This window comes from Miscanthus floridulus, chromosome 17, assembly GCF_019320115.1.
Source record: "Miscanthus floridulus cultivar M001 chromosome 17, ASM1932011v1, whole genome shotgun sequence".
Taxonomy (NCBI): domain Eukaryota; kingdom Viridiplantae; phylum Streptophyta; class Magnoliopsida; order Poales; family Poaceae; genus Miscanthus; species Miscanthus floridulus.
In genome coordinates, this window is record NC_089596.1 from 90626606 (window position 1) to 90770784 (window position 144179).

General features: G+C 45.6%; 6 protein-coding genes, 1 non-coding gene and 2 pseudogenes across 8 annotated transcripts in view; 4 read left to right on the forward strand and 5 right to left on the reverse strand.

Moving 5' to 3' along the window:
* Window positions 1-10381: 10381 nt before the first annotated feature.
* Window positions 10382-17908, forward strand: LOC136517703 (ubiquitin carboxyl-terminal hydrolase 25-like). 2 transcript variants are annotated; one of them, XM_066511345.1, is made up of 9 exons: window positions 10382-10909; window positions 11010-11499; window positions 12171-12246; window positions 12370-12462; window positions 14977-15123; window positions 15206-16029; window positions 17046-17174; window positions 17342-17486; window positions 17633-17908. In XM_066511345.1, exons 1-8 carry the CDS (start codon window positions 10735-10737, stop codon window positions 17484-17486), a joined length of 2079 nt encoding a protein of 692 aa, XP_066367442.1. In that variant the 5' UTR covers window positions 10382-10734; the 3' UTR covers window positions 17633-17908. The 2 variants fall into 2 exon arrangements, with proteins under 2 accessions (XP_066367442.1, XP_066367443.1); XM_066511346.1 differs by having other exon boundaries at window positions 15037-15123.
* A 5816-nt stretch (window positions 17909-23724) lies between these two features.
* LOC136517704 (F-box protein At4g18380-like) lies at window positions 23725-27892 on the forward strand. Its single transcript, XM_066511347.1, has 2 exons — window positions 23725-25285; window positions 27298-27892. The coding sequence occupies exon 1, from the start codon at window positions 24015-24017 to the stop codon at window positions 25242-25244; it is 1230 nt and encodes a 409-aa protein (XP_066367444.1). The 5' UTR covers window positions 23725-24014; the 3' UTR covers window positions 25245-25285; window positions 27298-27892.
* A 1279-nt stretch (window positions 27893-29171) lies between these two features.
* On the reverse strand, window positions 29172-32106 carry LOC136517705 (uncharacterized). Its single transcript, XM_066511349.1, has 3 exons — window positions 31954-32106; window positions 30184-30534; window positions 29172-30092 (listed from the first exon to the last, which is right to left on the reverse strand). Exons 1-3 carry the CDS (start codon window positions 31969-31971, stop codon window positions 29355-29357), a joined length of 1107 nt encoding a protein of 368 aa, XP_066367446.1. The 5' UTR covers window positions 31972-32106; the 3' UTR covers window positions 29172-29354.
* Window positions 32107-34428: 2322 nt separating this feature from the next.
* Window positions 34429-37767, reverse strand: LOC136515961 (tyrosine decarboxylase-like; annotated as a pseudogene).
* Window positions 37768-48973: 11206 nt separating this feature from the next.
* Window positions 48974-53855, forward strand: LOC136517148 (protein BREAST CANCER SUSCEPTIBILITY 1 homolog; annotated as a pseudogene).
* A 581-nt stretch (window positions 53856-54436) lies between these two features.
* Window positions 54437-60410, reverse strand: LOC136515962 (tRNA (mnm(5)s(2)U34)-methyltransferase, chloroplastic-like). Its single transcript, XM_066509399.1, has 6 exons — window positions 60084-60410; window positions 59767-59852; window positions 55362-55557; window positions 55106-55179; window positions 54837-54953; window positions 54437-54560 (listed from the first exon to the last, which is right to left on the reverse strand). Exons 1-6 carry the CDS (start codon window positions 60408-60410, stop codon window positions 54437-54439), a joined length of 924 nt encoding a protein of 307 aa, XP_066365496.1.
* On the reverse strand, window positions 56894-56979 carry TRNAM-CAU (transfer RNA methionine (anticodon CAU)). Its single transcript is given in 2 exon segments — window positions 56894-56929; window positions 56942-56979. It is a non-coding gene; the product is annotated as a tRNA-Met (tRNA).
* Window positions 60411-61833: 1423 nt separating the features above from the next.
* Window positions 61834-62268, forward strand: LOC136515963 (auxin-responsive protein SAUR36-like). Its single transcript, XM_066509400.1, has one exon. It carries the CDS (start codon window positions 61834-61836, stop codon window positions 62266-62268), a length of 435 nt encoding a protein of 144 aa, XP_066365497.1.
* A 79163-nt stretch (window positions 62269-141431) lies between these two features.
* LOC136515964 (lipoyl synthase, chloroplastic-like) overlaps window positions 141432-144179 on the reverse strand; it is a 4071-nt gene continuing 1323 nt past the window's right edge. The window contains exon 5 of the mRNA XM_066509401.1: window positions 141432-141803. Within this exon, the coding sequence (XP_066365498.1) occupies window positions 141432-141803 (372 nt within the window). The remainder of the gene's footprint in view (window positions 141804-144179) is intronic.

A 144179-nucleotide genomic window follows, 5' to 3' on the forward strand; every position in this document is an offset into this window, starting at 1 on the left:
GTGATGGCGAAGGCCCCTTGTTCTTGTGGTTAGGGCAGGTGTAATATGGATCATTGCAGAGTAACCATTGTTGTTGTCGTCCTATTCGTTGTCCTTGTAATCACTGCTAACTTCTCTTTCTAGATCAAAGATATGGTCCTGCAGGTAGTAGATGTACTCTGTATGTGGATAAATAGGTCGAGGATCGACCCACCTAGTGAACCCATAATTTTCTTCAGCCAAGGAAGACTGCAATAAGTATGTCATATAAGTTGTATAGAAGAGGAACATATTGAAGAAATAAATAGTAATAGCAATTACCCATGCTCACGGGCATTTGAAAAAACAACAACCTCCATCTATTCTCTCGATGAACATTTGCACAAGGCGGTCCTCACCAGGCATGCATTTTGGCCACTCTTCATTCCGTTCATCGTATCCTCTCAGTGGTGCCTCTTTGGTGAAATCTCTTTTGCTCTCAACTAGGAACCTTTTCATAAAGAGCTTCCTTAAAGAAATCGGGACCAAGATAACCCTCCCACATAATGGTAGTTCCCTTCCCCTTTCCTCTCCCTCTAGACGACCCTCTAGACATTGGTACTACAATGGAAGAAAATACTGGTTGGGAAGTAAGTAGCAATGCATCCAGCATTGCGTATATATAGGCAGAGGCAGGTTTAGTTATTGTTTCAATGTGTTATAACTGGTCACAAGAAGCCTAATTAGTTTCACAGAAGAGCCTATTTCAATGGACACTGAAAAGCCTAGATTCGTTTCCTAAAAAGTCTATTCGTCGTTGACATGATAAATCACTAAAAAGCCTAGATGCTATCGGTGTACTATGTAAGTGAAGTGATAAATTGCTACTTTCATCGTACTCCTCGTCCTTATAACTGAAAAGTCTATTTTTATTGTCTGAAAAGCCTAGATTCATTCGCTGTTACTGAAAAGCCTAGATGCTATAGGTGTACTATGTAAGTGAAGTGATAAATCGCTATTGTCATCGTACTCCTCGTTCTTGTAACTAAAAAGTCTATTTTTAATGTCTGAAAAGCCTAGATTCGTTCGTTGTTACTAAAAATCCAAGATGCTATAGGTGTACTATGTAAGTGAAGTGATAAATCGCTGCTATCATCGTACTCCTCGTCCTTGTAACTAAAAAGTCTATTTTTATTGTCTAAAAAGCCTAGATTCGTTTACTGTTACTGAAAAGCCTAGATTCATCTATAAAGCGTCTATACGATACGATTGGATTATACACGTCCTAATAAATTTGCATTTAATCTGTGTACTACATTTGTGCCTTTTTAGCAATGTAGTATAAATAATGATTCACGGAAAAAAATTCGTAAGAGTTTCCCTTGTTTCAGGAGAATCCATAGTTACAAACAGAGACATCATTATATAATCCAAACATTTAATCATCTAAAGAGCACAATACAACCACATCGAACATCACAATCAACATAACATGTCCTGCATAGTCCAAATAGCGCACAATGTTCATACAGTCCCAAATAGTTATATGAAAGTAACTACAAAATCCATAATAGTACATACTAACATCTACCACAAACCCTCACTACCTCCTAGTCTTACCCTTACCCTTGTGACCAAGAGTGTTGGTACCTGGAGTGTAAGGGTCAGGTGGACGGCGTCGCCTAGTGCCTGGAGGCCATGTAGGCTGAGTCGAGGGAGCATCCTAGAGCTAAGAGGGGTCAAGCTCCTCGTGCCTCTGGTCCATGTCATCGTCGTCGTCCTCATCCTCGTCCTCGTCCCCTATAGGTGCTTGGCCAGAGGAACCTAAGCCTCCTCTGCTTGCGGAAGAAATGTACATGTCTTGCGTCATGTCTGTCCTCCAACCATAATGAGCAGCCGCACGGTGTAGCCAACGTGATAGCCTCTGTTGTACAAAATTATGTTAACTGAAAGAATCTAACATATTAATAATATGTTTGAAAGAACATTTTGAATCTTACGTGTAGGAAGCTACGCGTGTCGTCATCCCTGACTCTCGGACGAAAGCGCTCAATGTCTTCAATGGAGCATTTGAGGGTATTGCCCTGCAACAAAGTTCTTAGTAATAATACTTCTGAACAGATAGCAACAAGTTTTATTTTCTTTTGTACAAGAATCTAACGTATTATAAGGATGCTATGGCTCGAAGGTGGCACTGCCTAAAATAGATACCCCTAACGCATAAAGTATTGGTATACAACTTAACATAGAAATAAAAGGCAATTGACTTACCACTATGTCAAAGATTGGTCCTGTCTCCATCAGCCTTCCTGCATGAGTAGATTGGTCGTACGCCATGTCTTCATCATCGGAGGACTCGATGTTAGCGTAGTCATCTTTTGTCCATTTAGCCTTAGCCTACAACGTGTCGCACGTTGGTACCAAGTTTGGTACCGCCTGAACTCATGGTTTGTGTGTGGCTCGTTGTTCTCGTCCATGTTGTCGTGCATCTGCTCCCATTGCTCAATGTAGTACTGGTGGTGCTTCTCACAGTCAAAAATCTTTCTGTTCTTCTGACGATCCAATCTGCACGTATGTCATCATTACTTGAATCCATGTACATGCCACCATATTAATGGAAATGGACCATCACGAGACATTTGAAATAGCAAAACACTTACTTGTGTAAGTCAACGCTAGTCGAGAATGGAGTCTTTGGCCAAAGCTGTCTCACTCCAAATTGACGTGCAACTCTATCTGGTAGGTGGAACTCAACAGCATAGAAACAGATTAGAGGACACCTTATCCTATAGAAGTCGTCGCCGCACCCACACATGTTGCTCAAATGAAAATGAAGTGCCCCCTCTTCATCGTATGGCTCCCACAACACCTGCAATATGTCCAAATAAGATGTTAGATGGTATACTAAACCATTTCAAACTAGCATGGGAAATAAAATTTACTTACACTAGACGTCGTGAGCATGTCTAGCTCGTTCATGAACTCAATGTATGCCCACTGTAACCTCACGTGAGGAACCCTAACCTGCTCCCAAAGGTACACCCACATTCGCTGCCTATGTGGAGGCTGACCTAGGAACCACTCATGATGAGCCAGAACCTTGGGACGGCCAACTGGTAGACAAGCCCACATCCACAACTGAAGCAAGTACACGCATCCATCAAGTGACGCTGTGGACGAAGTTCGACGACAACCCTTGTAAAGCTATCAGTAAAGAAAACCCAAGACTGTAGAGCCCTAGCTATACTGACCTACCTGGCCCCAGTAACTGAGGCAGTGGACCCACATCCATGATGCAGTGTCACCCATGGCATCGGGGAAGAGAACACATGCAAACAGGTGTAGGATCCATGCCCTGCAGTAGTACCCAACTGTCTCCTCATCTGCCTCCTCAGGGCACTGTGCGAACTCTTATCAGAGCTAGGAGATTAGAACTCTAGAAGTGCGAGCCCCTTGCTCACCAACCTCATGCCCAAGGAAGACCTCTACTCGTGCTCTCCAGTCTTCTGACATGCACTGCCCAATGATTGCGTTGTCGTGAATTCTTAGGCCTAACATCTTCTGATAGTCCTAGAGCGTGACTGTCATCTCTCCGAAAGGTAGGTGGAAGCTGTGAGTCTCTGACCGCCACCTACATTTCATACAAAGCAAGATTACATGTCAAAAAGGCAAGCGCATGAACAAATGGCTATGAATGGAGCCAATGATTGAAGATAATACCTATCAACCAACGCAGTTATAGTCGCTGAGTTGAACTTGGGCAACCCACGATGAACCTGAAAAGAGATGACATCTAGGCTAGCTCTTTGCAGGAAAAGAGTGTACCTGTTGTCGTACTGCATGTCCAAGAACCCATTGTGGGTTCTAGGACGAAGGAGCGAAAGGTCCTGCATGGAATAAAACATAGTCTCCTGTTACTTTACGAACACATGTACGCTCACAAAAATATGAACAAAACGTATAGATTATTACCTGCTCCTCTGCTATGAGATATCCTCGGTGGGTCACCTCGTACGTCAGGTTGAGCAGATGGAATTGCACCATCCTACAAAAAAAGTCAATGAAATAGAAATTCAATATACAATAAAACATGAACTTAGAAATGTACAAGTAATTGACATAGTTACATGCATAATTAATTAAATGAATACGACAAATATGAAATAATGAAAACAACCAATAGTCGCACCTCACTAATCTACCAATGGTAAGTGCGTGAATTATGGCCCAGTCTACCACACTTGTCGCACTCGTACTTCTCGAGGTCAGTAAGAAATGGGGTTCCTCTCCCATGCCTCATTCTTCCAGGTATCTAATCCATAACCATCCTGTGCCTCGTCCTCTTCCTTGATCCATGCTTGTTCCAATGGTAAGCTAGATCCACAATGTACTTTGGCCCATCATATGGAGGCCACTCTCCAGCGTCCTGGAAAGGCACAAAGCGAGGGCTCCATGTGTGCACAAGCGTGTCGACACTGAACTCGTGAGGTATCCTACTCTCGATATTATAGTTACGATGCCTAGCTACTGCCACCAAATGGAAATATAGAAAGCGGTACTGCCTTAGTTTACCACAAGTGCATTTGAAATCTTGGAGGATAACCACATGCATCCTCAACTCTTGGACATTGTATCGCCCCTATGCTCGACCTAATAAGTCCCTATGGCGTGGTCAAAGCATGTAACCTCAATTGTGCTAGCCCTTTCATTTGCCTTCTCTAGATGTGCCTTTGGTTTTGGAGCCCATATCTCTCCATCACTTCGCAACTTCAATGCATGGGCGTGTCTATCGTTGAACTAGGCAACAAGCTTGTAGAAGATGAATTGAACTATTGCATTTATGGGCATACCATGTATTCCCAATAGCAACTTATTGAATAACTCCGCCATGTTGCTACACTAAAACTCGTATCTCCATCCATCGGCGTCATGAGCTCTTGTCCATTTCTCCAAATCTCTCATCAAACCTGTGAGCCATTGTCTACCTTCTGCATTTGATGCGGTTCTGACCTGCTCTAACTTTTTCTAAAAGTACTTATCCTCAAACTATCGAGCAGCCTCCTAGAATAGATCAAAGTTATCCTTCACAACATCCTTCTAGAGTAGATTCTCGGCAAGGTGCCGAGTACACCAATGATAGTGCAAAGGTGCATACCCCTCTATCTACTCTTGTACGACATTAAGTATGCCCTAGTGCCTATCAGATATGATGCGAACCTCCCTGCTAGGCCCAACCACATGTATTTAGACTAGCCTCAAGAACCATCCTCAACTATCATTGTTCTCCTTCTCAACCAAAGCAAATGCCAAAGGAACCAACTTGTTGTTCGTATCACAGGATATGACTATAAGAAGTGTACCCTAGTATTTACCAATCAAGAACGTACCATTAATAGAGAAGATATGACGACAGTGCCTAAAGGCCTTGACACACTGAGGGAAGCACTAGAAAGCACGGAAGAATATCTACCTCTCACCCATCCATGCATTTGGTTTTGGGATGTACTCATAATGCATGCCTGGATTCACTGCTTTGATTGCATTGAAAAGTACTAGCAGCTGCTCATACCCATCCTCCCAGTCTCCATATATCATCTTCCATGCTCATTGCTTAGCCCTACAAGTTTTACCATAAATTATCACATAACCTCCATACAACGTCTCAACGGTCCTGATAATTGTCTTAACATTCATGTTGGGTTCCCCCTATAATATTCTCATCAACCTCTTGGCAATGAGTGTAGATGTCAACTGCCGATGCCTCAGTGTCAGCACAATTGTGTGGCCCAACAACTTTTGTGATCTTCCACTTTCCGGTGACCTTTTGCTTCCTTGCACAAATCCTCCATGGGTAGCGTTCCTTGTCACACATAACTGTGTAACGGCGCTCCGCATATGAATACAAGACCTTGTAAGGTCTCTTTTATATCACTACAAACACCTACAATGACCTCTTCAATGTAGGGAGGTCCTTGAATACCCTCCCATTCTCAATTATCATGTTAGGGCCGGGCTTAGGAGCTTCTAGGAGCTCATCATCACATCCTTCTACACACGCCTGATCGGAATGAGCAAGATCATTGAAATCGTGAACTCTTGGATCACGGCGCCCGAGAAAGATACGCCTCAACATCTCAACATCACTCTCTATCAGCTCTCCAACAAGACGATCATCATTAGAATCAAGAGCCCTTGCCATCTCATATGGCTCTGAATCATTAATAATTTCAACACTATTGGAGCCACAGAATCCATCTCCACAGAGCACTTGCATAGCAACAGTGGGCACATCCATATTGTCAGGAATGTCTACTGTAACATAAGTACAAAAATGAGGAAAGAATGAAAAATTGGATGTAAGAAATGGGGTAAGCTCCTAATAACCATGCGTATAAGACACTTACTCGGACGATTCTGTGTCAAATGGATCTCATAAGGAGGATCTACCACAACATCATAAGTCTGACAAGCATCTCCAACTAGCATATTGGGGGTAGATTGAGCATCGGGAACCATAGGTGTAACCTCCGCATCCATATTAGGTTCCGGGATGGGAGGGTCGAAGTATGCCTGCTGACCCATTGATGGGAAAACCCATGAGGGATGGGATCTAACACCCGACGCACAACCACGTCTAAACTTTAGAACTGGTACTTCATAGCCGATCTCACATAGTACTCCCACTGGTCTGCACACCCAATTGGGATCATCTTCCTAAGGGTGTTGGGAGGACAACCTAGGTAAAGTACATCCTCCACTGCGATGCCATCATCATCATCAACTCCATGGCAATGTAGCTCCTCTCGAGCCCTTGCAACTAACTCACTAAACGATGGCTTCTCATTGAATAACACAGGCACGCTTTGCATCTCAACAAACTCAATATATCCATAGCGATATGTCGGGTTCATAAACCCGAGGTCCATCGTGGACCGGCTTCCCAGTAAAGGCTCGGCCTAGTAGACAACATTGCGAACCAACGTGCAACTCTTGGGCTGGCCCAAGTACCTAAACGATAGGCGGAAGGGCGATCCAATCTCTGACCGGAAGGCTTGGCCGAGGAGGAACGACGCCCGTTTCTGACTCTGGCCCGCCTCTCCAACCGGGGTGCTCGCTTCGGTCTCTAGCCCGCCTCCGGATGGCCTCTCCGACCAGAAGGCCTAGCCAAAACACCACTTCTGACTCCAACCCCGCTTCTTCGATCGGAAAAACACTGAACCCCTGCTTACAGCTCCACTCTGACTGGCGCAATCAGAGCCGACTGGGACCAATCAACCGGGGACACCCGCTCGGTAAGGATCAGGAAATGGACGAAGAAAGTAAGGCAGGGCGTATAAGTCAAACCGCAATACCAGGGACCGTACCCTATGCACCTGCCAGACAGTACCCTACGACCTGCCTGGCAAGATAGAACCAAAGCATTGTTGTAGGCGTCAACATTTTCCCCTACAGTGTTGTGGGCGCCATCAATACCAGACAAATACGGTAAGGCTCCCCCCATGTGCCTCTGAGGCATCAACAGTATTGTGGGCGCCGGCATTTATCGTACCAGGCAAACATGGTAAAATCCCTTGTATACCTCTGGGTATCAACAGTGTAGCAGGCACCGACATCTGCCATGCCTGAAGAAGACGACGCAACCTCCCACGTTCATCTGACATTAAATAGTATTGTGGGCGCCTACCATCATCTTGTACCTGCTAGCGTGGGCAGCAAGACTTAGCAGCATACGTACTCTCTCTCTATCACTTATAAAGCCATCCCCTTCATCTATAAAAGGGGATGTGCTCTCTCCAACAGGACTCAGTTGATTCAGATCGATCAGTTCACCTACATTAATTCACCCTCAGTAACTTTAGATGCTCTAAAGTTATACCGAGCACACACTCGAACACTTAGTATATAGCGGGGCCCCCATCACTCTTGGTCCTTCAGACCAGAGTTCGACCGGACCTCTTGTATCCTCCATCTTTCTCCCTTCCGTTTGTAACCATACAGCAAACTTCGAGCACCTAGGCTCAGGAATAAAGTCACCGACCGACTCAAACTGGACGTAGGGCACGTTGCTTGAACCAGTATAAACCCTGTGTCATTGAGTGCTAGGCTACCTCCGATCATAACGTACAACAAAACTATAAATTTTTACATGTTGGTCATTTTCTGCACCAACACAATCTCTTTCCATGGTGCCTCCATGATATATACTCACTAGATTGTCCATCTAGCTCAAACACGTAACGAAACACATGTCATTTAGTCCAAATTAGACGATAGATAGTACCTAACAAGTACTTTCTAACTACAAACTAAGTAAATAAGATAATAACTACGTATATAGATACAATGTACTCACTAAATAGTTAGATCCTATTTAGTTAACTAAATATATAACTACCTATCTAAGTAGCTATCTAACTATATTTATGTACCTATGTATCTATGTTTCTATTTATCTATATATCTATCTCACTAGATCACTAACTAAATCAACTACTTGAGTCATCATATTAACTAGTAAATAACAAATGCTAAAATTACTACACTACAATTAAAGCTAACTAAGTACGTACATTGTATATTCACAATTTTTAGCTGTCCGATGACGGAGTCGTGGACATTGATGGAGTCGCAGCGGACACCAGGCGTGGGTGAGACCGAGCCAGGTCGGCGGTGGCACGGCCGGACGCTACAGGGGTCGGGGCCGGCGATGGCGTGGTTGGGGCCGGCGGTGGTGCATGGTGGGCGTGGGATGGACGGCGCTCCACGCGGCGAGGCCGGTATGACGGGCACGGGCGGCACGGCACGGTGGGCGCGGCGTGGCCACTGCACGATCACGGCACGGCAGGCACGGCGCGGCGCGGGCGGCACGGCGTAGCGGGTAGGCGCGGGCGCGGGGTCCGGGCGATCGAGGGCGGGAGAGGGCGAGGGCAGCGAGGGCGCGGCCGGGCACGGCGTGGCGCGGCGAGGGTGACTGGTCACGGGCGAGGGTGAAGGCGCGGTCGGGCGCGATGCGGGCATGACGTGGGTGGCCGAGCGCGGTTGAGGACGAGGGCGCGCGGGCCAGGGGCGCGGGCGGTGCGCTGGTTCGGGCGGGCGTTGACGGTGCGAGAGAGAGAGCAAGAGAGAAAGAAAAGGAGGACACATACGTAAGACAGGCTTGACGCCAGTAACCACGGCGCCAAGATCTACAACGTCAAGCTTGGCGTCTCCTCCCGAGCCCTTGCAACCAACTCACTAAACGATGGCTTTTTATTAAATAAAAGAGGCACGCTTTGCATCTCAATAAACTCAACATATTCATAGCGATCTCTTTTCATGGTGCCTCTATGATATATGCTCACTAGATTGTTTATCTAGTTCAAACACGTAACGAGACGCATGTCATTTAGTTCAAATTAGACGATAGATAATACCTAACAAGTACTTTCTAACTATAAACTAGGTAAATAAGATAATAACTACGTATATAAATACAATGTACTCACTAAATAGCTAAATCCTATTTAGTTAACTAAATATATAACTACCTATTTAAGTAGCTATCTAACTATATCTATGTACCTATGTATCTATGTTTCTATCTATCTATATATCTATCTTACTCGATCACTAACTAAATCAATTACCTGAGTCATCACATTAAATAGTAAATAACAAATACTAAAACTACTACACTACAATCAAAGCTAACTAAGTACGTACATTGCATATTCATAATTTTTAGCTGTCTAACGATGGAATCACGGACGTCGACGCAGTTGCAGCGGACGCGGGGCGTGGGTAAGCCCGACAAGCGGGGTCGACGGTGGCACGATCAGGCGCTGCAGGGGCCGGGGCTGGTGGAGGCACGTGGCAGGCGTGGGGTGGACGATGCTCCGCGCGGCGAGGCCGGTACGACGGGCGCGGCGTGGCCACGGCACGATCGCGGCCCGACAGGCACGACGCCGGCGTGGCGTAGGCAAGGCAGGAGCTGGCGCGGGCGGCACGGCACGGCACGGCGGGCGGGCGTGGGCGAGGGCGCAGGTGGCCTGGCGCTGACGAGAGCGAGGGCGCGCGGGCGCCGCCGGCGACGGTGGCGGTGCGCTGGTTCGGGCGGGGCGCTGGCGGTGCGAGAGAGAGTGGGAGAGCAAGATTGAAAGGAAATGAGGGCCCATACGTAAGACAGGCTTGGCGCCAGTAACCACGACGCCAAACTTGGCGCCAAGTTGTCTGCCAAGTCACCGCTACGTCTGCGTCAAGCCCAAGAGCTCGACGCCAGTAACGATGACGCCGAGACGTGTAAGCTCAGAGCCAGCAATGATATCGCCAAACTAAGGTTCTAGATTTTAAAATGATACATATAGGGGCCTATTTGTGATTTTTTTTAAAAAGGGTTAAAAAATAAAAAATTCGGAAGCTCAAACCGCCCCGAGCCCATCGCAACCTGGACCAACTCTTCACTCACCTCTCTTCCGAGCTCGAGTTCCGACCCCGAAGGGGGGGAAATCAGACTCCTCGCTTCCCTCTCTCCTCTCGTCACCCCGTCGCCGTCCTGTTGCTCGATTCGAGGGCGTGAGCCTTCCCCATCGCTCTTACCTCGCGTTGCCAGCGGAGCCAATCCCCGCGCTCGCGCCGGGAGCGCCAAACTTCTCCACGATGGCCGTTCCTCCGCGGCGCCCACTGGTGGGCGATGCGATCGGATGAGTTGGCGGCGGTGCTTCGTGGAGAGGAGGAGGGGGGCCTTGTGCTTTCCCGCGGCGGTGCTGTCCCCGCCGCATCCGCCCCTCGGAGCCGGTGATGGCCCCGACCGCGGAGCCGTCTTCGCTGCCGCCGCAGCGGCGCCCCCGCACGGGCCCACCCCCGGGGCTGAAGAACCTCGGCAACACCTGCTACCTCAACAGCGTCCTCCAGTGCCTTGCGTCCACGCCGCCCCTCGCCACGTTCTGCCTCGACTCTCGCCACTCCAACATGTGTACGAAACCCTAGCGCCCGCTTCACCCCCTTGCGCGCTCTTTTTTTTTTTCCGCAACTCATCAAGTGGTTGATGTTTGGGTTGGTTTGTTTGCTTGTAGGCAAGAAGGTGTTCCCGAACAGGGAGAAGGAGTGCTCGTTCTGCGTGCTTGAGCGGCAGATCGCCCGGCTGCTTCGGGCGGATGCAGGGGTGCTCGATTCCCCCGCAAAGGTTATCCGCTGCATGCCCTTATTCGCTGAGCACTTCAGGTGGGGGCGCCAGGAGGACGCGCACGAGTTCCTCCGCTATGTGGTAGATGCCTGTCACACTGCTGGCCTCCGCATGCGCAAGCGGCTACATGCAGCAGTTGCCAATGGAAACTGTGGTGAGGATGGCAGGGGGCAGGGGGTGTGTCTGGTTATGAGGGAGACATTTGGTGGGGCATTGCTGAGTCAAGTGAAGTGCCTTGTGTGCAAGGGAGAGTCTGAAAAGACTGATGAGATAATGGACATCAGTCTCGATCTGCCTGGGAGCAGTTCTGTTGCTGATGCCCTTGCCCGCTTCTTTCAGCCGGAGATATTGGAGGGCGCAAACAAATATAGTTGTGAAAGGTATGCTATTCTTTATCTAAAAAGGAACAAATGGTTCTCAGAGGAAGGTTTCAACTGTTAGAATTTTAACTGTTTACTTGTTAGGGATGGCCTTTTAGGACACTTTAGGGCTGATCATAATATTTTCAGTGGAAACAAAATCATGTAGGAAGTTTCACCAGCCCCATCTTTTGCAATCTAATTGTCCCTGTAGGCAAATGGTGCAGTTTCCTTAGCCTTTCCATAGGAATGTAAATGTTAGTTTGAACCTCTTGAAATTACCCTACTTGGCTACATTTTTAGAGAAGGAAAAACTTACTATTCCTTGTGAAATTTATTATGTAGTAATTTTCACCAAGGCAAAGATAACTCTGGTAATCTCTCCAGTTTATGTCTGCTTATTATAGAACAAAGTTGGTGTGACCCCAACCATGGACCCTCGTGAGTGTTCCAAAACTGGTCAGAACACCCTATAAGATCTTTCGATCCTCTTTCCGAATTGAAATTGTCAAAATGTAAAGCAGCCAATGTAAACATTTGTATATGTTTACAGTATATGAAAAACTTATCTCGATGTCGCCTTTCATGATGTGATGATAATTTCATGTGCTTCTTTTCACTCATCCAAGTTCTCCTGTATTCCCGATGCTTGTGTTTGAAACATGCTTTAATTATGATTTTGGTAATGGCAGTTGTAACAAGCTCACCTCAGCACGGAAGCAAATGTTTATGCTGAGGGCACCTAAGGTGCTTGTCATACAACTCAAGGTTATTGACCTTCGGTCATTTCTTATTTTGTATTTGGACAAAACTTGTGCTTGATTTATTGGACATGGCTAGGAGCTGTTGCTGATGACCTGTGTTTTTCTTTTTCTGGTATGATGATATTAGAGGTTTGAGGGGATAAATGGTGGAAAGATCAACAGGAATATAGAATTCAAAGAGGCACTTGGTCTTTCTGATTGCATGCGCAATAAAAACCAGGTAAAATATCAAATTTTGATTGCTTAATCTTTGGTTTTTTCTTAGGCATGCAAACTTTTGTGAACGCAAAGCTATCTGTGAAACCAATTTATTCACCTGTGGTAGGTTGCTCATTGATATGAAACCACATGTTAACTGCCATCAGTTTCTAGTTTGTTTAAGGACATTGTTTCCAATTATGTGGATCAAACTTCTTTAAGGTAACCACAGCAACTATCAAATCATGGTCCTTTAATAATGTAAATTCCATTTAACCAATGAACTTAAATGGATATGAACTAGTTTATGGTAACTTAATAATTTAATAATATGCGACATCACTTCCAGGGTTTCTATTGGAGCTACTGGTTAATTTGTTGAGCTAACTACTTTTTAGGTCAGGCCTTTATTTGTAATTGTATTTAGTCCTTGTATATGAGGTCTAGTCATCTGAAAATCGAGTTACAAACCTTTTTTAGCACTAAAATAGCTCTCCTGAACGAGAAAAGATATCATTGCCACGTTGATCTAATTTGATGGGCAAAGCTGGCTTTCCAGCTCCGAAGTCCTACCGAACTCTTGTCTTTGCTGGACAAGGTGATACAAGGGCTTGCAAGAGAACCAAACAGGCCCTAATCTCTGTCCTCTGTTTTGGTATAACAAGCCGCTATCATCACTTTTGTTTTTTTGCTATTTGCGAGCATCTTTTTTTGCAATCAGTTTGCTACTAATATTACCAACTCCTCCCGTTTGTAGATATATGATGTTTGAACATCAATACGGTTTCCAATATGCACAAATCCTATGGTACTACCAATACACAATTCTTTTTTTAAAGCATTGGTCAAAGTTAGAAAGCTTTCACTTTGTGCTTTCTACATAAAACATCTATGAACAGTCAGAATAAGTAACAACTTCAGTTTGCTAATTGTATACATCATTACGTGTTAGCAAAGTATTCCTTCGGTCCGTCTTTGTTAAACATATTAGCTCAAATGATCAGCGTGCTTGGTTGCAGAGGCTAATTTTGTCTCGGGTCAGATGTGCATGCCGCTTCAATTCCCTGGCTGATTTAATGCGCTGCTCCTTCTCCCATGGTGTGATTGGCCGATCCTATGTTGGTAGTAGCAGGATGGTTCAGTTTTGTGGCCGATTTAATGCAAGGCCATTCATCAATTCATGTAGGTAGTTGAAGTAATGGAGAACGGGCCTGGTTTGGTTCTCCTTGGTCTTTGTGTTTTTTGCTTAGGCACTTATCATAGACGGATGGAGGGAGTATACTCTTGCTCATGTGTTGAGAACTATGTATTTGGTTTTAGTTTAATTCGGTTTACCATTCATTAGTTGTTTTATGTTGGTTGCCAACTCTGTAACTAGTATACTTAGGGCAGTCCTGGCGCAGTGATTAGGATGTTTTTCATAGAATTAATTAGCCTACAATGTAAGAAAAAGTTTGATGTGCTCCCAAAATGATATTGCTTGGGACATAGCTTAAATGGCTTACAATTTGGAATGGATATCATACATATTTAATTTTAGTTATCTACAACTGAGCTATCTATAGATGAAGTTGTAGGGAACCAGATTTTTTTTAAGCCTCCTTTCTGGGTACAGCTGTAGTATCTGAACATGTGCGAACATACACAAACTCTCACACACGCACACACACTAACACCCCTGCGCACATATCAAGACCTGCAACTACACACAGCTTGAATATCATGTTCCTAGTGAGATCGGCAGGCACACAGGGCTCTGTAGACGACGGGCACGTCGTTCTGACCATTGTGGCACCATGCGAGGAGGCAACGAAATTTATTTTGGGGGCATGCCCCAGTCAGCTGATTCCAACCGGAATCAAACGCTGGTGGGTGGGAGTGGGATGGAAACCACTGATCCGAACCACTGGGCTATCAGCCCGTCCTCAAACCAATTTTTGTTTGTTTGACCATTTTGTGTATTTGTTTTGGTGATAAGTCGATTGACTTTGGCACGCCCATACCTTGAGTGCTGTAAGAGTAAAGTTGAATTTAAAATGTCCCCTGTTGTGTAGTAACAATTGCTTTCTGTAGCAAGTGTCAGTAATATAGCTTGTAGTCCAGTCTTGAGGCTCAACCACGCACGGCCATTTTTACTACATGAAACTATCACCAAAGTACGTCAGTCTAAACAAAGACTTGTGTTTCATTTAGTTTCAAAGAAATCTTTTAGGAGGTAGGTTTTACGGGTACCATTTTGTTTATAGTGTGGTAAAAGTGTATAAGAGTATGGCAGTGGTGCAATGGCAATGTGAATTGTGAGATTCCTTTGCAGTATTTTATCCACTTAAAACTCTCTTTCTATGTATTTGATTGTATCACTCAAGCTTCTCTGTGAAATCATTTTCCTTTGTTGTCTATCATTTTTTGCTAATTTTCTAGTTATAGTGTGCCACTTCTGTCGGGAATAAAAAAATTCATTTAGTGAAGGCATGATGCTTTTCCTAATCTTATTGACTGAAAACATTTTTTTATTTTCTCGCGCATATCTTATTAGACTATATCAGTTATCCCCTTGATTGATATGAAATATATCTTGGCTTGCATGGAGTTGCAGGATCCGCAACCAGTATATAATCTTTTTGGTTGTATCGTCCACTCAGGGCTCTCCCCAGAGTCTGGTCACTACTATGCCTATGTTAAGGTAATTCAATCAGTATGTAAATTCGTTCAATCCTGTTCTTGTACTATATCTGAACATAACTTGGAACATGCATTATATGCAGGATGCTAGTGGTCAATGGTTTTGTTGTAACGATTCTCATGTCTCCCTATCAAGCTCTCAGAATGTTTTGTCTGAGAAGGTCTATATCCTATTTTATATACTGAATTCGAAAACTCAAAAGGCTAGTACAAATGGTTACTCTTCTACTGCAGCTAAACCTTTCAGCATGAATGGAATTGGCATATCAAGCACCTCATCTAGTGAGACCTCGAAGGTACCTTTGGTAAAACAGAATGGCATATGTTCTACCAAAGGTAATGTACTGATGCCCTTGAAGAATGGCAAGACTGCATCAGGTCCACTTATCAAGCCGATTCACTTTAAGAATAGCGCAGCAGAAAAGGTTATGTCAAATGGCAAAGTAAACCTCACTTCAAAAATTAATCCAGAGGTTAATGAAACTGCTAAATCATCAGAATCAAATGGTTGCAAGACTGGACAATTTGTGGGACCCAGTAAAAATAATGCTGATAATACTATTTCTTGTGGAGAGAGAGGCCAACAGTCAGAAAGAATACTGCAGAATGCAAATGGAAATGGCCAGCCAATTCATCATTCCCAGTATCTTGGTGAGACTAGTAACGGCAATGCTATGCCCGCTCAACAAGAGACCAGTAATGGCAATGCCACGCCCTCTCAACAAGAGACCAGTAATGGAAATGCCATGCCCACTCAACAAGAGACCAGTAATGGCAATGCCACGCCTGCTCAACAGGAGACCAGCAATGGCAAGGCCTCACATGCTGAACAATATTCTGACCAGTCATGTCATGCAAACTCTTCAGGAAACAAACGCCAACTTGAAGAAGATAAGTTTCAGGAAATGTAAGTCCCTAATTGATATTCTCTTACTTTTTTTTATATCTTTCTGCTACCTGTGGACACTGAGACCCATATGAACAGCAGTCGTGGGTACTGTAGCAACGGCCCACCCTCCTAGACAGTGGTTACTGGCCCATTATGTTTGGTAGAATTAGACTATGTAGAGTCCTGAGTCATCCAATACTTAGGCCTTGTTTGGTTTGTTGGGGATTGAAGGGAATTGGGATTAAATGCCCAACAAGTCAAAATCCCCCTCATCCCCTTCAATCCCCTTGTGAGGGGATTAATCGAACAAGACCTCAGGGGGTCATGTCATAAGAATGGGATCCTACCTAATAATATAGGAGGAGTTGTAACTATTAGAGGAAAGTAAGAATTGAAGGGTTAATCTCCTTGCGGCGCTGCCCACCAACTCAATGCTGGCTCTGCTGCTGTCACACCCTTCACCATATATTCTACATGTAACACTTTCCATGAAATATGGGTCATCCATTCCTTTCAGTTGCTTTTTGCAAATTAGCACCTTCCAAGTTTGGTCATGTATTCATTTTATATGATCCAACTCGCCATATTGCACAATGCGAACTAGAAATATGTTAACATGAGATAATTCATACTACCTTGGTTTGCACAGATAAAAATTTGTATTCTAAACTAGTAAATCTAAGACTGATTTGGATATGCTGTTTATCCTTGCAACTCTAATGGTGCTAATTTCACATACATGCATGGGGTTTTGAATGAAAACTTTGCAAATATCCCTAAGCAACCACACATGAAGGTTCTTGCCTCAGACCTCTAGATCTAATCCATTTGACATCGTTTAATGACCCATGCATGAAATTACTGTTACCATTTTTGCACTAGTTACCTTCACATTCTAGAACCTTATTCTTTTCTTCCATTTGATGTATATGCATAATATATTATTCCTTTTTTTTTCTGAGTTGATCATTGTCTCATTTATAATAATTTTGTAATGCTAATGGCATGTTTTGTTGAAACCCCCAAAAAACCAGGCTTGCTAATTTAGCTAATTCTGAGCTTCGGCTGTCTGGATGGATGGATGATGTCTATAATTTTATGCGCTCGCAAAAGAGGGGTCGAATTCAAAGTTCAGACATTCCTCAAGATTTTGATGCAATGAGGTAATGTGCTCAGACAGCGGCGGAAATTATCTTACTTTGGTTACAGGAAATTTGTTGATCAAGATTCTGTACTTCTTTTTCTATATACCAAAGGTCTGTTGGATTAAATATTCTCAAGATGTTTATGGATTCCTGTTCTGACACTGTGCTTTTCTCATGTAATGCAGAAAGCAGCTAAAATCAGATTCTGCAAGCATATTTAGGGCAAAAATTCCGGAGCCACTGAGGGAAAATCTCATTAAACGCCTGAGATCATACTTTGAGGGCAAATATTCACGTTTTTCATGCAGCAGTTCTTCAGAAACTACTTAGGTACGGATCTATATACTACGCTGTGTGGGATTCTGTAGTTTCATGTGCAAAAACTTGATTGCCCTGGTACCTGTCTTGTTAATTTCCTTATGCCTGATTGCCACTAATATATTTTTATTGCTAATTTCTTATCCCTGACAATTTAGGTGTCAATTGGACCTTGGTGGTCAACTCCCCAACTCCTCACGCGGCTTATTTTTTGAGGACAGTTTTGTTTTCGTTGCTGAGATTGAGACGAGGAGTTCTAAGTTGCATGTACAATATCCTATTTTTTGTTATCCCTGATGTTATAGGCACCACACCACCATCCCCACGGTTTCTCTGTCTAGAATGTAGAAGATACCTCTTTTTCTCCTTTTGTAAGATAATATAACTGGCAGATTAAAGCATTGAGTTTATGGTGTTTTTTGACCCTTAACAAATGTATTTCCACCCCGACGAGTCTTTTTTTTTTTAAAAGTACGGCAAAAGCTATGCCGTGATTTTTATTAGACGATGAAAGAAAAAAAAAAGGCAAATGTTCATCCAGTTTTTTGAGCGAAAACTGGGTCCAAAAACCATAAACTCAGGAGTGTGCTTTTGAGACGTCGTCAGCCTGTTCATTTTGTTGTAAATAATGGTGGATTATTTACTGCTGGCTGGTTTGGTGTGAGAGAAAAATATTATTTCAGCTTATAATTCATGATCGTATATAAGCAAGCGAACAGGCTGGCATGTGTCTGTTCTTGTACTCTGATATGGCACAGAAATTCAATTGGCACGTTGATCTGGTGAACGTTGATCTGGTGAATCTAAAGCTCTGGAATGAATATCGAACGGCAAAAGCTATCACCTCCCAAGTCCAAGGTAGTGTTTAGTTGCACTTTATTTTGCAAAAAAATTCAAGATTCTCACATCGAATCTTTGACGCATGCATGAAGCATTAAATATAAATAAAAAATAAAACTAATTACATAGTTTAGACGAAATTCACGAGACGAATCTTTTAAGTCTAATTAGACTATGATTGGACATTAATTGCCAAATAATAACGAAAATGCTACGGTACCATTTCGCCAAAAATTTCGTCAACTAAACAAGACCCAAGGATGCAAGTGGGCAGACAGGCAGTGGGCGGTATATTTGCATTTCTAGTTGTTTTGAGTCTCTTTTTTAGAGTCATTTCCGGTTGTTAGCTTTGTTTCGGAACAGCTTGTCATTTCCCCCCGTTGTCGATGGATTTGCTTTGGTGCTGCCTGCCTGCCTTACGCTGCACTGCTTCGAGAAATGGCAGATGTAGCCATCAGGCATTTGTTCTTGCATGATAGGAGAGGACAGCAAATGATTCGAGAGAAAACAAGGGTCTGTTTAGATGCCGAAAAATTTGACAAAATGACACTGTAGCAGTTTTTGTTATAATTTGACAATTAATGTTCAATCATAGTCTAATTAGGCTTAAAAGATTTGTCTCGTGGATTTCGTCTAAACTGTGTAATTAGTTTTATTTTTTATTTATATTTAATACTTAATGCATGCGTCTAAAGATTCGATGTGACGGAGAATCTTGAAAAAATTGGCATTTTAGGAGGGATCTAAACTGGACGCAAGGAGACGTGAAAAAGAACGGTTCGTATCTGGTGTCTACTCGGTGCAGTCTTTGGAATTATTGCTTTGTTGCTGCATCGTTTTCGAGTCAAACTGAGCCTTCGCATCGCAGCTGTATCTGACACTTTGGTTATGGATATATGGACGGATTTCAGGCTAATAAACTGTTACAGGGTTTGTTACGGCGATAATGCTAGGAAGGGGCCCCACTCTGCTCGAGCACTTCAATGCTTCACGGCTTCTTAAAAAAAAAGTGCCGCTCACTTTCTCAATCGCAGGGGCCGCCCGCCGCGGCCTTCTCTAGCGTGGCGGTGCCGCAACTGGCCCCTTCCCGCGCTACTCCGCGCTCCCGCGCTGTGCCACCTCGCCCGTCGCGGAAGGGGAGACAGGGGAGGTCTGCGCCTGCGCCCCCATCCACCTCGCGCCGTCAACGGGAAAGGGGAGGCCTGCGCCACCGTAATTCCCCACCAGGTAGGCTATGGCTGCCGCCGACATAGTGTTTCAAGTGTTTCTCATATGTATGTTTTGAGTGTTTTATATGGATGTTGCAAAAATAGATCAGGATGTTGCATATGTTGCAATAGTTGTACATGTATGTTGCAAGCGTCTGTTCCTAATATTTCATTTGCTTTTCAGACATATATTGCAAGTGTGTTTATCTAGATGATGCGTATGTTTGCAATGTAATGGTTTTCAAGTGTTTTTCAGGTGTTTTCGCAAGTGTTTCAGACGCATGTTTCAAGTGTTTCATCTGTCTTCTTTTATATGTTGCATCTGAATGTTTCAAAAGTAGATCGATGTGTTGTACATGAAATGCGCATGGGAAGCGGGAGGGGGTGCGAGCAAACCCCGCGCGTAGTTTGGCGGCGCGGGCTCGCTGCTAGGGCGGGCACTCGCCAGTCCGACGCTATTGGGGCGCTCACTAGCTCGTTGCGCGGCACTGTCCAATGCTAGCACCCCGAGTCGGACATCCGGGCTCTAGCAAGTCCGTTCTAAGCTACGAGCTCAGAAATATAAAGTTACGAAAAATAGTCGCAAAGCTTTGCCCTACATACAGTTGGCGACGCCTCATTGTCTCATGGAGACAAACCTGGCTAGGCCATTGCACCTCTATCTCTGCTAATACTTATTTACCCTACTATGTGTGCATATCAGAGGTGGTTTCCAATATGTGCATATCATAGATGGAGAATAAGTGAATAAGACATCACTAATGTTGTCCATATCGAATACGTAAATTTAAAGACGCTTATTGTTCCCGTCACTAATATACATCTTGAACTATGTCACTGATACGTTTTTTCTGTCGTAGTGATAGTTAATTGAGAGAAAAGAAGGCTGATAGTTAATAGACTGCTAATGTTTTCTTTGTTGAATGTAACTATTATTTAATTTTTTCAAATAAGAGACGATAAAAATTAGACTAAGAGATTATTCGGCTGAGCAACAAGCCGACTTGTTGGGCTTATTTTTCCAATCGAGACCGTATTTTTTTCTCACGACAAACAAGCATAAACAGTGTTATTTAAAGTCCAGCCGCCCGGTGCCCCCCATTCGGAAGGCGTGCGTCAGGCCGTACCAAACTACCAAAAAGGTAAACCCCCCGAGAGGCTGAGACGGCGAGGCGACCAGCCGCCCGGTGCCGAGGCCGACGGGCTATATGCATCCAAAGAGGTGAAACAGCCGACGACGACGCGATGACCAGACCAGACCAACCACACCGATGGGCGATGCCGCGCGCGGTGCACATCACCGAATGCACGGCCGGTACGCGTGAGCTGTCAGTGTCAGGCTCGAGCGGTCGGACGACGACGCGGACGCAGCGACATGCTTGTACGCTCGACACTGCCAGGACGCGTCCCACCGGACGGCCGGTGCAGCCACCGTTTGGCTCCTCGTCGCGTCCACGCGACTACTACGTCGTGAGCTGCACGACGCGTTCGTCCTCGCGAGCGCCACGGTGCACGTACGCGCACGCACGCGGCAGCGGCCGGAGCACGTGCACCAACCGAAGCCCCCGCTTTGGAATCCTCTGCGTTTTTTTTTCTTGTCAGTTGCATAGGAAGACATCAAACGAGATGAGAGCATAGGCGGTATGCAGAAAGCGAAGAGAGTTGTAGATGGCTAGTGCTCATCCTGATAGCAGAAGGATCGATACGAACGAGATTTTATTGTGTTGTTTAGGGTGCATTTGGTTGGAGGACGAGATAGGGCTCATCTTATTTACCTTCACACAAGAGGTGAAATTTGACTAAACATCTACTGACATCTGACTCACTCTTATTACCTAGTTAGGTAAAAATACATTGTTGATGATGCCATACGTTACACGACGTGTACACAAATAAAAAAGGGGGTTTAGACCAACTTGAACATGAAGACTTTTATGTTAATACATACTCCATCCATCCTATAAAAAGAGTCGCTATGAGGTTCGTGCTGGTCAAATTTTTATAATTTTATAAAAAATATTAGCAATATTTCTATATCTAATAAATTTATTATAAAAAATATTCACCGATTTACCTAATAGTACTAATTATATATCATAAATATTGATATTTTCTTATATATATTTAATAAAATTTAAAATTACTTGACTTGTTAAGAAGTAAGAATGATATTTTCTAAGTGACTGAGGGAGTACAGTTGGATCCCCGAAAAATACAGAATTACCATATTTATATAGAATTATTACCATATTTTCTCACCACCCCGTTTAAAATGGACTATTGAAGATAGTAGTACTACTGATTTGATAGAACCTTATGTAAGGGCTTCCCCAACGCGCCTCGCTGGCGTGCTGCTCCATCTTCCATGTCATCTTCGCGCGTCCGTGTCATCAAGTTATGGTTCCACAGGGCGTCAGAACAGCCTGCAGAGGCTGCATAGGCCTTATCTGACAAAAGACCGAAGCAACAACTGAGTAGGTGTTTGTTTTCTTTTGGCAAAAGTTTAGCCCTGACATATCGAATCTTTGATAACAATAAAGAGTATTAAACATAGGCTAATTATAAAACTAATTACACAGATTGAGGCTAATTTGTGAGACGAGCGTGCGTATTACAGAGTGTGCTCGTGGATCGCTGGCGTGCAAAAGTTTAGCTCTGTCATATCGAATCTTTGGATACCAATAAAGAGTATTAAATATAGCCTAATTACAAAGCAACACTCTGTAATATGCACGCTCCCTCACTATAAGAGATCAACGTCTCAAACAATCCACGCCGCGTCCTCATCTACGTGGGGCATAACCTTAGTTGAGGCTAACAGTGCTCTTAGCTTGCGTTGGCCATGCCCTAACAGCTCGACACTGTTGCCACTGCTATAGCTCTGCGCGCTTGGTCGCCGTCACCCGCCAGCCTGTGAGAATAGCATCTGCTGCTCTTTGCTCGACTGCGCTGCAGGCGGCTGCGGTGACCACCGATACTGCGACATCCTTTTCAGCAGAATCCCTGCGAAATGCGGAAATGGCCGGAAAAAAACTGGTGGCCTCCGCCCTCGTTTTCCCACCCCGCACCTGCGCCGCACTGCGCCTGCGGCAGGCGGCAGAGACGTGCCCTCCCGCCACCGCCACCTAGAGATGCCCCGTCGTAATCAACGCCATCGTCCCAAAGCTGCCAGCCGTCCCGCGCTCCCGAAGAAAAGGGCATAATACGAACCCAAAAAAGGCTAGCGGGCATGGGCATCACCCGCATCAGCACTGTGCGTGCAGCACCCCATAACATTCCAACCCATCAACAGCCCGAGACCTCGAGTTCTCAACTATTTAGACGGTCTCCAACGAGGAGCACCCAACCCCAAAATTAATAACAAGAGATTCAAAATCAGCTTCTAACAGAGTATCTATACGGAAGATCTATTTTGAGTTACCTAAGAGCACCACCTAAATATATACATCCTCTCTCCTAAAAATTCATTTGCAGAAAGGATTCTCTTTTAGGTCTTGTTGTTGGAGAAGATGCTGAATAAGTATTAAACCTTTTGCCTGTAGTGCTACCTAAAGAACGAATAAATCTTATATTTTAGGTGTTATTGTTGGAGATAGTCTTACGTGCTGGAATAAGAGACAGACACCAAGTGAAGATAAGGAATTGATCTTCGATTAGATAGCCACTTAGCAGCAATTGATTATTGACTTTCTTGTCTTCGTTCTAGTAAAAACCCTATACTACTGACGCATTACTTCCTCCTATTTTTCTTTTATTTTAAGTGAAATCCGTCGTTGGTCGTTTTTTTTTCATTCTCATCTTGGTTCATGGACTCTTAAAGTGATTGTCTGATTCTTCAACTTTACAGAATAGTTTATTCCAGATCCGATCATGGACCTAAATTAATACCTTGATTGAACCACTTGGAAAATTAGAGAATCCAGATAATTATTTTGAAAGTTTATGAACCTAAATGAAAATATGAAAAAATAGAGCCTCTTGGTGCATTTTACTCCCATTATATTTGATGTTGGTTAGCTCAATTTTACTGCAGTTCCAAAAACAAAGGCTGGTTATTGCTAGGTAAAAAAATGTTGAATCGATTTTGTTTTTCTTTAAACTGAATCCTAGTGTTATTTGTCATCGATGCTAGTGTTTCACAGAGATTATTAGTTACTTCATTTTTCCCTTTTAAGTGAAAAGTCATGATATAAAGTTGGTACATTTCACATGAAGAAATTGCTGGTCCTTGTTGTTGGGCGTTGGCAATTTCAACCATGTAGCTGACCATTAATGTTAAGTTTCTCATTGCTCTACACAGTAATTTTAGGAAGGTCGAGGGGCTTCCCAGCATCTTCCCTTCCCAAACGAGAAAAACAAGAGAGTGCGAGCCCCACCACCTCTCCTCCTTCTCTCTCCTGTTTCTCTCTCTACGCTCCTCGTCGCGTGCCCACGTCTCCCACGCCTGCCTGCCTGCCTGCCCCTCCAGATCCGGTCCGCCCCGCCGCCGCCGATGTCCGAAGATCCAGCGGGATCCCGCCGCTGGCGGTGCGACCTCGGCGGCGACGAACGCTGGCTCTCGGGGGCCGCCGGCGACGACCACTTCGACCGCCTCCCCGACGCGCTCCTCCTCGTCATCTTCAACCGCATCGGCGACGTCAAGGCGCTCGGCCGCTGCTCCCTCCTCTCCCGCCGCTTCCACGAGCTCGTGCCCCTCGTCGACTCCGTCCTCGTCCGCGTCGACTGCGTCATCCCCGACGAGCCCCCCTCGTCGTCCTCCCCGTCGACGCCGTCCTCTCCTACGGCGTCCGTGCGCGCCCGCGGGGTCTTCTCACAGATCGCGCGCATCGTGCTCGGCGGCATCGTGAAGCCCATCCAGGCGCTCGGTCAGATCCTCTCCCCCGCCAACTCCGCCTCCGGCTTTCCGGCATCCTCCGCTTCCTCGCCATCGTCGTCGTCCTCCTCCTCCTCGCCACTGCCTCCTGGGGACGTGTCCCACCACTCGCCCTCGGAGGTGCTCCGCTCCTTCAAGGAGCTCCGCCACCTTCGCATCGAGCTCCCGGCGGGTGAGCTCGGCATGGACGACGGTGTGATGCTCAAGTGGAAGGCTGACTTCGGGTCCACACTGGGCAGCTGCGTCATCCTTGGAGCATCCTCGGCCTCGGCCTCGCCCTCCTCCGCTGGCTCAGATAGCGCTAGCACCGCTCCCTCTGGTGACGGTGGCCGCACCGAACCTGATGAATGTGACGATTCAAGAAGCATCCCTGAGTCGTTCTACACAAACGGGGGGTTTAAGCTGCGGGTGGTTTGGACAATCAGCTCATTGATTGCAGCTGCCGCGAGGCATTACTTGCTGCAGCCGATCATTGCTGATCACAGGATGCTCGAGAGCTTGGACCTGACAGATGCTGATGGCCAGGGAGTGCTCACCATGGACAAGTGCCAACTGCAGGAGCTGAGGGTGAAACCAGTATCAACATCTAGGGACTCACACCGGACGCTCATGCCAGAGCTTAGCATGTGGTTGTGGTACGCACCATGTATTGAGCTGCCTGGGGGGTTGGTGCTGAATGGCGCAACACTGGTGGCGATCAAGCCAAGTGAGGAAGGAACAGGGGAGACAGTTTGGAATGGGGCTGCTGGTGCAGCTTGGGTGTTGGATGCATTCGAGGAGCCGTATAGGACAGCAGTGAGGATGCTTCTCAAGCGGAGGACCTACAGCCTTGAGATGAATTCATTCTAATCTATGGGGAGATGGCAGTTTGGAAGCTTCAGATGTGAGAGGTACACTTCAATTTAAACTGAAATCCAATAGTTGTCTGTTCGGTAGATTAAATTTTAGTATTCTTGCATAATTGTGAAATACTGAAATGAATACAACCGGGTCACCTCTACACATTTTTTGTAAACAGCATGAGTCAAAATATCTTGGTTGAATTTATGTGCGCCTATTTAACTGTAGCTTCTGTTGTATCTTAGAAGTACGCAAATGTATGTTTTAGTTCATTCAGGTGAACTAAGTTTTGGGCATCCAGGATTATATTAGGGTGTCCTTTTTTTTGTTGGGCTGGCCACCCTGCACCCATGTTGATTCCAAGTGCTATTTGGTCTGTCCTAAATTTTTTTCCCACACATCAGCCGCTGTATGGCGGGACTGAAGCTTATTGTAAAGGCCATATAGCGACACAAAGCACAGAAGACGGAAGGACCTGGTGTGCAAAACTAAAAGACATGACTAGCTAGTTTGCACAAATCCTCAAAACACTGGCTCCTTATGACAGTTTCTATTGCTTCATTGGTAGCTTTGTGCAAATAACCCTGCTCATTGACCTTGCAATATTCAAATGCTGTGAGTGCGTGTATTTGTTGTGATCTCACCACAAATCAACCTTGTTTAGCCAACAGGGGTCTTTGCCTTTCTTGGCGATTTGACTTTGTTCCATAGTTAGTTTTGCAGAGTATAGATTACTACAAATTCATGTTGGTTACTCGTATTAGTCTGTTCCCGGTTCCGACGCTGTACTGACTATGAGTCTATGACTGCTATGTATAGTATTCTGCTTACTCATTTTACACATCCAACATGTCTTGATTGGCTACCACTATGCAATGGCACTTCATCATTCTGAGTCCTCTTCTGAAAGCCTTCCAAGCTTTGAGAATGCGCCATTATACCTCTCAGCCCAACAGAATGATAGCAAACTCTTGGGTGCCCTAGCCAGTAGTCCCGTAGTGACCGATGGATAGGTCATCATGCAGTTTCTTGGAGATGTACTCTATAATTCAAAATGATTATTTTTTTTCTTGTGGTAAAAGAGTGACCTCGCATTCATCAAGAAGCAAACAGGTGTAGCGGACTAAGTTTAATTACTTCCCCAAATCCATTGATAGTTGCTAGTTTGCTACAGAAGCATGTGGCTGTGTTTGGATTATTCTGTTGGGTTGGACTGTCACACTTGGCTAGTTTGCTACAAAAGATTATTCTCTATATCACGACCCTTCAAGGATTGCCATACACCTATCTCAAATTTACCCAGTTAAGGAACAGGGAAAATATTAAAGACACTTGAAGCTTCTGAATTTCAAATTCGCGTGTAAGGGAAGATAGATGGTATCGATCAACTTTCGAAATCGAAAGGATATAGTTTTTTCATCTCTTTCCATCATGTGGATATTCAGTATGGTCTGGTTGTTCCATTAGGCCACACAATTATGTTGTAATTAAGTGATTAACTACTTTCTGGAGATTTTCCTGATCAATTTGAGAAACCATTTGCCCCATGATTTAGTTCTCATTGCATGTTGAATGTCACTCACCAAACTTCATTAGATTTTTCTCTGAAACCTTCTGTTTTGTGTCATAGTGATAGGAAATTTTCTCTGCAATGGAAGAGAAGGTTAGAAAGGGCCCACCTGAATATAGGGTTAATCAGTTACTTCATGGGTCCTAGCAAACTTTGGAGCCCTCCTGAGTATTGTCCCAAGTTGATGTTATAGTTTTTTATGTTTAAATTTTGTTAAGTTTACTTCATTTATTGTTCATTGCTATGTTAACTCGCAAACATATGCATGGCATAAGCCAAACAAAAGCAAGAATGGATGTATGCTATGCTTCCATTTTGCTTATTGGATTTAGTGGGTCAACAATTGTTCCAACAACGTAAGTAGTCATTATGTTTGATGTGGAGTTTTTAGCAAGCAGTACCCCCCCCCCCCCCCCCCCCCCCCCCCCCCCCCCCCCCAGTGAAATTAAACTTCTGGCCTGCTACTTAAATCTTCTTATTTCCTTTTGGCAGGATGCTGTAACTACTGATGTGGAGAAGTTTCTGGATGCCTTTTATGCACCAATCTGCACCTACTTCGGATGTGCCAAGTATGTGCTATTGTGTGCCTTTGAGCTTCTGTCAGCAAGAACATGGATGAAATCAAACAGAAACCGTGTTAATTTATGATGCTGGAGTTGAAAGGCAAAGCCATAGTTTAGTTAATGGTGTTCTCTGAGATCAGATGTGGCATAGATAGTTTTTTTTCTTTCTACATGTATCCACATCAAGGTACTAACCTTATGTAATTTCTACTTTTGGATTGTGGCATTGTGCTGCTTGTTTGCGGAATGGCATCCAATGCGCTCTGTACATCAATGTGTGTCAAGAGTGGACTCGTAGACTTGGTGTCAGCAAAAGCTATAAAATTGTTACTGGTACTTCACCAAACGTGTTTGGAAATGATGTATCCTTCTACCGCGAATCTGGAAATGTTGTAGCCCTATCTGATGTGAATCTGTGTAAGTCCTCCAGTATGTTATGTGGACAGGTTGAGAATGCTGCATCAATTTTAGCGATGTTATCAGAAAGTGAAGTTCAGATTAGGTTCAGACTTCAGTTGCGCCCGCAGATGAATGGATGGATCATGGATGATGAACGTAGTGAAATGAGCATCTTTCCTACAGCTAGAGCTAGGTAATAGCTGGATGGAGGCTAATGGCTAGAGAGATTCATGTGGGGAAACGGGCGAGAATCGATTCATATTGATCCAAGCCACAGGCCTGTTGATCAGCACCTTGAAACGTGCTACCTTTGCTCGTTCAGGATTTTTTTTTCAGAAATGGTGGTCTGGCGCCCTACTCACTGGCTCTACGATTTTTCCCCCCCAAAGCTTTTCTTGCGCAGCTTGTTTTTAGTCTGCAGTATTGCGTGGCGTGGTGCTTGGTATATCGTGTAGCGAACTTCTTTGGCTTTTCTCGGATTTTGCTGCTGCAATTTCGTTGCTAAACAGAGTGGATAAGAACAAGTAGTATGAGCATAGCATAGGCAATGGTCAGGTATTTGAAAGTTTTGGAACACCGACCCACCCCACTCCAACCTGAAATTCCGTGTTGTTTTCAGTACGCATCTGGGCAACTCCATGAATCGTTAACGTCAATGGGGAGGTCATCTCTGTCCACGATGAACAAAGCGCCACCTTGACACCTTACTGTCTAAAGGCTGAAATGAACTACTCCTGAATGGACAGATCAACAGGAAATGAAACCAGCAACAGCAAGGGAGAATCGGCAGATGAGTCCGCCTGTCATGAGCACACACGTCATTCATCTCCGAGCTCCCTGTTGTGCACGACAGCACGAGCAACAAGTGAAAGAATGCCCGCTTGGAAACGCGGTTTTGAAGCTACCTGATCAGTGTCTGAATCCTTAATGCACCCTGGAGACAGAGGAAGTGAAGGATGAACGTGTGTCAGACGTGGTTTCGAGGCTACCTGATCAGTGTTTGAATCCTGAACACACCTTGGGGACGGATGAAATGAAAGATAAACGTGTGTTACGAAATACATGCAGTGTTGGACGAAGTGAAAGATAAACAGTGTTGGACAAAGTGAAAGATGAACATGTGTTGCGAAATACGAGCAGTGTTCTTTGAACAACGAGCAGTATTGGTTAGGTGTATGGAGGTGAATGGGATGGACCATCCTGGATGGAAAGAACCAAAGAGGATGGCATCCTGGTTGAGAAGAGGATGGACGGGACAAATCTGGGGTGAGATGTTATAGAGATACATGATTTTTGTTTGGATGGCAGTATGGTATGGTATGAGTTGGTACAAAATCATGTTTGGTTGGTTGTATAGGTCCATCCACACATTTGGGGAAATACTGTTTGAAAACAACAACAATAGATAATAAAGAATAAAATTAAGCAAGACAATTCACCATTGATCTACATTATGTTATATTAATAGGTCCCTACAGATTAGAGTCACACTACCCACCCTCCATACTACCAGACCATCACATCGCACAAAGTTTTTTTTCCCATACCTAGTGATTAGACCAAAATACCACGACATCATCAGAGTACCTACATTAGTTCGGACCTGTGATTCTTGATGTACCTAGCCACCCATATAACTTTGCTAGAAAGTTGAGGCAGTGCATAAAATGCCCTTGCAAGTGGAGGATTCTCACACAGATAAGCATAGTAGTGCTCAAGATGTGCCTCATCAAACCCTGGGATGCTCTTTAGCTCTTCATACAACCCCTTTGGAACAGGAAGGTCAGGTTGTTCAGAAAGCTTTTTTATAGACGAAGCAAGTTCGCCAAGGGTCCGACTCATTAACACAACCAAGTCATCATCAGTATATATCCTCTGCTTCTTTGATGGTGGCTGTTTAGTACCTGAGGACTCTGCACCATTATTGCCTGAGTGTGTTCCATCATGAGCAACAATTTGTTCACTTGGCTCACTAGACGTGGGTTTTGGTGCATTATCTGTTCCAGTCACAGTTGGTGCATTATCTGTTTCAGTCACAGTTGGTGCATTATCTGTTTCAGTCACAATTGGTGCATAATTTGTTTCAGTCATAATTGGTTCACTATCCGTTTCAGTCACTTCAACACCAAGTGGCTCATTTGATCCGTTAGCATATGCACCGGTTTCAGCCACAGTTGGTGCATTATATGTTTCAGTCACTTCAACACCAAGTGGCTCATTTGATCCTTTAGCATATGCAGCTGCCAAATTTTTGCCACATATAGTGGCCATCTCATGATAGTGCTCAATCGGAATGTTCAAGTAGTTGGCATCTTCACGGTGGTCCTACAAGTCAAAACCCATATCATGGTAGGAATAATATATGTTGCACCTAAAATTGCAACAATCAAACCATAAGAAGATGCTGATTACTTGCCTTAATATGATTATTGTAATGCTCTGCATCAAGACTGATTATGCAATTATGTTCATCCCAAACAGCTCCATTCAAGTTCTTCAGCTTCTCAATCTTTGCATAAATCCTTTTCCACTTCCTAAGATGGTTACCAACTTGTCCACCGGTGCGCTGGACACCCAGCTTCTCATACAAAGCTCTGGCACAACTGTTAAGATGAGCTTGCTTGAAGCCACTCGTGGTTTTAGCTCCACTCGCAACTAGGTCAGCCAAATATTTGAGTACAAAACTAGACATTGCGTTGGACCAATAGACCTGTCCAGCTCCACCCTTGCCAGGCATGTTGTCCCCATGTTGCTCTAGGTCCATCTCCTGTGAAGTTGTAAAAAATATGACAATGAACACCAAGATAAATTGTTATAAAGACTCAATAGGGAAAAAAATGCAGGGATGCAGTAAATAAGAGAAAAGCACACACATTAATTAATATCCGAAGGAACGGCTATTGCAATGACAATACTGAAGATTTGTTCACAACATCAGTAGTACATCACATAAAGAAAACAAGCAGGACAAGGTCCATGTCATTACTAGTTCACTATTACATAAAGCACTACATATTAATTGTCACGGTGATTTTAACGATCTGCCCACATTCTCTCAGCAAACATTTGTCTCTTTTCTATCATTAACCTATGGTTATTTGCTTGTTCTCGTGCTGTCCTCTGTGGCTTTGGTGTCCAATTGTCCTCTGGTAGAATGAACATCAAGATCTACATCTGCCAACACATTTTTTGGGATGCAAATGACTTCCTACGACAAAAGAAGACTTACTAATATATGCTCTTATATCTGTCCCATCAATTGCTCCAATACAATCCTATATGGTCAATATATTACAAAATTTTGACCACATATGTTGAGGACAATTTGGATTGCCATGCCTTAAAATATGGATCTCATCTTGGGTCCCCTGCAATTTTGGCTGGGGTATCCAAAAAAGGTGTCCAAATAAGCGCATTGCTTAGTTCACCAATGGCATGCAGGACTAGTTTGAAATATATGCTACCCGTCTCACCTGACCTAATGAATAGTCCCAACTAGCTTATTTCTTAGGTTGTGTCAGACTGTATTCAAGAAGATGGCTACTTATTCCTCAATATTACATGGATAGCATCATGGAACAAAGAGCGTTTGGGTAAAACTTGACAAAACTGAAAGAAAGGACATCTCTTAAGCCTTGTCATTTTGATGCAAGGTTGTATTATCCTCGTAAATTCTTGTGTTTAGATAGTCAATCCTATTCTTATTCCTTTCCTCCCAATTCTTGTGCTTAGATAGCCAATCCTATTCTTATTGCTTTCCTCAAATGGACCATTAAGTAATGCGATGTCTTTGTCTTCTTAACCTAGACCGAAAAAAACAAAACCACCATACAAGCAGCTAAAAAGTAGCAGCGCTGATGAGTACAATTTTTTTTCCGTCTAATCTGCCTGTCCTCCATCTAGAATGTCCAAGGGAATGCAAACACTATATAAGTTTTGGTTTAAAAAAAGAGAAAGAATATAATCCTCTATTAACAAGGACTGAATGACATCCGCACTGATGCAACACATGAAAAATTAGGAAGAAGAGTAATCCAACCAATCAGCATATGTTAACTTCGGAATGAATCCCCTAGGAGAACTTGAGGCCTTGTTGGCCTCTGATTCATCCAATTCCAATCAAGCAGCACACAACGTAACCCTAGAAACTAGAGAGAGGGGTGACGAGGAGGGGTCGGTCGATCACCTGCGGAGGCGTCGCCATGAGAGAACGGCCAGGCGCCGGCGATAGCAGTCCGTGCAGCTCCGGTGGGTTCCCGCGAGCCGAGTCGCCGAGAGGGGGGGTGGGGGGCGAACGAGATGCTCCGTCCCGGACGGCGTCGTTCGGTGAGGATTTCTCCGCACGGGATGATGCGGCATCTAGAGAGAATATTCGATGCATGTATGCTTCGGTTCCCAGCTCAGGCACCACACGCTGCAGTGCGATTCCGGTAGCCGCTGACATGATAAAAGCCAGGTGGGCCGTTCCCGTGGGCTGCTCCACTCAGTTTTAGATCCAATTTTTTTTTTTTTTGGTTTTGGCTACTGTAGTACTTTCGTTTGTATTTGGTAATTAATGTTTAATTATGGACTAGTTAGGTTCGAAAGTTTCGTCTCACGATTTCTTACCCAACTGTGCAATTAGTTTTTTTTCCGTCTATATTTAGTATTCCATGCATGTGCCGCAAAATTCGATGTGATGGGTACTGCACAAAAAATTTTGGGAACTAAACAGGCCCTTAGCTCTACTATTAGTGTTCAAGAGGTCATCCTCTAAGCAGAGATATTTTTAATAAAATAAAACAATACAAAAAGATGAGCGTGCGCCACGCGCTGCAGCATGCAGATGCCAATATGTTGCCATTTGGTCTGCCGTCTGCGTCTCTGCGCAGTCGTGCTCGTGCACCATGGCCCATGGGCATGCACCGTGCAGGGGGCGACCGGCGTAGCACAAACAGGCCAGCGGCAGCAGCAGCCCCGGATCCGATCGGCGAGTCCGTTATATTATATTACTACGTATACGTGCATTGCAACGGAAAAACATAATACCATGATAATATGTATTAGCGTTTGTTATACTATTAACCAAAAAAGATATTGCAATCGTGATGTTTGGAACAAATATTACATGAGTCTTCATGAAGGATGGACAATTAAAATATAATTTAAGTTTTGACATGAAATTGAAACAACCTAGTTTGTCACAGTTATCTATTCTACCACTTCTTGTAACTTATTGTTCTTTTAGTTTTAAATAACAGAAACAGATTGCTTTTCCCCTAAAATAATTTATCATTGCAAAACAATAGATAGTCCAAAAGGTTTGTAAGACCACTCCAGATCACATAAAACTTGCTTCAATAAAGGTGCAATCACAGCAATGGATTACAAATTTGATTTTGGCATTACGATCAAATTGTGGTGGCACTCGGACCTAGGGATGAAAACGGATTGGATACGGACGGATATCACCGATATTATATTTGTTTTCATATTTCTGTCCGGATTCGGATTCGAATATGGATAGTGTCAACTATGTCGGATAGGATACGATTGGATATCGACATCATAAATATGCGATTTGAGTATTCGGATACGGATACGGTATCGGATGTTGGATATCCAGACTCGGATACGGACAGATCTCAACCCCTCTAAACGGTTTTAAATACGGTCGAAAAATATCCGTACCATTTTCATCCCTACTCGGACACAAAGCTCTAGATCCCTCGCCACCCCTCCTATTTGGAACAACGCGAATCAGCTTTGCGTGCAATGCTCGCTCCTTCACTCCTGTTCCACCCTCCTTGCCTTGAGGCGGCGCTTATCGCATCTACCTTGTCTCTACCCGAACATGTCTAAATTATTGTCTCTGCGCTACCTTGTCTCTACCTGAACATGTCTAAATTGTTGTCTCTGCGCCTTGTGTCACTGTCTGGTTCCTATTACACGCACCTCCACCGATTCATCTACTACCATGGATATACCTGTCGGTGCGGGACCCACGGGATACCCCGCAAGGAAGGGAGAAGAACTAGCCTGACTAGGATTCTTCCCCTGTAATCTTAGTAGTAGTAGTATTATCCTGTAATTCTACTAGGAAATCTCATTATAAACCGATTAGGACTCTAGCCTCCTGACTATATAAAGGAGGGCAGGGCTCCTTGAATCGGGGGTTCAGAACAACAATTGTACAACACAACACTTTACGATCAATCCAACGCAAAGGCTAACGCCGACTAGGGGACCGAACCAGGATAAATCGACTGTCTCTTGCGTTTACCGTCGAGTTCTGCATACGCTGAAGCCTGAACATACTGCCCCGGGTACCCCCGTGGCAGGCTATCGGTGGTCAAACATCGACAATACCTCGGTAGACTGCCGACCAGATTTCGTCGATAACTAGTGAAGCTGAACTGTGCCAAATAGGACCTCCCTCCGTCCCAAATAAATGTCGTTCTCGTTTTACGAGGAGTCAAGCGCTTCAAAATTTGATCAAATATACATACAAAAAAATATTAATATTTATAGTACATAGTATTTAGTATCATTAAATAGATTATTAAATCTATTTTTATAACGAACTTATTTAGAGATACAAATATTGCTAATATTTTTTATAAATCTAGTCAAATTTAAGCGGCACGGATATCATACTTATTTTTTGGACGAAAGGAGTAATCTAAAATAAAACTACAAATAACCACAACATCGGTTGATCTTATACAAATAACCACAACATCGGCCCAAGAGAAAGAGGCTGGGCCGTCGGCACATCGGCCTCTGCGTCACAACGCGCACAGCGAACCGTCCGCCCATTCGAGCGCGTCGGCGTCGCAGCAGCCAAGATAGCGGTGGCCTGCTCTTGCACGACGCTCCACGCCTCCCGGACGTGCCGCTCCTCGGTGAGCGAGTTGCCAATGGCGCAGCGCAGAATGTAGACGCCGCCGACCACGGCGGAGCTCATGTACACGCGCCCCGTAGCGTTGACCGCCTCGAGGAGCCTCCGGTTGAGCTCGTTGCCAGCCGCCGCCACCTCATCGCCGTCGCGGGCGCGCTTCTCCCCGACGACGACCGCGGCGACGGCGCGCAGCCGAAAGCACACCAGCGCGAACTGCCTCGGCACAGGCACCTCGAACCGCGCGTCGGCGCGCACCATGGCCTCGAACGCGGCGGCCATGCGCACGTGGGCGAGCACGAGGCCGCGCAGGCCCTCCACGACTAAGGATGGCAACGGGTCGGGTTCGGATCGGGTGGAGTCTCCGTGCACCCAAAACCGAAACCCGAAATTGAAACCCGAATCCGCCCCGAAAACCGATTCGGGTGGTAATCCATCACCAAAACCAAACCCGCGGATACCCGAAACCCGAACGGATACCCGAAACCCGCGGATATATATACACATATTCACATGTATAAACAAGAGACAACAAATAATAAATATTTTCATGAGTCAACTTTAAATAAATTTAATAATCTAAGTAAACAAATTATTATTAGTATATTATAAAACATGAGTTTTAATTCCAAATGATTTATTTCGGATATCCATTGGATATCCACGGGTGGAAAACCAAACCCGAAACCGAACCCGATTGGTTTCGGGGCCCCGAACCCAAAAACCGTGGGTGAAAAACCATCCCTAAACCCGAACCCGCAGAACCCGAAACCCGCGGATATCCGCTCCAAACCCGATCCGTTGTCATCCTTATCCACGACGTGGCAGCGGAGCATGAGCCACAGCTTCAGCGCGCGGAACCCGCGGCTTAGCGCGACCTGCCAGTCCTTGTAGTCCACCACCGCGCCGCCCTGCTGCGCCTGCGCCGCAGACGGGTCCTTGAGGATCACGTCGTGGTCGGTGCCGAGCGCGGCCGTCAGCGCCGCCGGATGCCGCACCCAGAGCGCGCAGCAGTCCATGTTGGCGAGGAGCCACTTGTGCGGGTTCGTGCTGAACGAGTCCGCGGCCTCGGCGCCCGCGACGGCGTGGCGGAGCTCCGGGCACACGCTCGCGTAGGCCGCGTCCACGTGCACCCACACGCCGCGCCCCGCCACGGCGGCGCACAGCTCGCAGAGAGGGTCGACCGCCGACGTCGGGGTGGTCCCCACGGTCGTTGCCCGGCAGGTAGTTTCCCCGGCGAATGCCGGCGATGCGCGCGGCCTTCTGGAAGGAGAAGTGGGTCTGGTCGGAGCCGTAGACCGCAAGGTCCCCCATCCGCTCGTTGCCTACCTCAGCGAGCTTCCGGTCTCTGGCAGCGACGATGGTGCAGAGCATGGCCTCGCAGGACGTCCCCAGCAGCGTGTCCCCGCCGCCTCCGGAGAACAGCAGGCTCTCCGGGAGGTGCAGCGCCTTGCCGAGCCAGTCGGTGACGACGACCTCGAGCTCGGTGGCCGCCGGCGAGGCGGCCCAGGTGAACGGGTTCACGTTAAGCCCCGCGGCGAGGGCCTCGCCGAGGGCGCCCACGTTGCTGGCCGTGGCCGCGAAGTGCGCGAAGTGGCGGGGGCTCTGCCAGTGCGTGACGCCCGGCAGGATGAGGTCGCGGACGTCGCGCAGCGCCGCAGCCAGCGCGTCGGGCTCCGGCCGCGCCGGCGCTGCCTCGGGAAGCTGCCGGGCCAGGAACCCCGGAGCGACGTCCGGGCGCACGGGGTACTCGTCGATGCGCATGTAGTAGTCCGCGATGAAGTCCACGACCAGGCGCCCCTGCCTGCGGAACTCGTCGGCGTCCAGTGGCGGGTGAGGAAGCGAAGGCATGGCAATGGCGACGGAGGCAGCCGGAGTGGTGCCGCTGCCGCCGTTGGCTGTGGTGGTAGTAGTGTCGGCTCGGTTCAGGATAGCCATTGCAGGAGACGGCGTGGAGCACTCTTGCCTCTTGGCAGGTCGTTTAGCTCATGCAGCAGACAGAGCGACTCCCACCGTGGCTCAGTGGATGCAAAGGTCTAGGAGAGGCGGGTGTATTTGATGGCGCGGCGCGCATGCATGACACGGGACAAAGGCTAGGGCGTGGCGCCATACATGATGACGCCACATACGAGGTGTGTGTGGTACTGGTACATGCATGATACAACAGGGAGAGCGGAGAGGGGCTTGGAGGAGGAACTAACGGCGACGAGCAGGAAGGAGGAAGGATGCGGGCAGGCCAATGATGCCGTGGCGTGTGAGTGATGGGATATTATTCAACTATGCCCAGTTGAACCTTTCTCTGGGGGACGGAGACGTAGCGAACTCGTCTTCCTCCTCGAGAGCGCCAGTCCAGATCCAGCCGGCCCCCTCCGTCCCGCCTCCGGCGACCTCGCCGGAGAAGGCTAGGAGTGCACCCCCCCTAGTATTTAGTAGATAGTAGTTGTGAGTTGCCCGGATGGGTGTTGCCTCCCGTCGTGGAGAGTCCTGTCTTGCTATCGCCGTCGTCGCCGCCGTGGCCGTTCTCGTCCTCGCCGCCGCCGACGTCGATTCCAAGGTTAGTAGAAATAAAATAAACTCGTTCTTCTTCTTAGCAGATCTCCTCTTCAACATCCCAGTCTCCACCTTCACCCGCCTCCGCCGAGATCTTCTCCCATCCGATCCACGTCCTTCGCCGCCCACATCCATCTCCATACAGCAGCCTCCGGTCCTCGTGCTCTCTTCTTCGGTAAGGCGGCTCCTCTTCTGGTTCGTCGACTCCGCCTCCACCTGGGATCCTGGTTTGAGCTTCTTCTCCAAACTCCGGCGATGACTTCAACAGCATCCTTCGGTCGTCGGCACGCTACTCCACCGATGGCTCAACCCATCTACCTTTAACCGACGCTTTGCACGGTCAGTCCATCCGGGGTGCGGACTCGTCTTCCCCATCGCCGTCGATTCTCCGGCCTTTTACAGCCTGTTCGCTGGTTCGCGAAAAAGTAGTGCTGGTCGGTTTATGTAAGAAAAAAATACTGTTCCGGTTGGAAATTTATGATCGTTTACGACAAGTCGCAGCCAAACGAATAGACTGTTAATCCAGCTGCAGGACTTTGATGTATTTTGGTCTTTCTTCAGAGGACCTCCTTGTAAAACAGCTGCTGTGATAATATAATATATCTTAGTTGTTGTAAAAAAAAAAAACAGGGAACCATAGTTTGCATGAACCACGGAAGTACATAACCAATTTGCTCATCTTCCCTACCGGCACCGTCAACAACGAGACGTCAACAAATGACAGCCTTGTATAAACGTGCATGCATGTCACGCTAGTTGGACACGTTAGGCACGTGTGCTATACGTTCCTATTTTTCATATCCTATACTCTTCTTCCTGCTCCTTCCTCGCTGTCTTCTTCAGCACCCAAATTTTTCTCCTTCCCTCAAAAAAAAAAAATCCTTCCTTCTAAACAATTATTATTAGAGTCCCAGTGCATCTCTTTTTTACAATATATAGAAGAAAATTTCGGCCTTGTCCTTAAAAACAAACAAACCAACTTACTATAAATTCTAACAAAACAAATCCGACTTTTTTTTTGAAGAATTAAACAAATCCGACTTATAGCTTGATTATTGTAATAAACATACTCAAGGTTGGGTGGTATTATTGGGCTACCTATCATCGTCTCTATTACTGACACACACGTGCTCCAACAGTCCTGATAGCTCATCTTAATAATTCATTGTATTATATTTCTCTCTAACTTGTGCATACAAACTCTATATATGTTTCTACTCCAAACAATACAACACCATTTCAAATCCACAATTTCCAAATTCAAATTCAACCATACAGTTCAAACATAGAGCATCACACACTCCCATTTCAAATCCCACTCGCACTCCCTCGTTCAAACAACCCATATGTTCTCTTTTCAAGTCATTATCGTTTATACCAAGACATGCATGAAGATGAGGGGACACAGTCTGAACATATGAACTGTTATACAAGCCATACGCATGCATATTATTCACGTGGCACGCTTTGCAATAATTGTAAATGATGTCCCCATATCAACATGTTGTTCCCTTGAGGGGATACACATACATGGTCATTCATCAATTGTAGCTCTAGGCAACGAAATTGGAAGGCAAAAAGGAAATCCAAACCTTGCATATCCTCTATGAACGCATCCACACCGGCGTTGGGAGCGGTGGTGACCATCGATGTAGGAGTATCATCAGTATCCTTATAGGCTTCAATTTCATATGAAAAGTCGAATTTCTACTTTGGACGAATTACACGCATGCGGGCATCTCTTGGGGATTAATTTTCTCATTCAAAATGACAAAAGAAATAAATAAATCGCTTGTTACTTGTTTGTGTTGTCAGATCAGGGGCAACCGTTTTATTCCATGGCGATTTTGACACTCGTTGCTTGGGGTAACGTTTATGAACTCAAGAAGTTGTGAGAGAGTGTTTGGTTCCACGCCACACTTTCTGGCTACCACAGTGCTTGGTTCAGCACTCAATGAAGGCTGTCACAAGCATCAACAGTTCAAAAAGTCAAGATTCTCGCCGCAAACTGTGGCAGACATTTTTAGCGCCTCAACCGCGGTGTCGCCACAGATGCGGCATGGCTTGCAGTGGGGTACATCCAAACAGCCCCTAAATATACTTTCTTCGTGTCTGAAAAACATAAAGAAACATTCATAGGGTTACAAATAAAAAATATAAAGCTAAAATTTCCATATATGGCCATTTCTTTCAATAAGGAATGCTTACATGAGACAATGCAATATCTATATCTTGCGTCCTCGAATAGTCGAATTGAACGGCTAAAAAGAGGGGGAGGCATTACTACGAAGAACTCCCACTGTTTCCTCCTTTTTATCCTGCATTCGCTATTTGAGAGTTCGTTAGTCCCTACACTCAAAGGCTTCGGTCTAGAGCAACACATATAGTTTAACCACTCCCTCTATTCTAAGGGCGCGTTTGGCCGGGCTCCTGCCGGCTTTGGCTCCCACACTGTAGCGCAACTGTAGCGCGCAGGAGCTGGAGCCGGAGGAGAAAAAAAAAACGAGCTTCTCCGGCTCCGGCGCTGTCAGTGAGAGAGGAAAGGAAGAGAGAGAAAAACGGCTCCGGTGAACAGTGTCACTGCAGGAGATGAACATGGGAGGAGTCAGAGGAGCCGGAGCCGCTCGGAGCCCGGCCAAACGGGCTCTAAATTGTAGTCGTTTTATCTTCCATAGGACATAACATTTGCTATACATATAGATATATATTATATCTAGATATATAATAAAATCTATGTCCTAAAAACACAAAAAAAAAACTATAAAGATGTAGACCTGGTGAAAGCTATCTTTTGGCCGGTGGATGCTTATCGCATCTTACAAATTTCTTTGACCTTTAGAAGAGAAGACTTGGTGGCATGGCATTTTAACAGAAGTGGCCGATTCTCTGTTCGGTCGGCATATCATTGCCAATGGGAAAGAAAGTTTGGACAGAACTATCATCAAGTGCAAGCTGCAACTGTATCAGGAAGCCAGTTGTGGAAGAATCTGTGGAGATTGAAAGTCCGGGGCAAAATCAAGATCTTCGGGTGGCGGGTGCTAAAAGGGCTTATGGTCTCGTTCGCTGGTCTGAAACTTGGCTGAAACTGGCTGAAAAACACTGTTCCGGCTGAATTGTTGTGAGAGAAAAATACTGTTCTGACTGAAAAAAGAAGCCGAACAAGCCAAATATAGGGTAAGCCGAACAGAGCCATATGCCATGTCAAGCCATTCTTGTAAATAGACACATAGGGAAATCAGGTGGACGCACAGTTTGCTAAAATGGTGCAGAAGATATCAAACATACGATGTTCACATGTGACCATGCAAGGGAGGTCTGGCGCTTGGCATCTGGAGAGACTACATAACTTTCAATCCACCGCTCTGACAGATCAGGATCAGTAATTAATGATGACATCATTAGAAGAGAAGAGCAGGTGGATGCACTCGATGTGGGTCTGGCAGAATTGGTGCTCACTGCTGACTGGTATATTTGGTGGAAGCGGCGACAATTTATACATGGGGAGATAATCCAATGACCTTGGAGATCAGCCATGTCTATTGCGACCCTAACAAAAAAATTACAAAGCAGCGACCAAGAAAAGATCACAGATACGGCAGGGATGGGTGAAGCCTCCAGAAGGGAAAGTGATGGTGAATGTTGATGCGGCTTTTTATGAAGATGTGGGGTGTGGGAGTAATCATAAGAGATAGCACTAGAGGAGTCTTAGGCCCTGTTTGGTTGGGCTTTTGGCTTTGGCTTTTGGTCCCAAAAGCCAAAAGTTCAACCAAAGGGGCTGCTTTTGGAGGATGCTTTTTCAGAAGCAGCTGCTTTTCCGTAGTTCATTTTTGAAAGCTGGGTTGACCCTACTTTTGGCTTTTGGCTTTCTGCTTTTCGAAATTGGTGGAATAAAAAGCTCTTCCATAGTTGTTTCAAGAGAGATAAAGATAAAAGGTATATTTTATACTTGTTTAACCAAACAACTTTCAGCTTTTCTACAGCTCACAGCCCACAGCAGCTTTTCCACAGCTCACAGCCCACAGCAGCTTTTTCCCACAGCCACAGCTCAACCAAACAGAGCCTTAGCTTCTGCCCACACCTTTGTTCCACACTTGGTCGACGCACCGATGATGGAAGGATTGGAAGCCTATGCATTTAAAGAGGGGTTGATGCTAGAGGGTGCAACCAGCTGATTATCCAATCAGGTTGCATGGAGGTCGTAGAAACAACGAAGGATGGAGGTTTTACGACAAATTCAGTAGCTACCTTATATAACGAGTGTAGCACTGTATGAAGTGGGTTTCAGGATAGAATGATTGAGCATTGTAATAGGGAGGGAGGCAAACCAAACGACATATAATTTAGCAAGAAGGGCGATGCGGTCTAAGCAAAATTATACCCGGGACGATGAGCACCCTAGTTTCATACTTGATTATCTAAGAAATGATGTAACTATCCTGAAAGAATAAAGCATGTCGAATTGTTTTAAAAAAACTTATACTTAACGAAAAGAACTTCTTTTAGTGTCTCTTTTAAAACATCTTTTATACGGTAAATCTGTAGCTCACTCGAGCGTTTCTGGCATGTCCGTCGCTCGGTTTTCTGGCTGTCCATCTACTTATCTCAACAGACGCGATGATAGGCGAAGCGCCTGTGCCCGCACACTCTTCCCTGCCGCATGCAGCTGGAAAAGGCGCATCCCAGCTCACGTTCCATCACGCGCCTACTCTAGTCTATAGTAGCTCTGAGTCTGACACCCCTGCACCCCACGACACCCCTGAACCTAGGGCTTTTATATTTTTATCATTATTAAGATTGACGCTCATCCGATTATCACTCTTAGTTTGGCACTTAGGCCTTGTTTAGATGACCCCAAATTCCAAGTTTTTTCACTCTCTCTCCATCACATCAATTTTTAGCCGCTTGCATGGAGCATTAAATGTAGGTAAAAAAAATAACTAATTGCACAGTTTAGTTGGAAATCACGAGATAAATCTTTTGAGCCTAGTTGGTCCACGATTGGACAATATTTGCCAAATAAGACGAAAATGATACTATTCATCGAGTTGCAAAAAGTTGCAATCTAAACATGGCCTTACAACTTTACCACATGAGAGAAGTTTGAGTTCTTAATTTACCATATTTGCGCATGTGGCATGCCACGCCAGCCCGACACGTTGGCGCCCAGTCAGCATAGGCACGCGAAATGTCCTTGCTGCCCCTGACCTGTTCCTCTCTCTCCATCTCTAACAACCGGGTCCTATAGCTCCCTCTCACTGCCAGGTGGGCCCCACTCGTCAGCTTTGTCTTCCACCTCTGGCAATTGGGTCCTCGCCGGAGCAGCTGCTCCCCATGCGAGCTCCCCAGCGGGTGAGCCACCACCTCGGTCTCCCTCTCCGCGCGCTCGCGAGGCTGCGACGGAGTTGCTCGCATGCGTGCCCGCAAGGCCGCGGCGGAGCTGCTGCTCGCACGTGTGCCGACGAGGCCGCGGGGGAGCTGCTCGCGCCCGCGTCGGCGAGGCCGCGGCGGAGCTCCTCGCGCCGCGTCGGCGAGGCCGCGGTAGAGCTGTAGCTCGCGCGCCTCCTCCTCGGCTTCCTCACGCCGTGCTGCTCCGAGCTCCGTCAGACCGTCCCCCACGCGGCTGGCGGCGGCGGCGCTGGTGGCCCTGGCCGTGGGTGAGGTCGGCGTTGGCGGCGCAGCTGTCCCTAGCCGCGGGCGAGCTCAGCCCCGGCAGCGCGGCTGGCCATGGCCGCGGGCGAGCCCGACCGTGGCGGCGCGGGCGGCCATGGCCGCGGGCGAGCTCGTCCACCTCCGCTGCTTCATGTTCCTTCACCGTGGACGGTGCCCGTCTGGGAGAGGCGCGTGCGTGCCGATCGACGGGAGCTTGCTGCAGTTGGCTGCCTAGTGCCACTGTGCTCGCTCATGGCCAACGCCCGCAAAGCTTCTTTGTGTGCTCCTATATAGTTGCCGGAGGTGGAAGACAAAGCTGACGAGTGGGGCCCACCTGGCAGTGAGAGGGAGCTACAGGACCCGGTTGTCAGAGATGGAGAGAGAGGAGCAGGTCAGGGGTAGCAAGGACATTTTCGCGTGCCTATGCTGACTGGGCGCCAACGTGTCGGGCTGGCGTGGCGTGCCACATGTGTAAATGTGGTAAATTAAGAACTCAAACTTCTCTCATGTGGTAAAGTTGTAAGTGTCAAACTAAGAGTGATAATCGGATAAGCACCAATCTTAATAATGATAAAAATGTAAAAGCCCCCTGAACCTTGAGTACTTGGAAGCATGTAAAATACTCGGAGTACACATGCTTTCCTCCTGGTAGCTTTCTTCTCCCGTCCTTCTCTTTCTTTCTTGCCTCCGACCCTACTCCGGCGACCTTCTCTTTCTTCCTTGCCTCCGACCCCGCCCCGGCGCTCGCGCCACCGCACCCCGCCACGCCTGCAAACCTGCACCCCGGCGTGCCCGCACCATGAGGCCCCTCGTCCCTGCCGTCCCGACGTCGCCGTCGACTAGGCATCGAGCGTCCGAGCCACCGCGCTGTGCGCCCCTGCTTACTGCCTCCCCACCCATCCGCTGCCGGCACGACCGCGTCATAGCCAGGGGCCGACCGACCGCCGCTGCAACCTTGTACAAATTCATTCCTTGGTTAGTAGTTACAGATTACATCTCATTGTAACATGTTTTACTATTCCTATTTATGCGTAAGTTCTATGTTTAATTGGTGTAAATTGATTTTTTAAAATGAGAATGGTGATTTGGATTACTTGAACAGTTCTGTGATCTTTGTTTTTGGCTCTTTTTTTGCCTGTATGATTTATTGCTTTGATCTTCTTCTAATTTGCTTTTCATAGAACTAATATGTTAAATCTGTCTTTTTTCTTTGACCTTCTTCTAATTTGTCGTTTATAGAGCTGATCTATTAAATCTGTCTTTTTTCTTTGCTTTTTTGCTCTGATCTTCTTCTAATTTGCCTTTCAAAGAACTTAAATCTGTCTTTTTTCTTTGTTTTTTGCTTTGATTTTCTTCTAATTTGCATTTCATACAACTGATCTGATTAATTTGTATTTTTTCTTTGTTTTTTCGCTCTGTTTTTTTTCTTTTATTTGGTTCGTTGGATTTTGATCTGGTTATGGGAATCGAGTGATAGAACACCTTGAAACACTCGATTTGTTTTATTTGGTAAATTTGAGTGATTTAAGCTGTTCTGTCACTCGGGCGACAGGAGGATGTAAATCACCCGAGTTTTCAATCACTGTAGTTTTCTTTATGCGGAATACATGAATATAGGCCCGCATGACAGGAAAACGAGGTGGGAGTCCGGCCCACTAGCCAACTCCGACTCGGCAGGACGCGGCCCGCAGGCGCGCCCGCGATTCCGCGAACCCGCCAGCTTGCGAAAGGAGCGCCAAAATTTGAACGAAAACTTTGGAGGGAAAGCTCCCGCCAAGATAAGTACCATTCCCCCGAACCCACTTCTTTCGTCCTTCCAGAATCCAGACCCGAGATCAGATATCAGAAATCTTCGAAGCCTCAAGGAAACGCAGGAGTCGTCGGCCCTGTTTGGGAGAGCGTTTGCTCAGCTTCTAAGCCGGATAAGCCGATAAGCCCGCACAAACGCCTTGCGATACGGGCCTACCAGCGAACGCGCTTCCGCGACTCACGGTCGCCCGCAACGCTTCCCAAATCGCGAGCTCGACCCCGCTTTTCCCAAATCGCGCAGGCTTTTCCTCTCCCTACCCCTCTGACCCGAGCGGTCCCGTGCTCGCTCCCTCCCCCGTTCGCTCCCTCTCGGGCGCCGCCTGCCTCTCCGCCGCCACCTCCCATTCCCCTCCGGCCCGGCCCTCCCTCCTCTCGCCAGATCCACCGCCGCCTTCCATTCCCCAACGCCGGGCCTCCCCTCCCCCTCCACCGGTGCTCCAGCCAGTGCGCCAGTAGCCGTCCCCTCCCCTCCTTTGGATCTCCAGCCAAGGCGCCGATGGCCCTCCCCTCCCCCTCCACCAGTACAGCAAGGTGATTAGGTGCTCCAGCAGTTGATTTTCATGGGTGGGACATTTTCCGTGAAGACACTCAAGGGATCCAGCTTCCAGATCGAAGTGGAACCCACCGACGAGGTACTCATCGCTTGCGCTCCCGATCTGTCGCTATGGTTCTAGTTGCTGGATGTATTGGCAGGGCTGCTTTCGCTAGATTTTGCTGCTTGTTAGGTTCGTTTGGGGTCTAGGTTTTGGTTGGTTCCCCTACGGAGGCATGAGAGTGTTGGAAGCCGCGAGCAAAGCTGCCGTGGATCCAATCTATAGGTTGCTGCTTTGGTTCCGGTGGTGTGAGCGGAACAGACGGAACAGAGAGCTGTTGCAGAGTTTGCCTATGGATTTTCTGGTTTCAGATTGGGTTCCTTCTAGTGATGTTATCGTGGATACAGGAGATGACAAGGCGAAGTTATCAGGCATTAGTTCATTGGTTGCTCCCTTTATAGTTGGTAGATAGAGCATAAATTCTAGTCAATCGATTGTCGCTGTCTTACATCTCTTCAGGGGATGTCCCTCTGCAGGTTGTGTGTTTGATTGATAAAAAAGCCTTTGAAATCTGAGATTTTTCAGTATGCCTAAGTTCATATAACACAAACCTTAGATGTTATCATCACCCCATTCTATGGCAGCTGTTAACATTGACATGCATCTATTTAGTATTCTGCTGCATTCTGTTTTTTTATTGTTAGCAGTATGTACATCTTTGCTTCATTCTGTTAAAGGCATGCCTATCCTCCCTTACTTTTTGTATTATGGCTTATCTGTTGAATGTTACTAGAGCTCTTTGTGTTTTGGTAGTATAACTTAGGGTTATTTGTTCAGTTGCAGTGTCTTTGGACTGGGATTTGTGCTGTCCTAGGCTCCTAACACAGTTGGTTGGCTGGGATGATGAATCAATTTGTTCAGTTAGCAGTATGTACATCTTTGACACTGCTGTTTTTCTTTCTTTCATGTACATAGACCAATGTTTTTAAGGCGTCGCTTTGGCGTCGCCTAATCGGCAAGGCGCTACAGGCGGGACGCCTTGGCGGACGACTCGCCTCAGATTGGTATGGCATCCGCCTTACTGCCATGGCGTCCGGAAGTCGTCGATTTGGCGTCCGATTCATCGAAATCGAGCAAGACGGGCGCCATACGAGGATGGCCACGGTAGGAAAACGCCGGCGCGGGAGAAAGGACGGGGAAAGCATCGCGCGCGCGGGAGATTAGGCGCGCGGGGAGAGAGGATCGCAGGAGAAATCAGAGAGCAGAGAGAGGAGCGCTCGTAGGGAAGAACCTGCTCGCCCGCCTGAACACGTTCGCCTGCGCCACCGGTAGAAGCTGCTGCCGCCGAGGCTCCACCTCCCCCTCCCCTGTTCCCCATCCGCGCGAGGAGCAGCCGCCGGTGGGCTGCTGTTTCCCCGTAGCCTCTTCTGGTCCTCCATTGAGCAGGGCGCCTGGTGCGCGCTGGGCGTCGCGAGGATCCAGCAGAGCGCCGCGGCTGGGGACTCCCCTGAGCGGATGCCGCGGGCGGACTCCTCCACGGCGAAGTAGGGGTAGCGCGCGGCCATCCCGGCGGTGGTGGCGGAGGAAGCGGAAGCACGGCGAGCGAAGGGCGGAGGCTGGAGAGGAATGGGATTAGAAAGGGGAGTGTGTGGTGTGCTGTGGTGGTGTGAGTGTGACTGACTTGGCGTCTACTGCACTTGAGGGCTGCTGCGTCAACCTGGAAGTCAGTCGGGGGTGGGTCACGTCTATTCCGTTAGATTGTGACTCCCAAAGTTGCTTGGCTTTTTCGGTTAGACAATACCAAGGCATGACATGCTTCCAGTTCTCTGGTCTATACCACTGTTGGATGGCCGTAAGGCGTCGCCTCGCCTTACGCCTTACTCGCTTTAGCGTAAGGCGGTAGTTGGTCGCCTCGCCTCGCTTTACCACCTTAAAAACATTGACATAGACATCCCAGTTCCACCGCCTGCTGCCCTCCCATCCCCACCATTGGCTGCCGTCCAGCAAGGTGAGCACGCAAGCTCTTCTGGTAGTTGCAGAGCATGTCATTTTTTCTTCCTCATAGCGCAATTAGGCAGTAGTGTTGCTTAATTGGCTGAGGCGGGCATGGGAGGACCGGAAAATTTAGTGTTGTTATGTAGTAAAATAAATTGTTCAGTTCCAGACATTATTTGATGTTTTATGTAATGGGTACATTATTTGATGATTTATGTCATGACTTTGCTTGTGCGAATAATTATTTCGTGTATATGCTTCCTCTGTTCCTTTGCTCATGCTTCATAATGTGTACCTATTTTAGGTGCTGAAATCAATATGAGCATCTCTAGTGATGAGGATGCAAGTCAGGATGAATCGGGTACTGATGAGGATTTCATGGTTGCATATATTGCATTGGAATTGATGGGCTCAACTAGCAGTGTTGCAAAGAACAAGGAGGTGGTTCTGGATGTACCAGTCATGACAGGGATACAGTGGGTTGAAATCCAACTAAATGATAGAGTGGAGTGCTACAACATGTTTAGAATGACAAGGTCAGTGTTCTATCGCCTCCATCGGACTTTGGTTCAGAATTATGGCTTGAGATCAACTAATGATATATGTACCAAGCCTTAGGCATGTTTTTGTGGACATGTGGTGCACCTCAATTATTTAGACAAGTTGCAAATAGGTTTGGTCATTCATTAGAAACTGTCAGTATAAAGTTTAGTGAGGTACTTGACTCAATTTGTAGACTGTCTATTGACATCATAAGACCTAAGGATCTACACTTTGGTACAGTTCATCCAAAACTACAGCAAGCTAGGTTCTGGCCTCATTTCAACGATTGCATAGGCGCCATTGATGGTACACACGTACCTGTAACTGTACCAAAAAGTGAACAGGCAAAATACATTGGACGACATGGTTATGCTTCACAAAATGTCATGGCGGTTTGTGACTTCGATATGCAGTTCACATTTGTTGTCATGGGTTGGGCTGGATCTGCACATGACACTCGGGTATTTTTTGATACTTTAGTCACCTACAAGGATAAATTTCCACATCCATCTGAAGGCAAGTATTACCTTGTTGATTCTGGGTATCCTAATATAAAAGGATATCTAGCACCTTACAAGGGACAAAGGTATCATGTGCCCGAATGGCAACACGGTCGTCATGCAGTGGGATCGAAGGAGGTGTTCAACTATGCTCATGCATCCCTCCGAAATGTGATTGAGCGGTTATTTGGAGTTCTCAAGATGAAGTGGCGCACTCTCTTGCAGTTACCTAGCTATCTAATTGAGAAGCAATCAAAGATTATCGTTGCTTTCATGGCTCTTTATAATTTCATTAGAGACAATGCCATATATGATGAATATTTTGAAACCTATGTAGAAGACACTAGTGGTGTTGGGTCCCAAGTTCCTTCAGCTGATGGTGGTGGTTCGACGAATAATATGAATATGTGTGCTTTCTGTGATGCTATTGTGTTGGTTGGGTGATTCATTGTTAGAAACTTAAGTATTTTATAGCAATTACAATACCCAAATGGATGTTATTTTCGACTATTATTGTACATTACAATTTAATGGAACCATATTGCTATCTCAAACTTTAAAAATATTTCCACCGTTGTCTTCCGATTATTGTGACGAATCAAAAGAGGTATCATCAGCCTCAGGGGTATATAGGTCAATTTACATCCAAAACAGATAATCTATCAGAAATAATTAGGACAGCCAAACGCTAAGCTTATTCAGACAGTAAATTCTCCAGATCGTGACTTATCAGATAAGCCCGTTCAGCTTATAAGCGAGACTCAGAAAAGCTGAAATAAACAAGGGCGTCGAGAGATCCGAAGCGAGGTGGAGAGATCGAGATGGCGGACGTGGGGAGCCTCGAGAGGATGGGCCGGGAGCTCAGGTGCCCCATCTGGTAACGCCGCCGCGCTGATCCGCCCGCTTCCTCTTTTCCTTTCTTGGAGGATTGGATTGGAATCCTCTTTTTTTTTTTTTGGGATTGGAATCCTCTTCTTCTGTTCGTGTATCTGACAGCTCGTGATCTTTTGATGAGATTTGCGATTTGTTGTTGTACTAGCTGAAATATTTCTTGGTTTTGGCAGCTTGAGCCTGCTCACTTCGGCGGTGTCCATCACCTGCAATCACATCTTCTGCAAGTGAGTCTCACCCCCCGTTCCTCCCCGGTGGATCTAGTTGCGGCCGATAGTCTTGTTCAATCTGGTCTCACATGTCTCTTGTTGCAGCGCCTGCCTGACGGAGTCGATGAAATCTGCCTCCTGCTGCCCCGTGTGCAAGGTCCCGTTCCGCCGGAGAGGTTAGTTCGTTAGTACAGTCATTGTTGCCATAGCTGAATTTGCATATCTTTGATTTTTTTGGAGATTAACGTGCTTAAATTAATAACTGAAGAAATCCCAAATCCCCACAATAATGAAATCTGCTCCATAATGACCTGTTAGGCTCCATTTGGTGTATGCCATTTCTGATAAAATCCTGCATTATCCGATTTTGATGAAAGTTGAAAATGCTTGTGTAAAAATCACTGCATATGATGGTCTTTTACTTGCAGAGATACGGCCAGCACCTCACATGGATAATTTGGTGTCTGTTTTCAAAAGCATGGAAGCTGCAGCGGGCACTAGTGTTGTGTCAACAGAGCTGACTCCTGCACCCAAAGTTGCAGGTTACTAGAGATATTTAGTTTCTGTTTCGTGGCACGTGAGCAAGATTTAGTTACACTGGTTGTTTTGCATCTGTCTCTGTACCACATATGTTGAGTCTATTTGAGCATATTTGCTGTTTAAGATCGTTTTCTCTCTAACAATCGAATTTCAGAGAAAATGAATGATAGTATTAGACTTACTGTCTTCCTTTTACTTGAAATGGACCAGATTGTGCTGGGAACAGTGCTGGGAAGCCTAAAAAGTCGAATAAAAAGAAGCCAGCATCCAAGAATAAAGAGAATGCAACCAAAGCTGCTGCAACATCTGTAACTGCAAAGCCTTCAATCTCCAAGAACAAAAGAATACACGTGACACCATTCCCTGAATCTGAGACGCCGATAAGGCCCAAGAAGGTTATGAAGTCTGATGAGCAAAAAAGTAAGCTGAATGGTGATGTTAAAGAGGATAAAGATAAAAGTCTGAACTCTGATATACCAGAAAGACATTCATTGTTACCTTTTTTCTGGCTGAGGGAACAAGAGGAAAATGAAGGTGGCACTGCTGAAACTGAGTGAACCACCATCATTGGACACACCCTTGCGTCACAATGCGCCTACCTTTAGTGATATCAAAGATTCCGATGATGAAAGGCCTACTGATATGACTCCTAATGTAAGTTACTTAGAACATGTTTTCCTTTTTTCCCCCCGTTTTTTGGTTTCCTGGTTCAACTGTTGTGCTTACCGTTTGGTTACATGTGTTGCAGAGCAAAGCTGAGGTTTCAGAAATATTCGACAGTGAAATCTTTGAATGGAGCCAAAGACCTTGCTCCTCTGAGCTGCATTCTACCCCACTGAAAAGTCAGGTATTTTGGTTAACTGAGACATAGGCTTTATATTTTCAGTTCTCCCACCTTTACAATCTGAATATATACATGTATTTGACTCAGCTGTTTTGTTTGTTCAGGGTAAGTTGAAGAATATTCTAGATCAAATCACAGAGGTGGATGATGGTGAAGATATGAATCTTGGTGGTTCATTTGATAAGTTAGACCATGAAAGTAATGTAGCTCAGCCTCTAAATGCTGAAGAAGTTAAGAAGAAAAAGTTAACAAGACCTAGGAAAAGAAATAATTCAAAACTGCCCAGTTGTGGCAAACTATGTACAAGAGGATCTGATGCTGAGCACCAAGTTGCAAATATCCCAGAAAGTATTGTTGCAAAGCCACGGCAAAAGAACGGCAGTAAAAAAGAGAGAAATACTTCAAATGGAGGAAACAAGGTCTCTGGCAACAACACTAGAGCTGTCTTTTCTAGTGATAAATCTATGAATACATTTTCCCCTCAAGCAGGTGGTTTGGGCAATGAAGTACCTGAGAACCAGCTTTCAGAAAGGATCCTCAAAAAGGATAAAAACACTCGAAGCAAACTTGAAATAACAGGGGATAGTGCAGTGAAGACTGCAGAGAATAAATCTGCACAAAGAGGGAAGCGGATCAGAAGAATTTCTGATGGTGCTGTAGCTGAAAAGATAAGAATTCTTTCAGAGGCTGAAAATGAAATATAATCGTTTCATCTTCACAGCCTCACAAAAGGCTGTACCCAACATAAACCCTTGGATGGTAGAAGTAAAAAATGCATTGTATCCAACATTGGTCCAAATACACCAAGCATTTTACCTGGGAGGGACCAATTTAACATTGGTCCAAATACACCAAACATTTTACCTCGGAGGTGCCCATTAAATGAGGCCATACGCACAGTTCCTTCGGTAAGGAATGTCTCTGTTAAGAATGGTAGTGCAAAACCTATTGAACGACAAGATTACTCAGGAACTGTCAGATCATGCACTGCACGCAATGCTATCCTGAAGAAATGCGAGGATAAAGCTTCTAAGCTTTCCTGTGCTTTCTGCCAGTCTGATGATATCACAGAGGTATGCGCACACACCAGACAAGTCGGTTTGCAAAAAGTCTTTTCCTTAAAGTTACAAATCCTTCCTTTAACTAATGGAATAAATAATCAAATTTTCCTTTTTGTTCTGAAGGGATCTGGAGAGATGGTTCACTACCATAATGGAAAACAAGTACCTGCAGCATTTGATGGAGGGGCTACTGTACATTGCCACAAAAACTGTCTGGAGTGGTATGCAGCCCCTTTCTAATAGAATTTTATATTGGAAGAAACTTTAATTTTCAGTATCCCTAGCTAATTCATGCATATGATTTTTCTTCCACCAAAGGGCTCCTGATGTCTACTTTGAAGATGACTCTGTCTTTAATCTTACAAATGAGCTGGCTAGAAGTAAAAGAATCAAACGTGCTTGCTGTGGAATTAAAGGTGCTGCACTTTGATGCTTCGAGACGAGTTGTCGAAAAAGCTTCCATTTCACCTGTACTAAATTAATCCCAGAATGTAGATGGGATAATGTAAGTTCATATCATGTTGCATTAGTGTTTTCAACTAGCTTCTTGGTGTTTTGCGTCCAGCACTGTCACCTTATTTCTGACTTTTCTCTTTTCTTTTGCTGACAGGAAAACTTTGTGATGCTATGCCCTTTGCACCAATCTTCATAGTTGCCTAGAGAGACTTCTGGGTTGAAAAAGAAGTTGCACAGGAAACTAACACCAAAAGGGTATTTTCCAGTGTTTATAACATGTTAGTTTAAAAACCTAAGTTTGATGCTGATATGGATATTTACTGCATAACCGCTTTACAGGCCATCTCAAGTAAACACTAGTCAAGGCCATGGTAATAAATGGATATGGTCATCTGGATCACCACAGAAATGGGTTCTCTGCTGTTCAGCCCTTTCTGCTACAGAAAAGGTGTTTTCTTGTGTCCTTAGTTTCCTGATAATCTTTATGATACTTTTTTTCATATGCATTTCAACTGAAGCAAAAATGAACAAATCCTTCAGGGTATTGTATCAGAATTTGCAAAATAGCTGGTGTGCCTATCTCAACAAGTTGGAGTCCTAATGTTACCCATGTTATTGCATCAACCAAACATGTCTGGTGCTTGCAAGCGCACACTGAAGTTTCTGATGGCAATCTTGAATGGCAAATGGGTTATCTCCATCGACTGTAAGTCTGTTTTATTGCCTGCTGGAACGATCATTAATTCATTACAAGAATAGTTTGCACTTGACAAATTGCTGCCCTTTGTTGCTAAATACCGACTTTATTCCATAGGGGTTAAGACATGTATGGAACTTATGGAGCCTGTAAAATGAGATTTGAAATTTCCACTGATGTACATGGCACTGCTGAGGGTCCCAGGTTAGGCAGACAACGAGTTATCAATAAGGTAAGAGTATTTTCCGTTGTTATGTACTCCACCTAGTCTCATCTGCCAACAATATCAGTACAATGCTAGGTTAAGGACATTGTTAGCATGAGCATGATTATTTGCAGGATATTTTCTAGTAATAACATTTTTTCCTTATTCTGCAGCAACCTAAATTATTCTGACGGTATTGAGTTCTATCTCCATGGAGATTACACCAAGTCCTACAGGGGCTACCTGCAAGACCTTGTGGTTGTAGCCAGTGGAACTGTCCTGCAAAGGAAGCCTGTGTCAAGAAATCAGCAGAAGTTGCTTGACGACAGCTCCCTCATCCTCAACGTCTACAGCATCGAGAATCAAGACAAGGCATAAATATTAATCGTAGCCAAATTGATGCTCAGGCTCTGGCCTATGCCTCTGGTGGCAAAGTTGTGAGCAGCGCATGGATCATTGACTCCATAGCAGCTTGCAACCTTCAACCTCTTTAAGGGAGCCTTCCATGCTGCCCTAAATGTGTGCTTGCATGCACTGTAGATTGAGTAATGGACAGAAAATTGTATAAGTATCAGTACACTAGGACGGTAAGGCCTTAGGCTGCTGCTTCTAGACCTCCTAGGGCGCTCGCTTGAAGCGCGGTGTTTGATTGTTTAAACTCTTCACGTATTAAGAAAAAAAAACCCGCCAGATTTCATCAATACAATAGTTTTTTTTTGGTTGCCATCAATACAATAGTTAATCCTCTGTTTCAATTAAAAGCAGTGCCACAATGTTGTTTGTATCAGGTTGTTATACATGGTGACTGCAACTGAATTCAAAAGACATGGCTTCTGCAGCTAATTATGAGCTTATAAGCTAATCTGCTCTATTTTTTAGCCATGGAATAGTATTTTTCTCTCACAATAAATCAGCCGTAGCAGCAATAAGTCCTACTGAATAGAACCTATATATGGGAATTTGTATGGAGCTCATTAACACATCTACGAAGCAGCAAGCCCCTGTTACTAGATGAAAACTGTAATGTCAACCAAGTGGAGAGTAATATAAGTCATGAATAAGCGCAACACATCAAGAGGTATTAAAATTATGATAAGTTACACTGCAGCTGCCAATCAAAGCTTGTACGAATGCCATGCAGCTAGCTGGCTATTAATATACCCCCATGTAGCAGACTTGGCCAAAGTGCAGCCGATGTCAAGGTGAAATTTGAATCCTTAATAAGTCACGGTATTGAGCTCCATCAGCAAGCGTCATCACTAACAAGCCAATGCCCAAAAGTCCCATCATTGTGTCTATCAAAACTGTCATCATTTCTTGTTCAGAAGTATGAGTACTGGAGCAATTGGCCTATTGATCATTTGAAGTTTGCAGGTCGCCCAGGTGTCCACAGGAAGGCTTGATGCAAATGATTCAACAACATCGAGTTCATCCCTAGGGATCAGAAAGAAGAAAATTAATAAGACCACGGCCCACTTTTTAAGTGATATTTGGCCAGAATTCAGTGTTCTGTTAAACAACAAGCTTGTGGTGGCAAGTCAGATCATGCAGAACAAACAGCAAATAGTTGTATTTATTTATTTATATTAAAAAAGAAATGCATTCCTTGTCCAGAATCTATAGTTGTAAGTACACTCATAAATGTTTTCGGTGACAAATAAACGAACAATATTACAGCACATGGGTACAATGTTTGCAATTGGTGTTTACCTTCCACCTGGATGCCCAATGTAGACAAGAACACTTATGAGTCCCCCAGAACTCCTAGGCACTGTGATTACAGTTTTATCTCCTCCTGGAAGGTAGCCCAAGTTGAAAGCAACAAGCCTAGAACGAATGTGCCACAGTGAATCAGCAAGTCTAGGATTGTTACTACTTGAACTGGCATTTCCACTTTTCCAGAAATTGTTTTGTTGACTTATAGTACTAAATGAGTAGAAATTTTCAAATAACAATGAACTTAGGAAGGCCTTGATCACCTGACAGGAGCATCTTTGGGAACAATTTCTTCCATTCTACTATGACATATAGGAAATAGTTTTACTAGTCCCTGCTGCCACATAAAACAAATATAGTCACAAGTTACTATATTAAATATTCAGTGAGAAGATGACAAGTATCCTCTCTCTCTAGATACTAAGGTCAAATCCGAATGCCTTCTTGTTATTTTTAATCATTTTCTTGTTTCCTTCTTCAGGGGAAATTAGGTACAGACTTCATAGTTCAAATCCACACCTGACGTTCATCACCCACGGCCATTTTCAGAAACGAGAAAGTACTCTCAATCGCGGAATCTTGAATGTCCATCCCATAAACACGCCCACGGCCTGTTTCATCGGCCACCATCTTAAGCAGAGCGAGTGTGTCATTGCCATTCCCGCATGTGGCATCAACCACAGTATCCCCTTTTTGAACAACATTTCTCCACACCCTAACCATAAACAAACGCACAAAATTAGCTATCGCCTATCAGAGAAACATGGAAATAGTTCTGCTTACGCATTTCACTTGAGTTACTGTATCTACAAGCAACTGAACAACGATTTACCTCTGCAGCAGCTCAGTAAACATAGGGCTACAATCAGTGGCGAATCCAGGATTTGAACTCAGGGTATGCCGTCCAAAATTTTTCATATATAATTTGGTAAAACCATTTCTCAATTCGGTAATAATTGTAAAATTAAACGTAATTTGATATACACACACTAAATTACATGATAAGTATGAAACTGAAAGACATAAATTTTAATATAAATAGTTCAAACGTCATATTAACAGTCCCAAACATAAACATAAAAGAGAGTATGTAAGAGACTTATCATACTACTTATCTGACTTTTTAAACTGTTTTCTAAGAGATGTGAATGTTTCGATTATATTATCTTTATTCATTTAAAAATGCCTCTTAACAAATTCTCATTTTTGCTTTCACCAAATCATTGTAGAAAATACCCTATCAACAATTGCCGTTGCCTAACAATATCAATAAACGTTATGTTTTTACATAAAATAAAAGAGAAGAGACAAAAGCAGAGATGGAATACCTCGGTAGCAGCAGCGAAGTAGCTGGGGCGGATCCTCAATCTGACCATCTTAATCATGATTAGTGGTGACGTCGTGTCCTCGTAGCCTCGCCTGACCACGTGTACTGCTTCGTTGATCGGAGACGGCGGTGATATGAGACCCAATGGCATTGGATCGATGGACTCCTACCATAAAGTCCCATCGTCTGGGGTCCTTCCAAGTGACATCGTATGGCCGTAGGCCGGCCCGTAGCTGGTATAGGCCATGTCACTGGGTGAGGTCGTGGGCCTCGAAAGTGAAAAGGCCTCACGCCGCACGGCGCGGCCTCAGTTAGTTATTTTGCAAGTTTTTCTGTTTTACTACAAATAAATATACATGTATATATACTCTATACAAGGAAAAGAAGGAAATTTTACATTCTCAATCTTTTACTGTCACTTTGAGAAATCTGTGATACGAAGCCTTTGATAGTTTGATTCTTGCAAGGCAGCAGCAAATCTAGCAGGAGCCTTGGAAATTGATACATGTAGGCAAAATCTGAGCGGGAGGTCTGCCGCCTGCGTGGTGAAAAGAAAAGAAAAAAAATGAGGAGTAATAAGAAAAATGAGGAGTAATAATAATTAAAAAATATTTTTTTTAAAAGGCCAAAGCTCAGAGGTGCTCGTATCATCTGCGAGGATGACAAATCGTGACGACCCATGTGTCAACAGAGCGTTTCGTCACGGCTCCGGCCAAATTAATTTTGGGGTGAGAGAGGCTCGAACTCTCGACCTCAGGAGAACTCAAACAGCTATGAGACCTACGCGCTAGCCAACTGCGCCACCACCCCGTTGTGGTAGCTGTGCAGATGAAATTCTTTAAGGCACACACAAAAGAACACAGCAAGGAGTGAGAGAGAGCGAGAGTTTTTCTGTTGTTTTCACTTTTGTTTCGTTACATTTGATGAAAGTGATCTCCTATTTATAATAAGAACGCTAGTGTGAACACTGTAATTATGCAGTATATGAACAAAGACTCTAAATGGTGAGGAAGAGTCTAAGATTTTACGTGTGCATACACAGTGTTCATATTAGCCTCCTTACTACAAATAGTCATCAAATATGGGACATGTTTGGTTGTTGTCACATTTCGTCACACTTCACCTTAGATAAGTTTAACTAAGTTGATAAGTGTTTGGTTGGCAACTAAACTTAGGCAAGATTTTTTAGACTTCACAATCATAGAGTAAAAAAAAAAAAAAGACAAGATTCTCTTAGACATGACAAAGAGTAGCTCCACTTCTTCTAACCATACTTGCCTAAGGTTAGTTCTGGCAAATTGCAACCGGAAACCAAACAGTCCCGTAATAAAGCGAGCAAGAGTGAAATAAAAAGAAAACCCTCGCTTCGTCTCTCTCTCTCTCTGTTCTTGCCTCTCCGTTCTTGCTGTGTTCTTGTGTGTGTAAAGAACTTAATTTCTTAACCATGGTAACATCAGTTAGGGGGCCAACGAGTGTAAACAAAGAAGAAGAAGAAAGCTTACATTTGCATTAGATGCTAGCACCGACCTCAAGAAAATAACATTTAACAAAGGAGCATCCATGGGTTAGTAAAATTTCACTGAGGCCGATTAAACAAACAAAACAATTTCAACAAAAATTTTAGTCTTCTATTCGGTGAACACCTTGGTGCTAGTTGGTTAACCAAAATTTATTTGGTTTTATCTACGATTAACTGAATTAATCAATTTAATCAAAATTCTTTCTGAATATTGTATTAAACACTAAAATTGTGTCTATTTGCATACTTAAACATATTTCTATGAGACTTTGTTAGAAGTGTTCTTTGTTGCATTTTCTTTTGTTTTATTACATGATGTATTTTCTTGCTAGGTGCTTTCTAATATAATTAAGTTGTTGCATTGTCTTCTGTAAAGGTATATTATCTATTGGTGTTAACTGAAATTGATGTCGGTTGGTTATTAGTTTTTTTACAACAAATTTGGTTAACATTTTGCTAAAATAGAATTCTTGATAATTGATTTAATTGAACCGGTTTCACCACATTAACCGAATGCCCAAGCCTAGGAGAACTGATTTCTGAACATGCTTCACTCCATGGTTTTTGGGCATAACTTTAAATTAACGTCACCTTTCACAATGGTACAACTATATAAGTCATGTCCTAATCTACTCTATCTTATTTTGGCACCACTTCAAGCACAACATTGTAGAGAGCCTAACAAGTATGGCCCCGTTCGCTTGTCTTCAATTTGGCTTGTTCGGCTTGTTTTTTCAGCCGGAACAGTGTTTTTCTCTCACAATAATTCAGCCGGAACAGTGTTTTTCAGCCAGTTTCAGCTAAAGTTCAGACCAGCGAACGGGGCCTATCAAGAGGACCACGTAGGGCCCATGCCTGACAAACCATTAGGCCAAAGCTTCGTGGATACTTTTGTCCGATCTCCGCGCACAATGGTCAATGGTACCTTTTGCGCAGTAACGAGCGGTTTTAACTTTTAGAGCAAGTATAATAAAGTTGCATGAAAAAGTCTGTATGAATTGCCACATAAAATTTGTGCTGAGATGGAGTGAGGACTGAGGAGAGGAGTAAAAAGACAAGTAGATTAAAAACTTTAGCCGTGACACGCTCTCCAGGATATTTTGTGAGAGAATGGGATAGACCTTGCATTAACAGTGTACTCCTACCATGTATCAAGATGTAACTACTATACAAGTGGACTGTTAAATTTATATATAGATGTTACGACACTAGCATATAGCCATCAGCCAGTTAATTTATTAGCTATGCTCTCACCTCTCTCTCTCTTTTGAAGTTATTGCATTTTTCTTTGTTGCATCAAAAACCATAACAGAAACTTTCCTGCATTTTAGTTCCTATAGGATTGCAACTTCCATGCAACGACAATCATGTGCATGAAAAAAAGGGGATACACTCTGGAAGTTACTAGTTCGTTTTTAGATTTGAGCTGGAAGGTCAAGAGTTCAGACGTCCAATAAATCGAAGATACCTGCCTACCTGGATATGAGGTACATGGAACAAAAGAAGTTGGGAGATCAGTGCTCCCCCTGCTCTGCTCTGATCTAAAGCCTAATTGTGATTTTAACCTTGTCTTCTTCAACTTTATGATTTTACCTAAGTTTTTGAATTCGAAGCCACCGTTAGTCCCTGTTTTAGACTATGTTAAATCAGTGCCGAACAAATAAATGAAAGAAAAATAAAAAACAAAAAGAATAAAAGATGATACTAACCCCTGACCTTAACCTAACTCTATTGAATTTAGCTGATGGTTGATTAAGCATGTTCAATTTATTAAACTTTACTTAAATTTCAAATATTTGGAGTTTTCCTATAAAGTTCTTTCAAATTGTTGTTCGAATATTTGATGTCAAAATAGAGGCGAATTTAACGGGAAAACTAGTCATTTTTAGTTGAATTTATAATGTTACATATATCTAAATGAAATAGTGGTAAACTCTGCCTTCGTTGGAAAAAAAACAAAGGCGAAATCACAAAGTTAATAAATGAGGGCAAATCACAATTAGACTTCAAAACAAGGGTGAGAACACATGAGCTCTAGCTAGAGAACTGAGAAACAACCACGGTTAATTTCTTAGTACATCAAAGAACCAGAAGTTGCATCTTTTTCCCCTGAATAATCATCTCCACTCCATTTCCCGTGCTTCTCATATATAATCATAACTATCTACACCATGCAAGCCAAACAAAGTATCAAAGCTAGCTGACATGGTTATAAAAAAGAACTAGCTGACATGCACTATTCTAAATGCTAATCTTCACAACGCTAATAACAGCAGCTTGTTTGGCCAGATCCCATGAATTGCGCTAGGCCATTACCATAGCGGCAAGGCCTCGCCATGGAGCTCAGGAAAGCCGTCTCAACCTCCTTTGAGGCCCCTCTCCTGAGCAAACACACCACATACTCCATCACTGCCGCGTCGCAGGGCAGGGTGATCCTCCTGCCGTCGACTCCGCAGGCGAACCCAAATTCCTCCTGGGACATCCGAAGCAGATCTCCGAAGATGGCCGTGTCAAGGTACGCCAGCGGGACCTCGAACCGCCTGCCGTCAGCCGAGTACACGACGCAATGGCCCTTGCTGACCGACGCCGCCGACGTGCAGCAAGATCCTTCTGTTTCTTCATCCGACGTCGACGGTGGCGCGAGTGTTTTCCTCGCGAGGGCCGCCATTCTTTGCCACTTCTTGGCCATCTGGACTAATCTCTTGGCACTGATTATGGTCATGGCTGCTTCGATTGGAAGTTGAAGGCTCATTTCAAGTGATGCTCAGCAAGGTATGGTGTGATGCTAAGCTTGCAGCTTGCTGATGGAATGATGAAAAAATGATGGCGCTAAGATGATGAATTTATAGGTCGGGACTCCTCTAAATCATTGAGCTGGCATGAGACAAGGTCATAAGCACAGAACATGCCGTGTTGCAAGGAAAAAAAAAGCATACTTTATAAGAGGCATGAGGCATGAGGCATGCCATATGACATGAGGACCACATGTAATTTGGGTCCAATGTGTCAGGACAGGACCTGTCTCTATCTGGTTGGTAACGCATCCATTATTTTTTGGCCAGTTACTATGTCCTGTTCAGCATCTGAATTGGATCAGCATCCAGATTGACATCGGACAGGGTCTGACAGTTGTTCATGCCCATAACACACTGTATCTGGACGACCAGATTAAATGTGTTCACCTTCAGCGGTTCAAAAAGTCTGATCGACAGCTTCATATAGATTTAATTGGCTGTCCATTAGATTACCAGCATCTCATGTGAACTCCATGTCGTTGCTGCTTCTTCAAAGTACTAAGGCATGGCCCTTCAAACCTTAGAGGCTTACAACAGGAGAAGCTATGGTATCAAATTGTCAACTTGCTATTAATACACACTATTGGTCTTCAATTCAAGCAACTTGCTCCTGTAGTCAGAGTGTTACCCGAAATATTACTTGCACTTTTGGAACATATATTGACAGATATATTCAGTTCATGGTCCCTTCTCTGTATTTTCAGTGGCCAGTATCTGGTTTAAGTTCTCAAACCCCTGAGTAGACCCAGCCGGGACTCTGCGTTAAGCAGCATAACACTGGAATCCAGACCAGCATGTACCTTGATGTATCAACTATGGATGCTCAAGGTGAGGCCATCTAGGAAAATGTATCAGAGACATGCTACTCCAGTTGTTTGCAGTATCAGCCAGTAGTGATGCATTACAAGATAGCTAAACCACTCAATATCTGATTGCGCTGATTGCACGACAGCTAGCCAAACTAGTCTGTCCCTCTCACTTCACCTTGATTCCAATTAACATGGGGTCCTCGAGTTACTTCCACGCTAAACCACTCAGCATGGATGCCTAGACGGTGCCCAATCCAAGCAATGAAAGTGCACCACGACTGCCTCCGGCACATGCCAAACACTTGGTCCCATACTCCCATCAAAATCTGACCTAAAGCATACACACATGGCATGTTCGTAGTCTTGTCCCTTGCCAATCATCCCAGCTGACTGGACCCCCTGCTCTTTTCTTCATCTATATATTCATGGTCTAGTGTGTCCTCCAAACACCATCTCTTGCAGCTTCACAAAAAAGCATTGTAAACTCAATCCAAGAGCTCACCAATTTCCAGACCAAGAGAGACGAAAGGAAGAAGTAACCATGGTCAGTGCCAAGATGATGGCTCAACTGGCAAAGAACTGGCAGAGGATGACATCACTTGGAAGGAAGCACCTGACTAGGGGGACGGCAAAGGAATCCGACGAGTGCTGCACCTCTGTGGCGGGCAAGGGCCACTGTGTGGTGTACACAGCCGACGAGAGGCGGTTCGAGGTGCCACTGGCATTCCTTGGAAACAGGGTCTTCGAGGAGCTCCTACGGATGTCCCAGGAGGAGTTTGGCTTCATGAGTGATGGGCGGATCATGCTCCCTTGTGATGCTTCAACCATGGAGTACGCCATGTGCTTGCTCAGAAGAAGTGTCTCTTCAGAGGTAGAGAAGGCATTCCTAAGCACCATGGAGTTGCCATGCATCTATGCAACTTGTGTGGCACCATCTGTAGGAGTTAGTCAGAAGGTTGCTGTTTGCAGCTTCTAAAATGTATGTAAAGTAATACTGGATCATATAGGTTGTAGGGCAAATGCAGAGCCTTTTGATCCTGCAAACACTCAAGGAAGATGGCAACACAGCAAGTCAGAGCCATTGTTCTTGCTATTTGTAAATATGCTTCATTGTGTCAATGACTAATCACATTTTAGGAACTTTATACGAGGCAACATGTTTCTTCAGAAAATTCTTCTCGCCTGAGAACCAAATCTTTACTGCATGTGGCGCGGTGCAAATATTGCCATTTCTCATAGTGTCTGGATTAACATTCCACTGTTCCTCCAGGCCTTGACAATGAATCCATGGTGAACAGGGAAGGATACATCATGGAGTTCAACCAAATATGGAACTGAAACAATATAATTCAACCCTGCACAATTGTAAAATTTCAGTAAATAATCATGTCCATTGTATCCTAAGCCCACAGCTTACGACTGTGGAAATAGTCATGTCTGTTCAAAAAAAAAAAATATTGCATGGAGATTTACATTACTGCAGCGAGAACAGGGATACCAGCCTTGATGGATTTACAACGGAGGTCCGAACTCTCCAGCAAAAACTAGACAATGTAAGCAGAAATTGACTATAGGCCCACTAGACAATGCATGCAGATACCACGAAATGGCCGTCACATGCCATGCTAGAAATATGCAGACCATCAATGGAAACGGAATTATTGAACTGTTGATCAAGTTGCATGATTTGCAGCAATCAAAGCACTGCTCACCAACATCTAAAATCAGTGAATTAATTAAGTTCCCTAACTCTTGAATGGTTGAACCATCCTGCTGTGTCCCCAACTCCCCATTGAGGCATTGATGCTAGGTCTTTAGCTAATCTCAATCACATCAGAGTTTGAGTGAAAGAATTAGTATCACTGATAATTCAGAGATATGGTTGCTTTTGAGCAAGCCCCACCAGCTTATATCCGAACCACGTGACACAGAACTGAGACAGATATAAGAGGTCCATAAAAGCTAGACCCGGTCTGCTTGCACTATGTCTCTGACCAATTTGGCAGCTGTTACTGTAGTTCATATCCGATTGTCCAACCACTATTCCACTGTCTTTGTCGTCACCGTGCAACAACTGATGGCCCAGCAAAGTCCAATCTGAATCTCGATGTCTACCTTTGGAGCCACCAAAGCACGTAGGAAGCTCATGGCCTTGTCCCGAGACCACCACCGCACCAAAGCCCAGGAAGGGCCATTTCTTCACCTATATATCAAAGAACTAGCAAGTAAGACACCATCACAAGTTCACACAACCGAATAGTCACAGAGCATCTCTAAACACCATACCTCTGAACCAAGAAGAACCAACCATGATCCATTCCAGGAGGATTGTTGAATTAGCAAGGAAGTGGCAAAGGGTCAAGACAGCTATTTACATTATAATTCAATGTCTATTTGAACCATGTCATTATTATACGTCTCTAGCGACATTGGGCCCACATTAGGTGTATGTATCTCACAAACTTTGATATGGTCCAAAATACCTCTGTACTCCCCCGTCTATGTCACTTACCAGTTGGCCCATGTGTCATCTCCTTGTTTGACTCTTTGAAAAGCGAGACTTCCATTTTTTTTGGGAGGCAGGGAGTAGATATGAGTTGGAAGGTCAGAATTCAAGCGTCAAGAAGAGCCAAAATTCCAGTCTACAAAGGGCATCTCCAAGAGTCTTTCTTAAAAGTCACTCTCTAAATCGTCAATTAGAGAGCCATTTGAACAAAAAATCTCTCTATATACCTTTTCACCCTCCATCATATTTCGTGAGCACTCTAGAGAGCTAGCCTCGCTCTCTATCTTTGTCTATCGAGAATTCTGGAATACATGATGACTATATTTGGAGATCTAATTAAAAAAAGTTATTGAAGGGTATTTTTTTCACCAAAATCTCTATTTCTATCGATTAGAAGGATATAAATAGGCTCTTGAGAACTGTGAAACAACCTCGGTTAATTTCTTAGTACGTCAGAAAACCAGAAGTTGCAGCTCTGTTCTTTTTCTGAATATAATCATCTCCACTCCATTTCCATGCCTCACTATCTCTCTCATACTCCTATATAATATAATCATCTTCAGTTCTACACTATGCAAGCCAAAACAAAAGTACCAAAGCTAGCTGACATGCACTAATCTAAATGCTAATCTTCAGATCTTTAGTAACAGCAGTTTGTTTGGCCAGATCCCATGAATTGCGCCAAGCCATTTCCATAGCGGCAAGGCCACATCATGGAGCTCAGGAACGCCCTCTCGACCTCCTCCGAGGCCCCTCTCCTGAGCAAACACACTACATACTCCATCACCGCCGCGTCGCAGGGCAGGGTGATCCTCCTGCTGTCTCCGCCGGTGAACCCACACTACTCCTGGGACATCCGAAGGAGTTCTTTGAAGATGGCTGTGGCAAGGTACGCCAGCGGGACCTCAAACCACCCGCTGTCATTCGGTGTAGTTTGTCCTCGTCAGCATGGGCCACCCAGCGTTGCCGACCTCCTTGACCGTTCGGTGAAACACCAGCCCACGGTCGTTCCCGCCGCTGCCTCCTGCGCGGCCGCCGGATGGAGACCAAGACCGCTGGCGCCGCGGCGATCTCGTGTTGTTGCATGAATACCACATCCGAGTCGATTGGACCGTCATGGCGCACCCCGCACGAACGGCATGGTCCTACAAGATCTCCAGCCTAGGATCTTCAACTGGTTGAACAAGTTTGGCAGACGATAGGTCGCGGAGCTTCCTGCGGTGCTCTGGAGCCTGAGGACAACCCTCACCCAGACCACCGGCTACACGCCATTCTTCATGGTCAACGGTTCCGAGGCTATTGTAACAACCCAGAAATCCACACACCAAAAATCATAACTACAAAATTTTTCTTAAAACTCCCATGTGATGATAAGTGACATGGTAGGAGCCAACCCTAAGAGTTGCATTAGGTCTAACCTAACCCCAGTCAACATATAAGCATGGCATATCATTAGATAACTGTGTTTATTAATTTCCAACAAACATAATGTTGCATACATTGTTAAATTCAAAATGTGATTTGAATTTCTATTTGAGTTATGATTGCTAAACAACTCCAATAAAATAATAAATCATAAAGTTATTATTAAAACAAAATTCCCTAAACTCCAATGAACAAGACACCTCAGTTGTGAAATCAAATTTCAAACCAAATTTGAATTCAAACAAATGGAAAAGAAATGAAAAATAGAAAAGGAAGAAGAGAAGAAGGCCTCCCAGCCAGCTGTTCGGCCCAACCCGCACGACCAGCAACCGGCCCAGCCAGCCACCGGCCAGCCCCGCCAACGCGCTGCAGCCAGCCCGCCGCTCGGCTCGCGCGACCCAGCTTGCAGCCCAACGTCGCCCGTCAGCCTCGCTCGCGGTCGCTGCCACCTTGGCCCCGCGTGTCAGCCGCACGTTGCCCATGCCCGTGCGTCTCCCCGTCTCCACTTGCAGCCGCTGCCTGCTGGACCCTGCACATCAGCGCTACTGTGCTTCTTCCCCACGCCGCGCTCAAACCACCACGCGACAGAGCTCCGACAGCAATGGCAGGGTGGGCCAGGGGTCATGCCCGGGGCATGGTCCTGTCTCCCCCTTGCGCCGCGCCCACGCAACCCCGCGCACACCGTTGGATGCAAGCTCGCGCCTCGATCGTCCTTGAATTCCCAACCGCCGATCACCGGGCTCGCCGATCCCCGCTCGGCTATAAGAGCCTCGGTCGAGAGCCCTAGCGCTCGTCCCGTCGCCCGCCGCCACCTCGGTGGCCAACCTCAGCACACCCGAACCAAGAGAGAAGAGGGAGAAGGGGAAGAGGGGGGAAAGGGAAACGCCGAAGCCGCTGTCGGGGAAGGACCGGGAGCACGCCGGAGTTCAGAGCACCGCCACGGGTCGGCACTGCACGGCATCCGGAGCTACACGGCCGCAACTCATCACGGCACCGCTATCCTCTCTTCCACAGCACCCACGGTGAGCCCTCCTTTCGATCCCTTTGCTTGCCGCCGGACTCTGTCACACCGGCCATGGCGCTCCACACCAGGAGCGTGTAGGCCAAGGTCGTCGCCGGCCGCTGGGAACACCCGCACCCACGCACACGTCTGTGACCACGCCGTGACCACCCTGCTGGAGCCCCGTTGATCACCCGCGTGCCTCGCCGTCATCTCCATGGCGCCATGGCCGCCGGGAAATCCCTGCCGGCCACATGGAAACGCCGAAGCCCCACCTTGAGCCCTGGACACTTCACCGTGCCCCCACGGACTCGCAGTAGCCTATACCCGCTCAAGCCGAGCCACCCGGAAGGCCGCACGCGCAACTTCACCGTCGGCAAGCACTGCCGAGCCGCCGCTCGCCGTGGCCAGCACCTTGGAAAGCTCTAGCCGCCACCTTGACCCCTCAGACGCAGTCGCTGTGGCTCGAGGAAGCTTTTCCCCTCCCCAATCAGACACCAGAGCCACCGCGGGGGCTCACCGCAAGCTCGCCGTCGGCCGGAGCACCGCCGCGGTAAGAAATAGGGGAACACCCCCCCTCACCGGCCACCCGTGCATAGACTCGGTGCACGTGAGCCGAGCAAGGAGAAGAGACAGTGGGCTTGGTCCACCATGCGCCCTGCTGTAGGTCCATGGACCATGAGCGCTGGTCCACCGTGAACCACACGGTGTGAGCCACGCTGTGGACGAAGCCTAATAAGGGCCCATGGCCGTGACATGGCAGCATCACAGCGTGCCACGTGTCTGGCCCAGCCCGGCCCATACCGGCCCAACCCGAACCCACCAGAGCCCAGTTCGGACCTAGCCCGTATTGACCGTTGATCGGTCAACGTTGACCGTTGACCTAGCCCCACATGTCAGCGACACAGTGTTGCTGGACCCACACGTCAGATGATGACGTCATGCTGGCGTCGTGATGACGTCACGTGGGACCCACATGTCAAAAGCTAGCACAGCCGAGGTGACGTCATGCTGACGTCACGCTGACATCAGCAGCCCTAGCCCCACACGTCAGTGACCCTGACCGTTGACCAAAGACGTTGACTATTGACTCATCGTTGACTTTGACCGGACCCACCTGTTAGTGACCCAATAGACTTTGGCCCTACCTGTCGGTGTGGACGACGTTGATGACGTCATGCTGACGTCAGCTGGGACCCACCCGTTAGCTCAGAACCGTGATGATGATGTCATGCCGACATTAGCAAGCCACGTGGACCAACCACAGCGTGACACGTGTTAGCCCAGGATTAATTCAGCCTTTTTCATTTTCAAAAATGGAATTAATCTTCGGAAATTCATAACTAATTCATACGACCTCAGAAAAATACGAAACCAGGACCAAAATTCATCTAAAATCGAGCTCTACGCAATGGACCCATGTTTGAGTGCATTTGGCCCTTTTGAAGTTTCATTGCATCTTTGTGCTATTCTATAGACGTCGCTAACGCGACTATAATGCGGTTGTTTGCAGACTCGGAGGAGAACCGGACGAATGAGGATCGTGAGTACCGTGAGGAGTACGGAGACGACTACACTGAAGGTGCCACATCCCACCCAATCTCGTAGCACCTATTACGCATTGCTAATATAGAAATGCTAGCGCTTACTTTATTGTCATGATCATATTATGGTAGGACTTGTATGGTAGTATGTTTTCTTGATGGCCTTTACCTTGACGCAACCTTACCCCTGCTCACCCTACTGTTAGGCTAGTCACACGCTTGCTAATATATTTCATTGCTTACTACTTCTACTACGCTTGCACTATATGGAGGTGTGGTGGAAACTGGTGTTATCTGGACCAGGGGGAGAGTGCTGTGTGTGTGACTTGGGTGCATGGAGGGTGAGGGTTGTGTCAGCCAAGTTGGAGTATACGACAAGCCTGGGGCAAGTCTTTCCGTGGGGTGCTACCTGGGCACCCCTGGAATGGATACCTGTGGTGGGTAAATGTTATATAAGGTGGCCCTGGGTGTGAACTTGTGATGGGAGGAGCCTAGGGTGGAGGTGCTGTGGTGGCACGGTAAATGGAAACCCTGATAAAGACATTCTGGCTTGGTCATCCCTAAGGACTTACTAGTACTCAGATTCACCGGGAAGCCTTACGTACCACTCGCCCTATATGGTGCGAGACGACCGGACTACTTGGTAGGATATTGCCACTACTGCTAGGTTGTTAGCGGATAGTGTAAGGAGGTACGAGGTGCAGAGGATTTCCCCCACACCCTTCCGAGACTTCATGGAGACCTTGTGGACCCGGCTCATGACTCACAGTTTTAGCCACCCCAGACTAGACTTGGGGTGTACCAGGGCTGAATGGTAGAGTGACATTATCATAGGCTAGCAAGCGGCCGGAATCAGCCTAGTTGACGACGGTCAGCGAGGAAGGCGGATCTTGTGGTTATGTAAAACCTCTGCAGAGTGTATGGTTGATTGATCGATACATATGCCAACTAGTCGGCTATGGACCTTTCCTAGGTTTCGCTTAAACTAGATAGTGAGATGAGTCTTTCTTTTCTCCCCCTGGGATGAGTGTTCGGACGTAGCCAGGGGCTACGGGCCTTGAGACAGTGCCGAGAGGGAGTTGGCCTATCGACTGAGCGATGGAATAAGTGTGGTATGGTGATGGTATGGATATGGTGGTATATCGATCCCAGGATCAAAACCTGGCTCTGGAATGGGAATGGGGTGGAATGGGTGAGAATGGTGTTAAAACTTGACCAACCATTATTATGAACTTGATATGCTAATACATAGGAAACCCCAGCTTTATAGGTTCCTTTTGATTATATCCAACTTGCATCCAATTTCCACAAAGCAATGCTCATAAGGGTTGGGAGTGGCCAGTACAAATCATACTGATAAATTTTGGCACACAGGTTTTGCTGTGGAGTATAGCTCCGAGTAGTTTGACGGTTGAGGGGTTCGTTCCTACGCTCGAGTTTGGCGATCTTATCTTCAAGCTGTTCTGAATGAATGCTACTTTTGATTCTGCCAATGCGGCGATGTAATAAATTATGTAATTCCACACTATTTGTACTCTGATATTATCATTGTATGGATGTGATATTCGACTGGAATTTGGGTAATATGATCTACAATGGTCTTATTACACTTCGACTCTGTGGATTTCCCTTCGTAGAAATCGGGGTTGTTTCAGTTGGTATCAGAGCCATACTTGACCATAGGACGAAACCCTTAGAAATGGACGATAGAATAGGATGTGGACAGCCCCTCTTTCGGTTATATACCGACCCTGCATTTACTTTTATGCAAGGCTTATCTATTTATTGACCTACTAACACCTATTCCTTAAAACATGCAGATGGCAACAAACGTCGAATGGCCGCCTCTAGGACCGCTACCACTAGACCACGCCAAGCTTACCTTCGACCTACGTGAGCTTGGGGGTTTTGCACAGACCCTCTGCCGAGTTCTCATCACGTTAGGTGTCCCCGATGAGCTTGTCAAGGTCGCCTGCACCAGGAAGCCAACTCGGGAAGGAGGAATCGAAGGATCGATTGTCACCTCAGTGGAGTTCCCAGCTAGCACCACCTTACCTTCTATCCCAGCTTTCACTGAGTTGACTATAGAGGACATAGTCGAGGAGGGACTGCGAGCTATCTCACACAAGGCACTTCGCAGAGTGATGAGGGACCACTACGAGCACCTGAAGATGACAGAGTTCCGTCTACTTCCCTAGGCCCTCGACCTCAGCCTTACCCCCAGTGAGCAGAGTTTCACAACAGGTAGAGTTATCCTTGCCGAGGAGGATAGATGCCTTCATGTCTTAGCCATTCACCTACTAGAGCAGGATAGGTATGTGACCCAGCTGGAGCAGAGGAGATGTCAGGACTAGGCCCTCCAGTGGGAGTACTAGGAGTGAGACTCGCAGGGAGCACAGGAGCGAGCTAGTCTACTGGAGATAGTTGCCAAGCTGCAGGACGAGCTCAACCGTCATGAGGAGGACCACAGAGCCAAGGTCGCTAACTTACAAGACAAAGCAGCCGACCTAGGCAACAGGAATTGCTACCTCGACAGCAAGGTCTTGGAGTTGCAGAGTGAGTTGGATGACAAGAAGGCTGAGTTCAACCGTAGGGGAGACAGAGAGAGGTCCAAGGGGATTGATATGCTGAAAATCCAATCTCGGAACAAGACCCTGACCCAGGAACTGGAGGAGTTTAGGAAGAAGGACGTTCGCAACCAGGGTCACTTGATCGAGGCACTCAGGCAGACCAAGTACCTATAGGACAAGTGTGAGAGGACCAAGTAGGCTTGGCAGAAGTCTAACAGGAAGCGCCTCAGGGAGATGAAGGGTATGTGGGATCAGCTACCCAAGGAGGTTCGCAGCAAGACAAAGCCTAGGATAGAGGAGTTTGAGTTAGCCCCAACTCGCCTCAACCTAGACGCCTATCCTACCCTACCTAGAGCCAAGCCTACTGAGGAGCTCGCCAAGGCCTTGAAGTACGTGTCCCGACTTCACAAGTCTGACGAGGAGATCGAGATCGAGAACAGTCGTATCCTAGCTGCGGTGTACGAGTTAGAGTAGATGACTCTGCGTGGTCATGAGTCATGTTAGTAGCTTCCGTAAGTTGTACCCCATGATGTACCCCTTATGAGATGTATTATGAGACACTATGAGTAGAACGATTCTCGCACGTCTTCAAGTGTAGCTACTAGAGATGATGCTATGTAATAAAAAAACATGTAATGAATGTTTCAGATCTTATTGCATCATTATGAATCTTATTGCTTCTTTTGTAATGAGTGTTGGATAGCATAAATGTTTTTCTTAAATCGTCAAAATCATGTAATCATATTGAATTATAAGCACTTATGGCACAAGCACTAAACTCTCTATGGTCCGCGTTGCAGATGCCGAACCGCCGTTCTAATCGCCTAATGAATCGAGGACGTGCGCCCACCCCTAAACCAGTTGAACCCAATGGGGGACGTGGTGGCAACAACCGTGGTCGTGGCCATGGCCATGGATGTGGAGGGATACCTTTCCACCTGGAGAATACTCCACCACCTGAGGAGAACATTCCTCCACCACCACCACCGAACCTGGCAGAAGTGATGGCACAACAGACCTAGCTTCTCGTAGCTCTTGTTGAAGGAGCAAACCATCACCAGGGAGGTCAGCAGAACAACTTCCAAAGGAAGCTAGAGGGATTCTTGAAGCTAAGGCCACCTACCTATGATGGCACCAATCCTGACCCACTTGTAGCCGATGACTGGCTCAAGGAAATGGAGAAGAAGCTTGACCTCACTACTTTCACCGATGATGAGTGTGTTGGAGCAGCCGCACACTAGCTCACAGGTGCAGCACGCACCTAGTGGGATAGTTTCAGTGATTCCCATGAGGACCCTGCCACCATCTCATGGGATGAGTTCGCCAAAGCATTTACTGAGTATCACATTCCTAAGGGTATCATGGAGGCCAAAGCCGAGGAGTTCTACAACATCAAGATGGGAAAGGACAAGGTGACTGAGTACACTACTCGTTTCACCAACCTTCTACGCTATGCACCATCCTATGTTGTGAACTCTGAGAAGGAAAAGCTGTACTATTACTGCAAGGGACTTAACCCACACATCAAGCTGAAGTTTGGTGGTATTGAGAGTAACACACTGCGTGCTCTAGTGGATCGCTGCATCTAGATTGAGAAAGACCGTGTTGAAGCTGGAGAAGAGTATAGGGAGAGAAAGCGTAAGCCTGAGGAGTCCTTCCGTGGCCGTAATCGCAAGAGGTTCCATAGAGATGCACCATCCAGGGAACGCTCGCGCCACAACAGGGATGATGACCCTAGATCGAGAAAGGGAAGTGGAGGCTACACCGCCAAATACTCTTGCCCTGCTCAGGATCGTTACACCAGGGACCGTTATGCTCAGGACCGTAACACTCAGGATCATTTCAACCATTCCCGCTCAGCAAATGAATGCCCAGCACAGAACCGCTCCGCACTAGGCACTGGAAACTAGAAGGCACCTACGCCAACCCCTATAGGCGGTGCACCTTTCACCTACTTCGCTTGTGGCCAACTAGGTCACAAAGCCGCTGAATGTCCTCAGAACTCAACTGCTTAGAAGTCTTAGTTCAAGGGATCTGCTAACCATGGACATCTCAACCATCTGGACGCTGAGGAAGCACAGACTACCCCTGACGTTGTGTACGGTTTGCTTTTAGTTAATGGCTATATTGCATCAGTTCTATTTGATTCTGGAGCAACTTGTTCATACATATCATCCAAGTTTACACGAGAGCATGACCTGCCTGTAACCCATGTGAAAAGCCTATCATCACCAGCTCACCTTTAGGAGACCTAAAATGCACCCACATGTGTAAGGGAGTGAGTCTTATCATTGAGGGTCTTACCTTTAAAGCCGACCTAACCCTGTTACCTTCCACAAACCTAGATGTCATCTTAGGCATAGATTGGTTAACCATTCACCGAGGTATCATATCATGTTCACCTAGATATGTCCAAGCGACCCACCCATCAGGCCAAGTCGTTAGATGTGAACCCTAGTCTAGAAAATCCACCTCTATCCTATGTGCCCTTAAAGCAAGTTTAGAATCACAAAAAGAGGAGAAGACAGTTCATGATGTGCCAGTAGTCAGAGACTATCCCGATGTATTCCCTAAAGAATTACCGGGTATGCCACCAGACCGTGATGTCGAGTTCATCATTGATCTATTATCGAGAATGGGACCCATTGCCAAGAGACCCTATCGCATGTCAGTTGATAAACTGACTGAGCTCAAGAAACAGCTTGATGAGCTCATCTCGAAGGGATATATCAGGCCTAGTGCTTCACCCTAGGGATCCCCCATTCTGTTTGTCAAGAAGAAGGATGGTTCAATGAGAATGTGCATTGATTACCGAAACTTGAACGCAGTCACCATCAAGAACAAGTGTCCCCTGCTAAGGATTGATGATCTACTTGATCAGCTTTGAGGTGCAAAGTATTTCTCCAAGATTGATCTCAGATCAGGCTATCATCAGATGAAGATTCGAGAAAGTGATATCTCGAAGACAGCTTTTGTGACTAGGTATGGGCAGTTTGAGTTCACTGTGGTGTCCTTTGGACTCACGAATGCTCCCACATACTTCATGAATATGATGAATAAGGTTTTCATGGATGAACTAGATAAGTTTGTGGTGGTATTCATTGATGACATCCTTGTCTATTCATCCACCGCTGAAGAACACGAACATCATCTGAGAATGGTGCTTGAGAAACTAGCCCAACATCAGCTATATGCAAAGTTCAGCAAATGTGAGTTTTGGCTACAGGAAGTTGCTTTCTTAGGCCATGTATTATCAGCTGAAGGTGTCATAGTTGATCCAGCCAAGATTGAAGCTGTGAAAGAATAGGATCAACCCCACAATGTGACAGAAATTAGAAGTTTTTTGGGATTGGTTGGATATTATCGCCAATTCATTAAGAACTTCTCCAAGATAGCCCGTCCAATGACCAATCTTCTGAAGAAGACCTAGGAGTTTGAATGGACGCCCGAGTGTGAACAAAGCTTCTAGGAATTGAAACAAAAGCTTACCACAACTCTTGTGCTAGCATTGCCTGACATCAGCAAAGATTTTGTGGTCTATTGTGATGCATCTCGTCAAGGACTCGGTTGTGTATTGATGCAAGATGGAAGAGTGATAGCTTATGCTTCTCGACAGTTGAAAGAACACGAGAACCGATACCCTACTCATGATCTTGAGTTAGCAGCAGTGGTGCATGCCTTAAAGATCTAGAGACACTACTTGATAGGCAACAAGTGTGACATCTACATCGATCACAAGAGCTTAAAGTACTTTTTCACTCAGGAAGACCTAAATATGAGGCAATGCCAATGGCTAGAGTTGATCAAGGACTATGACCTAGAAATTCACTATCATCCGGGAAAAGCTAACGTTGTCACAGATGCTCTTAGTCGCAAGAGTTACTGTCATGCCTTGATCACTGAATCTGTACCACCTGAGCTCAAAGAAGAGATTGATGATTTCCAACTAGAGATACTACTGCATGGCTTGCTAAATGAGCTCCGCATACAGTATGATCTCATAGATTGCATCTGTCAAGCTCTGAAAAATTGTGAAGAGATTGAATAACTTCGTGGTCTGATGAAACTAGGCTACAAGACCAACCACCATGAAGATGAACAAGGAACCATTTGGTTCAAGGACCAAATCTGTGTACCTTCTGGTCCAGCCCTATGAGAGGAAATTCTGTCAGAAGCCCATGATTCTAAGTACTGTATCCACCCTAGAAATTCAAAGATGTATCAAGACTTGAAGAAACACTTTTGGTGGAAAGGCATGAAGACAGACATTGCAGAACATGTGGCATGATGTGACACCTATAATAGAGTCAAGGCTGAACATCAAAGGCCTGTAGGATTGCTAAAGCCTCTTGACGTTCCCGAGTGGAAATGGGAGAGCATATCCATGGATTTCATAGTTGGATTGCCCCGTTCACAGAAAGGCAATGATTCCATCTGGGTGATTGTTGATCGCTTGACCAAGATTGCTCACTTTGTACCAGTAAAGACCAAGACCAATGCTGAGAAATTAGCGGATCTATATGTTGAGCATATTCTCAGACTACATGGAGCTCCCTCTAGTATTGTATCTGATCATGGTCCTCAATTTGTGTCCTGATTCTAGGAAGCTCTGCACAAGTCTATTGGAACCAAACTTGATTTTAGTACCGCTTATCACCCATAGACAGATGGATAGACAGAACGAGTAAATCAGATCTTAGAAGACATGCTTTGCGCTAGTGCACTGAATTATGGCTCTGATTGGGAGAAATGCCTACCCTATGCAGAGTTCTCTTACAACAATAGCTACCAAGCCAGTATCAAGATGTCACCATTTGAAGCTCTATATGGTAGACCTTGTAAGACACCCTTGATGTGGTCCCAACTGGGAGAAAGATCATTCTTTGATTCCGCTAAGATTCAAGATGCAGAAGAAGGAGTTGCTCAGGTAAGAGAGAATTTGAGAATTGCTCGAAGTCGATACAAGAGCTATGCTGACCAAAGAAGAAGAGAACTGGAGTTCAATGTGGGTGACTTCGTCTATCTCAAGGTATCCCCGCTACGTGGAACGGTCAGATTCCATGTGAAAGGCAAGCTTGCCCCTAGATTTGTTGGCCCATACAAGATTTGCAAGAGAATTGGAAAGCTCGCCTACAAAATTGAGTTACGTGAGGAATTGACGGGTGTACATCCCGTATTTCATGTATCCCAGCTACGCAAATGTTTGAGAGTACCCAAGGAAGCAGTCCCAACGGGTACACTTGACATTCAAGATACACTCGAGTATAAAGAGCATCCTATCAGAATTCTGGGCAGGGATACCAAAGAGACCCATAGCAAGACTATTCCTATGTGTAAGGTTCAATGGAGTAATCATATTGAGAGAGAAGCAACATGGGAAAAAGAGTCTGACCTCCAGCTACGATATCCCTACCTCTTCAAAGAGTATGTTACGCTTTAATCTTGGGGACGAGATTCTGTTAAGGGGGTAGGACTGTAACAACCCAGAAATCCACACACCAAAAATCACAACTACAAAATTTTTCTTAAAACTCCCATGTGATGATAAGTGACATGATAGGAGCCAACCCTAAGAGTTGCATTAGGTCTAACCTAACCCCAGTCAACATATAAGCATGGCATGTCATTAGATAACTATGTTTATTAATTTCCAACAAACATAATGTTGCATACATTATTAAATTCAAAATGTGATTTGAATTTCCATTTGAGTTATGATTGCTAAACAACTCCAATAAAATAATAAACCATAAAGTTATTATTAAAACAAAATTCCCTAAACTCCAATGAACAAGACACCTCAGTTGTGAAATCAAATTTCAAACCAAATTTGAATTCAAACAAATGGAAAAGAAATGAAAAATAGAAAAGGAAGAAGAGAAGAAGGCCTCCCAGCTAGCGGTTCGGCCCAACCCGCACGACCAGCAACCGGCCCAGCCAGCCTGCCGCTTGGCTCACGCGGCCCAGCTTGCGGTCCAACGTCGCCCGTCAGCCTCGCTCACGGTCGCTGCCACCTTGGCCCTGCATGTCAGCCGCACGTTGCCCATGCCCGTGCGTCTCCCCATCTCTGCTTGCAGCCGCTGCCTGCTGGACCCTGCACATCAGCGCTACTGTGCTTCTTCCCCACGCCGCGCTCAAACCACCATGCGACAGAGCTCTGACAGCAATGGTAGGGTGGGCCAGGGGTCATGCCCGGGGCATGGTCCTGTCTCCCCCTTGCGCCGTGCCCACGCCACCCCGCGCACACCGTTGGATGCAAGCTAACGCCCCGATCGCCCTTGAATTCCCAATCGCCGATCACCGGGCTCGCCGATCCCCACACGGCTATAAGAGCCTCGGTCGAGAGCCCTAGCGCTTGTCCTATCACCCACCGCCACCTCGGTGGCCAACCTCAGCACACCCGAACCAAGAGAGAAGAGGGAGAAGGGGAAGAGGGGGGAAAGGGAAATGCCGATGCTACTGCCGGGGAAGGACCGGGAGCACGCCGGATTTCGGAGCATCACCACGGGTCGGCACTGCATGGCATCCAGAGCTACACGGCCGCAACTCGTCATGGCACCACTATCCTCTCTTCCACAGCACCCACGGTGAGCCCTCCTTTCGACCCCTCTGCTTACCGCCGAACTCTGTCACACCGGCCATGGCGCTCCACACCAGGAGCGTGTAGGCCAAGGCTATCACTGGCCATTGGGAACACCCACACCCACGCACACGTCTGTGACCACGCCGTGACCACCCCGCTGGAGCCCCGTTGATCACCCGCGTGCCTCGTCGTTGTCTCCATGGTGCCATGGCCGTCGGGAAATCCCTGCCGGCCACATGGAAACGCCAAAGCCCCACCTTGAGCCCTGGACACTTCACCGTGCCCCCACGGACTCGCAGTAGCCTATACCCGCTCAAGCCGAGCCACCCGGAAGGCCGCACGCATGACTTCACCGTCGGCAAGCACTGCCGAGCCGCCGCTCGCCGTGGCCAGCACCTTGGAAAGCTCTAGCCACCACCTTGACCCCTCAGACGCAGTCGCCATGGCCTGGGGAAGCTTTTCCCCTCCCCAATCGGACACCAGAGCCACCATGGGGGCTCACCACGAGCTCGCCGCCGGCCGGAGCACCACCGCGGTAAGAAACAGGGGAACACCCCCCCTCATCGGCCACCCGTGTGTAGACTCGGTGCACGTGAGCCGAGCCAAGGAGAAGAGACGGTGGACTTGGTCCACCATGCGCCCTGCTGTAGGTCCATGGACCATGAGCGCTGGTCCACCGTGAACCACACGGTGTGAGCCACGCTATGGACGAAGCCCAATAAGGGCCCATGGCTGTGACATGGCAGCATCACAGCGTGCCACGTGTCTGGCCCGGCCCGGCCCAGACCGGCCCAACCCGAACCCACTAGAGCCTAGTTCGGACCCAGCCCATATTGACCGTTGATCGGTCAACGTTGACCGTTGATCAGTCAACGTTGACCGTTGACCTAGCCCCACATGTCAGCGACACAGTGTTGCTGGACCCACACGTCAGATGATGATGTCATGCTGGCGTCGTGATGATGTCACGCGGGACCCACATGTCAGAAGCTAGCACAGCCGAGGTGATGTCATGCTGACGTTAGCAGCCCTGGCCCCACACGTTAGTGACCCTGACCGTTGACCAAAGACATTGACTGTTGACTCGTCATTGACTTTGACCGGACCCACCTGTCAGTGACCTAATAGACTTTGGCCCCACCTGTCGGTGTGGACGATGTTGATGACGTCATGCTGACGTCAGCTGGGACCCACCCGTCAGCTCAGAACCGTGATGCTGACGTCATGCCGACGTCAGCAAGCCACGTGGACCAACCATAGCGTGACACGTGTCAGCCCAGGATTAATTCAGCCTTTTTCATTTTCAAAAATGGAATTAATCTTCGGAAATTCATAACTAATTCATACGACCTCAGAAAAATACGAAACTAGGACCAAAATTCATCTAAAATCGAGCTCTACGCAATGGACCCATGTTTGAGTGCATTTGGCCCTTTTGAATTTTCATTGCATCTTTGTGCTATTCTATAGACGTCGCTAACGTGACTATAATGCGGTCGTTTGTAGACTCGGAGGAGAACCGGACGAATGAGGATCCTGAGTACCATGAGGATTACAGAGACGACTACACTGAAGGTGCCACATCCCACCCAATCTCGTAGCACCTATTACACATTGCTAATATAGAAATGCTAGCGCTTACTTTATTGTCATGATCACATTATGATAGGACTTGCATAGTAGTAGGCTTTTTTGATGGCCTTTACCTTGACGCAACTTTACCCCTGCTCACCCTACTGTTAGGCTAGTCACACGCTTGCTAATATATTTCATTGCTTACTACTTCTACTATGCTTGCACTATATGGAGGTGTGGTGGAAAATGGTGTTATCTGGACCATGGGGAGAGTGCTGCGTGTGTGACTTGGGTGCGTGGAGGGTGAGGGTTGTGTCAGCCAAGTTGGAGTATACGACGAGCCTAGGGCAAGTCTTGTCATGGGGTGCTACCTGGGCACCCCTAGAATGGATACCTGTGGTGGGTAAATGTTATATAAGGTGGCCCTAGGTGTGAACCTGTGATGGGAGGAGCCCAGGGTGGAGGTGCTGTGGTGGCACGGTAAATGGAAACCCTGATGAAGACATTCTGGCTTGGTCATCCCTAAGGACTTACTAGTACTCAGATTCACCGGGAAGCCTTATGTACCACTCGCCCTATATGATGCGGGACGGCCAGACTACTTGGTCGGATATTGCCACTACTGCTAGGTTGTTAGCGGATAGTGTAAGGAGGTACAGGGTGCGGAGGATTTTCCCCACACCCTTCCGAGACTTCATGGAGACCTTGTGGACCCGGCTCATGACTCACAGTTTTAGCCACCCTAGACTAGACTTGGGGTGTACCAGGGCTGAATGGTAGAGTGGCATTATCATAGGTTAGCAAGCGGCCAGAATCAGCCTAGTTGACGATGGTCAGCGAGGAAGGCGGATCTTGTGGTTATGTAAAACCTCTATAGAGTGTATGGTTGATCGATCGATACATATGCCGACTGGTCGGCTATGGACCTTTCCTGGGTTTCGCTTAATCTAGATAGTGAGATGAGTTTTTCTTTTCTCCCCCTGGGATGAGTGTTCGGACATAGCCAGGGGCTACGGGCCTTGAGATAGTGCCGAGAGGGAGTTGGCCTGTCGACTGAGCGATGGAATAAGTGTGGTATGGTGATGGTGTGGATATGGTGGTATATCAATCCTAGGATCGAAACCTAGCTCTAGAATGGGAATGGGGTGGAATGGGTGAGAATGGTGTTAAAACTTGACCAACCATTATTATGAACTTGATATGCTAATACATAGGAAACGCCAGCTTTATAGGTTCCTTTTGATTATATCCAACTTGCATCCAATTTCTACAAAGCAATGCTCATAAGGGTTGGGAGTGGCCAGTACAAATCGTACTGATAAATTTTGGCACACAGGTTCTGCTGTGGAGTATAGCTCCAAGGAGTTTGACGGTTGAGGGGTTCGTTCCTACGCTCAAGTTTGGCGATCTTGTCTTCAAGCTATTCTGAATGAATGCTACTTTTGATTCTGCCAATGCGGCAATGTAATAAATTATGTAATTCCGCACTATTTGTACTCTGATATTATCGTTGTATGGATGTGATATTCGACTGGAATTTAGGTAATATGATCTACAACGGTCTTATTACACTTCGACTCTGTGGATTTCCCTTCACGGAAATTAGGGTTGTTTCAGCTATCCTCCCAACCGACCTCGATTATGGAGCGCTGAGGGTCAAGGTGTATGACAAACAGGGAGTCAAGGCATCCCTCACAGATGCCATGGACCAGCTAGATGAAGCGCGTGATGTTGCCCTCCTCTGCTCGGCCAAGTACCAGCAAGCGTTGTGCCGGTACCACAGCCATCAAGTGCGGGGTCGGGCCTTCAACGTCGGGGACCTGGTGCTCCGCCTTGTCCAAAGCAACAAGAACCACCACAAGCTCTCTCCGCTGTGGGAGGGATTGTACGTCGTCGTGGAGGTGCTCCGACTAGGCACCTACAAGCTTAGGACCATCGACGGTGAAGTCTTCATCAACGCCTGGAACATCGAACAGTTACGTCGCTTTTACCCTTAAATCTATGTATGCTTTGTCTTATCAGTTTTGCTATCAACTCCTCGATCTTTAGTGACACCCGACCCCAGCAATGGTAGGGGGTCGGGCCTCACTCGAGGGCTGATAAGAGCATATCTATCCGGTAGACATTCTCTATGCCCGACCCTTTCTCACGTTAAGACCTAGAAGCGAGGGTCGCGGAAACAAACGCTGAGTAAAACTGGTTGGACCATAAGAAACCTACGCCCCAGCGGCTACAACGTTCTTATTTAGCAGCATGATCAGAGTTTGTTACCTGCATCCTGAGCTTTTTAGCCTTAACTACGAAAAGAGTCAGAACACATTAAAGAGTATATCTATTCGGTGGACATTCTCTGTGCCCGACCCTTTCTCGTGTTAAAATCTAGAAGCAAGGGTTGCAGAAACAAATGCTGAGTAATACTGGTCAGACCATAAGAAACCTATGCCCTAGCAGCTATGGTGTTCTTGTTCACCAGTGTGATCAGAGTTTGTTGCCTGCACCCTGAGCTTTTTAGCCTTAACTATGAAAAGAGTCAGAGCGCATTAAAGAGTATATCTATTTGGTAGACATTCTCTGTGCCTAACCCTTTCTCATGTTAAAATTGTAAAGGCAAGGTTTGCGAAGACAAATGCTGAGTAAAACTAGTTGGACCGCAAGAAACCTACGCCCCAGCAGCTATGGCATTTTTGCTCACCAGCATGATCAGAGTTTTTTTGCCTGCACCCCAAGCTTTAGGCTCTACCTTCCTAGGAAGGGTTTGGAGGGGCTCGCCGACAAAATCTCCATCGAGGAGAGGCCAGCGGGTCACCCAAGTCAATCTGATGGCTCAGGCCACTACCGAGAGATGGGTAAGGAGCAGTAGGATGCCCTATGCGGGTTATGCCGACTCCATCACGAACAATGGACCTGGATTCCACTCGGACATATCTGATAAGAGCTCCCCGAACCCATCACTCGAGCCATCAAGGTAACTTTACCAACCCCACTTTACTTTTCCAGTGCATGAGCATTTATTCATTTATTCTTATACATCTAAGCATCGCATATGCAATTATTGCATCATAATGTTTCACGTCGCGTCATGAAGTGGTAGTCTTCTCATTCATCATGAGCGGTGACCGACCAGGGTTGAAAGGCTGGCCCATAAAGGGCTCGAGGCTGCCTCATGTCGAATAGAGCCAGGGGAGAAAACGCAGATGAGCCCTAGCGGCCTTTGCCAGACCCGCTCAGAAGCAGACAGGGCCATCTCGACTTTCTCATTCGATTCTAACCTCGAGCCATGCCCACAAAATCTCCATCGAGGGGAGGCCAGTAGGCCACCTGAGTCGATCTCCGGAATGACTCAGGCATCTATCGGGAGGTGGGTTAAGGAGTAGTGCAATGCCACACGAGGGCTATGCTGACCCCATTATGAATGACGTACCCAGATTCCACTCAGACATTTTCGTTAGTGAGCTCACTGAGCTTGACACTCGAGCCATCAAAGCAAGTGACGTTAGCTCAACCCCTCTAGTTGCAAAAATCACGGACGGGGTGACGATCACAAAGACGAGCTGACCCCTCGACCGGACCTCTACAATGCACGAGGGCTCAAGGGAAGTTGGACTCACAAGGAGACTGAATGCATGGTCATAGAACAATAGCTCGAATCCTAGGGAGGGGGTACGTACGAAAACTAAGAATAACGTTTCTAAAAAACGCTTTCTCCCACCAGTTTCGCTATCGACTCCTCGATTTTTAGTGAAACCTGACCCCAGCAACGGCAAGGGGTCGGGTCTGACTTGGGGGCTAATAAAGGTATATATATACCCTCTCTGAAATAGTCGCCGTGCCCGACCCTTCCTCATGAAAAAAACCTAGAGGCAAGGTTTGTGGAAACGAACACCTAGTAAAACTGGTCGGACTGCAAGAAACCTATGCCCCAGTGGCTATGGCACTCTTGCTTACCAGCATGATTAGAGTTTCTCACCCACACCTCAAGCTCTATAGTCTTAAAAACAGGAAGGGTCAGAGCACTTTAACTCCTTTTTACACATAAAAAGGGAGAAAGAACAAATTTGTTCAACCAAAACGAAAAACAAGCTTGTTTAGATGAAACAGAAGGGTTGGAACTTGTCCGCTTATTACAACTGCACCACCCGACCTATCTGACTAAACTAACCCCTTGGGGGGATGATCTCATCCTCTATCTTGACGGAAAGGTCATGCACCTGGGGGGCCACCTCCTTCTCGATGTCGTCTAGCTCAGCGTCGGTGTAGATGGGCATGAAGCCTTGGCTCATCGTCGCTAGATTGATGTTCTTGTAATGAGAACAGCGATCACGAATGATCAGTGAATGCCAAAGTGAAGCGCGCTCCTTGCCATATCATGTGCCCGGTCTGTAATTCAGGTGGCGTGAACCATGAGGGAGCTTGTCTCCTGCTCTGGGGCTAGCTCAAGCTCGTCACAGACTAGCTGGACAACGACGCGTAGGTTGTAATGTTCGTCGCTCTCCTTCTGGAGGGTGTCCTTCACCTCACTGAGCTCCTTCTCTAGGCCACGGCTCTTCACCACCTCTGCCCTGAGCTTGTCATCAAGACCTGCCCAAGTCCCAAACCGACCATGTCAAAAGGCTTACCATAAATTCTAGGGAGAAAGACGACAAGGGAAACTGGGGACTTACCATCCACGTCCGCCCAAAGCCTGCGCACCTCATCGTGCTGCCGGGTCACCTCACCTCGGCCTCTAGGCATCAGACCTCCTCTTAGCGCTGCCTGTCCTCCATGGCAAGCCCGGTGGACATGCCCTTGGCTGCAACCTTTAGGCCCCTCTCCCTTCGGAGCTCCTTCTTGAGGTGGCCGACCCGCTACTGAGTGTCGACATGCTCCTGGCAAGCCAGCTTAGTCCCCGTGCGGAGCTCATCTATGGCCCAAAGCAAATCGTCCCACTCCTTCGGTAGTTGTTTAGCCTCCACGGTGTCCATGCGCGCCCTCTTGATCAGAGCCGCTAGCTTCTCCTTAGCCTCACGGTCGTCGTCGTGAGCGTCCTTCTCCCTGACTCAGAGACCGGCCACCTCTCGGGTGGCAGGTGCAAGCTGAGCCACCTCTTGATGGGCGGTAGTGAGCTGTGTGGCTAGCCCCTCACTCTACCATGTCTCCTCATCAAGGAACTAGGACTTCTCTAGGCTACGAGCCATACAGATATACGAAGAAGACAAAACTTAGAGACACAAAAAGAGAACATGGGGTCAGAAGAAAGGTCATATCATACCTGGCCAACTGGCACAACAATGTCATGCATCGAGCTCAGCATGGTGGTCAGGGCGTGAACCGCGTCTCCAGCCTCTATGTGGACACTCCCCCATTCCCTCTCCTCTGTCGCTTCATCGAGGGCAGCCACCTAGACCAGAGACTGGGACGTCCTCGCGCCGACCTCAAGTAGCGCCGACCTCTCTAACGATGGTAGCTCCTCCAGAGCGACTCCTCTAGCAACAGAGGGGGCGGGTGATGCGGACACGGAGGCCTACCCTGTCGCCACATCCGCAAAGGATGTCTCGGGTGTGCCCCCTTCCATTCGCCCCGCTACAGACACAGCCACCTGCACGGGCGGTGGCTCCAACCATGCCTCCTCCACCTATGATGCCGAGGACATGACTGGCCGCACCGCTCCTGCCATGAGCATCTCGGACGCGCCCTCCTCTGCCTGCTCTCCCGTGGACACAGCCATCGTGTGGCAGAACCACCTAATCTAATGCCTCCTAGGAGTACTTATTTTTCATTAGACACTAAGTACTCAAGGAAGGACACTAAATTATGTAATTCTGTCGAGCACACCCCAAGGGAGAACCCAAAATCCACATTTTTTCATTAGGATCACAAATGAGAAAATAAAGCTTACAACATTCTTAAGTCATTTCTTACATCACTTTCCATGCAACATCAGAGTATAATATTTATTATCTATAATAGCGGAATATAACCATGCTATCAGAGTTTCAGCAAAAATAAAATCATTTAATGACAAGTTAAACATTAACATGATGATCCGTTATATACATCATAACAGGTCATAAGTTTTCCATTGTAAAACATTTTAGGTGGAAGTTTCAAATAAACTCTATGTCCGCAACGTTAAGGAAATCCTCACTGAGCCCACCAGGAGGTTTCCACACACAAGTGTCAGCTCCACATGTTTCTGTCACCTACAACAGGGTAGAACAAACCCTAAGTACTCAATTGTACTCCACAAGACTTACCTGTCAGGAGGAAAGAAAAAACTCCAAGGATATGCAAGGCTATCTGGCTTGTGGTTTATTGCATCTGCTGGAAGCATTACTAAACGTGCGTCCTTATATTCAACTTCATTAGCAGTCATTATTAGTTCATTAACTAACCATTCTATGTAAGCACATGTGCTACTTTCAAGCATGTGGTAAGCAATCAGAACCATTTTACCATCTTTTATCTTCCAGTTCTTACTATGGTGCCAGATTGTAGACAAGTCATACTAAATTACCCGGCAATTTGCGAATCAATGTGCCCAGCTGGGTACTCCAAAACACACGCCCCGCTTGTACCCCAGACATAAGTAGGATCAACCCACCACTCTCCTATCAAGGGGTCTAGGTCCCTGTTCAAACTTAGACTCTAAGCCCCCACATCTGAGTCACAGACTCAATGTGGTGCTTGGACCTCCACCATCCCCACCTCCAATCAGTCGATCTAGAAAGAGCCAGAACCCATGACAAGAGAGCAGCGAGCCTTCCCTATTCTCATAAACAAGTATGTGCTTAGGATAATAAGTGTGTGACCTACCTAGAACCCAATGCAATGGCTGGTCCTTAACCGACACAAGCAAAACAAGTGCAACCCAAGCCTCGCTCGAATGCCAAACCAAGTCCAGATCTAAAGTACCATTCCGCTCGGTCTTCAATTATCATTCATATATATTTTCTAGGTGATAATAATATAATAGCAATAATAATATCTTTCCTATCTCTCGCGAGTGACAGGCAACCACTCGACTTCTACCGGAGTCCTGTAGCATAGCAATCTACATGATCAAGTCATACTAGTAAAACTCATAGGATAAGGATATATATATATGCAAATGGGTTTCATTTAACTCCTTAAACTTAATGCACAAGCATAAATTAAAGTGCAAAATAATAGAGGTTATGCACTGGGGCTTACCTAGGTAAGATATAACCAAATGTTAGCATTCCATCATGGTGGCATGATCCTCCGGACCCTCCTTTTGATACTTCAGATGACTCCATGATCCCTCATTGTTCCTATTAGGATATACGTGGATGAAATACAAAGACGTAATTAACCAATTGCAACCATGACTCGTAAAGTACGATTTACGCCTCTCAAGCTAACAAGTTAGTTCTAACGATGACTATACTTAGGCTATGTATCCAAGTTGCCAAACCAGACATCATTTCCCAATGAGTGTTTTAGCTATACAACCCAAGTTATTTCTTTATTCCATTCTATCGATTTACTATCTATTCGAAATAGGGCATCATTATCTATCTAACAAACTAAGCACTCTAGAGCTACAAAAATCATGGTGAGCAGATAATAATATTAGGAATTTACTGTAAAATTTTTAGAGTCAACACTATCACCATTTTCTCACAAAAATTCCTACAAGTTCATGTTTTACCCATTTTAAGTGCTTCAAATTAATTAGTCTACTCTTGAAAATTCTATGAAACTAAGTGAACAAAATACATTAGTAGATTGGTTATAATTTTAGGAACCTAACAAAATTGGTTTCATAATTTTTGAACATCTATACAATTTTTCATTGAATTTACAAGTTTACCTTATGAGCTAAATTAGAAAAGACTTTAGAAATTGGAAAGGGCCGGTGGTAACCGGATCTGGTCTCGCAGCCCAAAATGGCCCACACGGAACACAACACGCGTAGTAGGCTAGCCTAGCCACGGCCCAATGCAGGAAGTCCGCATGCACACCAACAATTTTATAGAAAAGTCCTTAATCTATCCATTTATTACACGACACTATGCACACTATTGCAACAGAGACAAATTTTGTAGCTAAGCCCCCGAACTATCCCATCCTCACCATGGGATGGTCCCTGGCAGCCTACATATGATAGCATGTCTCTGGTCGGCCCAGCGTGCATACACCAACCACCAAAATGAAACACCAGCCCCACAATCAAGCCGACGAGCGTCGTGGAGCCAAGACAAAACCCTGGGCGGCGATTAGGAGTTAAACATTGACTTCTACAGCGCTGCCCATGGCGACAACCCAACCACCATGGCGGCGCAAGTGGTCTGGTGAGCTAACGCAAGTAATGGTCTAACAGGGGCGTTTGAGCATCAACAGCTTACAACGAACATGGTCGAGGTGGTGGTGAAGTCAGAGATGGCCTCCACAGCGCTGGCCACATGCGAGCTGATGGGACAGCGGTGCTTCGATCAGACACTGGCGTGTCACCGCATCTCCAGTGAGGTCCTTGGCTAGAAGGATGCAAGCACTAGCTAGAGAAGGTCAAGACAAGTTTCTGGCTACAAGTAATTGAACTTCTACCAGCCCTACGGGCCTTACCCGCAAGTTCGAGGTCGCAGTGGCGCTCCGGCCGACCCTGAACAAAAATACCAAATTGGAGGTCGGTAGTGATCGGCCAAAGATGGGGAAGATAGAGTGTCTAGTTAGCTCCCTAAGCCACTTACTAGCATGAGTAATTTGAACGTGGAGCCGTGAGCTAGCTAAACTGGTGGGCAATGGCACGGAGCTCAGGCCATGGTCGTTTCGTGGAGGAATATGTGAACGAGCTCAAGCAGATTAAGACGGTGGCTCCAGCCATTTGCTGCCACTCAAACCCGTGCACACAAGTGATGAGATGGAGCAAGCTTTGGCGTGGCATGCATGAATTGAGTCAGCCGAACCTGAGCAGAGTTCTCCATGGCAGCTAGCAGAACAAGGCAGGCAGAGGAGCGTCACCTCAGCACTATGACTAGGACTAGATGGCCACGGTGCGGCGACAGCGGCACCGGCAGGGCAGAGAAGTGTCCCATCTCTAGGGTGACCAAATCATCATTGCGATAGGTGGAACAAGGGGTGGGGCAGTCGCCACATCGCCTAAACGGTGGCCGCCACGGTGTCCGCTCGGCCCGCCTATGACCTCACCGATGGTGACCCTAGCGTAGTCCCACGAAGACAAGCATTGCCCACCTCGGCCGATTTGTAGCCAGCGGAGTAGCAGCCATGGACAGGAGTAACCGGGTAGCCATGGCACCAGGCTCACGTGGTGATCGCGACCATAGGAGCCCAACGGCCAAAACAGCAACATGCATGATTTTTAAAGCGACGTGAAAACCGCTAACGACCGTGGATGGAGTTCAACTAATTGCCCTAACCTTAGGCCCGTAGTACCAACATTCCAAAGAAATAATCAGCACATGAAGAGGATAACCAGAAAGGGAGATAGAAGCATGCCATTCTGGGTTCATCGCGCTGAACGCTGGTTCGTGAACGAGCATCAAATTGTAATTCACAGGGCGTTCTTAACGAAGTTTGAACAATTTTTGTGAGAGTATCGCAACACCTAACATGACTATAACCTACACCATGCTCAAATGCTCACCTTAGGGCAACCAATAGTACTCCAACATATAAAAATTGCTTAATCATTTTTGTTGAAATTTAAATGTCGAAATGGCATTGTTGATTATCGTTACAGACGAGAGTCCCGCTTGAACTAAACAACCATTAACACCTTTGATTGAATTTTTAAAAGGTTGAAACTTCGTCAATATCAACTAGACAACATGTCATGGCCTAGTCCATACTTCATACTAACTCATGGGAACAAAATATTAAAGCACTTTTTAAGTATTTTGCACATTATAATTCTTCAAAAATGGCACTTTCTAATAATAAGCTATGTCAAAATTTCATTTATAGAAATCATTGTTCATGTCGAACTTCTAAAACAACTTATCCTATTTTTCTTATTAGAATTGCATAAGCACGTTTACACATTAATTGAACTAACTCACAATATCCCATTCGCTTCTCTTCTCATAAAAAATGAGACCTACAATTTAATTATCCTTTCTTGTGAGTTTAAATTTTTCAACACCTAAAAACTTATTTTGTTATTTTCTTTTAGGCCTTCATCTAAGTACTAAGCAAGATCATAACACCAGAGGTGTTACACATCAGCTGTGCCTCCTCAGTCGACGCTGTGGCCACCCTGACGCCACTCACACCATCCACCGGCATGGCGACAGCCGGCTCCTGGCGCGTTTGTCGGAGGAGGATCTTTTTTGGAGCAAGCTGCTGGAGAGTCCCCCGTCCTTCGACAGTGCAAAGGACATGGCGATAAGTTTACAGCAAAAATTTGTTAGGACAAAAGGATGACAAAAACTCTTGACTAGGAGGATGTTTTGAGGCCGGTTTGCCTGACCCTGGCTACTCCTCGTCGGCACGTTGTCGCTTCGAGCCCTCCCTCGGCTCAGAGGGCTTGGATGAATCAAAACGGATGCCTCCTGCTGACTCTGGAGGTGCCACCGAGGGCTCAGTCAGAGCAGGGCGACCTATTTCCACCATCTCCAAGGCCACCGTCGAAGGCCCGGATGAGGCGAGATGGCCTGGCTCCACTGGTTCTGAGGTCGCCGTCGAAGGTCTAGACGCGGTGGGGCAGTTTGCTTCTACCGGCTCTAGGGGCGCGTCCTCCCCCTCCTACCTCATGACATGCCATGGGAAGGGCTCCACCTGTGTGAAGGTAGGTCCTCATCCCCGGTGGCTAGATCATCCCACGGGATGGGCGACATGGAGCTGTCATCCTCCTCCTCCTCCTCTTCCTCCTCTTCTTCCGATGAGTCTTGACGCCGCTTCCCTCGCTGTAGCTTCGCTTGCTGCTTTAACTATCGTTTCTTCTCCTCATCATCCTTCTTCTTCTTCTGTTGTTCATTTGTGTCATGATTCACTGCCCTCATGGCCACGTGCTCTGGCAGCGATGCGACAGAGTCCTGAAAGACTAACCCCACAACAACTCGATGAAGCCCATGTCCAACGACATCACGGGATGCCCCGAGATTGAGAACATAGCATTGGCCTCCCTCGTGGCCTCCTTGATGCACTACTTGACCTTGCTGTCATGGAGCAATGCCTGGGCAAGCGTCGTCCTGATGAGCTGCACGTCGGGCATCATCCTGTATAGCGGAAGGACGTGCGCCATCAGGGGCGCCACCCTCCTCGCATGATACCTCCTGATGACACCGACCCTGTGGAGGCCATGGGTCTTTAGGAATGTGATGGCCTTAAGGAGGTCACACATCCTTTTCTTCTCCTTGATGGGTGGCCCCCATGGCCATGATGGTGGAACCTCTTTGATCAAACGCCTAGAGAAGACAGGCAAGGGTGTGGCAAGGTCATCCTTTAGGTAGAACCAATGAGAGTGCCACCCCTTGTTGGCTCTAGAGAGCATATAATCGGCCACCCGCTGCCCTAGAGGTGGATGCCCACACATCCTAATGGCACCGAGGTCTCCTAACCTCTCTCCTTCTTCTTCATCAAGGAGATGGAGAGGAAATATCTCTAGAGCTCAAAGTGGGGCTCGATCCTCAGGTACCCCTCGTACATGGTGATGAAGGCCGCAATGTGCTGGATCTCATTAGGGTTCAAGTGCTGTAGCTTTATCTGATAATGGTGCAGTGGACCCTAAAAGAATGGGTAAGGAGGAACCATGAGTCCACGCTCGTGGAAGAGCACGAAGGAGACGACGTAGCCGTCGGGCGGCGCCGACGCCTCCTCGTGGCTAGGCACAAGCCACTCTGCCACATTGATCCTCCTACAGAGAAGACCATGCTTGATGAGGCCCTCCATGCATGCATAGGTAACATCAGAGCGATGCCATGAATCCATAGAGGATGGATGTGGCTATGGAGAAGTAAAGGCGGCAGCGGAGGAGCGGAGGCTATAGATCTAGGGCTCTAGCGGTGGACTAGCAAGCATGGTAGATCTGAACAACGGCGGTGGAGAAATAAAGAAGGTAAGGCTGTGGTTTTGGTGTGCAGAAACATGAAGGGGGAGGCCACTATTTATAAGGTGGAGCAGGGCGAGAAGGCGAATTGTCCACCTAGATTTATGCGCCCACTGTGCCATATCACGTGACCTCCCTCCAAAGATCGTGTGCATGCAATCTCTATCTACATGCTCAAAGGACACAATGGATGACGGTTCGCTTGGTCGATGGGCCAAGAACCATCACATGTAAGGAGGGATACAAAGTTGAAAATGCTCCTACAGCCCATTCAGACCTAGGAGTTCAAAGGCCAGCCCACTGACAGGTTCATAGCCGCTCCAAGGCACCCAAGAGCAAGGGGTGGAAAGGGATGGGCCCAGTAGTAGCCAGTACCTGGGTGCATGAGCTTTGTGGGCATCTCAGCCCACATTCGAGTCTTGGTTGGTTCCTAGTCTAGGGTCTTTCCTCGAAGAAAGGCAACGAGCCCTTAGGACCGGTCAAACCGACCTGAGAACTATATGGATTGACCACTAAGAATCTAGAGTCGGTCACCAGCTGACCCATGCTAGACCCCTATGAATAGGAAGCTAGGGCCCCACTCAAACTAGCCCATTAGCAGCTCGCCAAGCACCATGTTTTGTCCATCGAGAAAAAACATGGCATGGCTCAACCCCTCCATTTTATCAAAAAAACGCTTGAGCGACGATGATCACAAAGACGAGCTGACCGTCGACTGGACCCCTGCTAGGTGCGGGGGCTTGAGGAAAGTTGGACATGCAAGGAGACCGAATGCGCGGTCATAGTACGATGATGGACCAATCAGATCCTAGGGGACCTGAATCAAGAAAAATCTTTCCGACCTCCTAAATCCTTTGATTACATGCCCCTAAGAAGGCCGGTCACGACAAAAGGGAACCACCGTCCTACTGGGACACGCTGTGGGCTACAAGAAGAAGGCTAAGGCCCTTAGAGTCCTCCCATTCGAAAAAGCCTCCAAAGGAGTATTCTACTCCTCCGCAGGCTCGGGGGCTACTATCGAGTATCGATATTAGGGATACCCAAAGCAAGGGAGTTAGCATCAACTTTGACTTCCCTAGATGGAGCAAGATGTATTAAAATGTCTCGCCCAACCCTAAGACTACGGGCTCCATCTCGCCCAACCTCGAGACCGTGGGGGTCTTGCCAAAGGCCGCGTCTCGCCCGACCTCAAGGCCGTAGGCTCTGTCTTGCCCGACCCTAAGGCCATGGGCTCTGTCTCACCCGACCCCTTGGGTTTGGGCTCTGTCTCGCCTGACCTCAAGGTAGCGGGCTCCATCTCGCCCGACCTCTAGGCCGCAGGCTCTGTCTCGCCTGACCCCTTGGGTGCGGGCTCTACCTTGCCTGACCCCTTAGGTTCGTGCTCTGTCTTGCCTGCCCCCTTGGGTTCAGACTCTGTCTCACCTGATCCCTTGGGTTCGTGGTCCATCTCGCTAGACCCCTTGGGTTCGTGCTCTGTCTCGCCCGACCCCTTAGGTTCACGCTCTGTCTCACCCGACCTCCTCAGGTGTGGGCTCTGTCTTGCCTGATCCTAAGGACGTGTATTTTGTCTCATCTGACAGGGACCCATACCACCGCCAACCACTCTAGGTCCAAGCGTATGGGTCTAAGTCAAAACTCTAACACCAAGGAAGAGACGAGCATGACTTGATGTAACATGTGTCCATTGTAACACCCCAGGTGTTTGCCACCAGTTAAGCAATGGGGATTGAGCTAAAACAGGGTATATTAAGTGATGATGAAGATGTCAAGGTCAAACCTATAGAAACGAGCCCCAACCTAAACTTGGATATTGCACCTTTGCTCGCCTATAGACCCCTTTTCAAGATATATGCTTGGGTGGTGTGATTGGAATATCTTCATATGTCTCACATCAATACCCATCTATATTGATCCATGGAAAAGTTTCATGAAGTTTGGAATCAAGAAGTCACATGAAATGACGAGTTATGTCCTTGCTTGAATAATTTTATAAAGTGAATGGAATTCTTGATCGTCAACCAAATCTTGTAACCTTGCCCAAATGACTCTAGATGAACTCTACAACAAAAGTCATGAAAGGTTCATGTTGAGGAGAAGTCAAGAAAATGCCTCAATCGGTCAATAACTCTAATTTAAGCTTTATAGTGACGATACTTTGACCTATGTTGACCAACCACTTACAGTGCTTGCATGGAGTTGCACCTTAAATAAAAGTTGAAGATTGGGTAGAGTAGAACAAACTTTGTTTTTGGACTAAGAGCTAGATCAGCTTGGAAGTAAGTCAAATCAAGGTCACAAGATCGAATTTGCCGTTGTTTTCAGCACTTAGAAATATTCTAAGTCTGGAGTTTCGCTAAGCAACGACGTTGGCATTCCACGTTCTCCGAAATTCGCTAAGCAACTTGAGTTGGTCCAAAAATAAAAGTTGAAGGTTATACTATGAAGAAGAGCATGCAAAAAGTTGCACTGAGTTTGACTGAGTTTTGACCTCCGAAAGTGAATTTTCGTGACCATTATCAAGGCACTGGCACTGTCATTTTGGGGCTTAATTAGCCACTAACCTACAGCCCTAATGGCCAGTTACCCTTAATGAAAGTTGGAGAGTACCTAAAGAGCAACAACTTTGGAACAGGCACCTAGGTCTGAATCCATGTGGATTATGCGAAAAATGGACTCCAAGTCGGGCACCGCGACGCACGCCACGTGTTCGACGAAATGGCGTCGTGGCAGCCATGCACCGGAGCGCGCCCCGCCATGGCTGACGCGCGTCCAAGCTCTGCGCCACGCGCTGCCGAGTGCCCTGCTCCTCCATAACTGTGCGCCCGAGCGGTCCTCGCCTCCCTCCTCTCCATTCTCCTCCTCTTTCTCGTTGTCTCCTCCTCGCTCTGCCGTTCGCGTCGGCGTCGCCCGCCACGGCCGGCTGCAGCCATGGCCGCCACCAGAGCCCACTCCCACCCAAGCTTCTCACCTCCAGACGCCATGCGCATTGCCGCGGCCACCTGCTCCGCACCTTGTGCCCCTCTTGTTGCCGTGCCCCGGACTGGAGTTAGCCGTCGCCGAAGCCAGGCCATCACCGCTGCCGCCTGGACGCCGCGGTCGAGCCACTGTGGGCCACCTTGGGCTAAGCCGAGCAGCCCCGCGGATGCGCACGGACCCCTTGGTGCTTCCCCATCATTCCCCCGCCACCGCCAGCCCTTCTCCGGCCACCACCGACCGATTCCCCGGCGTCCTCTGTTCCAATTCGCGTCAAGGACTTCGCGCAAGAATTTGAAGAAGAGCAGGGTCCTATCTGCAATGTCATAGACTCATGTGAATAGTGCCATAAGGACTGGTTTGTAATTATTTTGTAGGAACTTTGGAAATTCATAGTAATTCGTAGAAAATTCGTAAAATAGTAAATGAGGACTTTTTGGAATCCTTGTGAAATTGTCTATGCAGTGGATCTATAATATGGCATGTTTTAGTTTAAATATTTTGCGGTAAAAATAGATTTGTGCAGTAAGGTTGTAATGCTAGTTGAATTTGTTATTTTTCATAACTGTAGATCTAAGGCTCCAAATGAAGTGAAATTTTTGTGGCATGCTACTTATGTGATAGTTGATATGTGGTAAAAATTTCATGAGTATTGGATGAAGTATGAGTGAGTTATTGGTTTATCTTGCTCTCACATGAATTCTTGCTTTAGCAACTTGTCTTTTTCATAGAGGTTGCTATACATATCCAAATGGAGTGAAATTTGTACAGTAGACTATTGAGAGGATATGTGAGCCACTGTAATTTTTGTAGAAGTTATTGTGCACTTTTGGTATATGTTCATTAAGTCACCTTGTTATCTAAAATAAATTAAGAAATGCATTAAAAGAATTTATTTGGTCATGGACACTAGGTTTTCTGGTGTTCTTTAGTCATGTGTGAAATGTTGGTAAAGTTGGTTTAGCCCAATTATGAATTTGCAACATAAGTTAATAATTATTTTCTTGCCGGTGTGGTTTATGGACAGATCTGGGAACTTAGCAAAGTTCTTCATGATAATGTGCTTTGTTGTGAAACTTGTTTATACAAAAGTTGTAGATAATTCATGTATCTAGCTTCTATTAAAATTTGGTGTCATTTGGCCAAGTAGTTTAAGAGTTACAGCTGTTTAAAGTTGGGTTTCAGAAATGGCTGTTTTCTGTCAATTGTGGACCAGTTTCTGTAAATGGATATATTTGACTTAGTTAACTTGAGAATCATGCTAAGATGATTAAAGATGAATTGTAGAAAATTTCATAAGCTTTCCAGATTGTCTTATTGCATGTCTTTTGGATTAGTACAACTCCTGTTATGAGTAAAATTAGCTGCTGCTGTTTGCAGCCTTGACTCTGTGATTGCCGTGAATACCCGGTTTGTCTTGAATGCTTATGTGATGCATCTTGTGTTACCATTCATCACATTCATACATATGCATCTTGCATCTCATCTAGGTACGCTAGATGCACCACGTGAAGGATGAGATGTTGGAGCCAAACCCGAAGACGGTGTATGGAGGATCTATCCCGAAGATGGAAGGACTAAGCAAGTGTTAGGATATGAGATGTCACCAGGATGGTGCAAGTTAACTGAACTGACTTGTGTCGGATCCCAGGCAAGCCCCGGAGCATTATAAGTCTCCTAATTTATAAAAGCAATTCTTTCTATATATGAGTTATATATTGTTGCATTAAGTTGTAGGAGTTGATTGAAACCGTTGATGCATTTATTACTATCCTTGCCTACCTTATTACTTTTTTACCCTGTTAGGTTAGGATCGAATAACTGCTTAGCCTTGCTTAGACCGGTAGCGATCGGAGATATCCGGTCACCTACCTTATAGGTGGTTACTGGAAGAATTTAGCTATGGAAAGAATGATATCCTGGAATTAACCATGTGTGATGGATAATTGGAGACCGGACGGAAAAAGTTGGAGGCAACCAGACAGGGTTCTGGGGTGCTGTTAGTTTCCGTCTGTGTCGATTAAGGACCGACCGTTGTTGGGCCTCGAGTCATGTTGAACGCATGCCTTACATTTAGCTGGCCGGATAAAGTACCTTCCGACCGCGAAGCTGGGAGATTTTTCGGGCCGAGTAGATTGCCCGCAACGCACTGTGCCGGAGCAGGTGTGGTAGGACACGGGGGCGAGATGATAAGACCAAAGTGCAGTCGGTCGGCCCTCGGGTACATGTGGTTCCTGGCAAACTCGAGATTCCTGGAAAGTTGACTCGGTGATCAATATCTCACTTTAGCGGGTGAGTGAGGTTTGTGTAAGGAATAAATCATCAGCTGGTTAGGAATCGATTCAAATCACCATCACTCCTGGATAGTGAGCACTTGACTCAAGTTACTTCATCGTAGTAATTATTATGGAACAATGATGGTTATCTGGATGTTACAGGATATGCTAAATCTAAATTGGTAACTGGATGTTATTGGTTAATCAAGTGATTGCTATAGTATAGGTGCTTACCTAGATGGATAGGTTATAATAAAGATGATGCAAAGTATTTAAAAATGGTTTATTCATGATAACATATGCTTTTCGCAAACGAGTCAGCTAGCCCACTAAAGAAAGCCTTGCATGATCCTTGGTGTCACTTTATTTCTGGTTTACGACGGGTAAGTCTGGCTGAGTACATTCGAGTACTCAGGGTTTATCCCACCTTGTTGCAGGTGATGTTCTCGACCTGTTGATGATGGTGGCTAACCACCGGTGGGTTCGGTGATTCTATACTTACTTCTCATCTATATGCTTTTGTCGGATGATGTCACTATGCTAGCAATATATTTGGAACTTATATTAATGTAATCATTTGAAAGCTATGTTGTTTTCACTAAGCGATTTTGAAACCCAAACTTGTACTATTATTTGTTAACCCCTTTGCAATATTATTTCCGCTACAACCCGATGTATGTGATGTGTATTTGCTTAATCACGCGATCTTGGTTGTGATGTTGATTTACCGAGGTCTTTCGGGACACTCGGCGGACTACCGGGTTTATATGAGTGAAAGTATGGGTGTGTCAACGTGTTAGCGGGGACAACCATACTTGATCTTGTATAAATTGGGTGGTTCTGTCACAGCTGGTATCAGAGCGAGATTAAGCATAATACTGTCAGGTACATAGTTTTAAAAGCTAAGTTTTGGTTGTAAAAGGTCTATTTTAACTAAAACTTTAGCTACAGGCGAATTTGTCAAAACTTATTTGCAAAACTATGCTAGCGACATCTTCCTTTATGCCCAGTTAAGGACTGTTAGGTGGCTATCTAAGTACTAACTTTGGGGGATGTACTTTATTGAAAATTTTACTTTCGTCGTCCATACGGCGTGCTATTGTGTGGATGCCATTCGTTTGAATGGTAATGTATGGATCAATTGCCTCTATGCCCAGGTAAGTGTGAGTTGTGAGAGCATGACCGCCCAACTATCGGTCTAGGGGAGAGTTAGCTGTGGTTACTGGAATATTTACATGTTACACACATGTATATATGAAGGTACTTAATTGCGGGTATATGTATCGGGTAGCTATGGATATCAAAGTATATACATCTGGGGATGTATATATGGAGAATATCTTAGTTCACTGCTTTCATTGTGTGCTTATTTATCTCTTTGTGGAGATGGGCTGCAATGAATTTACCTGCAGGTATGCTAACCACGAATGCGTAGATTGAATGTAGCTGACGACTAGCTATATATCGAGAGAGTACGTGTTATGCCACCGACATAGAACATGATTGCCACCTTAGGCTGGCAATTTCGTGAGGACGAATAGGATGAGCATGCATCATGATTGTGCTTGTGCATAAATATGCTTCCCTTCCTTTGTTCTGAGTACTAAGTAACTTGTGATCAATGTATTGCACTATCTTCCTCGTGTGGAGTTAAACAAGAATGCCGTGTTCCATGTTGTTTGAATAGGAAGTGCTTGAGAAAAGTGTGTGCTTAGCCTTGCTAGAAATAATTGTGGTTACATGCTTAATGTCCTCTAGTTTAGCCAAGTGGTGGGTATGTATGCTTGTTATCTAATTAGTGCCATAGTGATCACCCCTTTTGTCCTCGGTAAGCATACGAGTGTTGAAGAGCGCTATCCTAGAACTACGTCCAAGTTTTGGTAATCACTTGATGGACACAAGACGTATATGGAAATTTGGCAAGAAGTCCCATGCTCAGTTGTCTTTGGCAATTAAGCTATGCTCTCTTGCATTGTGTTTTGATTTTCGGATCCCCTGCTTGTTGACTCCTAACCTTGTGACTACCTTTGTTTGCTATCCCTCCTTCGCATAGTGCTTGCTCCTATGCAACCCAATTTATGCCATGTGAGATTTCTTGTGGGTTGTATGTTCAGTAATGGTGCCACGATTAGCGATCTATGGTGCCACGACGAAACCGAGAGCCTCCTATGGGCGCGCACACAAGGTTATGCTGCTCGGCACGCGCTGGTATCAAGGTTTCTAGTCATGATCCATTACAGAACTGCACCAACATGTTATTTTCATGTGAGCTCTTCCTTGGTTATCTCTCCTTATCATGTCAAGAGATATATATGTCGAACTAGATGCAATAGGACTCCCTTGTGAAGTCGTCCAACGGTTAACCTTTGAAGAACAGGTCACTAACAGGAACATAAACAGACTGCAAGAGGGTAGACAAGTGACTCTACTCGACGTGACTGTCCCTGTAATGACGTCGGTCATCTAGTGAGCAACTTATGTCATTTTCGTTGGATCAGAAAGGTGCACCACACTTAAGGTTAAACAAGTTATCAGTTGGATGATAAATGGACCAGGAGATTATGTGCTGTAATAGGTCACCTGGTATATATGAGATTCCTGTCCAAGTTCTCAATCTTTAGGTGCATAAGGATGACGTAGACGAACCGACCTTCTTTGGTGTGACCCCTCTCTGCTGACTTCAATGGCGACCATTGGTAGGCTTCGACCAAAATTTTTATTATCAAGAGCGAAGATTTGGAACCTTTTTAGTGTTGAGGGACAACTGATTTGTTACCAGTAGGAAAGTTAGTCTTCAGTTAAGTAACGACTATTGGTAACTATGAAGGCCAGGTCTCACAGAACAATGTTGATCAAGGAAATAGCAAACCTGGCCCCGCAATGCAAGTGCTACTTCTTCTCCAAATGTGCTATCAAGTCAATTCCATCTTGGACAATCACGTAGATAGTACAAGACGTGGTATCGGCTAGGTAGGAGCTAGTGAAAGCACGCCCCTAGTTTTTAGTCAGCATCTTTGTGCCCCAAGGTGCCACTAACACATGTGTCCGGACTCTATTGGATGAAGTGCCGAAGGATATATAGGAATGGTTCCTTGTCAATGTAGAAATGCCCTACATGTGGAATAATGTTTTGTGCCATGCGAAAACAGCCACAAGTCCAATGCTTGTGCATCGTCAAGTTGGTATCTAGATCAACGGCGGAAATTGTTACCAGAGAGGCATGTAAGGAAAACTCTAGCCTCCATCCTTAGCTAGGGAAAGGCTGCTGCTACTATGAGAAAAGTAGAGAGTGCAAAACACACACCTCAACGTGTGAAGCAAAGAAAAGGGAGAACATGAAATCTGTCCAGATTTTGTGGCACTAAACCGGTTATCTTCCAGCCGGCGATTAGCGACTCAAACGAAGTTGAATTGACCCCAAACTTGGTGATCTCATTCTTTGCTTAGGACCCTTCAATGTCCTAAGTTGGTTTGAGTATTGGTTGAGTAAAACATCAGATTTGAGAGATACCTTGTCGGCTCGGTTGCTGCCATTTTAGAACACAACAGTTTTGGTAGATGAATTATTTGGATGGTCAAACGGTGTCCGTTTGAGTTGATTTTTGGTGAGTAGTTAGAAGACCCATGGATCTACATGTCCACAAAAATTTGTGCATATTGGAGTAGTAGTTTGTGAGATATGAATAGAAAACAAAAGGGTATAGAATCTGCAATTTCGTTGTGACTGCGATCATCATTTGCATTAGACGGTTGTGTTTGTCATTCCTGCCAAGAAATTACAACTTGTAGGTGTATCACTGTTAGACAACCCTCCATGCCCTAGAGAAGACTCCTTGCACCCATGGTTGTGCCATACCTTTGTCCTCTCGTATCGATAATAGTTGAGCAGTCAAGATGTTCTACAAGTCAACTTGTGCCGTTGCAAGTCAAAAATAGATTGGAAGGGTGTCAAACCGTAGATTTTTGGATTATGGTTTTTGAGATATTGATTGGCCTTAGAATGGAAGCCTCGACAACAAATGTAGTAAGAAGGCTGGTTTTGCTACGATGCAAGTCAACCCAACTTGTTGTGCAACTGCACCACGAAGGCAAATTGTACTTAACCTGCTTGGTAGTGAACTAGTCCTTAGTTTTGTGATTACTTGCAACTTGTGTTGTCCTCCAAGCCTCACTAACATCCTTCTACGCCAATGGTTCTCCAATGCTGACATGCCTTTGGTACCTTATGTGTGTTTTTACCCAAGAGGTTGCATCAGATTTAACCCAGATCACTGTTGTAACTTGGATACGAAGGCTTCCTAAGGAATGATCATCGAGAACGACAGAGTCAGCTATTATGTTTACCACTCACTCGGTAGACTCAGACCATACAATATTGTTATCAGAGAAAGAGAACTGCACACATGGAACCATTGCAACGAGTATCCTTTAGAAGATTATGATCTAGTGCAAAGTCCATATGGTATGTGCTGTATCCACTAGGGAAGTAGATGCTGCAAGTATTTAGTCTACGTTTGTATCGCTCTTCGTACATCAAGGACGAAGTACGTAGGACATTGCTATCTTGGATTCCTCCCAAAGTAACAATATTTCATGAAGGCCGAAGAAGGAAATTCTTTAGACAACAGCTTACGATGAAGAGCAAGTATCAGAAAGTGTCATGACCAAATTAGCCTCTTTGAAGTTAAGTAGCCTAATGCTATCACTGATGTTGGAAACTGGATGACATGTTTCTCTTCCCTTAAAAGTCTTTCGCATCGAATCTCGGGACGCGATTCCTTTAAGGGGGGAGGGCTGTAACACCCTAGGTGTTTGCCACCAGTTAAGCAATGGGGATTGAGCTAAAACAGGGTATATTAAGTGATGATGAAGATGTCAAGGTCAAACCTATAGAAACGAGCCCCAACCTAAACTTGGATATTGCACCTTTGCTCGCCTATAGACCCCTTTTCAAGATATATGCTTGGGTGGTGTGATTAGAATATCTTCATGTGTCTCACATCAATACCCATCTATATTGATCCATGGAAAAGTTTCGTGAAGTTTGGAATCAAGAAGTCACATGAAATGATGAGTTATGTCCTTGCTTGAATAATTTTATAAAGTGAATGGAATTCTTGATCGTCAACCAAATCTTGCAACCTTGCCCAAATGACTCTAGATGAACTCTACAACAAAAGTCATGAAAGGTTCATGTTGAGGAGAAGTCAAGAAAATGCCTCAATCGGTCAATAACTCTAATTTAAGCTTTATAGTGACGATACTTTGACCTATGTTGACCAACCACTTACAGTGCTTGCATGGAGTTGCACCTTAAATAAAAGTTGAAGATTGGGTAGAGTAGAACAAACTTTGTTTTTGGACTAAGAGCTAGATCAGCTTGGAAGTAAGTCAAATCAAGGTCACAAGATCGAATTTGCCGTTGTTTTCAGCACTTAGAAATATTTTGTCTGGAGTTTCGCTAAGCAACGACGTTGGCATTCCGCGTTCTCCGAAATTTGCTAAGCAACTTGAGTTGGTCCAAAAATAAAAGTTGAAGGTTATACTATGAAGAAGAGCATGCAAAAAGTTGCACTGAGTTTGACTGAGTTTTGACCTCCGAAAGTGAATTTCCGTGACCATTATCAAGGCACTGGCACTGTCATTTTGGGGCTTAATTAGCCACTAACCTACAGCCCTAATGGCCAGTTACCCTTAATGAAAGTTGGAGAGTACCTAAAGAGCAACAACTTTGGTACAGGCACCCAGGTCTGAATCCATGTGGATTATGCGAAAAATGGACTCCAAGTCGGGCACCGCGACGCACGCCACGTGTTCGACGAAATGGCGTCGTGGCAGCCATGCACCGGAGCGTGCCCCGCCATGGCTGACGCGCGTCCAAGCTCTGCGCCATGCGCTGCCGAGTGCCCTGCTCCTCCATAACTGTGCGCCCGAGCGGTCCTCGCCTCCCTCCTCTCCATTCTCCTCCTCTTTCTCGTTGTCTCCTCGCTCTGCCGCTCGCGTCGGCGTCGCCCGCCACGGCCGGCTGCAGCCATGGCCGCCACCAGAGCCCACTCCCACCCAAGCTTCTCACCTCCAGACGCCATGCGCATTGCCACGGCCACCTGCTCCGCACCCTGTGCCCCTCTTGTTGCCGTGCCCCGGACTGGAGTTAGCCGTCGCCGAAGCCAGGCCATCACCGCTGCCGCCTGGATGCCGCGGTCGAGCCACTGTGGGCCACCTTGGGCTAAGCCGAGCAGCCCCGCGGATGCGCACGGACCCCTTGGTGCTTCCCCATCATTCCCCCGCCACCGCCAGCCCTTCTCCGGCCACCACCGACCGATTCCCCGGCGTCCTCTGTTCCAATTCGCGTCAAGGACTTCGCGCAAGAATTTGAAGAAGAGCAGGGTCCTATCTGCAATGTCATAGACTCATGTGAATAGTGCCGTAAGGACTGGTTTGTAATTATTTTGTAGAAACTTTGGAAATTCATAGTAATTCGTAGAAAATTCGTAAAATAGTAAATGAGGACTTTTTGGAATCCTTGTGAAATTGTCTATGCAGTGGATCTATAATATGGCATGTTTTAGTTTAAATATTTTGCGGTAAAAATAGATTTGTGCAGTAAGGTTGTAATGCTAGTTGAATTTGTTATTTTTCATAACTGTAGATCTTGGGCTCCAAATGAAGTGAAATTTTTGTGGCATGCTACTTATGTGATAGTTGATGTGTGGTAAAAATTTCATGAGTATTGGATGAAGTATGAGTGAGTTATTGGTTTATCTTGCTCTCACATGAATTCTTGCTTTAGCAACTTGTCTTTTTCATAGAGGTTGCTATACATATCCAAATGGAGTGAAATTTGTACAGTAGACTATTGAGAGGATATGTGAGCCACTGTAATTTTTGTAGAAGTTATTGTGCACTTTTGGTATATGTTCATTAAGTCACCTTGTTATCTAAAATAAATTAAGAAATGCATTAAAAGAATTTATTTGGTCATGGACACTAGGTTTTCTGGTGTTCTTTAGTCATGTGTGAAATGTTGGTAAAGTTGGTTTAGCCCAATTATGAATTTGCAACATAAGTTAATAATTATTTTCTTGCCGGTGTGGTTTATGGACAGATCTGGGAACTTAGCAAAGTTCTTCATGATAATGTGCTTTGTTGTGAAACTTGTTTATACAAAAGTTGTAGATAATTCATGTATCTAGCTTCTATTAAAATTTGGTGTCATTTGGCCAAGTAGTTTAAGAGTTACAGCTGTTTAAAGTTGGGTTTCAGAAATGGCTGTTTTCTGTCAATTGTGGACCAGTTTCTGTAAATGGATATATTTGACTTAGTTAACTTGAGAATCATGCTAAGATGATTAAAGATGAATTGTAGAAAATTTCATAAGCTTTCCAGATTGTCTTATTGCATGTCTTTTGGATTAGTACAACTCCTGTTATGAGTAAAATTAGCTGCTGCTGTTTGCAGCCTTGACTCTGTGATTGCCGTGAATACCCGGTTTGTCTTGAATGCTTATGTGATGCATCTTGTGTTACCATTCATCACATTCATACATATGCATCTTGCATCTCATCTAGGTACGCTAGATGCACCACGTGAAGGATGAGATGTTGGAGCCAAACCCGAAGACGGTGTATGGAGGATCTATCCCGAAGATGGAAGGACTAAGCAAGTGCTAGGATCTGAGATGTCACCAGGATGGTGCAAGTTAACTGAACTGACTTGTGTCGGATCCCAGGCAAGCCTCGGAGCATTATAAGTCTCCTAATTTATAAAAGCAATTCTTTCTATATATGAGTTATATATTGTTGCATTAAGTTGTAGGAGTTGATTGAAACCGTTGATGCATTTATTACTATCCTTGCCTACCTTATTACTTTTTTACCCTGTTAGGTTAGGATCGAATAACTGCTTAGCCTTGCTTAGACCGGTAGCGATCGGAGATATCCGGTCACCTACCTTATAGGTGGTTACTGGAAGAATTTAGCTATGGAAAGAATGATATCCTGGAATTAACCATGTGTGATGGATAATTGGAGACCGGACGGAAAAAGTTTGAGGCAACCAGACAGGGTTCTGGGGTGCTGTTAGTTTCCGTCTGTGTCGATTAAGGACCGACCGTTGTTGGGCCTCGAGTCATGTTGAACGCATGCCTTACATTTAGCTGGCCGGATAAAGTACCTTCCGACCGCGAAGCTGGGAGATTTTTCGGGCCGAGTAGATTGCCCGCAACGCACTGTGCCGGAGCAGGTGTGGTAGGACACGGGGGCGAGATGATAAGACCAAAGTGCAGTCGGTCGGCCCCCGGGTACATGTGGTTCCTGGCAAACTCGAGATTCCTGGAAAGTTGACTCGGTGATCAATATCTCACTTTAGCGGGTGAGTGAGGTTTGTGTAAGGAATAAATCACCAGCTGGTTAGGAATCGATTCGAATCGCCATCGCTCCTGGATAGTGAGCACTTGACTCGAGTTACTTCATCGTAGTAATTATTATGGAACAATGATGGTTATCTGGATGTTACGGGATATGCTAAATCTAAATTGGTAACTGGATGTTATTGGTTAATCAAGTGATTGCTATAGTATAGGTGCTTACCTAGATGGATAGGTTATAATAAAGATGATGCAAAGTATTTAAAAATGGTTTATTCATGATAACATATGCTTTTCGCAAACGAGTCAGCTAGCCCACTAAAGAAAGCCTTGCATGATCCTTGGTGTCACTTTATTTCTGGTTTACGACGGGTAAGTCTGGCTGAGTACATTTGAGTACTCAGGGTTTATCCCACCTTGTTGCAGGTGATGTTCTCGACCTGTTGATGATGGTGGCTAACCACCGGTGGGTTCGGTGATTCTATACTTACTTCTCATCTATATGCTTTTGTCGGATGATGTCACTATGCTAGCAATATATTTGGAACTTATATTAATGTAATCATTTGAAAGCTATGTTGTTTTCACTAAGCGATTTTGAAACCCAAACTTGTACTATTATTTGTTAACCCCTTTGCAATATTATTTCCTCTGCAACCCGATGTATGTGATGTGTATTTGCTTAATCTTGGTTGTGATGTTGATTTACCGAGGTCTTTCGGGACACTCGGCGGACTACCGGGTTTATATGAGTGAAAGTATGGGTGTGTCAACGTGTTAGCGGGGACAACCGTACTTGATCTTGTATAAATTGGGCGGTTCTGTCACATCCATGACAGACCATACATGAGGATTCACATCAAGAACAGCGTCGAGCATGCTAGTGTTGTTCTGACTAACCCTCATACGAACACTAACAGGCATGTCAGTTCACCACGACGCCCGCTGGGATAGAATGGAATGCCATGATCGGTAGATGACGCCTACGCATGGCGCCAGTGACAAACAGGGCCACGACGTGGAGACGTCCCTATTGACATCTATAGGATTGGCAGGACCAGCATGAAGGAGAAGAAGGACCCGATGATCCTGGAAGCCTTCTTCTCTCTCTCGTTCTTCTCCTTTTCCTCCACTGTAACCTACGCTTTTCCTTTTCTTATAAAAGGGAAAGCAGGGCACCCCATGAAAAGGGATCTAGATCCGCATAAGGAAAACCATGAGATAAAAACACAAGAGCACAACATGAACACACGGCTGAGCAGCGATCGAGCTCTCAGCGCCCGTTTACTCCTTCCACCAGAGACTTGGGATCCCTTCCCTCTCTCGCCTATTTGTAACCCCCTACTGCAAACCAAGTGCTGGTAACACGAGCATCAGCAAACTAGACGTAGGGACGTTCTGCCCGAACTAGTATAAACCCTTGTGTCCTCCGAGTACACCATCCGAGCCAGACGCACAAATACAAATTTACTCGTCGGTGGTCCAAAAACACCGACAAGAAGCATAAATTCACTTCAGATTTATATTATGTAGACATTGTCAGAAACATTTCCTAGGAAGATTTTGTTCTAGGAGTCTTCAAGTGGAAAAGTAGTAATCCTATACCTAATTAAACTGTACATGATCTCAAATGAAACTACCTAAGAACTTTCAATTGCAAAATATATTAGTTCATTAAGTGGACACTGGACATTGGAATACAAAAATGCATACCTCGTTAGCTAACAAATTGTGGAAAATGGACATCATATGACCCTAATCTTCGGGGCTCAAATACACTCCCCAAGGGCTTCGAAAGATACCACTGGAGTTTTGGCAAACAATTTTAATAGTTGGTGTGTGAACAACTGGAGCATACTCCTCAAAATTATCGTTTAGAACCTATGAAATGATCAAACATCAGCAAAATAAAGGAACCACTTTCGAATAGTAGATATACACACCCTTATAACCTGTCTTTGAGATTGTTGTAACAGGATAGTTGACACATAAGATGCAAAATCGTAGATATGTATAGCATAATAAAATGGACTTTGAAAAATGTGTGAGGTTACAAACCTTGTAATACATGGTTCTACTTTTACCACGTAAAATATTCAGCAGGCGCCATTTCTTCAAAGAGCAAGAAGCAGATGCCCCATCTATCACATTCTCTCATAACTTTTCTAGCCCAAGAACTGCTACCAAATTAAGAAAAATAAGTAAATTTGCCTGCCCTATCAACACAAGTGCAAGACATTTGTCATACTTCCTCCTTTCCAAATTATAAGTCATTCTAACTTTCTTGGAAAGTCAAGTATCTTAAGTTTGACCAAGTTTTTACAATAAAAATACCAACATTTATGATACCAAATAAGTACCATTAGATTTGTTATTAAATGTATTTTTAGAGTATATCCATTCGGTGTCATAAATCTTCGTAATCCTCTATATAATTTTGGTCAAACTTAAAATGGTTTGACTCTCCAAGAAAGTTGGAATGACTTATAATTCGGAATGAAGGAAGTTCATATTATTTTTCCATTGCATGATTTCCGCAATTGGCTTATTAAACTAGCATCAACATCCTATACATCTCTTGCTACGAACCCAAACTTAAAAACTTTAGCATTAAAATCATGGATATTTTAACAGTAGAAACGGATATGGCGCACAAAACTGATACAAAACAGGTGTTAAATCTGATGTAGTAGCAACCTAACGCAAACAACAATCCAAATGGTCCACAATTCAAACAACATATAGGAACCTGAAGCAAAAATTTGCTATCATGGATTCTTCCATACCAGTTTTGTTGACCGAATGAGTTAAGAGGTAGTTGGTAGGGAAGCCATGGGTGACAAGCTGATCCCACTCCATCGTCCATACTATAGTGTCCAGCAGAAACCCCACATCCTTCAAGAGGTAAAAACCCATTAGGTTAAGGCATATTTAGCATTCAAAGCTAAAGAGAAAACACAAAAAGTTGATCACCTCTTTCAGCAATTGTTGCAGACGCTCAAGCTAGTATTTTAGATCAAATTTAGGGTCCTTCTCTGAATAGGTACAAAGCATATGGTATAGAGTTTTTGGCAAAAAGTTGCCAAAATGACGCGCGACTAACAAGTTGATGATTGTAGCTCTATACTTGAACTTTTGTCTCTCCTATCAAATAGAAGATAGATTAAGAAACATTTTGCATGGATGGAATGTAAGAGTGATTAACATACAGGTAAATACTTGGGCACATGAATCTCCAAATCTCGTATGAATCTAAAGCAGTCTTCAGAAGTGTAATGGTAGATTCCATCTGAGAAAACCATTTTGAACAGCCAATGCTTTTGGACATCCTGATACCAAGTAAGTAGGCATCTTGATATTCCTCATCACAGAAACAAATTCTTGCTTTTCAAATCTGTCACTTGACTTGTAGTACATCCGGACATACCAGAATAGCACTGGGCCAAGATGCTTAGGAGGTTCAAATTCCCCCGAGACAAGGTTGATAGTGTCAAGAAGAATGCCTTGCAGATTATGGGCAAATCATTCAGAGGATTGAAGTCGATGCTCAATAAAGAATACGTGTAGAGGGGCTAGACTCCTTTTAGAGAATATGGGAACATCGCATAGAGTCAGTTTTTTTAGAATGGACGATAAAAGCTTTGTCGTGATTTCTACTAGACGAAGAATCACACAGAGTCAATGGGAGGAGTTTGTTGCACAAAAGACATCCCTAGAGCCCTGGCTCTTGGACAAGTGCATACCAACCTAGCGAAGAAGAACCTATACCCCTATCACCTTGGGACATGTCTGGTTACGCCGCAAAGATCCTAGAATAGAGGAGGAAGGAGGAGGAGATGAAGCAGGCTAGGATGCCAGACTCGCTAGTCCTGGGCAGAAAGCCAAAGGTGGTCGATGGTGCTTTGAAATTCAAAGAACCACAGGCCGAAGAAGCCATCTAGAAGATTAAGGCAGTCACTGAGAAGCAGAAGGTAGGCCAGTTCCTACCGTCCAAAGAGAAAGACGTGCTAAGTACGGGACTGGGCAACCCGGAGCATCATGTTCGCGTCCGAGCATCTCAAGCAAAATGTCCTAGAAAGAAGGGTTCTCAGCCGACACAGATAGATATAAGAAGCACAAGAAGCCCCAGAAGGATATAGATGCGATGATAGACACAAAGGTGAAGGAGACAATTTTTGGTTTCCTAGCCAATCACAACAACCTTATCCTGCGGACAGAGCCAAAAACCCTAACTGGGGATAGACCATTGGTACTTGTGAGTTGTGACCCCACTAGTGTAGGGTCGAGATGGCGGACTAGAGGGGGTGAATAGTCCTTTCTAAAAGTAATTGCGCTGGCTAACCAAAACAAATGTGGAATTAAAACTATCAATCCAGCCAAGACTATGTGGCAGAATCGCCCAAAATAACGCACTTACAGAGGCACTTGTCTTCCACCAGACACTAAGTACTCTAAAAGCAAACTACAGCGGGTGGTATCCATCGGGCACACCCCAAGGGAGAACCCAAAAGATCCACAATTTTTCCCATGGATCCAATAATGAGAACCAATTACAATACTTAATACATTTCATACATCCAGAGTTCTTAGAAATTCATTATTACATTGACATATGTCTATAGTGCGGAATATTAAACAGCGGAATTAAAAATAAACATCTAGCGATAAAGAACAAGGATCCATCTATGCCCACCAGAAGAATCCTCCACACAACAGTACTCTTCAAGCATTACCTACAACAGGGGTAAATAAACCCTGAGTACACAATGTACTCGCAAGACTTATCCGACTAGTGGGAATATATTTCCCAACTCCAAGGAATATAATAAGCTTTATGGTTTGCTGGTTTCCTTGTTGTAGAAAGCTATACTAATAGTGAGTCCTTATTGATGGTATTATTAATTGTTGTATTAATTTATTATCTATCCATTCTATGTAAGCACTTGTTCTACTTTCAAGCAAGAGTTGAGCAATCAGTTCCATTTCATCACCTTCCATCTTTAAGTTTTTACTATGATGCTAAACCATAGACAAGCCGTACCGGATTGCCCGGTGATTTGTGAATCAATGCCCCCATCTGGGTACCCCGAAAACACACGCCGTGCTTATACCCTAGGCATAAACAGGACCAACCCATCACCCTCCTGTCCTGGGATCTAGGTCCCCATCCAAACTTGGACTCCAAGCCCCACTTCTAAGTCCTGGACTTACTGCTGTGCAAGGACCTCCACCATCCCTGCCTCCAATCAGTCGGTCCAAAAAGATCTAAAACCCACAACAAGAGAGCAACAATTTTTCCCTGCATCCATACCCAAGTATGTGCTCAGGATAATAAGTTTGTGACTTGCCTAGAGCCTTATGCAATGGCTGGTCCTTAACCGACATAGGCAGGAAAAAAGTGTAACCAAGCTATGTCTTGTTGGCTATAGGACACAACCTCTTACACCCACCAGTACCCAAACCACATCCCTGTTCGGTCACCACTTTTTCTTTCCACCATTTTATCATGAGTGATCATAATTATCACCTATTGTGAGTAACGATAGGTTACTCACGCTACCGAAATCATGAGCATAGCAGCTACTCGACCTGTACTGGTAGGACTCATATGTAGATATATTTATGCATGTAGTGTCCATAAAATACCTAAAACATAAATGCATAACAAATATATTCAGTGATCAGTAAAAATATGGGTTATGCACCGGGGCTTGCCTTGGGCAGGCGATGGGTCAGCAAAGTCAGCACCAAAAGTCTCCAAGGCTCCCTCCTGCACGAGGATCTCCTCCTCATACTCCTTAATGACCTCTTCATAATCCTGTTCGTCCATGGGCATGAACTCTACCAACTTGTGATCTACATGCATGAAATGATGATGCAACACTTATTAATATGGCAACATCAGCTCTTAAAATGAAAATACATCTATCAAGTTACTAAGCTAGTCCTACCGACTAAGGTGCTAAGTTACCTACTGTTACCACTAACAAGTATAAAGCATGACATATGTTATCATAGCAACTAAGGGTATTCTTACTCTTAATACCGATTTACTCTATATATAATAAAACAAGTAGTACTAGCTATTCTATCTATCAACCTACTCTAGGGTTACAAAAATTATAGTAAGCACAGAATAATCTCATGAGTCTACTGTAAAAATTTCATGGCTAAAGCTATCACCGGTTTGCCACAAAAATTCCTACAAATATTAAGCCAACTAATATTAAGCTTTCTAATTTGAATTTATGAACCTATCATTGTAACATCTAACTGTGAACCAACTATACCAACAGATAGATATCATTTTTGTGAACCTAACAATTTTTGTTTCACCATTTTTGGATGCCCACAACATTTACTATTATTTTTCAAAGTTTAGTATGAAACTATATTGAATAACTCTTTAATAATTCGCTGAAAAATGAAAACTGAATTCCTCGTCGTGCGGCCCGCTTCCAAATGGTGCACACTCAACACTCCCACGCACACTCAGCACTCCCGCACAGCCCATGTGCGTGGCCCACCAGCACGACCAAGGCCCAACGCGGGGAGACCCACGCGTGCGCTGGCTCTTTTGCAAAAGAGCCCCCATTCTCTATCCTATTCGCTAAGCTCACTCGAACACTATTTCACTGAGTCACAGCATTTGCATCTAGCACCCTTCCCTTAATCCAATTTCTGTTTCTCAAGGTCCTTGGCCAAAACTAACAGAGGCCATGGTCGACCAAACGTCGGCGAGCACGGACCTCTCCGGCACCAACCAGCACCACCATGACACTCTATGTGCAACGCACAACTGATCGAGGTAACAAATGCCATGAATGGTGCAGCACGAAGGCGTGGCCATGCGCCGCGGTGGGGTCTAGCCATGGCAACACTGACACTAGCGAATTTACATAACTCAACGCCTCTACCGCTACCCGGTATCCATCTACCGACTACAAGCAATGAGGTAGAAGCCTTATTTGAACCGCAACTACAACCAACCAAGCTAGCCACGATAACGGCATCTAATCTAGTTTGTCGGTGGCAGTGAACGCATCCTGGGTGACCTAGACCCGAATCAATTCAAGCACCTACCCTAGGAGCAAGAGGACCTCACAAAAGACGAGATGGACCGGCCGGATGAAGTCACGAGGCTCGACAATAGGGTTGGCCATGTGCGCGGGGTTGTTCTAGTTCACGCCGACCGTGGTGAAGGCGTTCCCGGTGACCTACTGCTCTGTCGATGAAACCGCTGCATGGGCAAGACAAACAAGTCAAGGAGATGCAAAAGCCCTGCTCAATTAAGACAAAGGAGCAAGGAGCATCACCTTGGCCGAGCACCCACCTCACTGGCCATGGCAGACCACTGTGGGGAAAATGTCCCGCATTACCTCACTAGAGCATGAGAGCTCATCAAAATGACTCCACTCGCAAGCTAACTAATAGGTCTAGTTGGGTGCATGGTGAATTTGAAAGAGGTGGACTACACACTACCAATTGGATGGACGATGGCATTCGGCTTAATGGGGTCGATGGCAGGGAAAATCAAATTGAGGCCTCAACACCATACGGCTGCAACAACAGTAGGCTTGGCATGAAGCTAGACTTCAACGTGACCTCCAGACGTGCGCACTTATGAAGATGGGCCAGGCTCTGTGGGTTCTACCTTAGCGTGGCTCGGCCGGCGTGGCACCATTGCAGGCGATGTGATGGCGGCTTGGCATGACACAAATTTCTAATTAGGGAAAGGACTGCAGCGCGATAAGAAAGATTGCATGGTGCATGTATGGGTTTGGCACGGCGACGTGCGACCGCAGCGCCATGACCTACAAAGCGACGGTGGCACAGCATAGCGCGCTATAGAGGTAGACGCTGGTTTGGGGGCAACAGCATGGCGACATAGTGCATGTAGATGTGATGGCAAGGGTAGGCCCACGCGCGTGTAGCCATAAGGGTCAACGGTAGCAGTGACCGTGCGGCAGCGACGGTCGGGGCACAGCACGACCATGGACGTAGTTCGATGCAATGGCGATGGCGACGACGAGCAGAAGGCTCAGGCAAATGCATCAGTAGACAGAGTGGTTAGGCTTGCTAGACCCCCACATGTGCATGTGCATGCAGGTTGCATGCCAGAGTGCGGTAACAGGTGTTGAGACCGGTGGCATAGAGCTATGCGTGCGGGCATCTATGTGCGTCGGCAGCCGGTGCGGCAACGCTGAGTATAGGCAGGGTGACCGTGACCAAAACACTGGCACTGTTTAAAATGTGACTTGCATGCTTTTTAAAGCTGCTCAAAAACCCAACTCAAGGTTCTAGTGGGTAAACTAACTATTTTACGTTCGAGATGGTGTATCAAGGTACTAAAACCAACCTTAAGACCATGCCACCGCTTAACCCGATTCCTCTATAAAAATTGTCGAACTTAGCTCCGTCGAACCAATTTTCGATTTAAGAAATAACTAATTTATTTGTTTGGATTCGCGTCACTTTCAATTTTCAAGATACCAACTATGCTATCAAGCGAACCCCATTCCTGACCGTCAGTATTTCTCCGACACCTACAAAGTTTGTACTACCAACTTTATCAAAGTTTCGTCTATGCATTCTATAGTATTCTCGTCCAATAAAAATTCATTTAGAACACGACGTGATACAACATGACATGAAATGTAACATTCATTTTGTGTTTTCGGTGAACGTTTCAAGTTCCGTATATTGCTTTGCACCCTATATTACACACATTTACACATAAGTATGATGCTTATGCAGTGTTTTAGCAAAAAGCTATACAGTGTAACACCGAGGGTGTTACAAATCTACCCCCCTAAAACAAAATCTTGACCTGAGATTTCATGTGCCTAGTGTGGGAAAGGAGATAGGAAGTACTATAACACCCTCGGTGTTACACTATTAAGTTTGCTAAAACACTACATGAGCATCATACGTATGTGTAATTGTGTGTAAATATAGGAGTTATAGAGTGTAAAGAAAAATATGCAAATTGAAACATGAAACACATGTTACATTTCATGTCACGTTGTATTACTTAGGATTCTAGATGAATTTTTATTGAACGGAAATGCTATGGGGTGCATATGCGAAACTTGGGTAACATTGCAGCATGGATTTCATAGGTGACGATGAAATACATGCGGTTGAGAATGGGATTCGCTAGGTGACTTACGTAATAGCTTGGAACTAGAGTTTGACGCGAAACCGTTTGAAACTTAGTCAATTTTTGTAAGTCGAAAAGTATGACGACGAACCAAAGTTTAGACATTTTTTTAGGATAATCGGGTTAAGTAGTGGCATGATGTTTTGGCTTAGTTTGATAGCCCTATGTACCCTCTAGAGTATAGGATAACTGGTTTGGCTTTTGGATCATCGGGTTTGAGTTGTTGGGGTGCTTTAAAAAGCGTGCAAGTCACATGGTGGGCGATGCCAGCGGCTGGGAGTGGTCACCCTATCGACTCTCGGTGCGCTGCGCTGGGCCACCCATCACGCCTGCGTGCACACGTCCACACATGGCCCTGCGCTGCTAGCCATGGCCCTGCTGCTACGTCCTGGCACACACACGCATGCGCACCGCGTCGGTGGGCCTGGCTGCTCTGCCTCGCCGTCGCGTCGCACTGCACCCTGGTCACGCTGCGCGCCGTCCATCGCTGCCATGCGACACTGCTCCCATTGACTTCTTGTGGCTACAAGCACATGGGCCAGCCGCCTAACTTTGCCATCACCCCCGTGTTCGCTGCCATGCTACGCTGCTGCTTTTCCTAGGCCTGCCCGCCTCTGTGGCACGCGATGCCAAGCTACCATCAGCTTGCGTACTTGGTAGTGTGACCAAGCATCTTGAGCATGTCTTGCTATTCCCCATCACCATGCATGCTTGTGCTATGAGTTGACGGCCACATTCCACCACGATAGCGCCGAGCCTAACCCCACCTACATTCCCTGTTCCTCGGTCGCCAGGCCACCAGAACCACTCCCTTCAATTCACCATGGTGGAGGCACCGCAATCAAATTAACCCCGTCCGCAACTCCATCGTGTAGCCCACCAACTCCTTGACCCCACCTTGCTACAAGTATCACCACACCTTGCCCCAATTTGGAGCTGCCGCTTCACCGGGTCGTTAAGACCAGGTTGGTATGCGCCATCGACAAGCCACGTATCTAGAGCTGCTCGAGGCAATTCCTTGCACCGCTAGTCTTGCCTCCATCTGCTAATCGCCCTACGCACCTTGGTCAAAGCTCTACCGCCATCTAGCCCTCCCTGACACGGCCATGCCATCGCCGTGCGCACATGGCTAGCTCAGCTCAGGCCATCTCCGATCGAACCACCACCTCGATTGGTTCCATGGTGAGTCCCTTGAGCTCACTAGCTACCTCTTTTGCCCTGGCTTTGCTGTCATTCACCGGAACACCACCGCCATGGCTGCAGGGTCTCCGCCACCATGGTCCAACCTCGCTACAGTGTCCTGGCTCACGCTTCCTTCACCCGGCCCTTTGTGTTCACTCCTAGGTAAGGGTCGGCCTCATAGTTAGGGCGGGGAAGGGCTGATGTGGCTGGCATAACCGTCGGTGCCAGCGCGCGCTGATGCCTGGGGGGTATCGCTGTTGTGAAGATAGAAAGTTTCGAGGGCATAGTTGTAAGATAGTAGACTAGCAAAATAGTGCGCTTAGCACTCACGTGATTACAGAGTAGTCCGAGGGTGTTTTTGCATATTGACCAGCGTGCGCGGGTCCTCACCGTCACGGGCCGTTGTCGCTCTGGGCTGGGTCGTGCCCGCATGGGCTGTGCCGTGCGCTGCGCGCACGCGCGTCGCGCCGGTTTCGGCCGAGACGAAGCTCGTTGGGCCACGCGGTAGAATTGGGTTTTTCAAATTCCATGGATTATGAATGTTTATTCAATAATAGTTTGAGCTAAACTTTGAAAAATAGTAATAAATTCTATAGATGTCCAAAAATAGTGAAACCAAGTTTGTTAGGTTCACAAAAATACCATCCACCTGTTAGTGTAGTTGGATTATAGTTAGCTGTGACAATGGTAGGTTCATAAATTCAAACTAGAGACTTAGTATTATGTAGATTAATAATTGTAGGAATTTTTGTGGTACATTGGTGATAGCTATAGCTATGAAAATTTTATAGTAGGCTCACTAGATTATTATGTACTTGCTGTAAATTTTGTAGCCCTAGAGTAAGTTGATAAATAGAGTAGCTATTATCCTTGCTTTATCATATATAGATTAAATCGGTATTAGGAGTAAGAATACCTTTAGTTGTTGTGATAATGTATGTCATGCTTCGTACTTGTTAGTGGTAATAGTAGGTAACTTAGTACCTTAGCCGGTAGCACTAGCTAGTAGTTAGATAGATGTACTTTTATTTTAAGAGTTGTTATTGCTATATTACTAAGTATTGCATCATCATTTCATGCATGTAGATGATGAGTTGGTAGAGTTCGTGTCCGTGGATGAACAGGAGTACGAGGAAGTCATTGAGGAGTACGAGGAGGAGATCCTCGTGTAGGAGGAAGCCCCGGAGCCTTTTGGTGCTAACTTTGCTGACCCGTTGCCTACCCAAGGCAAGCCCCAGTGCATAACCCCTATTTTAATGATCACTGATATATATGATGTGCATTTACGTACATGTATTTTATGGAAACTACATGCATAAATATATCTATCTATGAGTCCTACTAGTATAGGTCAAGTAGCTGCTATGCTCAGGATATTGGTAGCATGAGTAACCTACTGTTACCCACAAATAGGTGATAAATATGATCACTCATGACAAAATGTTGTAAAGGTAAATGGTGACCGGGCAAGGATGTGGTTTGGGTATTGGTGGTTGTAAGGGGTTGTGTCCTGCGGCCAACAGGGCATAGCTCGGTTACACTTTTTCCCTAACCATGTCAATTAAGGACCGATCATTGCATAAGGCATCATGGGCAAGTCACAGATTTATTATCCCGAACACATACTTGGGTATGGGCACAAGGAAGACTCATTGCTCTCTTGTTGTGGTCCAGCTCTTTCTGGACCGACTGATTGGAGGCAGAGATGGTGGAGGTCCTTGCACCGCACTGAGTCTAGGACTCAGGAGTGGGGGCTTGGAGTCCAAGTTTGGACGGGGATCTAGACATCTAGGACAGGACGGTGATGGGTTAGTCCTGCTTGTGCCTAGGGTACAAGCGGGGTGTGTGTTTTTAGGTATCCAGCTGGGGGCATTGATTCACGAATCGCCGGGCAATCTAGTACGGCTTGTTTCGTGTCTAGCACCATAGTAAGAACTGAAAGATGGAAGATGATGAAATGGAACTATTTGCTCAACTCTTGCTTGAAAGTAGAACATGTGCTTACATAGAATGGATAGATAATAAATTAATACGGCTATTAATAATATCATAAGTAAGGACTCACTAATAGTATTGCTTTCTGCCAAAAGAAAACCAGCAAACCATAAAGCTTATCATATTCCTTGGAGTCAGGACATTATTCCCACTAGTCGGATAAGTCTTGCGAGTACATTGTGTACTCAGGGTTTATTTACCCCTGTTGCAGGTAATGTATGAGAAGTACCTTTGTGTGGAGGATTCGTCTAGTGGGCTCAGACGAATCCTCGTCCCTTATCGCTAGATATTTATTTTTAAATTCTGCTGTTTATTATTCCGCACTCTGACATTTAGTAATGTAATTTCTAAGAACTTCTGATGTATGAAATGAACAAGTATTATAACTTATTCTCATTATTGGATCCTTGTGAAAAATGTGGATCTTTCGGGTTCTCCCTTGGGGTGTGCCTGACGGATACTACCGCTGTAGCTTGCTTTCGGGGAGCTTAGAGTCTAGTGGAAGACGAGCACCTCTGTAAGCATGTTATTTCGGGCAATTCTACCACAAGTACATTTCAATGTAACAACTACTCATCAGAACTAGAGAGAAGGTGGGGGTAATGCTTCAATATATAGCTCTCTTGTTCACACGTGGCCTCATCCTCAGAGTGGTTTGGCCACTGCACCTTTTAGAACTTCACCACATTGTTTCTGGTCACTCTTTCCTTTTTGTCCAGGATTTTTATCGGGTGCTCAACATAAGTCAAATCAGGCTGAAGGGAAAGCCCTTCAATTTCCATAGCTTCATTAGGAACCCACAAACATTACTTCAATTGCGATACATGAAACACATTGTGTACCATAAATAAACTATTAGGAAGCTGGAGATGATAAGCAACTGGGCCACACTGCTCCAACACCTTGTAAGGTCCCACATATCAGGGGGCTAGCTTGCCATGGATACCAAAGTGATGCACCCCTCTCATAGGAGACACCTTGAGATACACAAAATCCCTAGGTGCAAACTGCAAGGGCCTTCTTCGCTTGTCTATATAAGCTTTTTGTCGGCTCTGAGCTACCTTCAAATGACTCCGAATAATGCTTACTTGCTCTCGAGCCTCCTTGATGAATTCTAGCCCAAAGTATCCATGGTCTGCCACTTCAACCCAGTTAAGTGGTGTCCTACACTTTCTTCCATATAGAACTTCAAATGGTGCCATGTGGATGCTTTCTTGGTAGCTATTATTGTAAGAAAATTCAGCTAACTTCAGGCATTCATTCCACTTCTCAGGAAAAGAAATGGCACAAGCTCTCAACATATCCTCAAGCACCTGGTTCACCTTTTTAGTTTGTCCATCAGTTTGTGGATGATATGCTGAGCTTCTAAGAAGACGAGTACCAAGACATTCTTGGAGTTGCTCCTAGAAACGAGAGACAAAAACTGACCCTATATCAGAGATGATAGTAAGGGGAACTCCGTGTAGGGTCACAATCCGATCAAAATATATCTCAACATACTTCCTGGCTATATATCTAGTGTCCACCAAAATAAAATGAGCTGCCTTAGTGAGACGGTCCACAATGACCCAAATAGAATCATAGCCCTTGGATGTGCAGGGCAAACCCACCACAAAGTCCATGGAGATATCTTCCCATTTCCAAATAGGAATGGGCAAGGGCTGCAAATATCCCAGAGTACGCATATGATCTGTTGTAACTCTCCCACAAGTGTTGCACTTCATGACATAATAGGTGATATCCAGCTTCATGTTGGACCACCAAGTGGCGTAAATCATGATACATCTTGTTGCTACCAGGATGGATAGACAGCTTTGAATGATGGGCTTCATTCAAAATCTTCCTTCTCATCTCCTCATTGGATGGAACCACCAATCTATCCTTGTACCTCACTACATCTAGCTCATAAATACTAAAGTGAGGGCCATGCCCTTCGACAATCAATTTCCTAATGTGGGGAATTTCTTTAGGGTCTTGTCTATGCTCTAGAATAATATGCTCAAGCAACCTGAGGTCAAGGCAATGTGAGCCAGTGCTTCTGCATGGTTGAGAGACAAAGGTGTTTCCTCAACCTGATGTGACTTTTGGCTCAAAGCATCTGCCACTACATTGGCCTTTCCTAGGTGGTAATATACCTTCAAGTTATAATCCTTAATCAATTCCAACCATCTCCTTTGCCTCATATTCAACCCAGACTGGGTGAAAATATACTTGAGGCTCTTATGATCTATAAAAATATGCACTTTGTTGCCCAACAGATAGTGCCTCCAAATCTTTAGAGCATGGACCATAGTAGCTAGCTCTAAATCATGGGTGGGGTAATTTACTTCATGCTTTTTTAGTTGGCACGAAGCATAAGCTATCACGCGCCCATCTTGCATAAGCACACATCCCAACCCTGTCTTTGAGGCATCATAATATACATCAAAGGGTCTATCAATATCTGGTTGGGCCAACACAGGAGCAATGGTTAGAAATGTCTTCAGAGCTTGGAAGGCTTCTTCATAGGCTGGGCTCCAGTCAAACTTGGCTTCTTTTTGGAGCAGCTTGGTCATCGACTGAGCTATCTTGGAAAGATCTAGAATAAAACGCCGATAGTACCCCGTTAGACCAAGGAACTAACGAATCTGGTGCACAGGCTTGGGAGACTTCCAATTAAACATATCTTGCACCTTGCTAGGATCTATAGATATGCCATCAGGTGTCAACACATGCCCCAAGAACTGCACTCGATCTAACCAGAACTCACACTTGCTAAATTTAGCATACAGCTTGTGTTCCCTCAATCGAGCTAGTACTAACCAAAGGTGTTGGGCATGCTCTTCATCATTCTTGGAATATATCATGATATCATCAATGAATACCACAACAAACTTGTCCAGCTCTGGCATAAAGACTGAATTCATCAGGTACATGAAAAAGTCAGGAGCGTTGGTGATGAGGACATGACACCCATGCATATGACCATGTTTGGCACATAGTATGGAGGGGAAGGAGGCCAGCAAGGGTGTACAAGTCAAGAAGGAGGCCTGAGGCTAATTTGGTTCGAGTCCCCGAGGTGGAGGCCCAATGCAACTCAAGTTCGAGTCTGTCTCGAAATCCAGGACTAGTCTACCTTAAACTGGTCACCTAGGATGCATCCGGACTTCGTTTTCAATGATCCACATATGGATGGAAAGATAATTTGATAAGGAAGCCAATCCAAGTAGTTTCACATCAAAAGCTGTTTGGAATAAACAGGAACCATCAAACAAGTCAGCATCTAGAATCTACCATGGTGCTGCAACACCTTCTTTTGGTCCGCTGGACCGTGTATCGTGTTTGGGCCCATTAGGGGGCGCGTCTAGGGTAGGCGATGACCCTAAGACCTTTATAATCATACATCACCGCCGTCATTAGGTTTTGGGTTTTGCTTAGATTATTCTATCAAGAACAGTTTTGCCGTTCATCGGTTTGTGAGACCCCAACTTCATGAGTTTAAACATTCATCTGCAATTTGGTTGCGTTCTTTCTTGTTCTTGCTTGTGTTCTTCATTGCGCGGGCAGGGATTAGCCTTCTTGGCGAGGTCAACTTGATCTGTGACTCGGTTGATAACCAGAGGAGCTATTGTGCTAAGATTGCAGGGTTCGATCTTTCGATCTAAAGCTGGATCGGTGTGTCATTCTCCGCCTCAACGATAGTTACCATCACCTGATGGAAGATCAGGATCCCCATCTCCATTAAGTGGCAATCAGAGCTAAGGTATACCATACCATCAAGTTCACTTTTATTCTCTAGTTTTGAGTGTTTTGCATTCGTCCCATAGTCCAGTGCCATACTGGTTTTTCCTGTCATAGAACCTTCCGTGCCATAGCCTTTGCATATTTCAATATCAGAGTCCGTCGTGTTGAGTTTGTGTCCTAGTCGAGGTCTTGTTGCTGGTTAGGTCATGTTAGAGTCTAGTTTGTGTGTTTTCCCCCATCATTTTCATCAAATCTTTGCTTCCGTGATCAATTTTGCGCATAGTGTTCCCGTTTTGTCCTCTAATTTAGAGCCAATTCTCAAAACTAGTCTAGTTTTCGCATACGGATTCTGATTTCGACGTTCCATATATCAAAATCGATCAAAAAAATTTTTTAGATCCGTCCATCCCCGCTTTATTGGGGTTTGAAATTTTTAGATTCATCAAAAAGTGGTCACCAGATCCTCTTTTCGTGGTCACAAGGCTTTTGTCGATTTTGAGCAAGTTTTCTAAAAATTCCACAGGCCACGTCTTTCACTTGTTTCAGTTCATATTTTCTATGGTTACTTCTTTTGTGCTCCTAAGTAAAGGAAAATATAAAAAAAATCAAATAAAAAAATCAAAATTTCCCCAAAAAACAACGATAGCCCAAAAAATAGAAAAAAACGAGAGGGGCAAAAGAGGAACAATATCTAGAGGAGCTTATAGAGAAGACCAAAGTGAGTTGTGTTAGTGTGTGTTGTCTGGTTCCTTATTTGTGTTGTTGTTTCCATCCACCATACTTATTTTTCATACACCTATCACCTTGTTATCCACCATACTTTTGTCACACACCTGGTACTTGGAACATTTTAGACCAGCAATGAGAATAAGTACTTTGGACTATAATTTAGCATTACTTTCTGTTACTGACTTGTGTGCCAGATATATATATTACTCTTTGTTTGCCTTCCAAGCTCCACAAATTCTTCAGATCAGTATAGAAAAAGGGCTTTGTAATCTCGGTACCACTGCCTCACAGGTATCATGAACCAGCCACCGGTTGTACCACCCACTGCTTGTGTTGGTAAGAACTTTGTAAGAGCTTGGTAAGACGCTTCTACTTGCTATGAAAAGTGACACCACTACAACTACGTAGTCATTTGGTAGGGATAACTTTCACCGTTTGTTCCTTGTTTTTGTGTTTACAATGATAGGTTGTTCGTATCCACTGACTTATGATGGTATAGGTGCTGATGCGTACATGGAGTGGAAAATTGCCATCGATAACATATTTGCTACTCGCTTTATGTGTCCAAGGAGGAAGGTAAAAAATGAGGCTAGTGTTTTATGACATTCTGCTTTATCTTGGTGGGAGTCTTTAGATCCTTCTGATAAACCTCAAACTTGGAATGATATGAAACTTCTTATGTGAGAAACCTTTGTTAATCCACCTCCTGTTTTGACTTCATATGTTGAGGTGCACCATTTAGAGGAAGAGTCTATTGTTATTCCTCTTGCTATGACTAACCTTCTGCAGAATAATGTACATAAGCGAGAGGATGACGTGGAAGAAAATGAGGAGCTCACAACCTCATATGCAAATTTAGATCCATCACTTCACAATGCACCTATTACTCCTACTCTTGCTGAGAACATAGGTAATGCCCATGGTGCTACACTCATAGAAGGTGAAAATTATCTTAATGTACTAAATCTTTCCACAAATCATGCTATCATAGAGCAATTGTTAGTGGAACTCTCTCTTGATTTATCTTTGGCCCATGATAATTTGCTTGATGTTCCTCGTGATAAAGATGAATTGGTTGATGATGCTTTAGTTTTACATGTTTTGGAACCAACCATTTGTGCTGAAAATAAACATGTTATTCATATTGCTACTAAAACTGATGAGCTCAAACTATTGTCTTCTTTACATACTTTGGGTTACATTGAATTTGATGTTTTGTGTAACCTAGAATATTTGGAGGAGAGCCTTTTTAAATATGCTGATTTGCCTTGGTTTTCTAAACACACATATCATGTTATTGGCAAATATAACAACAAAGGACAATATATGATACATCGAGTATACATTCGTAGTAATATGAATCCTCCTTTTGTTGTACAAGATTATGATCGTTTAGAGGGCAGCCATAATAATACAAATATTTTCTTGTGTTCCTCAAAGAAACAAGTTCACTTCCAAGAAGGGGAGCATTGTTGGTTGCTACCTATGTCTGCGAGACCATCTATTCCTACATTGTCTTTGGTTAGTTCTAATCTTTTGCAGGATAGTGTTGACACACATCTTGTGCATTCGGATCATGGAGTCTACATGTTTGGTGAAATTTTTATGTGAGATGACATGCTAGAAACTTGGAAACATGGTCACATTCCTTCTCATAATTATTTCAGTTCCCTTTGTCTTCGCAACCCCATTCTTCTTTATGTTGTGCAGGATCAGTTTCAAGCACAATCGACGCCGAGAATGACTTTTCATCAAGAAGGGGAGGATGATGAGGACATGACACCCATGCATATGACCATGTTTGGCACATGGTATGGAGGGGAAGGAGGCTAGCAAGGGTGTCCAAGTCAAGAAGAAGGCCCGAGGCTAATTCAGTTCGAGTCCCCGAGGTGGAGGCCCAAAGCAACTCAAGTTCGAGTCTGCCTTGAAATCCAGGACCAGTCTGCCTTAAACTGGTCACCTAGGACGCATCCCGACTCTGTTTTTGATGATCCACATATGGATGGAAATATAATTTGATAAGGAAGCCAATCCAAGTGGTTTCACATCAAAAACTATTCGGAATCAATAGGAATCGTCAAAATAAGTCAGCGTCTAGAATCTGTTAGGGTGCTGCGACACCTTCTTTTGGTCCGTTGGACCGTGTATCGTGTTTAGGCCCATTAGGGGGTGCATCTAGGGTAGGTGACGACCCTAAGACCTTTATAATCATATGCCACCACCATCATTAGGTTTTGGGTTTTTCTTAGATTATTCTATCAAGAACAATTTCGCCGTTCATCGATTTGTGAGACCCCAACTTCATGAGTTTAATCATTCATCTAAAATTTGGTTGCGTTCTTTCTTGTTCTTGCTTGTGTTCTTCATTGCGTAGGCAGGGATTAGCCTTCTTAGTGAGGTCAACCTGGTCCGTGACTTGGTTGATAACCAGAGGAGCTATGGTGCTAAGATTGCAGGGTTTGATCTTTCGATCTGAAGCCGGATCGGTGTGTCATTCTCCGCCACAACGATAGTTATCATCACCTGACGGAAGATCGGGATCCCCATCTCCATTAGTTGGTGAGATAGAAAGGCATTACTAGGTACTCATACAGCCCATACCTATTAGAAAAGGTTGTCTTTGGTATGTCATGTGGTCTGATCTTGATCTGATGATAGCCTGATCAAAGTCAATCTTTGAGAACTCCTTGGCACCAGCTAGCTGATCGAACAAAGTATCTATGCGGGGCAAAGAATACTTGTTCTTAATTGTTACCGCATTAAGAGAGTGGTAATCCACACACATCCACAGAGTACCATCATTCTTCTTCACAAAAATGGCTGGACAACCCCATGGTGAAGAGCTAGGATGGATGAAGCCTTTTTCCATCAATTCTTCCAACTGCTTCTTCATTTTAGCCAACTCCTTTGGAGCCATGCAGTACGGGCATCGAGAGATAGGAGTAGTACTAGGCTCTAGCTCAATGAAGAATTCCACCTCTCTGTCCGGTGTCAACCCCGGTAGATCTTCAGGAAATACATCCAGGAACTCACATACTACCAGAATAGACGAAAGATTAGGAGAGGCTTCAGCATGAGCAGCAACAGGTAAGACTAGATCTGAGGATACAATAAGAGACATCCTATCCTCAGAAGAAGGAAGCCATAACTCGACAGTTCTCTGCTTCAAATCCAAGACTACCCCATACACCCGCAACGAGTTCATTCCAAGAATTGCATCAATGCCTTGCCCTAGCAGTACCATGAACTATAGGCGGTAAGTGTGGGTGGCTAATACCAAGCTTATTGTGTCCATTCAGGTATTGATGCACATCTACAAACCCAGAGTACGGATTCTATAGGCATATGGTATAGCCATAAGAGATATGTTGTGCTAGTCTACAAATCCCATGCTCATGAATGAATGTAATGCACCAGAATCAAATAACACATAAGCTGGATGGGAATCAATGATGAACATACCAGCCATCACCGGTTTCTACTGCAATATCTGCTCAGCATCCATGACATTCACCTATCTAGATTGGTTGGCTAGCACTTTCTTCTTGATCACTATCCTCCTGACTAGGCTGGAGTTAGCTGATGGTTGGGTAGACTAGGTTGGCTGGTCCTAGGGACACTCTTAGGCATAGTGGCCATCTTTGCCACATTTGAAACATACACCAGGCTTGTTCCCCAATCCTTAGCGAGGTGGGACCTGTTATCCCTGAGGCTGTTGGGGTTGCACCTGCTAAGTGGGTGCACGGTACTATGTGGAAGAAGTCTAGGAAGTATGCTGGGGCTGCCGAAATGAATGCCCGCCTCATGATTGATAGGGCACCCATCGAATAACCTCTACCTTATGAGTATGAGGGTGGCTAGAAGACCCTATGGCCACCTGCTTTCTCTTCCACTCTACCTAGGAATCCTGCCCTCCATGGCGATGGCAGCATTCATCATTACCCCAAAGGTCTGATAGTTCCCAGTATACAATTTCTCCTAAAGGCTATAAGAGAGTCCGCGATAGAAGTTGTCCTTCTTCTTCTCGTCTGTGTCCACATGAACTCCAACATACTAGGACAAGTGATTGAACTTATTGACAAGTCCATCACTATCATACCCCCTTGCCGAAGATCCAAGAACTCAGTCAGCTTCATGTTGAGGACACCAGCAGGAATATAAAACTCTCTGAATTTTGTGGTGAACTCCTACCAGGTTGTCAGATGATCTGGCTGCTGCATGGCATGGAAAGTATCCCACCATGCACTCATGGACCCCAACAACTGTTGCGCTACAAAGCGCACTTTCTGTTCATCAGCCACATTGAGCAATAGAAACTTCTGCTCCAAAATGCGAAGCTAGTGCTCCACATCTAGGGGCTCATCTATCGGTGTGAAAGTGGGAGGGTGGGTCTTGAGGAAATCCCGATAAGAGGAGGGTCCCTTAGGACCGCGGGCACCAGCCCATTCCCACCATTGCCCCCATGGCCTCCGCGGGCAAAACCAGTGACAACATGTGCCAGTAGCTCCATGGCACGGGCAGACGCATGACGCGCGGCCATCATTTCTGCCATCATCTCTATGTGAGTCATCAGTGGTGGTGGTGGAAAAGGAGGAGCCAATAGTGGAGCCTCATGGCTCTCCCTGTTGCCATGCTCATTGGCTCGGCCACTTTCACCATGGCCCTTGCCTAGACCGTGGCACGCACCAGCACTAGTGCTCCCATGTTTGGACCTTAGATTCATCTGTAAGAGGTAAGAACCAACCACTTAGGACAACCTTCTAGATTAGAAGCAAGGGATTAGGGAAATGACGAGACATTTATTACATCATTCTTTTGGTTAATCCTATCACTTTACTAATCCAATTATACTTGTAGGGGGACTTTAGTTTAAGTAAGATTCTATTATCATGATGCATGTATCGGCCTGTACGCTCACTCATGCCAGAATATAGCGTCATTCGTAAAATTTTGGCACATCACACACTCACTTTCCGTATGCTAAACGATTTCTTACGCAACGTAAGTCAGTGTACCTACAGAAAACTAAATAGATAAAACAGTGTCGCTATCCTAGATAGACCATATTGCTAGGGCTTATACCTATTTAGATAATTTTATCGCATCCTACTTTTCACAAAACTTTTGTTGGTCAAATTTTTAAGTTTTTGAAAAGAGTGATGAAACTCGTAACCCATTATTGGCTATGGTACCAACTATGGCAAAACTGCCTGAAATAACACACTTACGGAGGCGCTTGTCTTTCACCAGACACTAAGCACTCTGAAAGCAAGCTATAGCGGGCGGTATCTGTCAGGCACACCCTAAGGGAGAACCCGAAAGATCCACATTTTTTCCCATAGATCCAATAATGAGAACAAATTACAATACTTAATACATTTCATACATCCAGAGTTCTTAGAAATTCATTATTACATTGCCAAATGTCAGATTGCAGAATATTAAACAGTGGAATTAAAAATAAACATCTAGCGATAAAGAACAAGGATCCGTCTGTGCCCACCAGAAGAATCCTCCACACAATAGTACTCTTCAAGCATTACCTGCAATAGGGGTAAATAAACCCTGAGTACATAATGTACTTGCAAGACTTATCCAACTAGTGGGAATATATTTCCTAACTCCAAGGAATATGATAAGCTTTATGGTTTGCTGGTTTCCTTTTTGCAGAAAGCCATACTAATAGTGAGTCCTTATTGATGGTATTATTAATTGCCATATTAATTTATTATCTATCCATTCTATGTAAGCACTTGTTCTACTTTCAAGCAAGAGTTGAGCAATCAGTTCCATTTCATCACCTTCCATCTTTCAGTTCTTACTATGATGCTAAACCATAAACAAGTCATACCAGATCGCCCGGTGATTCTCGAATCAATGCCCCCAGCTGGGTACCCCAAAAACACATGCCCCGCTTGTACCCCAGGCACAAGCAGGGCCAACCCATCACCCTCCTTTCCTAGGATCCAGGTCCCCGTCCAAACTTGGACTCTAAGCCCCCGCTTCTAAGTCTCAAACTTAGTGCAGTGCAAGGACCTCCACCATCCCCACCTCTAATCAGTCAGTCCAAAAAGAGTCAGAACCCATGACAAGAGAGCAACAAGTCTTCCCTACGCCCATACCCAAGTATGTGCTCGGGATAATAAGTCTATGACTTGCCTAGAGCCTTATGCAATGGCCGATCCTTAACTAACACAGGCAAGGAAAAAGTGCAACCAAGCTATATCCTGTTGGCCACAGGACACAACCTCTTACACCCACTAGTACCCAAACTACATCCCTACCCGGTCACCACTTTTTCTTTCCACTATTTTATCATGAGTGATCATAATTATCACCTATTGTGAGTAACGGTAGGTTACTCATGCTACCAAAATCCTGAGCATAGCAGCTACTCGACCTGTACTAGTAGGACTCATAGGTAGATATATTTATGCATGTAGTGTCCATAAAATACCCGAAACATAAATGCACAGTATATATATTTAGTGATCAGTAAAAATATAGGTTATGCACCGGGGCTTACCTAGGGTAGGCGGTGGGTCAGCAAAGTAAGCACCAAAAGTCTCCGGGGCTCCCTCCTGCATGAGGATCTCCTCCTCGTACTCCTCAATGACCTCTTCATAATCTTGTTCATCCATTGGAATGAACTCTACCAACTCGTGATCTACACGCATGAAATGATGATGCAACACTTAGTAATATGGCAACAACAGCTCTTAAAATGAAAATACATCTATCAAGTTACTAAGCTAGTCCTACCAACTAAGGTGCTAAGTTACCTATTGTTACCACTAACAAGTATGAAGCATGACATATGTTATCATAGCAACTAAGGGTATTCTTACTCTTAATACCGATTTACACTATATATAATAAAACAAGTAGTACTAGCTATTCTATCTATCAACCTACTCTAGGGTTACAAAAATTACAGTAAGCACATAATAATCCCATGAGTCTACTATAAAATTTTCATGGCTAAAGCTATCATCGATTTGCCACAAAAATTCCTACAAATATTAAGCTAACTAATATTAAGCTTTCCAATTTGAATTTATGAACCTATCATTGTAACATCTAACTGTGAACCAACTATACCAACAGATAGATAGCATTTTGTGAACCTAACAATTTTTGTTTCACCATTTTTGGATGGCCACAACATTTACTATTATTTTTCAGAGTTCAGTTCGAAACTATATTGAATAACTCTTTAATAATTCACTAGAAAATGAAAACCGAATTCCTCCTTGCGCGGCCCACTTCTGAACGGTGCGGCCCACGCGCACTGGTTCTTTTGCAAAAGAGCCCCCATTCTCTATCCTATTTGCAAAGCTCACTCGAACACTATTTCACTGAGTCATGGCATTTGCATCTAACACCCTTCCCTTAATCCAATTTATGTTTTTCAAGGTCCCTAGCCAGAACTAACAGAGGTCGCGGCCTGTCCGGCCAAACGCCGATGAGCACGGACCTCTTCGGCACCAACCAGCACCACCATGACACTCTACGTGCAACACGCAACTGATCGAGGTAACAAATGCCACGAATGGTGCAGCACGAAGGCGTGGCCAAGCGCCGTGGTGGGGTCTGGCCGTGGCAACATCGACACCGGTGAATTTACCTAACTCAATACCTCTACCGCTACCCGGTATCCATCTACCGACTATAAGCAATGAGGTAGAAGCCCTATTTGAACCGCTACTACAACCAACCAAGCTAGCCACAATAACGGCATCTAATCTAGTTCGCTAATGGCAACAAACATGTCCTGGGCGGCCTAGACCCTAATCGGTTCAACCACCTACCCTGGGAGCAAGAGGACCTCACTAGAGATGTGATGGATGGGCCGGACAAAGTCACGAGGCTCGGCAATAGGGTTGGCCACGTGCGCAGGGATGTTTCGGTTCACACCGACTGTGGTGAAGGCATTCCTAGTGACCTGCTGCTCCATCGGTGAAACCACTGCACGGGTGAGGCAAACAAGTCAAGGAGACGCAAAAGCCCTGCTCAATTGAGATAAAGGAGCAAGGAGCATCGCCCGGGCTGAGCACCTGCCTCGTCGGCCATGGCAGACCGCTGCGGGGAAAACATCCCGCATTACCTCACTGGAGCATGAGAGGTCGTTGGGTTGACTCCACTCGCAAGCTAACTAACATGTCTAGTTGGGTGAACAGTGAATTGGAAAGACGCAAACTACACATGGCCGATTTGATGGACGACGGCATTTGGCTTAATGGGGTCGACAGCAGGGAAAATCCAATTGAGGCCCCGACACCGTACGGCTGCAACAGCAGCAGGCTTGGCATGAAGCTGGACTTCAACGCGACCTCCAGATGTGCGCACTTATGAAGATAGGCCAGGCTCTGTGGTTCTGCCTTGGCACGGCACGGCCGACGTGGCACCATTACAGGTGATGTGACGGTGGCTTGGCATGACGCAAATTTCTAATTAGGGAAAGGACGATAGCGCGATGAGAAAGACTCCACGGCGCGTGTACGGGTCTGGCATGGCGACGTGCGACCGCAGCGCCATGACCCACAAAGCGACAGCGGCATGACACAGCGCGCCACAGAGGCAGACGCTGGTTCAGGGGTAGTAGCATGGCGATGCAGCGCGCGCGGACATGATGGCGAGCGTAGGCCAAGGGTCAACGGTAGCAGTGACTGAGCGGCAGCGACGGTCGAGGCACAACGCGGCTGTGGACGCAGTTCAATGTGACGGCGATGGCAATGACGAGCAGAAGGCTCAGGCGGACGCGTCGGCGGGTAGAGTGGCTAGGCTCGTTGGACCCCCACGTGCGCGTGTGCGTACGGGTTGCATGCCCGAGCGCGGTAATAGGTGGCCAAGACCGGTGGCATGGAGCCGCGTGCATGGGCATGCATGCATGTCAGCGGCCGACACAGCAACGCCGAGTACCGGTAGGATGACCGCGACCAAAATGTTGGCACCGTTTCAAATGTGACTTGCACGCTTTTTAAAGCTGCTTAAAAACCCAACTCAAGGATCCAGTAGCTAAACTAACTATTTTATGTTCGAGATGGTGTATCAAGCTACTAAAACCAACCTTAAGACCATGCCGCCGCTTAACCTGATTCTCCTATAAAAATTGTCGAACTTAGCTCCGTCGAACCAATTTTCGACTTAAGAAATGACTAAGTTATTTGTTTGGATTCGCGTCACTTTTGATTTTCAAGCTACCAACTATGGTATCTAGCGAACCCCATTCTCGACCACCAGTATTTCATCGACACCTACAAAGTTTGTACTACCAACTTTATCAAAGTTTCGTCTATGCATTCTGTAGTATTCTTGTTCAATAAAAATTCATTTAGAACACTAGGTGATACAACGTGACATGAAATGTAACATTTGTTTTGTGTTTTCGGTGAACGTTTTAAGTTCCGTATATTGCTTTGAACCCTATATTACACACATTTACACATAAGTATGATGCTTATGTAGTGTTTTAGCAAAAAGTTGTACAGTGTGACACCGAGGGTGTTACAGACTACACCCCTCTATCTAAGTTCACAAGCACCTTATAAAGATCCTAATTAGGCAACAAAGGTGCCGGGCTAGCTAGAGCTCACCTAACCAATCTAGCTTGCAAGGTCACGTAAACCTATGCAACTAGTACTTCACACAACCAAGAGAGCTCCTACATAATCTAGTAAGCAAAAGCACAAAGCCACCTAAGCTCACTAGCAATGCTCAATAACAAGGCTACACAAGCTAAATTATAGAGCTCAAAGCACTTTGCTACACAAACTAAGCAATGTGACTGACAAGGTTACTCAAACCAAATTAGTCACGCAAGGGAGCTACTTCTATGCTACACAAGCAAGAAGGTAACTAGCAAGCTACACAAGCTAACTAATTACAAGAGCAACTACACAAGCACAATGTAAATAAAAGTAAATACAAGCTTTTGTAATGAGGATGCAAACCAACGGGAAGACAAGGATGACATGGTGATTTTTATCCCGAGGTTCATGTGCTTGCCAACACGCTAGTCCACGTTGTGTCGACTGTTCACTTGGTGGTTCAGCAGCTAATTAGCGCCACACCAAGCCCACACGTTGGGCGCCGCAAGAACCCCATAGACCAAGTGAGGGTAGCTCAATGACATGCTCAACTGGAGTTGCTCTTCGTGGTTCCCACGGGGCGAGCACAACACCCCTCACAATCACTTCTCCGGAGCACCACACAATCTTCCTTGCATGCTTCGATGGAGACCACCACCAAGCCATCTAGGAGGTTGCAACCTCAAAGAGTAACAAGCACCATCGACTTGCAGGTCGATCACCTAGTGCCACTCGATGCAATCTCACAATGCAATGCACTAGAATCACTCACTCACAATGGATTCGCACTTCTCGCAAGCACAAGTGAGTTAGAGGCTTCTCCAACCAAGCACACAAAAGGGAAACACATCCCCAAGGAGCTCAACCTTAGCCAATCCTGATCTCCACCTCTATTTATAGCCCCCAAGCCAAATAGAGTCATTGGAGCCAAGTAGCACATTTCTGTGTGGTCACCGGACAGCAACGTGCGGGCACCGAACATAGGGTGGCGTTGCCCAATGGTCAAATTGCAATGGCTATTTCAAACTAGTTGTTGGGACCCTGGCACCAGATATAGGGGGGCGGTCCACCGCCCTAGGGGTGGCAGTGGCCCCCGATGAGTTTCCCCCTCTCTAGAAAAAAGTGGTGGTGCCACACCGCCATGGTCACTGGACAGTTTGGTGACCCAAACTTGCTCCAAATCAATTTCCACCACTTCAAGCTTGTAGAGCTACTCATTAGCTTTCTAAAAGGTCCTAGATCATCGAAATCAGAGTTTAGAGCTAGGAGTTATGCCCGAAATACAAAAGGGTGCTGCTGCTGTTTTTAGGCACCACCCCTGGCACCGCCCTAAGGTGGCGGTGCCCACTTTTTGGCCACCAGAAAGGGCAGTGCCACCCTCTATAATGGTTGTGATTTGGCTACAAGTTAGGTTGCAATTTTTGACCCTAGGACAACCATAACTTGCGCTTTTCTTCTTCTTTTCCTCTCCAACTTGATCCAAATCACTTCCAATAACTCCTCCTTTGCAAATGTGCCAACACCACTATGTGTTCACCATCTTGTGCATGCGTGTTAGCTTTTCACAAATGTTTTCGAAAGGATTAGTCACTCAATTCACCACGCCACTCGATCCTAGCAACGATGCAAAGTTAGATCACTCAAGTGGCACTGGATGAGCAATATGCAAACAAGTTTGCCCCTCTTGATTGTATAGCCATCTATCCTAAACTCGGTCATAAACTTCTCTACACACCTATGACTGGTGAAATGAAATGCCCTATAGGTTATACCTTTGCCTTGCGCATTCCACTCCCTCTCCTCCGGTGTTGATGCAACACATGCACCAACCATATCATAAATGATATGATCCACTTCATATCATCATGTGACCGTATTGGTTCATCGATCTTGACTTCACTTGCTCTTCACCATTGCTTCGGTCCATTGATGCCAAGTCATCACTCAACTTGCCCTTCACACTGACAACCAGACCATCAAGTCAAGTCTTGTCTTGATCTTCTCCACCTTAGTCACATGACTCAATGTCATGTCTCATATGCAATGAGCTCCATCATCACATGTATGAGCTTTGCAACATTTCCAAACCATTTCACCTCCATGGCATGAATTGCTCACACATGTGTACCATGGACTAATCGCTTGTGTATCTCACAAAAACATATATTAATCCACCTAGGTTGTCACTCAATTATCAAAACCAAACAAGGACCTTTCAATCAACCAATCAACTACAAGTACCCAATGTTGGAATGCCCAATATTGGCTCCAATAACCACCGCTACCCGATCAATGACATCAATTAGCCGATGCCTTGTGAGCTCCATATTCTAATGGGCTGGGTAGGAATCAGGACTGCGGTGGTGGTGGAAGGCCTACAATCTCGGGACATGTGTTGCACAATCAACCGATTCTAGATGATTATGCCCTAGTGTAGGTAAATACATATCGTCCTGAGCACACACATCATCCATTGGATATTCCCATGCCTAATGAGGGGTTATAGTGTCTCAGAGATGCCATCCACTAGTTGGTGTTGTGGCATCCTCGAGATATAATCTTGTCAGGGGTTCCGCCATGAGCTTCCCAAGCCACTAGGTCGGATCAACCTAGTGAAGCAAAAGTGGACCAGGGGCTGTCTAGAGCATTGCAAGATGGATACAAAGCTGTGGCCCCCATGCTTCATCTAGAGGAGGCTCTAGCAACAACAATTTCATCCCCTCCTCATCCACCTTCTCCACAACAACATTTCGAAGAAGTTGCTGTCATATAATGACTCCTCCTCCAGTCCTCCTCGTCCACAACAACAGCCGCTGGTAGAACTACCTCCACCTCCTCCTCCTCCTCCTCTATGGTGTTGGGGTTTAGTCCCACATCATGTAGCGATAGTGGGGGAGCACAACATATAAGGTGGGAGGACTCCCACCTATCAGGCTAGTCTTTTGGGTTGAGTAAGGCCCAAAGGCCCTATATGTTGTCAGCTCCAGTGAACCTAGGACCTATGGGCGTGCAGGCTCATGATAACAAGCTGGGCCGGCTGCAAACTAGTGCCAACATCAAGAACTCGGTGGTCACCACCGGTTCTAACAATTGGTATCGTGAGCCCATGGTTAAAAAAGCTAAACCTTATAAAAATCTTGAGCGTCACAGCATGGTGGGGCACCCTGATGTGTGACTAAGGGGGAGATTGTTGGGGTTTAGTCCCACATCATGTAGCGATGGTGGGGGAGCACAACATATAAGGTGGGAGAACCCCCACCTATTAAGCTAGCCTTTTGGGTTGAGTAAGGCCCAAAGGCCTTATATGTTGTCAGCTCTGGTGGACCTAGGACCTATGGGAGCGCAGGCTCATGGTCAATTGTTGGAACTGGTGATGACCACCGAGTTCACGGTCTTGAATCTAGCTTGCAGTGTGGCAGAACCACCCTAAATAACACGCTTTTCAGAGGTGCTCATCTTCCACTAGACACTAAGCACCCCAAAAGTTAGCTACATCGGATAGTTCCATCGAGCGCACCCCACGAGAGAACTTGAATCAATCCATGTTTTACCTCTAGAATCCAATAATGAGTATGAGCTTACAATACTTAGTCCATTTCATACAACAAGAGTTCTTAGAAATTATTTATTACAATACTAGGGTTTAGAGTGCAATAATTAAACAGTGGAATGAAAATAAACATCTAGCAGAAATGATACAAGGATCCGTCTGTGTCCACTAGAAGAATCCTCCACACAAGAGCTACTCATCAAGTTGCACCTGCAATAGGGTAAAATAAACTATGAGTACACAATGTACTCGCAAGACTTACCCAACTAGTGGGAATAGTTTCCCGAGTCCAAGGGGTATGATAGATAATATGGGTTTGTTTTCTTTTTGTTTGTGAAAAGCATTACTAGAAGTACATCCTTAAGATCAAGTTTAAATAGCAGTCATGATTTCTTCATTAGCTAACCATTCTAGGTAAGCACATGTTCTACTTTTAAGCAAAGGTTGAGCAATCAGAACCAATTTACCATCTTTCATATTCCAGTTCTTACTACGGTGCTAGACCATAGCCAAGTCGTACCGTCTCATGGAAACGGTGATTCACGAACCAATATATCCCAGCTGGGTACCCCAAAACACACGCCCTATTTATACCCCAGGCACAAACAAGGCCAACCCATTCCACTCCTATCACAGGGTCTAGGTCCCCGTCTAAATTTGGACTCCAAGCCCCCACACTTGAGACCCGGTCTCAATATGGTGCTTAGACCTCTACCTTTCCCCGCCTCCAATCAGTCGATCTAGAAAGAGCCAAAACCCACGACAAGAGCGTAACGAGTCTTCCCGCTCTCATAAGCAAGTATGTGCTTAGGATAATAAGTCTGCCACCTAACTACCATCCACAACAACGGACGGTCCTCAATTGACACAAATAGGGAAAGCAGTGTAACCAAGCTAAGCCCCATGGCCGCGGGACACAACTCGTTACACCCACCAATACCCATACCATATCCCTGCCCGGTATCCATTTTCCTTTCATCATTTTTATCATGAGTAATTATAATAATCACCTATTGTGAGTAACGGTAGGTTACTCACGCTATCGAAAACCTAAGCATAGCAGCTACTCGAACCTGCACAAGTAAGACTCATAGGACAGATATATCTATGCATGTGGTTTCCAAAAAATTCCTGTAACATAAATGCACATAACATATATATATACAGTGATTATAAAAAATAAGGGTTATGCATCGGGGCTTGCCTTGGGCAGGCGCGGTGTCAGCCGAGTCAGTCAGTGGTGGCTCTAGGACCTCCTCCTCCATGATAATCTCCTTCTCATACTCCTTGATGATCTCCTCGAACTCATGATCGTTGGTGGTCACGATCTCCACCGACTCATTCTCTATATGCATGTGATGATGATGACACAATAACTTAGTATTTAGGCAACAACAACTCTTAAAATAAGAATATACATGTTAAGCTACTAAGCTAGCTCTAATGACTAAGATACTAAGATAACTATCATCTTCATCAAGCAAAGTGTTGGGTTCAACTAACAAACCCTTAGCTTGGCAAATTAAGGATATATCTTTATTTCTACTAGTGATTTAATGTATATTGAAACAAACAACATTTAACTACCCTAATGCTTAGTCTATTCTAAGGCTACAAAAATTATAGTGAGCACATAATAATATAATAAAGCTACCATAAAAATTTTAGGACTAAAGTTATCACCAATCTACCACAAAAATTCCTACAATAATTACCTTAATAATATTAAGTACTTTCAAATGATTTAATAGCTCCTAGTATCAACACATATAAGTATGAACTAAATACATCAATAGATAGACCATACTTTTAGGAACCTAACAAAATTTGTTTTGTAGTTTTTGGACATCTACATGATTTGATATTAATTACCAAAGATCAGCTCAGAATTTAAAATAAAAACATATTACTAATTTCCTAAGAAAAAGAAAAATGAATTCCATCGCACGGCCCACAACGCGTGGTGCGCACGTGAAATGGCCCGCAGACGCGGCCCACGTGGCGTCGGCCCACCCGTGAGGAGGCCTGAGGCGAGGAAGCCCACGCGCGCTGGCATTTTCATAAAAGAGACCTCAAACTTCTCCCAGACTACACCTAAGTACTAACACTATTTCTTCCTCTCTCTAGTAAATTCATTTAACCCCCTGAGTTTTTTTCTAATTCATCCGCACACACCCTCAGCAACTATGTGCACGGCGGTGCGGTGAGCGACGGCACCGAGGTACTACGCCGGCCACCTGGGACCTACGCGAGCCTATCTAACGGGTCGATCGCCATCTCTGACCTAGATGACTACGCTAAGCGGCGATGAGGGGTGGCGGGGCTCACTGGGGAAGGCTGCTGTGGCGCGCGGCCTTCCACGATGGCGACGCAATAGTTCCAGTGAACTAGGACAGCTACCGGCTTAACCAGCTAGTGTGCGAGTAGTAGGGGCTCACCGTGGACCTGGTCGAGGTGATGGCACGGCCGGGGACTCTCCGAGTGAGGCTGACCACATGCGACCGAGCGGCACGGTAGCACACCGCGGTGGACATGACCGCATCAGCAGCGCCGGGGTAGCGGTAGAGGTATGGCTAAGGAGCACAGGGCGACGTAGAGGTGGAAGCGAAGCTAGCGGTGCACTTGGATTGGGTCGGGGTGGACAGATGGAGGACTGCCCATGGCAATGGCTGAGCTCGGCCTTATCGGCACGGCGGCGGGGAAAACTCCAAATTGGAGCTTGGTCATGCTCGCTTGAAGGCTGGGTGGGGTCGGGGGTCAGGTGGCTTAATGGAGAAGCCAGGGATGAGTTGAATTGAGTTGAGGTGATCTAACCATGCTGAATTGGGCGAGCAGGGTTGACCGGTCATGGTGGTAGAGAGAGAGGCAGTCAACGCTCGGCTCGTCCTCTCCATGGCGGGACACGAGCAACGCGATCAGGACGCACACACGCAGGCGCTACAGACAAGGCATGCGTGTGTCCGTGACCGACACGGCACGAGCGGCTGTTGTGCCTTGATGGGCGAGACGATAGTAGGTATGGCCATGTGCCGATGCCATGGATATGCCAAGCACGCGCAACAACGGTAGGGCAAACAGCGGTGCAGAGCTGTAGGGGAGGTGCGGATGCGATGGCGAGAAGACGGCAGCGTAGCACGGCCACAGTGGCACCAATGGCGGCAGAACGAGGCAAGGCAGCAGGATGGACTAGCATAAGTGCTATGCCAAACTTCATAGTCATCAGAAAAACTAGTTTACTAATTGTTTGAGACCTTCTAGGGCCTCAGCTACTGGCACTTTCATATGGGGTTGTTGTTGATCTTCGTTGCCAAAAGACAATTGATTCTATAGGCTCCTGTATTACAAGATCCTTGTTTACATTATTCATCTTCTTTGAAGAGCTAACAATAGGTGTTGTATTAATCATACAACATCAACAGGTATTGAGAAACTTATTGCTCCTAAGTCACTAGAGTGGGCATGCAGTCCCTCTTCTCTTCAAGTCTTAGGTCTCTACATACCTCTACATACCATGCTCCTCCAGATCTTCCCATCTTTTCTAAAGATGGTGTATCTTCAAATATCTTATTTTGGGTTTAATCAATTAAATCCTTATATGGCGCTTTAAGCACCACCTTAACATCTTTGAGGCTGACTACGCTATCTTTGTGTTGAAACTTTAAAAGGTACAGGAATTTAGCTATTTTTCTGCTTAGGGGTATCATTGTTGTGACTGTTGTACTCCTCCAATGATCGCATTCATCTTAATTAATCTTTATCTCATTCTTAATGAAGAGTATCTTTCTTAATTGATCTTTATCTCACTCTTAATGAAGAGTATTTTTCTTAATTGATCTTAATATTATCCCTCTCGAAATATGGCATGAACTTTACTGCCATAATTTCACATGATTACTCCCTCTCAAAAAACCTATGAACGAGGAGACACTTATAACTTGCTTCATTCACATGATTATGTCATGTAAAGAAAGTTATTTCTTGATCTATTTAGGAGTACACTTTCCTTATTTCACTTTAAGAACTCAATGGGGTCTTTCATTAGCAGTACTTTTGCAAGTCATGCTTGCATCGTTTTTTGTCTTTTGATTAGTATTGACCATGACGGTGTATTTTTATTATGCCATGGTCAATACTAGGATAGCATAAGAGCTACCCAAACTTCTCTCGCTATGCGGGATACAAAAACATATGAATCATCACAAAACTTCTCACTCCATACAGGATGGACTAGCATAAGTACTATGGCAAACTTTTCCCCATGTGGGATAAATCTATATACAAACACACATGCTTAATCCAACGTTGGCCAAATTAGACATGCATGTTACTTATTGCAACTCTTATTATAAAAATATTCACTTATACTTCATTTTCTAATTAAATCTTTCCGTTGGTTCTAATTTAATCAGAAAATTAATAAACTAACAAAAAAATAGTCCTGAACTGGCTTGACTAAGCCTTTTCATTCACATACCCAGCATCGCAGCCCGTTGGCATGCAGCTGAGTGATTTCGTCGGTTAAATAAACATGGTGCTTCTACATCAATTCTACATCATCGTTGGGCAGAAAATAGAATTAATGCATAAAACTCATAAATCAACTTGAAATACATATAACTACTCTTTAAAATTAAATTCTTTCATTGATTCGATTTAATTAGAAGATAATCAACATCATTGCAGCGGAAAATTAATAATAAAATACATTCTTTTAGTTCAGGAGCATTTCTTGTTCATTATCTACTCTTTGAAAAATTAACCACATTGATATAAAATTTATCAGAGATTTAAACCTCAAACTTAAACTCATTATAATATTGTCATCATCAACGTTGGTCAGAAATTGATAATACCATAATCTGACTTAAACAAAACGGACTACTCCTCTAATTGGAATTTTCCCGTCCAATTTAATTAGAGGATAAACATAATCATAATTTACTAAATATAAATGCTCTTCGAATTAAATTCTCCTGTTGCTTCGAATTTAATTAGAAGATAATCAACATTAAACTTTGCAGCTGAAACATAAAAAATATAATTTATCTACTTTTCAGAAGCATTTTACTATACTCATCTGCTCTCTAAAAAAATTATCCCGTTGGTTCAAATTTTGACAGAGATTTAAACTGGACAAAAATCAACAAAATTTGTTTCTGAAAATAATAAAACATTTCATAATCTTTACTGTACATACAGCCCAGCCCATCACTATTGCGTGTTCACGCGCGTGACCCAGCGACGAAAATGCGGCCCAGCGGCCTGCTTCCCCGTCGCGCGCGCCCGCTCCCCCGCGCCTAGGCCGTAACCTGGGCCTGGGCCGAGAATCTGCTGCCCCGCCTAGGCCAAAGGTAGTCCCGAGCAGTCTTGATCGTTGATCTCGATCGGACGGTCGAGCGACGATCTCGGCGGAATAAAAATCACCGCCGCGTCGGTTCGCCCAAACCCTAGCTTCATTTGTCTCTTCGCTTTCTCTCTCTTCTTTCCTCAGCGTCGCGACGGAGAAACGAGAGGCACAGGGCACAGCAGAGTGGCGCCACCGCCGGTCCCCTCGCCGGTGAGCTCGCTCGCCCAAGGCTGAGCGCGCCGTCGTCGAGCGGTCTGGGCAACGGTGCCCTTGACTCCGCATGGCTCCACTCCCCGAACCCTAACTCTAGCTACTCTTCGTTGCATACCACAGACGTCGCACCCGAGGTCAACGCAGGAGGTGGCGGCGCTGCCGTGGTGCCCTTCGCCGGTGCACTGTGCGGCCGGAGCCGAGCGCGGCGCCGTCGAGCGGCACCGCGGTGGTGCTCTTTGCGCCCCACACGCGCTCTTGCCTAAACCCTAGATCCCTTTCTCCTTTGTCGACCCTCAAAGCAGCAGATGCGGGAGAAGAAGGGTGCCGCCACCGCGGGTTCCTCGCCGGAGTGCGCGCTCCCCAATGGGTGAGCGCGCCGTCGTTGAGCGGTCCTGTGACGGTGCCCTCGGCCGGGGCTTGCGCGCACGGCGACGAGTGTGGCTCGGCTGCTTCTTCCCACGCGCGGCGGTAGCGATGGCGGCGAGGAACCGGGTAGGTCCTCCTCTTTCTCCGTCCATCCATCTAGGGTTAGGGTTAGGGTTAGGGTTGGGGTTCAATCCGATTCATCTCCTTCTTGATTTCTTTTCACTTTTCTACCGCAGTCTAGATCTACATACTCGCAACACGGCTGTGATACCATTGATAGGAATTCTAGAACCTCTAGGTGCAGATCTAGTGGGTAAATCTTGACTTAGATGGGATGAGTTGTTGATGTACCTCACTAAAACCGTGTCGCGGCCGAGGCGCCGGTGACGTAGTAGCCACAGTGGGTCGGAGTAGAGGTAGTCGTGACCCGCCCGCTAGGTCGTCGTAGGTAGCAGCAGTGCAGGCGCGGTGCTGTAGCGACGGTGAAGGCGATGGAGCTTCCCGTCGCTTACAGCGCCCTTCTCGATCGGTCTAGGGTTAGACTCGATGAAGAACTGGCGGCTATAGTGAACCTCGTGTCTTGTGCCCCAGCCCCCACCGTCCTTTTATGGCGCTGCACGACGGGGGCCATCAGCCAAGAGAATCGGCTGAGCGCCTCCGATCAAAACACGGATCAATGACCCAATTGACCGTTGGGCCAACTGGCGAAGATCATCCTAAGAGCCTATGCTTTGTGAATAAACATGGTCTACGCGAAGATCGGTGCAGATGTGCCTGGTATGCATGGGCCGTACCTACACATGATTGGCTTCGCGGACATGTGGAACGTTTACCACTTCAAAGAATTGGACGCTCATCTGGTGACCGTTTGGTGCCTGTAAGTGTTGTGCCTCTTATTAATCATGTAATTCTAATCAAATAATAATATGCATATGTCATATTCTGCTGGATGTGGTTGCACTTCCGAATGATATCTTCTTCATTCTTCACGGCGCGCGGTCGGCCAATAAAATACTTGTTTAAAGGCTTTATCCACCAAAGCTCTAGGGGCAGCATGATTGCCACAAACTCCCGATTGTCCAACCACTATGCCACTATCTTTGTCATCACAGGTGCAAGAATTGATGGCCCAGCAAAGTCCAATCTGAATCTCAATGTCTACCTTTGCAGCCCCCGCACGTAGGAAGCTCATGGCCTTGTCCCGAGACCACCGCCACACCAAAGCCCGGGAAGGGCCATTTCTTCACCTATATATCCAGGAACTATAGCAGGTAAGACACCCCATCACAAGTTCCTACAACCACATAGTCACAAAGCATCTCTAAACACCACGCCTCCGAACCAAGAACCAACCATGATCCATCCTATGAGGATCGTTCAATTAGCAAGTGGCAAAGGCTCAAGACAGCAACCAGAGACCGACAGCTCTGCACCACTTCATCAATTGCAGAAAAGGATCACTGCACCGTGTACACTGCGAACGGGAGGAGGTTTGAGGTCCCATTGGCATACCTCGGCACAGTAGTCTTCAGTGAGCTGCTGAGGATGTCAGAGGAGGAGTTTGGGTTCACAGGTGACGGCCGCAGGATCACACTGCCTTGTGATGCAGCGGTGGTGGAGTACGTGATGTGCTTGCTCCGCAGAAATGCACCGAAGGAAACTGAGAAGGCGTTCCTGAGCTCTCGCAGTGATGTCTTGCCAGCATTCAAGCTGTAGAACATCACCTGTAGATCACCGCAGCAGTTTGCAGTTTGTAGCTCTTGAACATATGCAGGGTTTGCAGCTATTAGTGTGATGTATATACTTTGCACAGATGAATGTGTAGTACTCTGACATAGTTACAAGGAAAAGAAGGAAATTTTACATTCTCAATCTTTTACTGTCACTTTGAGAAATCTGTGATACGAAGCCTTTGATAGTTTGATATATTCTTGCAAGGCAGCAGCAAATCTAGCAGGAGCCTTGGAAATTGATACACGCAGGTCTGCCGCCTGCGTGGTGAAAAGAAAAGAAAAAAATGAAGAGTAATAAGAAAAATGAGGAGTAATAATAATTAAAATATATTTTTTAAAAAAAGGCCAAAGCTCATTGGTGCTCGTATCATCTGCGAGGATGACAAATCGTGACGACCCATGTGTTACAGAGCGTTTCATCACGGCTCCGGCCAAATTAATTTTGGGGTGAGAGAGGCTCGAACTCTCGACCTCAGGATCACTCAACAGCTATGAGAGCTACGCGCTAGCCAACTGCGCCACCAACCCGTTGTGATGCCTATGCTAAACAGCCATTATATGTCACGTCCTCGTGCCTTTGACGTGCGTGATGTCGGATCTCTCCGCTTTTGCTTCATCACAAATCAGAATATTATTAAAAGGTCGCCTCAGGCAGGGAAAACAAATGCACGTCTGCGTTTTAAACCTTGCGGCTGGCTTTCTGCTGGTAGATGCCGAAATTGCTCTGTCCGTACAAACCAATATCAAGGGTTCAATTTGGATAAAGTAGTACAAGGAGAAATCCATGAAACAAGAAAAGTAAAAACACAAGGAGAGTGTCTTATTATTTGGCCACTTTACCATGCACGTATGACGCATCTGCCGCAAATGATACAAACCAAATTTTTGGCTGTCTCGGTCTTAAGCAAGCCGAAGGAAACAAGGAATTGCAGGATGTTCAACGTGACAAGTCAATGATGCCAAATGCAAATGGCATAAACTCTGAAGAATTGACGGGTTATTGCATCACCATCCTTAGAGCAACTACAAGAGAGTTGCTATTCCTACCGTTGAATCGGATTTAGACATTTTGTGCTACAAAATACCCAGCCGTCTATTCCGTGAATCTCGGTGGCCAAAGAAAGCTAGTGAGCGCCGCTTGCTATCTCGCTTTCCCGTGTGGCTTCGCACACACGCGGCCTGTTGCCGCGCTGTCTTGGCCGTTCCCCGTCGCGAGTCGCCAACTCGCCGGCTGCCCTTTCCGGAGCGTGTTCCTCACCACGCTGCTCCGCACCTTCGAGCTCCTAAAAAATCACGCCGTGGCACTATGCAAGCTTGTCGCATGTGCCATATGCAGGAGCTCTACCCTACGTTGTACATACTCGTTCCCCATCCTTGCTAGTCAGACGGCGCCAATCCCTTTTCCAACCAGCTACATTCGATTCTGATAGATTGGGCGACCTCCGAGTGCTAGCCAAGGCCGGCTGCAGTTGGCCATGGCCGGATGCACGGGCGTCAATGGCCCCGTTCGGCTTAACTTATAATCCGCATTATTTAGCTTGTTTTTTTTTCAGCCGAAACAGTGTTTTTCTCTCACAACAATTCAGCCAGAACAGTATTTTTCAGCCAATTCAACCAAGTTTCAGCAAACCGAATGGGGCCAATACGTAGCATGGTCGCTGCTGTAGCTTAGGTGCAATTAGCCAACGGGCCGAGCTACCACCGTGATGGTTGTGTCTAGGTGGCCGCTGGCCGGTCACGGAGGAAGCAAAGGCCCGGTGACGTTCCGGTGGCGGACTAGTGCGTGCGCCATGGTGCTTCTAAAAAGATGATGTGGCGAGCTATTTAGAAATGCTGTTGCAGTTAATTGTCTTTTTAAGAGGTTTTCTATTTTACATAATGGCTAAATCAAATGATTTGGTATCTATTTTTAGCACCTCTCTTGGAGATGCTCTTAATACAATCTTGAGTGTAGAAATTGCTACCAAGGAACAGAAGTGGCCTGAAAATATATAGCTAGGACTTAGTAGATTCAAGCTCTTTCTTTTTATGTCTGACTAAATTCTGGACAAAGAGCTCTCCTGCACGATACGATGACCGAACCTGACAAAACATCCATCAAGTAGAAAGGTAAGTGCTAGTGAGTACTGAATAGCTAACAGCCCATACTGTTAGAAACGATAGGCAATATAAACAACGAAGAACAGTAGATCAAACTCAGGGGACACGAGATTTTAACGTGGAAAACCCTTCGAATGAAGAAGAAAAAAAACCACGGGCACCAGCCAGCAAATCTTCACTATATCGGATGAGGTTACAAACGTCGGAGATTTACAACTTTTCTTATCCCAAGACGACGGCTTACAGGAGATATATATAGAGATGAAAACCCTAATAGACGACGATCCATACCACGGGGGGCTCCGCTTCACTTCGGCCCAAGCCTCCCGAGCGACGGGCTTCGCTTTGCTCCAGCAGAAGTTAGCATTTATC

Coding starts and splice junctions, on each gene's coding strand:
- LOC136515962 (XM_066509399.1), bottom strand. CDS start 60,410: ATGACCATAATCAGTGCCAAGAGATTAGTCCAGATGGCCAAGAAGTGG. Junction 55,180..55,361: donor CCGTGGGTGATGAACGTCAG/GTGTGGATTTGA, acceptor TTTATGTGGCAG/CAGGGACTAGTAAAACTATT. Junction 54,954..55,105: donor CCCAAAGATGCTCCTGTCAG/GTGATCAAGGCC, acceptor CATTCGTTCTAG/GCTTGTTGCTTTCAACTTGG.
- LOC136515963 (XM_066509400.1), top strand. CDS start 61,834: ATGGTCAGTGCCAAGATGATGGCTCAACTGGCAAAGAACTGGCAGAGG.
- LOC136517705 (XM_066511349.1), bottom strand. Junction 30,093..30,183: donor ATTACAATAATCATATTAAG/GCAAGTAATCAG, acceptor TTTGACTTGTAG/GACCACCGTGAAGATGCCAA.
- LOC136517703 (XM_066511345.1), top strand. CDS start 10,735: ATGGCCCCGACCGCGGAGCCGTCTTCGCTGCCGCCGCAGCGGCGCCCC. Junction 16,030..17,045: donor GAAGATAAGTTTCAGGAAAT/GTAAGTCCCTAA, acceptor CCAAAAAACCAG/GCTTGCTAATTTAGCTAATT. Junction 17,175..17,341: donor CAAGATTTTGATGCAATGAG/GTAATGTGCTCA, acceptor CATGTAATGCAG/AAAGCAGCTAAAATCAGATT.
- LOC136517704 (XM_066511347.1), top strand. CDS start 24,015: ATGTCCGAAGATCCAGCGGGATCCCGCCGCTGGCGGTGCGACCTCGGC.